Genomic DNA, 144179 nt, shown 5'->3' with positions numbered 1-144179 from the left:
TGTTAACTTGTTTATCTTCCTCATCTGGAGCATTCTCAACATTACAGTACCTAATGGAGGCTTGGTGGTACAAGAACTGCAAGAACAAGCCCCCAAGTTGTAAACATTCAAAATTACTTCTGCCTACCCCATACTGCATCAATTCTTTTTTATTACAGCTACTACTGCAGCTTTCCCAAAAAGTGGAATTCTGTTTGGGAAATATACTATCAGTTTTTGCCATCTTTGAGACTGGTAGGGTCTGGTATGCTCATATTTGGACAACAGTTGTGAATACTTAGAGAAATAGACTAGTGGAATTTAAAAAAAACAAAACAGGCAACCAGAACCACAGAAATCTTCCAGAAAGTAGAAATTAATCAAGTATTGACTGTGTATTTTAAATCTTTATGGTAAATAGAAACTAATAATCTCTGTTAGCTTTTTTCACTTTTAAAGGATGGTCATGAAGATGGACCGTTTTTAACTGGCATGTAGAGCTGATGCATCTACAGCTCACACTTTGAGTAAAAAAATTATTTTAAGGAAGTGAAAGAACTGGGTAGTTTGGGGTTTTTTTTGATAATATACTGCTATAAACAGAATAATAGCCTTTCAATATTTTTCCTTAGTGTAAAAGTAAATTTTCAAATGTTTGGAGCAATTTTGACCTTAATAAAACTCTAATTTATTTAAACCCTACAGGAAAGAATCAGAAACATAAATTCACCCATACTCAATTATTTCACTATTTCTTGCTTTAATGATACATGTTTAAATGGTGTAAAATTAGGAAATAAGTGCACATATATTGGAGACTAGAAGTGGGCATTAACATGAAAACCAGAAATAAATGTTTTGATTGATAGCTCAGAAGGAAATGCCAAGGATAAATATAAATACTGTTGATTGCAATTGATGTGGGCAAGTGGTAATCAGTTGCTAATCTAAACAAACAAGACTCCAGCAGATATTTCAACTCTTCACCTTTCCACTTGTCTTTGAGTTGCCTTTCTAAATCCCATTTACAAATAAATTTTCTACTTGTAATGTAAGTACATTTCTTATGCTGTGGGATATTTAATGAAAAATACTTTTTTTAAAAGAAAAACAGTATATGAATAAAGAGAATGATTATGATTTGGTGGGGAGAGGTATCCTCTTTGTCAACTTTAGAGAAAACTAGGATAGAATGTTTTTTTCTGAAAGCTAAAATACGCTGGCTTATTTCTTATACTATATTCTTGTAATATTACTATATTGTATTTATGATATCTACATGCAGACATTCTGTGTGAATTGTGATGGTCTGTAGGGTGGTAGGAAACATGAAGAAGAGTGCTATTTGATTCTGTTCCATTATTTATCTTGACAAAGAAAGGTTTTGCTGAGATAGCATTTTGCATTCATTAATGTGGTATGAATTATAGAGGTGAAACCAGTTCTCTGACAGTAGTTTACCATGGGCAGGGTTTGTGTAAACAGTCTTAACCTTCAGACTGATGAAGGTGATACAGACTGACTGAAATGGACTGAGTAATTCAAGGATCGTGTCATGAATTATGATGAAGCTTCTATGCCCTCAGTGAAGTGGTGGGACTGTCTATTTTTGATTAGATCATGCTTTTACATGGAGCAGTTTTGAGCTGTTTTGATTAATGTGTCAGTCTCCTCGTTAGATGATTGGGTATTAAGGGTGTTTTAAAATACTTTTGCCCGTTTTGAGTCCTCCCTTCTAGTTTCTTTGAGGATTGCCTAGACTACTCCATATATATTACTAATAATATCTGAAGCATATCAGCCTTGGTTTGTGACATTTTTTTAAGAAATCTTTTTGTCAAAGTGCAAATTACAGAAAAGACTTAAGATTGCTATGATTACCACTAGTTTTAATCTGTGTGTATTTTTACATTGTAAAATAAGAAAATAAGAAGACTTTTTCCTCTATGTAAGAACTTGTGTGTAGAAGTATAAAAGTTGAAGAAAAATAAACTAGCAAATTTTAGGCAAATATTAAAAAAAGTTGAATCGCCTGTGTTAAATGTAGGTATTTGCACATTGAATTCAAGAATTGCATTAATCCAACTTGGGAAGAGAAATAGTACCATGTGAGCTGAATCTCCAATTAGAATGAACTATCTTCCTATGAATTTTGGGTAGCTAAACTAAAAATTTACTGCAATTAATTTATTAGCTGTGAGAAAAGGTGAGATATGAATATACTCAAGAAAATCAGAAGCCGCTCATGAATTGGTTGCTTATGGATAGAGGCAAAACCTGGAAAAAAAATATGCATAGTCTTGAGGAGTTCAAATAGAGCATTTTGTTGTTTTCTGGTTTATTATTGTATATCCAAGAAGGTAGGCAGCTAGAAATTCAACTGAAACTGAGGTGATGTGAGCTAAAGCAACCACACGAAGTTTCAAAGCTGACTGCAAAAGGCCACACCTTACCCTGTTCATGCAGCATTTTTACTAACTCTGAAGTTTAGCAAAGGTTTAGCAAAAGGAAACACCTGATGGAATGTCAGACTGTCGTAAAGAATTAACAACAAACCCTATTAAAGTATACATTACTGCACTAGGAAGTCTCTAAAGGCTCCTTTGTCAAGGCTAGTTTATAGTCCATATAGTTTGTTAAAAGGCTTTTAGAGTCATCATGGTCGATTGGATCAGTGTGGCTATTGTAAATGTGCAGTAAGTCAACATTAAATTTCTTATGAAACTTTAATGCCAAAAAATTAAAAGCACAAGTGCTGTAATCAGTTCATAAAACAAAATATCTGAGTGTCTGACCCCATGCTGCCAAGTGGGGATCAATGAATGCTGTATTCTCTTTTTTTTCTTTCTAAGACATCTGTGTATTCGTAACTATTCCTCTGTACATGTAGAGTTTTGTATTAGCCATCTATGTCTGCATTACAGACAAACATCCAATCCTAATGTTTTAGTAATGTGTTTTATGAAAAAAAAAAAAAAAAAAAAAAAAAGCCAACAGTGTGGCAGTAGTCTCCTGTATGGCTGTAACTGGACAGTTTAGTGGTTACTGCATTGAAAGTTTTTATTGTGTTTGTGCTCAGTTCTCTGTTTCCTGGCATATTTCTCAGGTATTCTTACATTTTTCACTTTTATGGTCAGAAGTGAATGAGTTTAATGTAGGGTGACATATGTTTATTCTAAAGAAAGTTGGTTTCTGAGTTTTCTGTAAAAGTTACAGATTGAGTATGGGCCTGGATTCAGACTGTTTCTCATTGACTCGATCTTTAGCAGACCAAGTTCTGTGAATTTCTGTTTTGCTTTGTTTTTTTCTGAAGCTCTTCACATTCACCTGTTTTGTTCAATTCCCCTCCCTGCCCTGTGGAGTTATTATAATCTCTTTTTTGCAGCCTAGTGCAAACTCTTTTTTCCCAGTTTGTCTCAATCTCTGTCAATTCTTCATCAAATCAGAGAGCATTTTAAACTTGATTCTTTCAGTTGGTCATTTGTTTGCACCAGCATAATATGTCAGAGTTTGGCACCATGTTTACAAGCTCAAAATCTTTTAAAACAGAAAATAACAGTATAAATCAAAACTGAAGGTGGTGGAATATGTGGCTACTACTTAAAATACACCATCTTTGCACAATGCAGAAATGATGAAAAGGCTTAAAGATGATGCATATGTTTACTTAGTGCACAGATGCATTACAAAGCAAATGTAAAGACTCCCTCAGGACTATAACAGAAAAGAAATTTTATGCCTTCTTTTAAAACACAGAGGGGCAACAGATTTAAAATGTAAACAGTTCATAAACTGCATTGCTTGCATGCAGAATACAATCAATTAGCTAAAACGCAAAGTTAATTTAGAAATATAATTAGGTATCTTCAAAATGGAGTCAGGGATACAGACATAGGTGAAGGAAAAACTGGCATAGAAATCTGCTTCCTAGCAGCAAATTTTCCATGGCTGGGAGGAGTTATTAGGAAACTTTTAAATATGAAATAATTTGAAAAAAATGAGGACTATTATGATTTATATCATCTTGAAGTAACAGTGGCATGTAACCTTGTTAGTTTCAGAGAAGGAAATTACTGTATTCCTGAAAGTCATCTGCAATGGAGGCTTTTCATGGTATAACTAAAAAATAATGACTAGATCAATTTTAGCAGGAATGAAGTTTGCAGATTATAAATAATGACACTGTTGCAGGGAATGTAAGAAACCCCCCAAACAACCCACATCTTGAATAATATTTTTGGGAAAAAAACCCCAAACACGAAGGCAGAATGTACCTGATTCTGTATATTTTCTTGACAGTTTCTGCAAGAGGAATCCAACACTTGTTGCTAGTATTACTCAGATTGACTGTATAAGCAAAAAAAAAGATATTTTAATTTAAGACAATGACCTAAATCCCCTTTACATCAGTCATAGAAGGACTGGGCCTTAGACTTAAGGGAAACATGTTGTGGTTTCTATTTCACAATAAACTGTTGCAACGGTTATCATCTCTGGGATGGACCTCATTAGGGTTTGCCTAGATTTGTTGTCCAACATTATTTATTTATTTAAAATAAAAATAGAGGTTGCTAAAATCCACTATAGTGATTATTTGAAAACTATGGAATAGTTTTATGAAGTTATTTCTGTCTCAATCTTAAAGTATGTCTTAATTATCACTAATGAGGAATTTCTGGATCTCTTTTTAAGCTTTTCTGTATTAGCTTGCATAAATTAGTATTTTTTTTTAAATGTTCATCTAACTTTCATTTCCAAACATGAAAGAGATAATGCATTTCTCACTCCATTCTGAGTTAAGTGCACCTCCTATTTTAAGAAAGGTTCTGTCTACATGTCTGAACAGCCCAGGAAAATATTACTTGCAGCAGTGCATTATCGCAAAAATAAATCAATACATACAATCCAAACCCAGAACACTAAATAAAAAACTTAAAACATTGCAGAACAAGGTGGAACTATTTACTTTGAGTTTTCCAAGGCTCCATATGAAGTAGAGGACTTCCTGAATTTCTGCATCATCATATGAAAATGTGCCTGAGAGGTTAGAAGTCACATGGATGTCTTGAAGTCTCACACTGGTTTTCATCATCATTGGTATCTGAACTGCAAAATAACAGAAGGACTCAAGTAAATACGGGAATATGCACCTGAGAGCCTGTGGTAATAGGAAGATGACTAACCTTTTGCCTGGATCTTTTTGGCTGCAGAAGACTGAGCTGAGCTGCTGAATCTTCTGTGTCAGGCTGACTTATATAGAGTATCATAGTGGCCCAGATTGTCATAGTAATTTTTTAATTTTTATGCTAGGTTAAAAAGGAGTGAGTTTTTACAACTGTCTTCCCTGTACAGATGCTTAAAATTAATTTTGTGTTGTGTCTGTGTATTGTTGCTGATTTACAAATATAAAGCTAAAGAATTATGACACAAACCCCCAAATCAACTTCCCGATGTATTCTTCACGTATTCTGCCTTTCTCTTTCCCAAAGCAATAAACCATAGATGTAACTGGTGACTTACATAGAAAGAGTCTAAAAACAATATTCAAAATTGAAAATTGAAACTTTAAATAATATATCACTTTAAAACAGTGAAATATTTTAAAGCTATTAATACATATAATATTTAGCATTTTCCAGCCATAGAAAACCTTTTAGGAAAAAATACTCTGTAATGTAAATTACTCAAAGCTTTAATATTAGGAATATATGGCTGTTGCAGTTTTACAAGCTGTAAATTTTGATTGCTTGCCATTTATACCAGTAGGAATTGTGTCATAATTCCAATGTCAGTGATGTTTTAAACTAAGTTCTTTATGCAAACAACAGCCTAAAAAGTTTTCAGTTGTTGAATTTAAGAACACTGTTAAAAATCTATTTTGATTAAACATTATACAGTAGAAGCCAGAAGTGTTCCTGAAGTATTTTCTGCACAGCAGTTTGAGTGTATGTGGTGGAAGGGACCAGGAGAAGCAGAAATCTTCCACATCTTCATTTCATTTCAAATCCCTTCAATACTTATTGTGCTTGTTTCAGTTAATCATTGACCAGGCCTCTCCTTCTCTTAAGCAACCGCCATACTTCACAGTTAACCAAGTTGTAGGAAGTCTGTATCACAATATTTTAAAGACCCATCAAAGCTTGATATTTTGGTTATATATCTGCTTATATTTAATTAGTTTAACAAAGATTTATTACTCAGGTGAAAAAATATTTTATGGAAAAACTATACTTTGCTTCCGCTCTGTGCTTGTTCAGTGATATGATTTGCAACATTTTGTTTAAAACAGTTTACAGGATTTATTTTTTTTTACAGTAGAAATGAGTTAAACCCCCAAATTTTCCTGACTTTCTGTCCTCAACATTAATTGTGATGAAAACTGAATTTGATCCATGAGACTTGAGTCTGATTTTACAACATGAAGTGAAATGTATGATTTCTTGCACTTATTCTGGAATTTACATATATTCCTTGATTTAAATATTCTCTAAGTTATTATTCTGGGAAGTAGGAACCTGAAAATACGGACTGATTTAGTACGATTGATTTAGTATGAAGGATTTTAATGTGTCCAACTGATAAGCTTTACTTAGCACAATTCTATATTTCAAAAACACCCAAATTTCGAAACTCAAATTTTCAAAACTATATTTTTTCAGGGGAAAAAAAAAAAGACCCATGTCCCATCTTCTGCAAGAATTTAAATATCTTTTAGATTCTGTTTTACCGCAGTGAATGTGTTCCTACACGTTTACACTGTTATTTGTTGTCCTTTCTCAGTGAAACCTTTATAAGGGTTTTCCCTTATAAGCTATTTGAAGCTTATAAGAAAAGAATATGCCCAGAGGTACATAAATGGATGCAATTTTCTAAGCCAAACTTTTAAATCAAATTCAACATAAATTTTCTTGTGAAATCTGTTTTTTTGACTTTGATTTTTTATTTCTGTCGTGAAAAATTAACTTCTTTCAGAACTATATTTTTCAGCAGAAATTTAGGGTGATTGTTTTTGTTGCTAAGCTTTGCACCTCATCTTAAGCAGGGTTGTTCTATGTTGGAACAGGTTGATACTGTTTTTGCATCAATGTGTGCTTTGCTCATGTGCCAGAGTGCTCTTGTATTCATTACTTACATGGTCAAATTTCCTTTGTGTTTAGTATGATTTTCCTGAGTGGAAAAAGAAAAATGGGATTGTAGAGTGGCAGAAAGGTGCATAACAAAATAAGGAACTTCAGTAATGCTTACTATGTAATAAAAGCTTTAAAAAAAATGGGTACCTCCTTGGAGGTACTCATAATTTGACTGGACAAGGCGCTGAGCAATGGTCTCAATGCTGCCCTGAGCAGAGAGTTGAACTAGACGTCTTCCTGAAGTCAGCTCTGACCATGATTATTCTGTGATCCAATAATATTGATACACTGTTATGATTAAGAACTTGACTCTTTCCTCAAAAAATGCCTCAGTGCATAAGCTTGGGTAGCAAAATTACTTTGCAGTGCTGGACATTGAGGCTAAAACCTTCAGTCATTTAATGCTGTTGATAAGCTGTTACTAGAGATGCTGGGTTTACTTTTGGCTCCCTTGCAATGATAGTTTCTCAGCATGTAGCACTTGGTTCAGTACTTGAGACTGATTCCCAGGCATGGAGGTTAGATTCCACCATAGGTTAGATAGGCACACAATCCCTCAAATTTTGAAGGATTCAGCAGAAAGAATGAACCATTTTTAAGGACATTTATCTTTCCACCAATCTGTTAGCATCTGTTCTGGGGGGCAGAAATATTGTCAGCAATTAAAAGAAAGAAAACTCTTCTGCTGACTGAAGGTTTCTCTCCAACCTGGGTCAGAATTTTAGTTGGTTTTAATTTTTTTTTTTTTCTTTTTAAGTTTATGCATCTTTCCAAAATGGAGCGTTTCCTGATGCAGTAAGGTAAAGAGTTAGTAACACGGTTTAATAAGATAGTTGAAAGATGAATAAGGAATAACTGTTCAGTAATGTGGCATCCTTGGATGTTTTGGGAAGCAAATATTAGTATTTGCAAGAAATAATAATCTAAGTATGATTCTCAACAGGGTGTCATAAGATTTTCAGCCAGAACAGTTTGGGAGTACATTGTTTCAGGCTATTTATTCAAGAAGTGAGAATAGATGAAATTCTCCAATAGGATTGAAAAAGTTGTATAATGATACCATAAGACATTAACTTAGCAGTTGGAAATAACACTTATGAACCACTGGAAGTTAAGTTCTCATGGGTTTAATATTTTCTATAGCCTCATAAATCCGATAGATACATAATCTCTTTATTAAGTCAGAAATTCTATTTGTATTTGGAAGCTATCAACAATTCTGCCTTGAAATAAATGAGTTCCTCATGGTAAACAAATTTTCACATAGGAGATACTATACCTAGAGAATTATCTACAGGTAAATGATCAAATAGTAAGTGTCGCCTTGAAATTCAGTATAAAAAGAAACAAATACTAGTGCAGAAGGTGTACAAATGTCTATGTTAATAGTATGTGTTAATTGTCTAGGTCCTGGGGATTTCAGATCTTCATAGAGGTGTTTTCTGTGTTGCAAACTCTAGTCACTTGTGCTGGAGTTTGGCTCTGGTCCTGCAAAGAGTCCAGCACACTCTGTCCTTTGTGCCTGCAGTGAACGCTAAATGGAAACTTGTGAGAGTCTATGTGGAGGCATGGAAATGTCTGAGCTGAGCAAAATCACTGACCTGGTTGATTTGAATGAGGATATTTCTTGCATTTTCAAGTTCTAGTTTGTAGGAAAATCTTACTTAATTTCTCTTCTCTGAGTTTGCTTTGGTGGAACTATGTTATAAGAAGGAAAAAGCAGTCATAGTGTTATAATAATCCCCATTGTAGGTTCCTTAAAAATTTCCATTTCTCTGTGTTTACTTTAAGATAGAGGGAGATTTTCCCCAAGGAGGTGTTGGAGAAACACAGTGTATAGAACTACGTATTGGAAAGCGAAGAAAGACTTCTGTAGAGATGATAGGTGGTGAGAAATAAGAAATTGAGGAAGGATCAAGAAGTAATAAAGGGCAGACACTTGGGAGCAAAGACAGATAAAAGGACAGTAAAGACAGCAGAGTGCTTGAGAGGGGAAGGAGAGATCATAAGGGAAAGCTACAGGTGTAAAGCTTTTGGATTTGGCCAAAAAAACTTAAAAGAACTTTTCCATGACTAGAACGATCTTATTTTATTTTTAACTAGTTTTCCTATGTAGCTTTTTTACTGAGTAAAAGTAACTGTCTTTCCGCTGCCTTTTGTGTTGCATGTGAAGTGATTTTGACATGCATAGTTAGTAATTGTCTAAAGGGGCTTGGACTCTGTGTGTCATTATACTCACAGTGTATTATGGGTTCATTAAAATATGGTGGATTTGAGATATTGATTAATGTGAAGAAGGCTCTATAATTTGGAAAAAGCAGATACAAAATAGAAGCTTTTTTTTGCCTTCAGTAACTTAAAAATCATTACATAGCCCAAGTCATGACTGCGATGCCTTGCAGTGTCTGTGGGGATAGTGAATAGCTATAGGTTTTCTGATCATCTCCTGTGCCCAAGGTGAATGCGGGTAGTCTGGAGTTTACAAGCTCTTTCAAGGCTTCTCTTCAGACAAGCCAAGAGGTTGTTTGGAACATTTTCTGTATATAGCAAGTAAGATACTTGTCACGTTGTTAAATGTTTAGCAGACATTTAGAGAGGAGAAATGATCAGAAATAATATACTTCTATGATACAGTGTATGATGGTTTCCTTCATCCAGATGATTACATTCAAATCTATAGTTTACATTTGATCAAGTGAAACATTTCATAACAAATGTAAATATTTTTTTTCCTGTCCTGTGTGAGGAGAAACTGAAACATCACAGATTTGGGTTGTTCCAAACTAAATATTGTGTCATTTATAGCGGATGCCAAACAAACAAACAAACCAAGCAGTTGTGGATGCAGCTTTAGTTAATTGTAAGTTTTGTAACGAAACCTATGGGCATCAAGGGTTAACAGATTAGATGAGCCCTGACACAATTGGATTTCACCTAGTGAAATGATTTGCAGGCTGGAAACTGCTGGTTAATCTGTAATCTAGCAAACATTATGTGGTGGCCTTTAGGTTTTCATTTTCAGAATTTCAGTGGTCTCAGTTTCTGAAAAAAGAATGGAATAGATTTTACAACCTGACTGTAGTGTGTCATGCTGAAGTCTTGCTACATCCCAGTAGGTCCTTGAACATAGCGAGCACCTGAACGCTCTCCCGGACACGATATGGTAGCTAACATGTGCTTTTGCCTACAGTTCATCATTTTTTTCCTCCATACTATCTGCCTCATTACCTGGTCTTACATAGTTTAGAATTCTTTTAGTTGATGAATTTCACTCACACCAGAATACAAATGGAAATGCTAACAAGGAAAAAACTAATTTGAAAAATGCATTTTTAGGGCCTTCATCTGGTAAATTGAAACTGAACATAGTGTTTAGTCATGGCTCATAAAGACAAAGTCTGACTAGAGAGCTGTTTATCTTCAGCAAATACAGCAGGCATACACAAAATCTAAAACAGCCACCCAGGCTTGAAGTGAGAAGAGGCTTCTCTACAGCTTCAAAACACTGGGCACGTTTTCAGATTCCTAAAAATCTTGAGCACACCAATAAACCTCCTTTTAAATGAACACTGAATTTTATCTTTAAGATTCAAATAGCACTGAAGGTGTTGTCCCAATCTTGTGAATTCAAGTAACAAAGCTCCCATCCAACTTGAGCGAATTCAATATCTGACCATAGTTGGTATTTAATCAAATTCCATGCCATGGAAAAATTATGCAGTTGCTGTTAGTTTCACTGTAAAGTGGCTTAATAACTTCTTTTGATACTATAATAAGATACTCATCCTATCTTATAATATCAGTCTTAATTGAGTGCAGGTCATCAAGGACAATAAACTTTGTTACTTAAGGTTATTTTCTGTCAGGAAATACAACTGAAAGTTTTCAGGGAGGGATAAACTTCAGGAGTAGCTGGCTTGTGCAACATCCATTAAAATAAATGACTACATGGAAGAATAATTACCTACACATGAGTGAACAAAAAACCCATCTGTGTCACTTAACTAGATTAGATCTTACCAAAGGTTACCCAAGTGAAAACAATTATCTCTATTGTACATTCATAATATTTTAATTTTTTAAAGTGCAGTGTTTTTATTACTTCTGTTTCAAAACAGAACACATTTCATAAAAGCTCATTTTATAAAAGTTCAGCGTACCACTTTTCTTTAAGGGGTGAGACTGTTTCTCAGCTATTGTAATCTTTAAGTTGCATGAACTCACTTGTACAACAACTTACAACAATGTTCCTGCTTTTTAAAATAATACAGTGAATATAATATGGTATCTAAGGGTTTTTGCAATTCAATTAATTTCATATCTTTCATAATTATTTGTCTGGAACACGTTCCTTTCTATTAGGCAAGTGTAAAACTAAACAGTTGTATTAACCTCGGTTGTGAATTTCCCTATGTTTTATGAGATATATATGTCTCATTATAAAGACAGAAGGAGGGAAAGAATTAAAAATTGGTGTCTAGACTGATTGCATAGTATTTGTAAGTGTTTTTGAAATATGCAACAGCACGTGTTGCCATATATCAGCAGTCAAGGTATCCTAGAAAATACTACATTAATGTTGAACTATTTTATCTTGTTAGAGAATTTTGCTTATGTGAAGCCCTTCAGTGTGTTTTGGGCAGGACATGTGGCTGCCGAAGTGCTATTTTAGTGGCATGTCAGATCTTAGCTTGACTGAAATCTGTTCAAGTTTTGCATTTGTTTAATCCAGACAGTGAAGAGAAATAATTCATTCTGATCAAGAATATAAGGTTTCCAAACAAGCTTTATTTTAATTCCTAAATTTTATTGTGGGGTTTTAATTTTAGTACTTTTGGTTCTTACCCTTATAAACTAGTATGTTCTGACTTCTTGCTAGCAGCATCCCTTCTTTCCCGAGACATGATTTGTGGTAACTTTGTGAAAACCTTCCCATATGAATATTACAGTGAGAAAACAAAGCTATTTTGCTCTTTTGGAATTTGAGGAACACTGTTCCATTGAAGGGACTTGGCAGCTTGAAGTACCTAATACTTAATTAACATGGTAATGTTACGCTAAAGCCTTAGTTACATATTAATGAATTAATAGAGCTATATCTAAGGTAGTTAGTTTTATGAAACAGAAGGTGCATTTCCTAGAAAATCACCACATTTTAAAACATTTATTATAAGAAATCCACATTAGGTTAGTTATTATTCTTGAACATAACAATCTTTAGAATACAATTAAAAGTCACATAAATTATGATTTTTCTGCAAGAAACTCTACTTTATCAGGGCATTTACTTAGATAATTGTGATTTGATATTTGTTTTCCTAACCCTGAATTCCTGGGTATAGTTCCTAACTCCTAGGATCAAATTTATATGTGATCCCATGCAGATGTCTCAGATGCCCTAGGGCATCTCTAACAGCAGTAGGCAGCAGAGTCCTCCACATTGTGATAAAAACAAGGCAGAGATGGGGGTAACAATATAAGTACCATATTTTCTCTGGAATGTTTTGGTAGATGTGCTTTTAAGAAAGACTGAGGCAGCTTCATTTCAAGATCATTGCCAGCCTGAGGTCCCATCCCAATGAGGGTGAGAAGTGTGTTCATTTCAATGCAACTGCAGCATTGGGATGGGAAGAAAACCACCTGATGTTACTTTCAAATATATATGGTCCGTTCTGGAAAAATATTGATTGCACTACGATGGAACTTAATAGGCTGTGAATGGACCTCCCTATTTTACCATTTACATTTTTATATGGTCATGAATAATGGTAGCAAATGTTTGGAAAACCTTAGATTTGTGAGTCATGTCCTCCTTAGAACAGCCTCAACATTTTCCAGCATTCCCCATTTTTCTAAATTGCCCATCTGACTTTCACAGAGCCTGATGCCTGCATAGTTCAGATCTCTCTGTTTATCTCACTGAAAAGATGTTGGACAAGGCAGAATATATTACAGCTTTGGAAAAGGTTGGTATTATAAGTTGATTATGTACCCCGTTTAGTCCATTGTTCAAAGTCATTGAAAATAGGAGGCTTTGCAAGTTGTAGGTTATATCTAACTTGTAATGAGAGTTGGGGTGGTGATTGGGTACTGTTCTTTCATAGTCTCTCCATTTCATGGTCAGGCATCACATCTGGAAAAAACTTGAGCTGTAGTCTGTAATGAGAACGTGGGGTTGGGGGTGGAGAATGGAGACAGGAAAGTAGTAATAGACTTTTTTGTGGCTTTAATGAAAGCCAGTCTGTTATCCCAAGATGGGCATTAATGAAGCCAGCAACAATACCTGGGGGTTTTTTGGTTTTTTTCCTTCTGTTTTGAAAGCTGTAAATGGTTTTAATGTTCTAAATCTCTCTGTGTTCATCATGCTTTCAGAAGCCAGTGTAATAATAAATGTAACATAGTACCATGAAAACAATTTGTCCCTAAAGTGAAACTGGGCTGTGTGATGGAAATTGTTAAAGCTGATTTATTATTAAGGTATTTAGGCACTGTTATCTGCAAATTAGTGACAGGTTGCATAACAGAATGCCTGAGTTGAATGTGTAAATTCCATTGGTATTTAAACTTAGTGTTTGTAAACCTCTTACATGCTACAGACATCTATAGCTCCTGAAATACTAGTAGTTGCTTTGCTAGAGGTATAGAATCAGAGTATCAGCAGTGCCATGAAAATATTTTTAACCATTATTTGCTGCAGACCTTTTCAATGCCTAGTGAAATTCAGAGCCATGGCTTCTTGGGCTGGTATTTAAACTTCTGTGTTATTGGTAGCTGTGGCAGCGTGGACCCAGTGATACTGTCCCATTAAGTAGGCATCACCCTGGTAAATCATCTAACTTGTAGCTAGATAATAACTCCATGCTAAACATCAGCGTCAGATTTTCAGTTTGAGTAAATCATCTAGATACTCATGCTTTACCAAACTCTCAGTTGCAAGGTCTGATGAATAAATGGAAAAGCTTTGGAATAAATGGACATGGAGACCAATTGTAAGGTAAAGGCTGTAAAGGGAATTAGTCTTTTTTTATGTAGCTGTGGAAAATTCTGCATGAGATTAAGCCATATTTTACTTCTGTACTTTTAAGGACTCACATGGATCTGTCTTAGTTAAAAACTAAGGCACTTAAACCTTGTCCTGTTTCATGTATCTAAAGGCCTGTCTATGATCTAACCATTGTGGTTACACAGCAACTTACCTCTTATATTTTCAAGAGACTTCATGGAAGAATTTACGTCCAGCTGTTTTGTTTGGGGCATATGTGGGTTTGGTTTTCTTATGTTGTTGTTGTTTGTTTGTTGTTTGGTTTTTGGTGTTTTTTTCAGCTGGATAGGAAATAACAGGATGGGATTTAGCTAATTTTTCAGAATGTGTGGATCGGGGGGAATCAAGTTTGTTAGCATTGTGTATATAGTTGATTATTACAGAGGAAACAAATGGAAAAGGGGGGGAAGCTGGCTATCAAAACATTTGGATCTGATAAAATTTTTTTTAAATCCATAATTAGTACATTGTAGGAAAAGCAAGGAGTGTTTTTTAATTTAAATTTCATGAGATGGAAGTAATGCTTTTTGTTGATATTAAAGTATTTTTCATGAGGAATATTGTCTTTTACTGCTCTCATGTTAATTTCTGTTTTTAAAAGGGGGGGATTAAAATATACATAAAGATGAGATAATGGTGGATTCCATTCTTGAGTGAGCAAGCACCTTACAGGAGGGTAGCTGAGATCTCCATCTTCCTTTGGCTGCAATAGCAAGTCTGTCTGATTTATTCTTGTGTTGCAGAAATGCACCATTGTAATGCCTTTTCCGGAGTTCTGCTGCTGAAACTTTCCACCTTATGCATGGGTGTATTTTGGAAGGAGAAAAGGAAAATGGAGGGAAGGACTTTACTTGTGTTCACTGGGAGTGACCTTTCTTCTGTGATAAATGCTCCAAATGATCCATTGCCCTAATTCTGTAACTGCAGAAAATTGACATGAGTTCCTTGGCCATTTCATGGAGTCAGCTCTAGTATTACTAGTTCTCATGCAGCTGTTTGCTAGCACAATAGAGGACATGAGTACAGTTGTAAGGGTGACACTTGGAGAAGTAGCATCCTGCATGGATGGCTCATATAATGAGAAATGACAGCTGACAAGAGGGACGAAGGGAAAAGGCCTAAACAGAGCAAGAGGAAAAATGGATAGAAATGGGTACATCTCCACATGACTGAGCAATCACTGAGGGAAGAATCAACCTGCTGTGTGTTCTCCCCACAGCCATTTAATGCTCTGACTATATATATATATGTTTGTGTGTGTGTATATTTATTTGCACCCCACTTCCCTACCCTCAGCTCTTGATTTTAAGACTCTTTGGCAGGTGCCTGCATTAAGGGCTCATTTGGTTGCCATTTCTACGTCACAGTGTAAATACAGTGAGAAGACATCTATGCTGCTATGTTGGCAGTTGAAGGGTTTTTATGTCTGCCCTGTACTCCCTGTTTTCCTGGTAGCATTTGCACTCTCATTTGCCTTCTCCCTCCCTAGTGGGTTTCATGGTTGCAAGTAACACCTGTGGCCACTCTGTGTTCTGACAGCTGCAAGACTCTGATGCCAAGCTACTGAATGTATTTTTTCTGTTGCTGTCATCTGGGTTAGAAGATAGCTTCCAGGCAGACATCTCAGCTGTGTTGGTGTTCATTGCTTGTAGTTGGGCATCAAGGTGTCATTGGGCTCAGCTTTTCACAGTTTCATTTATAGTATACATATTAGTGGCGAGGAACTGTCTGTCTAGTACGTGCCTTTTTAGGGAGTAAGTTCTGGTCTACTCTTAAACATGTTTAAAGCTCCATTTAAATCATCATGCGCTCTGGAAATGATGATAGCTTCTTTTGTGGTCTGCGTGTGGTCAAGAACACTCTGGGTTCATAGCAAATTAGGGATGTTTATAGAAATGTCTCATCAGCATATCTTACTTGACTTGTTGGAAGTATTTGAAATGTAATTCAGTGTTTGGAAACAGAGAGTACCTGGAACAAAACATGGCTGGCTCAGCTAACACATTTCCAGAAAGGAAACTGAATCACAGTTCTGTGTCTTCCTTCTGTTACTCCAAGAATTGCTGTAGGTTTATGTTTGGTAGTGTGTACATATGCTCTTTGATATAGCAGCCTCTTTGTGAACCCATGTGAGATGCCTTTGGGTGAAGGAGTAGGGTGCCATAGGGTAAACTAGACCAAAGAATTCCATTTTTTTACTTGGTTTTACCCTGCCTTACTTTGAAGATATACCATGTCTTGATTAAAGATTAGTTTCCCAAAAGATAGGTGTTTTCTTACTCAATAACTCGTTTCAAACTTTCATTGGTGGTTGAGCAAAGGATACCAAAGTAAACTATGAGTTTTCTCAGGGGCCTGCAAGAGAAAATGACTATTGCATTTGTCTGAAGGAGATGACTTTTCTTCATTCCTTTGTAACTTTGCTGTTTCTTCTAAAATTCTGGAGAAGTATTTTGAAAACATTGCTCACATAGACTGATTCCTGAATGACACTGGATAAGAAGATGTAGCAAATAAATTCTTGATTTCATGACCTTACCACTGTCTAATGTGTTGGTACATGGCACTATTTTGTATAGCCTTGTGACTGTTCTGGACAGGAAAAAGGTCTTAAAAGCAGCAAGGATTGCTATGTCCTAGAAATGGTGTTTGATGACTGTCACTGGAACTAGATATCCAGACTTAAAAGCTCTGTTTCTCCAAGGTTGGTTGTAAAACTGGAAAGCAGAATTAGAAATTAGAATTTTGACCAGTTAAAGTTAGAAATATCACTGATTTCTTCCCTACCACAAGTCCAGTGAGCAATATACTGTAATTCCATTTCTAGTCAGCAGAGTGTAAGTTGGAGAAGTGACAAAATGAAACTTCTCTGCATGAGATACATAGCCATTTGTAGTAAATTATATTTCCACCTGTAGACTTATGCTCTGCATTATGTTCAGCTCTTTAATGCTAAAGTTTGCATACAGAGTTTCAATGTTCACATAATTTCCCTCTGAAGACAATTAATTTATATATCTTTCCTTGTACAGAGCTCTAGGCTTCAGAAAACTTTGTGGAAAATGGACACAAATTAATTTGACTCACGCAATTTACTGAGGCAACGTCATGGAAAATATGGTCTCTTCTGTTGTTAGCAAAATGTGTTGGGGGAGAGATGACCTTCAGAGATAAGGCTGAAACGAAGCAAAAATGCAATCACTTCCTATTTCACATTGAGGGCTGATTTTTATCAGAACACTTGGATGCATTTAGAAATAGAGCTTTAGGACAGGGATGGACCTTCAAAAGTACCCGTGTGACTCTAAACATTACCTGGTCAATTATTTTTCTTCTGCTTATCATGTACCAGTATTTGAGGTGAAAGCTCAGTGATCAAGCAAGGTACTTCAATACCTTTGTGTGTCTAGTCTGGAATAGATGTTTCCATGTGTGTAAATGTGAAAACTTTTGTAAAAAAGTGGATGTGTTAATATAAATGAATTTTTTTTTTTTTTTTTTAAAAAAGGATTCATTTCTGTGCATATATAAAAAACATTGGTCTGTTTTATTTCTGCAGCAAGCAAACTCAAAAGTTTCTTTTATCTGTTGCTTATATATGGTCAAGTTACTACTTAACCACAGAACTGGCTTAAAGGCCTGCACACAGCCACTTGTGTACAGGGCAAAAATCTTGTTGGCTGTTTCACTGTAAACAGAGCAAAAATCTGTTAAACTCAATTCTCTTCCCCTCACTGCAAATCGCACTGCTGTATGAGCTGATGGGTTTACCAGCCGGCATATCTACCCCTGCAGCTGGACCATTAGCTAAAACTAATACAGGATAGAGCACTTGGCAGAGAGCATGATGTAGGATTGGTTACTAAGGATCAATATGTTGGCTTTGAACATGTCGTGCATTTCTCTGTGTGTGTTTGCTGCATGTGTGACTCTTTTCCTCCAGCCCTGCAAGGCATATTTCCTCTACCCTGCTGCATGGCCACAATATTGTTTTGATTGGTCACGACGTTCTGAATTGTTGAGGCAACTGGAAAAAAAAAAAAAAAAAAAGACTGTGTTTCCCCAGATTTATATGGGATGTAATTCCTGCTGCTTATAATGGATTTAATTAATATGAGTTTATTTACCTGGCAGTGATGCGCTCTCTTTGTCATACAAGGGGTAGTATCAAACCTAGACATGCTTGTCTGGATCTTACTACTTTAAAAAAAAAAAAAAAAATAAATGCAGAAGGCAAAGCTGGGTCTATGTATAATCGACAGGTAATAATATGTAATACTTGGGGTTCTTATGTCAGCTGCTGCCTACAAAAAAGCTACTGTCTTCCTCTGAACCCTCACTACAGTAAGTTGCATTTAGTGTAGCCATTTGATTATGTGTGAGACTACAGAAGTATGACACTGCTTAATTCTTATGATTAGACGGGTGTCAGTCTATACAAAATGTTTGGTAACTCCAGTATCTACTGCTGGTAGTACAAAGGACTTTAACGTGCCTCATGTAACTTCAGCAGAGAGGCAAAGATGGAAGATGAAGAGCCACCAATTCATCTTGTTGCTCAGGATGTGACTCCTCCTATTCAAGTTGAGTGCTTAATATTGGAAATAGCAGTGTGGCAGCTCACATACAGAGAGCTTTTCTGAGGAGTTGGCTGTGAGAATTCTCCAACTGGCTGGGGGGAAGTTATAGGTAAGAAGTTAAAAAGATAAATGGCCCTATGTGCTTGTTACTCCTCGTAACTTTTGTGCCTTAGTTTTGCGTGAGGTTTTAGAAAGTGATCTGCTTTGAAAGATGCTGATTTTTTCTGTCGTGTACCATATGAAAGTCTTACTGTTCTAGCTGCTTTCCAGGCCTTGATTTGTTTTGGATCCTCATGACTGCCCAGTTTTTTTGAGGGTTGGGGAGGATGCATCCATGGCAAGTAATATGCTGGCTTCTGTAATATTGGCATTGGTGAAGATAGCTTAAAGCTTGTCTGTGAGCCTACATTCGTACTGAAAGACCAAGGCTTTTAATGGTCTGTTACTGCAGGCTTTCCTGGCCCCTGCTCTGCAGCCTGGGCAAGCTCAGATCGCAATCCCCTGTCAGTCGCCAAGGGAAGTAAATGCCTTTGACGGTCCTGAGCCAGAGCCAAAAGAATCAGATGGCCACAGGAAGAGTTCTTACAAATTTGTTAGTGACTGGCATGTTAATAATGTTAAAATACTTAATCATAAAACAATAACCAGAAGCCTTTAGGGTCCACCAAATTTTTATGATTTTCCAGAAGTGTTCAAGTGTTAGACTGTTTTGTTTTACCTGCTGTGTTCACACATACAGAATTATTAAAGAAGAGAGCATTCTTTTAGAAGTGTCAAAGGGGTGGCCATGCAGCTTTTTGAATAAGCAGTACTTCCTTACATGCAAAACTCTTCAGGCTCCATCCTTCAGTTTTCATATTTTTTCTTTAAAAAGATGGCTCAGGACAGCACAGACATCTGCACAGCTGACTGCAGAGATATCTTATACCTCACTGCTGTTATTTTCGTCCCTAACATAATAAAAGATTTTCAATCAATTTTGGTTTTGAAAGGGAGCACAGGAACAGGTTTCTTTAAATTCCTTTTCTGTTAGTATGAAATTTTTGTGATTTTTCTTTTTCCTCTTCTCCTTGCCCCCAAAATCCATCTCATATTTCACAGATGAGGAAGCAGTGTGATGGTGTGTCACACCCAGTTACATCAGTCACATTGGCAGTCATTACTGACACAGCTTAATGCAGTCTGACTGATGTAATCAGACATGATATCTCACAGTACTGTGTCACCCTGAGAAATCTAAAGAGACACAGGTTTCAGAAAAACACAGTTAAGGGTTGTTTTAGAAAACAAATAATAACCCAGGGCATTGTGTCTAGAGATGTGCACCCCAAACAAGGGGGTTCTTCTGGACAGAACAAGACCAGTGTGCTAAATTTATTTCCTTAGGGTAGATAATGTTTTTTTCAGCCCACTTGAATGAGAGTTAACACAGCTCTCTGCAATAGTAGTTTTTCTTTTAATTCCTCAACTTTTTGAGATGTAATAATTGTGTTTTAGATATTTTGGGTGCCTCCCTTTTTGGGACACCCAGCTTGTGACCTCCTGAATGCATCTAGTTTCAAGAAGCTGATCTGAGATATCTCGTATTTGACTGTCAAAAGTTGAAATTGTCAAAGCAACTAGCCACAAGGGAGCATATTTTAAATGCATGGAAATCTGGAAGACACTGTGTACCATCCATGTCATGGTTTCTTTCCATGTTGGGTGTGTTGATTGATGGCATTTATGAATGTATTTTACTGTTCTCACAGTTTAGCTGCAGCAGCTGGAATGGCTCAGTTGCAAACAAAGCTTGGATTCATACTTGATGTGTAGTCAGAGCAGGGATAATTTTTCTTATCATTAGAGGCAGAGTCCACATTTAAAGTGCTCAACTGGACCTGATCATTTCTGAAATTTATTTGAATTTAGTGGACCAAGGTTTATCTTCAGCTTTCCTGACCTCTGGAACAGCAGATGAAATCTGAGGTCCCCTGAAGTCAGTACCAAGCTTCCCATTTACTTCAGCAGGGCAAGGTCAGATGTGTGGAGTGCACTTTAGGTACTGACTGAACTTAAAGTTGTTTGAAGAAAGTTGTCCAGCTTGTTAAAGTGAGAACTGGATAAGACATACCACCTGAAGTGTCTCCGAAGGATGTTGAATCTGTGGAAAACCACCTCATTTTATTCCCTAAGCAAGTGAGACCTGAAAATTCAGTTGAAATGGAAAAAATAGTGATCAAAAAACAATGAGAGGAACAGTTGACTATACTAGAAAAAAAATGTTTGCTGTGCATTCTGCTTTTGTTTTATATTTGACTTTATCTCTTACTAATTTAATTGTTTTAAGCATGTTTAAATGTGTGGTAGTAAGAGAGGTTAGGTCATGTTAATCTGTACAATGCCAAGTACAATGTGGCCCTAAGTCTTGATTTGGGATTCATCCATATGGCTAAAATAAAAATACTAAATAGTAATTTGGTTCTGGACTCATTCTAACAGAGACATTTTCAATCTTACAAACGAAGCTGTAATTATACCAGACCTTTAATGGGTTGGACATAAATGTGGCTATCAAAACTATCTTAAAAATATAGAATTTAATTTTACTTCTGTCTCCACCTCCATAAGTATCTGTTCTTAAAACTGCATTTCTAACTGGATTATTTTTCCCCAGAAAAGTGAAAATACATGCAAATAATCTATGCTTAAAAAAAAAGGAAAATATACAGGAAAACAAATGTATCTCTCTCTTCATGTCTGTCACCAGCATTTTAATGATCACTTTACAACTTTGCTATCTCTGAAGTTAGATCCATTTCAGCTTCTTCAGCTTAATTTGCATTCAGCTTTATTTTACTATTTTGGGAAGTGTTGGTTGAGAAAGAATAGAACAGTTTTCATACAATGTCTGTGGAAAATGGAAGAATGTGAGCACGTGGAGTTGCTCAGTAAAGACCCACTGATACTTCAGCAAAGATGTCATTATAAAGGTGTCATTTCCTGATGTGTACCATATATGTTTCTGTTTAATCCTTTTGGAGGGGACTGTTCCATTTGCAATAGAGGTAATTTGAAACTGAGTGTGTCAAAGCTGATGACTACTTGGTCTCAAGGGTCTGCTTGCTGGTTTGCTGCACGTGTGCCTAAAGCAGGGCCGGCTTTCAGCATGGGGCCTGGGCAGTGGGATTTTCTACAATAGGATTCTCAGTCTTCATTTCAGCCGTGCTTTGAACTCTTTAGCCTTGCACCTGGACAGTAATGGCACAATCAAAGGCTATAACACTGAGGAGTAAAATGAACTCTTGAAAGAAAAGGACCTGTTTAGGGGTTGGTATCTCCTAACAATAACAATAGTGAAAAATAGGACAGTTACAAATCTTATGTGAAGAACAGTTTGCAAATAGAGGAGATCAGAATAGTCATTTGTTTAGAGCACTGGTATTGGTCTGTCACAGTGACTGGCAACTGGCCAGATATGGTTTCCTAATCTGTATCTCCTAAATCAGGGTAACAAGGGAGCTGCTAGTCTGGCTACCCATCACCCACTGGAAATAACCCTGGAAGCCAATTTAGGATTCTGATGTGTGCCAGCCAGGTAACGCACAGGCTGCAGCAAGGCCACAATCATGAAAACATTTGAATAATTGCTGACAGAAGGTAAAGCAGTTTGCTTAAAACAAGCTACAATTTGAGCACGTGATGCTGTAATAGGGTAGCTGCTTACTCATCACCACCCCGTGTATTCTTGATTCTCATCATTCTAAGCCAGGGCAACAGCTCTAATCTCTTTGGTTCTTGGATAAACCCTGGGATCCAGATCCACCATGGGTTGTTGTTTATGGTCTTTCCCGTTGACAGTCCAGTGCACCTGTGGAAGAACAAATGGGCTGTGTTGTTTGACTGGCATTACAATTATCTTGTAATTATTAATAATCTTTTGTGTTTAGTCATGTGGCAAGTGAAAAAGGCACTTTTTTTTCTGACTGATTACACAGGGGCAGCAGTTGACATGCTTACCTTGCTAGGTAATTTTAGGTGAAAATTAATTAGCATGAAGAGGCAAGGCGCCCCATGGTGTCACTAGTCAGTTTTCTATGGAGAATCACACTATAACAGGAAAAACAATCTTTTCTGGTGTTCTCAAGACACAATAAAACTGAATGAATTAAAATTAGTAACTGAGGTGTCATGTTATCATAAGTTTTCTTTCAGCAAGGAGGCGATTTTTCTGTGTCATAATTTCCACTGCCACTAGTGAAGGAAAAGGGGTAGGGGGCAAGACTAGCAAAATCTAAGTAAAAAACCTCAAACAAATGCCATCATTATTTTCCAGTGCAGGCCCTGCCAACTTCTGCTTGGAAAAATTGCTTCTGAACCTCTTCATCCATGCTTTTTGAGGACAGTATATATCTGTAAATATCGAAGAAATCTGTCTCAGCAACATAAATAAGAATCACCTGGATGGAGGTGAGAGCTGTCAGGGGCATTTTAAATGCTTGCATTCTGGTACTGTGTGACAATGTGATGGTCATACACAACATTTTCAGTCTCTAAATTACTGTGATAAGTGACATAAAGACAGAAACAAGAGACTGCTAAAAAATAAAATTTATAAGAGCAAGTCTGATAAATAGAGTGACTGGAACAGATAGAGCAATGAAGCCTGTTCATATGTTAAATCTATTAAGATGTAGTTGATCAGAACATTTAAAAGAATTATCTCAGTCTGTCTAACCTTAAATGTGATTGGAGTTAAAATGTCTTGGTGATTTCATGTAGATAAGTATTTGATAGGAGTGTTGGTTGGAAGAAAACGTATTTAAAGACAGGATGCACAGGCTTGGTTCTTATGTCTGAAATTTTAGGAGATATTTATTCTCCAGCTTTATGCAAGAGTCCATGCTCAGGAAGATAGACCCATAGAAATTCATGCCATCAAAATAGCTGGCTATTGTGTTTACCAGTGTGTTATCAACAGCATGTGGGAGCACACATGCTGTAATATTGTGCTTTGGGTTATTTGGCATGTGCTGTAAATGAGCATTTGGAAGAGATAGGATCTGTGATTTGGGGAAAGACTGAGAGAAAGAATATCAGTGATTTTATTCACTATTGCTTCAGCTAGACTCCTTCTTCCCCTTAATTTCTGAGATGGAAAACTAGTGTCAGCAGCCTCCCACCCACCCACCCATTTGGCCAACATTTTAATGCTGCAAGAATAGTCACCGGCTTTTCCCTTTTTTCCTTTATTATAGAGAGAAAGTGGAGCTCTTATGTGTACACATAGGTAGATCAGAGTTGTTGGAGCAAGTGTTTGAATGGTTTCTGAGGGCTTTTTCTGTTGATCCAAAATATTCTAAAAATAGAAAAAGACCTTATCAAATTTAGTTACTTTTCTTACTTTTTGTTTGTTTGTTTGTTTGTTTCAATAGAGAAATCAATTTACAGAAATACGGGCTTCTATAACCATTGTTTTACTTTCAGAGGCTCAGCCCTCTCTCTTCCCTCCAGTCAGTTCTGATCCATTTGTCGTTCGGGGGGTTTTATGAAGTGTGGCAGAGAATGGCTGAATCTATTGTATCACAGCTGTTAAGGGTCAGAGACAAATAAAACCGTCACACAGGAACAAGCTGCAAATGGGGAGGTAATATAATATAATATAATATATAATATGAGACTTTCTTTTTTTTTTTATTCCATTCTTGGATAAATCCACATCAGTTTCCTCTGCTAATATTGCTTTAGGAGGTTGTAGGGCTTTTCTTCCATCATATCTGCTGCAACTATGCTTATGGACTGTTCCATCTGCAAGGATACTTCCAGGTATATTTAGCTTTAAGCATATGTGTAGTCTTTGCTGAATAACCAGATTGCTTGCACGTAGAGATGAATGAACATACATACTGTTGTGAAGCCTGTTCTACACAATGCCAAAAAATGGCCTTTCATGCTAGTTACTCCATAAATTAATGCTTGAGACTAAGTACAAATTCCCTATTCAGTGATCTAATTCATAAATAATTACTTAGCTCATACACAGGACACTAGAAGGTGCTTTTTTTTTTTTTTTTCTTTTTTGAAAATTATATCCTCATATTTTAATTAAACACTGCATTTTCTCAGTTTTTTCTTGAAAAAGAAGTTGGCTTTTCTTGTTCCAAAAAAGCACACCTTATGCCTTGAGCTAAGTACTCAAGGTCTGTGTCTGAAATCTTAAAAATTTATTCTCTTTCCATGGAGGAAAGTCTGTAGTAGATATATGATGTCACCAATCTGTGACAGAATAACATATTCTAAAAAGAGAATATAACAGTATTTTTTTGTATCAATCATGTTATTAAACAATTGATAAAAATATAAATTTTATTTCTTGTTATTGTTTTCAGAGTCAAGTATTTGTTAGTTAAACACTTCCTAAAAATATCCAGCTTCCTATTACAAAAAGTACTACAGAGAATTATTGCGAATGAGGCAGGTGAGAGGTGCCAACTTTGCTTTGTTTACTTTTCCCACTGACAAGTATTTCTGTGTACAGATAATGTAGAACATTGAGACTGCTTTTTCCTTAGGGGCATGAGTTTTTGAACACAAACAGGGGAGAGAAAACATTCTAAGAAACAGAAGATGGCTTGGTTATGCCTCCCTAAATTGCAGGGGAGAATCCAGGAAGTTCATAGTACCTGAAATAGCTTTCATTCTTCTTTTTGCTTTTACTTGACTGTTTGAAGCTGATGATGTCCCTTTAAATCTGCTGTCATTTTGCTGCCTGGGAACAGACACGTGTTTGTCCTTATTTCGTGTGTTTGCCCCAGCTATTGACTGGGCTGAAGAGGATAGGCAGGCAAAAAAAAATTGATTTGTAATACTTCACACTTTTCTTACAGATGGAGGAGGGACAATTGTAAATTAAAGCAGCTTTTCTTCTGCAGAAAATAGATATATGCTTGTATCACTTCAAATTTGTACTAGACAATATTTTATCATTTAGAAGTGTCATGTTGCTACATTGAATAATGCAACATGGGCTGACCTACTTTAATATTGAAACACTGATTCACCTGTCAACATCTTTGAGGAAATGGAAATATTTGTTCTTGTCCTCAAATGGAAATACAAAACAAGAGCAGATGTTTGCAGGCGTGAGTAAACCTCAGTGGACCAAGATGCATTTTTACTGTATATTGTAACCTCCTAATTTCATAAAGACTACTCTTTATCTAAAGATTATAGACCAGAAAGCTGTGATATACAACATAAAAATTTGTTCCTATATTTGGGTATGTCGCATCAGGAGTTAATACTTACTGCCTGTATTGCATGAGGACATTTGATACATTCTATTGTAAAGGTTAAATATTTGGTATACATGTATTCTGAAACTTCTGCATATAATCAGCAATAAAGGAACAAACAGTTCAGCTGCTGAGCTAAAGGGCACATCTTTAAGTATTCTATAAAAGGAGACAACATGTCCAAGCATTTGTTATGTAGGTGTCTTTTTGGAGTGCTCAATTTCTGTATTGAAAGAGCTCCCCAAATTTTTATTAGCCATCTGTTTATAGTAGGTGTGTACTTGTTTTTTTCCATTTCACTGCAATTACTACTCTGGCAGCGAGAACAAGTTGAAAGGGTGACTTGTCTCCTGAAAGATCTGCTTTCATTACATATGGTTCTCTCCGTTAAAGTACAGGCCAGTTGCTCAAGCCACCTTCGGGGGAAAGCACTCGGCATGCTGCTCCAGAAATTAGGCATGCAGGCACATTAGCAGTAGCAGTAATTACGTACATTATTTGCTGGCTGGAGCACCAACTGTGTGTATAAATTTTCAAATTATTGTACTGGCTACAACTCATTGCTAGTGAGCATCCTCTGCCACCTCCTTTTATAGAAAATGAAATATTCTTTGAAGGTAACTATTTATGTTTACTTTTTACTTGAGAGTTATAATAATTAATGCCAAATGTTTTCATGTTTACTGTTCTGAATTGCATGCCATATGTGTTGGCCTAACCTTTGAATGAACAATGTAATTGGTCCTGCTTAAAAAATGTGGAACAGGGTGGCTTATGCATAGCTTTTATACAGTAAAGCTGAGGAGAGGAACCCACTTGGTTCCTGAGGAGCAGGTTCAACTCTTGTCACAAAGCTGTTCTAAGAAATACTCTGTCTGACCACAGCACTTGGTGAAATCACAGCTGGTTTCTGACATGCAAGTTAAAACTCATCTCCTGTTTTTCTTCTGTTTCTGCTGGCATCTCTTCTGGGACCCATATTGCCCATGCATGGTGGAATAGGGGTTGCTTCTTTCTCCTTTCAGCCTCTGACTTGGTTTTCTTTAGTTCTAAAGTAAGGAATGAAGAGGCAGTCCTGCCAAAGCTACTCTTGCAGCTGGTTGACATTCAAAGGGCTATGCTAATATGTTGATATTCAAAAGGTATGCTGTAGCCTGTCCAGGAAATTGAGACGTGCCCTGCGCTATGCATAGGATCTTAGCTACAAAGAGAGAGGAATACCCATGTTGCTTGAAGGTACCGAGGTAGGAATGATCTCAGCCACGTAAGGCAGCTCTGGGATTCACTATGTCTTTTTTAGACAAAACTCTTTGGAATTCCTCTCTTCAGTTTTATCCCATCTCAATGAATGCTGATCTACTCAAGGCCATGAACAAGTACAAGTTAGTCTTCAATTCTCGAATGCTTATGTGCAAGAATTAAAAGTAATTATTTTGATTTTTAGATATTAAGCTAAATAAGAGAAGTTGGTTCTCTTACAGAGGATGGAAGAAGGAAAATCAGAAATAACTGTTGAAAAGTTTCTCTTCTGTTTCACACCCAGATATTTTTAGATACTACTAAAGAAAGCTTGTGAGAATTTTCTCTCTCAGCTACTCACCACCAAGTTAATTATTAGCTGCATAAAATTCTGTGTAGCTCAAATAATTGTCATCTGTTCTTCCCCCTTTCTCTTTCTTTTTCACTAACATTTAAAACATTTCTATTTCCACAGCTTTCAGATATTTAAGCTGTAGTATCAAGCATGTGGTCTGAATTATCTGTCAGAATTAATGAGCAAGTTTACCTACATTTTTCACTGTGTACAAAATAAGCGGGAAGGGCATATTTTAGTACCTACAGGCTGCTGTAGATATAACATTATTTTGATGTATAGCACAGCCTTCTTAATAAGATCATTGCAGGAGTATTTTGCATGTGGTAGGTGCTTAATATGGAGATGATATCTGTAGCTGACAGCAGCCATCACACTGATTCATACAACATTTGTGCTGTAAATTTTCTCTGAGCAGCAGACACATCAGCAGTATCTCGATATCAAAATATTATATTGTGTGCATTGTCACCTGTATCCAAGCAGTTCTGTGACCTAGTTTGTTTTACCCTTTGGAAGTGATATTTTAATGCTAGTGTTTTCCTGGTTTCTGTGCAGTGATATTGAGGAAAATGTATTACTTCCTAGAAAAGAAAAGATTTGCTTGGAGAATGTGGTTGCCAAAGACGAGACATTAGCAATCTTGTTGATACAAACCTGCCAATCTATTCCTGTTTTATAGTTTAGATTGAGCCTGGACTGGCAAATGTCCTGAACCATGGTGGTTCTGTTTGAAATAGAAGCGCCAGCTCACCGAATGCACATTGACACAGTACAAGCAGTAAATGGAGCCTGATGTTAAGTAGCTGCACTAGCTAAAGAGAGAGACTTCAGTACCACATACCCTGACTTCTGGTAGTTTGGTTCCTAAATTTCTTGTACTGCAGCGTATGCTTTGGAGGCAGTAGCTGTACGAGAGTAACCTTGGATAATTTCCTGTACACGCTGTCCTTGGTCACCACCTTCAGCTGCGGCATGGGGACTATTTTGAATGCTCTTAGTCTGTTTCAGAAGTAAATCAAACAAGTTGACCCAAGCTAGCACTCAGTGATCATTTAAGCTATCAGATAAACTAAAGACACCCGTCATTTTAATACTCACTTATTATCTGCTCTGGGGCAGATTCCGAGGGTCTAGCTTCTGCTGCACTAGTGCTCAGAAAGAGCTTTGAGAAATGGTTGGAGACCAAGAGGACCCAGGGAGTTGCAGTGAGGATGGTTGGTGCATTAGGGTTCAGCCTTGGTCCTCATTTAGTTTTAACTGGGTATCACTTTCTCCTTAACATGTTAGAAGCCAGAACCAGAGTTTTGATGTTCAGTTCAAATGCAGTGTTCCTAATGCTTCTACTGACAATCCAGCTCAGAAAGCTGTGGTTTAAATAAAAGAACTGATGTAGAGTGCTTCAATCTGTGGGTAATGAACTGAAAGCAACTGGTAGAACCCTGATGTTTTTCGCCTAATCCTTGGTGCTTTTTGAAAATCAGTCTTTTTAAGAAGTTGCAGCTTGAGCATTTGGCATCTCTCATTATTACCTAAAATCTTGCCCTTGAGCTCAACAGACCTAGTATCACTTAGCTCACTGACTTGAATTTGAATAATGTCTTTTCCAGACTATTATGGTGAGGTTTCAGTTTTTCGTTTGATCATTTCTCTTATACAAGGTGAATTGAACTGAACTATGACCTAAACCTGAACAAAAGATAAATCAACTTTTTTTGCTGTGAAACAAAAATATTGTGGTCAGCTTTTGGTATGTATCTATCAGAGTAGCACCAAAACACAGTAGCAGAGATTTACTTTTTAATGCAGTTACATATCTCTTCTATAAGGTCCTACACAATTTGTTTCATTGGGTTTTCATGGATATTTCAACTTGGCTCAGCAACATCATAACCTTCAAACAAACATGAGAGCAGTGGGATTTTGCTCACTGCTGGCTGCTATGGCTCTCAACTCCAAAAAATCTTGAAAGTTTTTTTGCATATGTGGTTTGCTTCTTCCCTCCACCCCTGTACCCTGACACCATCCCCCCAGTAGAGCTGATAAATGATCAGCCTTTGGTGTGAATGCATACCTGAGGTTTGAATGCTACTTTCGTTGATTTAGAAGGTTTGCACATGGGACAAATAGGTGTGACAAATTACACACTGGCAGTAATTCCATGTGAATGAATTTTAGAGTTCTTTTAAACATAGTCAATTTTAAGCCTCATAATATATTGCAAGATATAGTTCCTAAATTTCTGTAGAATGATGTTTCCTTCTGTCTCTTCTCTTAGGAGTCCTGTAGAGCACTTTATTTCTCAGAAACCAAGCTCTAGGTTTAATGTTTTCTTTAATAGATGACTCCACTCTCACAGCTTTTTTGCATCTAATGAAATATAACTAAATAGTAAAACTGATTAAGTTGAAAATAACAGTTTTTGTAATAAGGAAGGAGCATAAAAATGATTTGGGACTAAGATACTGATTAGATTTTGAAGGCAAAATCTAACTAATGAGATCTGCCAATTTTGATAAGTGATATTTGGATGCAATTTTAATGAAGACAAGCCCTTTTTGAGCTAAAGGAATGTTAGGTTAATAGTGTTAATAATAAGATATTTTCAGGATTTTGTTTACCTTGGAGAGTACATTAGTTACAGTGATGGCACCTGCATGTTCTCTAGACTGGCCTTATCTTTGCCAGCAATTAAATTATGGCCCTAGGAATCTGAGTGATAAAACACTTAACTTCAGAGAGGTCAGGATTTTGCCCTGAAGCTTCATATTAATATGTGATAGGTTGTTGGGCAGTATATGTAAAATGAAGGTAATATGATGAAGGATGGACTTGGACTCTGAGAGCTGTTAAAGAGAAACCTGGAAACAGAAAGCAAAGTGAACTTCCTTTCCTGACATATCATATGAAAGTTAAACAATCATCCCACACTGGGTATTTTCCATCTTTCTTTCTCGGTTTAGTTCTTGTATTTTTGTGTGTTTTGTTAAGCACATGTATGATTGAACAGTCAGGTTAGCCTAAAACTTGATCTGTTTGGGGAATTCACTAGTGGATGGCAATTACCAAACCGCCTGGATACCAACTGACAAACTTGCAGCTCCTAATTATTGACTTCCCAAGGAGGTGCATGAAGTCAGTACAGTGGAAAGGCATGTTTTCATCAAAAACTTATGTGAGACTCTTCCTCTATTTATTGTCCTTATGCACTATAACTGAAAACCTGCTGATGTAATAGGGTATTGAGGATGTACCAAGAGCCAAGATGTCTTTCACTCATGACCAGTCTCTGAAGGCTAGTAGTGCCCAGCCTGGGTCATGCCCAGAGGCAGCTCAGGAGGTTTCCCCTCTGAGATAACTGGGGCACTTTTTCATGTTCATGGCTTATGAAGGGAAATTTTCAGAAGAGCAGATGCAAATATATGTATAATTTTCACTTTGGTTGTTTTGATCTGTTTTGTCTGTAGCAACAATTTTAATTGCTAGTCCTTCCTAAAGAATAAAATAGAAGTATCCTTGGGTGATGCTAAATGGGATTTTTGTGGGTGTGTACCTCTGTCACTTTGTTGGGTGACCCACTAAGTAGCAGACATGTAAGGCTGCTAAAGGTTCTACATGTTTTCCTTTGTGCCATAGTATTTGTAAGGCTATTGAGTGTACAACCTGTGACCTCATGTTGTCCTTCAAACTGAGACCTGCCAAATACAATAAAATAAAATACAAATAAAAGTATGAATCCAGTTTTATCAGATCTGTGCTATAGAGAAAACTTTTCACTAGGATAGGACTTCATTTGCCTTAATTTCGCAGTCCCACTTACAGTCAGGAACAAATATCTAATTGATCCCCACCTCCAGGGTGTTATCATGACAGCGGGCTCCTGAGACTTTTTCAGACCTTCAAGAAGATGTAAATACAAGCAGGATGATGACTCAACTGCAGAGTCAAAATGAAAAGTAATATATGGCACTCTTCCTTCAAGGAGGACTAATCCTGCTGCATAGTGTCAGCAAACAGGGCTCTGTAGTCATCCTGTGACTCAGTTGCTACAGCAACCTACTCGCTACTAGCAGCAAAGGAAGCAAAACGTATGGTAGAAATACCATGCTACTCCAAGAAACCTCAAGATTTCCAGAACAGTAACTCTTCAAATTCAGATTTCCTCCCTCAGAAGTGTTAATCAAACTGCTTTACAATATGTATTGGAAAATCATTAATGTAAAAATAAGACACCTTACCCAGTAAACTACAAAAGTTATAAATGAAGAATTACTGGTTTAAAGCTAGAAAGTTAAAAGGGGAATTGTTTATACCATGGGCTTCACTTCGGATAGTCTTCTACACTATGGACTAAAAAAACTGCGTGGGAATACAGTCGACTGTTCTTAAATCAGAAGTTACTGGGAAATGCTCCTTTGAGATACTTGTGGACATAGGGCTTGTTTCTTCTCTTGCTGTGTGAACCTACGTTTCTGACTATATAAAAGCATCCTCAGTAGTGCTGGCCAATTTATCCTTCTGTTGTGTTTTAAAAGGTACTTGAAATTTGGATAAAAAATATTTAATGTGTAAATAAATATTTTCTGTAGAAAATAACTGCTTTTCAGCATGTGCAAGAAGTTGTCAACCCTTGGGATTTCAGGTTGATTGTTTTGTTGGTTTATTTCAATGAAAACGTGGCTTTTCCTGGAAAGAGAACTGGTAGTACCAAACAGAACTGTTTTCTGATAATTTATAGATATTTTATTTTTTTTTTAAATAAGGGATTATAAACTTTAAATAGTATTGTGATTGGCCTTTAAATGCATATAGAGGATTGCTTTTACATGTAAATACAGACTGACTTGAGCTGGAATCAGGAACTGGGTTTCCTTATTATAGCCCAGGGCAGGAGTCCTAAGAGAGAGTCATGTTTCAATGTTACTTTTCTACCGTGGATTCCTGAACTGCCGCCAGTTCACCCAGGGCGCTGCATGATATTCTATCATTTACAAATGGTATATATGTGTCTATTGGTTATATGACAGCCTTAGTATAATAAAAATAATTTACTAATAAATATACCTGTTTTAAAATGAGGATATTGACACAATGGACATATTCATAGAACGATAGAACGGTTTGGGTTGGAAGGGACCTTAAAGATCATCTAGCTCCAACTCCCCTGCCATGGGCAGGGACACCTTCCACCAGCCCAGGTTGCTCCAAGCCCCGTCCAACCTGGCCTTGAACCCTGCCAGGGAGGGGGCAGCCACAGCTTCTCTGGGCAACCTGTGCCAGGGCCTCACCACCCTCACAGGGAAGAATTTCTTCCTTAGATCTAATTTAAATCTCTCCTCTTTCAGTTTAAAGCCATTACCCCTTGTCGCATTGCTACATTTCCTGATCAACAGTCTTCCGCATCTTTCCTGTAGCCCCTTTAAGCACTGGGAGGCCGCTCTAAGGTCTCCCCGGAGCCTTCTCTTCTCCAGCTGAACACCCCCAACTCTCTCAGCCTGTCCTCACAGGGGAGGTGCTCCAGCCCTGATCATCTTCGTGGCCTCCTCTGGACCCGCTCGAGCAGGTCCATGTCCTTCTGATGTTTGTGCCCCCAGAGCTGGACACAGCACTGCAGGGGGGGTCTCACGAGAGCAGAGCAGAGGGGGAGAATCCCCTCCCTCGCCCTGCTGGCCACACTGCTCTGGATGCAGCCCAGGATAAGGATTGTTGCAGTCCAGGATTCTCAACAAATGGGGGACAAACATTGATACATTCTGATACTAGGGTACAAATTATACAGAAGAAATGGTGACGCTGGTAGGAGGCTAAGGAAAACGTGGAGGCAAACAGCTATCATCTTGATTACTTCTCTAAAAATTGCTTTCATCTTTGCACAGTCAGCAAAGCTGAATTTGATCTTCTCTTTTCATAAAAGGTATTTTACTTCCTGACTGAGGGCAAGTGATGAAATTGAGGTGTGTAATTACATCTAAGAAAAATTATATTACTGTCCTGTGATTACACAATGTCATGTTTAGTGTAAGGTACCACTTTAATTAGTGGTAATCCATACCTGGCATCCATACTTGGCAAATTTATAAAATATGTTGTTATAGATTCTCTAAGTTCCAGTCTTCCATTTTAAGGACAGCTCTTTAAACATAGTATTTCTGATGGAGGATAAAAAGACAGTGCTTGTCAACTTCTTTGTGGTGGAATTAAGCTGTAGTCAGATTGTGTTTGCAAACATGTGACCCGTGATAATGTTTCCTAATAGGTGCAATATGGATTTCTCTTGCCACAAGCAAAAGTACTTCAAATTTTATTTTGAATGACTGCTTAAAAGTTCATATTAAAACTATCATTCCCTTATTGTCTTTTTATGGAGAAATAACAGCCAGCTCAGCAGTGATCAGTTTGATTCCTTCCATTTCTGTGCTGTTTTTGAAACTATCACTAGTTCAATTACCTTAAATTGACTAGAGCTTAGCAAAGAATATACCACTTGTAAACATGGTGGGATCTTGTAATTTTAAAATTTGATGAAAAATTCAAGAATATTTTTATAAAAGTGAACTTTGTCAGACTTGATTTGAAAAGAACTATGGTAAAAATTTCATTAAAACTGTAAAATAGGTAGAGAGTAGCTGAGTCAGAATAACCCTGGCTATGCGATTAAACAGAAATATGAAATAGATGGGGGACCGAAAGGTCAATTGTAGAGAGAAATTACTAGCTCCACTAGCAGTTTCATGTCTTATAGTTGCTCAGGTTAAAATTATATATATTCTATGTATGTCTAAGCTGACCTCTAGGAAATTGCATTGGAATTAGACCTGAGTGGAAAAATTGATTGGGGAGGGGTGGTTAAATGGAGGTGTTGGAGGTTTGAAACAGAAAAAAATTACAAATAATCTCTTAATGTATCACTTGAGATTTATGGTATTTGGCCTAAAAATTAATTTTCAAATTTGTTACTTTGACCTTTTCCATTATTTTAAAAATGAAATTCCATTTCAAGCTACAATTAAGTATTCGTTTTTGAAATTAGGCAAGATATTATGAAAGTTCTTAAGAAAATAATTTCATTTATAAAGTCTTCAAGTTGTTCTTGAAAAGGGTAGAAAGGAAGACCGTGGGAATTACCAACTTGTCAGCCTCAGTTCTGTGCCTGGGAAGATCATGGAACAGATCCTCCTCAGAGCTCTGCCGAGGCACATGGAGTACAGGGAGCTGATTCCAGACAGCCAGCGTGGCTTCACCAAGGGCAAGTCCTGCCTGACCAACCCAGTGGCCTTCTGTGATGGAGTGACTACATCAGTGGAAGGGAAGAGCTATGGATGTCATCTATCTGGATTCTGTAAGGCCTTTGACATGTTCCCCCACAACATCCTTCGCTCTGAATTGGAGAGATGTGGATTTGATGGATGGACGGTTTGGTGGATAAGGAATTGGTTGGGTGGTTGCATCCAGAGAGCAGTGGTCAACAGCTCAATGTTGGGATGGAGATCAGTGACGAGTGGTGTCCCTCAGGGGTCTGTACTGGGACCAGTACTATTTAGTATCTTCATCAATGACATAGTGGGACCAAGTGCAACCTCAGCAAATTTGCAGATGGCACCAAGATGCATGGTGTGGTCAACACGCTGGAGAGAAGGGATGCCATCCAGAGGGACCAGGCAAAGCTTGAGAAGTGTGAATCTCATGAGGTTCAACAAGGCCAAGTGCAAGGTCCTGCCCATGGGTCAGGACAATCCCAAGCACAAATCCAGGCTGGGCGAGGAGTGGATTGAGAGCAGCCCCAAGGAGAAGGACTTGGGGGTATTGGTGGATGGAAACCTGACTGTGAGCCAGCAATGTGCGCTCACAGCCCAGAAAGCCAACCGTGTCCTGGGCTGCATCCAGAGCAGTGTGGCCAGCAGGGTGAGGGAGGGGATTCTCCCCCTCTGCTCTGCTCTCGTGAGACCCCCCCCTGCAGTGCTGTCCTACTCTGGAGTGCCCAGCACAGGAAAGACATGGACCTGTGGAATGAGTCCAGAGTAGGCTACAAAAATGATCAGAGGGTTGGAACATCTCTCCTATAAGCACAGGCTGAGAGAGTTGGGGGTGTTCAGCTGGAGAAGAGAAGGCTCCGGGGAGACCTTAGAGAGGCCTCCCAGAGCTGAAAGGGGCTACAGGAAAGGTGGGGAGGGACTCTGCATCAGGGGGTGTAGGGATGGGATGAGGGGTAATGGTTTTAACCTGAAAGAGGAGAGATTTAAATTAGATCTAAGGAAGAAATTCTTCCCTGTGAGGGTGGTGAGGCCCTGGCACAGGCTGCCCAGAGAAGCTGTGGCTGCCCCCTCCCTGGCAGGGTTCAAGGCCAGGTTGGACGGGGCTTGGAGCAACCTGGGCTGGTGGAAGGTGTCCCTGCCCATGGCAGGGGGGTGGAACTGGGTGACCTTTAAAGGTCTTTTTCAATCCAAACTGTGCTATGATTCTTCTGCCATCTCTTTTTTTTTAAGAGTTGATGACGGATTTCCCTGGCTGCAGGAAAAGAATTTTAATTCTGTATTTTCTGAACTTCTTAACACTTGTAATGGAAACAAGACCACAAGACCTACTCAAATGGCAGTCAGGTTTGGGTTGCTAAAGGCAATTGTGATGTAAATCTATTTCAGTCTTTGTTTTCTTTTGGCATCTCTGGTACTGTCTGAAGGTCTGTCCTACAGTCTTAATAGGGAACAGTGTTGATACAAGACCAATAGCTTTTTTTATACAGTTTTATGAAAGTGTATCTAGGAAGAAGCAATCTATATTGGGCAGCCACCCAAATGTTATTTCTGTGAATGAAATTTAATTATTGTTCAATGGCAGGAAGACAGTATCATTTGGCAAAACAAGCACACAATATTTTTGTGTCTTTGTGGGACTCACTGAAATTAAGGAGAGGAAAAGCTGGTCCATACACTGATGTATTCCAGTTGTTACCAGCACTCCACATGCTACAACTTGATACCTTAGTGAAAGCTTCATATATTTTTGCCTGCCAGATAAGCTTATCTAAATTAAGATGACTAAAATAGTCATTTCCCACATTCTGTTTACTGAACTAATTTTCCCTATCACTACATGTGCTCTCTGATATAGATGAACATAAATGTTATTTCTTCACTAAAATGGGGTGCTGGAATAAAGTAATGCATTTGGAATTTATCTGGTTGTTTTTTCCTGATCCTTAGCTATGATGGTTAGATGAAATAATGAGTGTTCTATCTTGAAAACAGTGCCAGCTGTGAGACATAATTCTTTGCAATGTTTTGCAGCTGTTCTGAATATATTTATTTTTCACAGCATGGAAAATACAGTATTCTAATGCATATTTTAAAAAAATTATATAATGGTACAAATGTAAACAAAGCTTAATTTTTTTTTTTTTTTTCTATGTAGAAGGGAATTGCGAAGTAGCCTGATCCACAGTTCCTAGACAAGCAGTATGTGGTAATAACCATCTTTATTCATTTTTCAGTATCTTGCAGCTTAGTTAATCTGTGTTGTATAAGCATATCAATGCAAGAGAATCCTTTTCCAGACAATAGCTTGGCCTTCAAAATTGTATAAACTGATGTTTCTTAAGCCAAAGTCCAAGTCTATTAATTAATGGGCACTGCATGTTATAAAGCAGCAGATAAGTGGACTTTGATGTTGCAGCTGCACTGGTGTAAATCACATGAAGATAAAGTAGATTTAGCCTGGTAGAACTTAGATATTATTTTTATCTTGATATTTTCTCAGTGAAAAAAAGATTTCTGCTATAAATTTTTTATTTATAGTGTTCCTTGCTTTTATATATTGCTTCTCTATTTTTACTAAATATTTGTAATATTTTGCTGTTATTTAAAGTAAGTATATTTACTGTGAAAGCCAATCCAGAAGTGGAATTTTTTGCAGAATCTGGAGGGTCATAAATATCATTAATGCTCTGATTAAACAATGCTGTTTAATGTTGAAGTGATTGTATTAGAACAGTGACTTGCATTTACTTGTAAAATGAACACATTTGTTTGTATGTTGGAGCTCTGTTGCAAGTCCGTCTTAGTTTTTCAGATCTGAATAAAATTGCCTCTATCTGTCTTATTCTTTCCAGCAGCATAGCTTTGTCACACTCTTCGGCTGGGCTTAGGACTCCTTGAGTCTTCAGAAAGGGAAGAATTTTGGAACTAATAATTAGGTGAGTTTAAAAGAAGCAACTGCAGCAACATTTTACTATGAATCTCTTTTGTCACAGGTATGGTATCAGGTTAGTGTCTTGGAAAAATATAGGTAATGACTAATAAAAAAACCAAACCGAATTATTAGACATAAGTATTTAATCAATATTTTATTTTATTATCAATATTGATTTTTATATAATCAATATATCAAAATTTGTTGCAAATAAACTGGATTGGTTTTATAGGCCCAAAAATAAGTTTCTCCATCATTAAAGGAATGACTGTTCTTTCAGAACCAAGTTTATCATACAAACAAAATTATTAACTGAAGATTTACTTTACAAATGTACATATATATATTTTTTTTTTTTTACTTTCACCAATGTTATAGAATTCATCTTAACTGACTTCTTAACTAGAAGTGTATTAAAAGTTAAGATGAGCAGCATGAAGACAGTCAAACTGAAACTCAGATTCAGGACTTTAACTGAACATTCATAGAAACATTTCTTTGCTTAAACTGTTTGGAAGTCTGCTCAAGATTCATTGCTGATAAAATATACATATTTTATTCTAAATTCCAAATATTGTTTTCCAAACAGTGAAGGTACCATAAAAGTATTGTTTTCTGACCCAGTGTTAGTCAGTTCTACAGATGACATTTCTTCCAGACATTTTATTAATAGCATATGCATATATTTAGGCATTGCCCATTGCTCCTTGGGAGAAAATTCTTCACATGTTAGATGTTCCTCTGTCTTTTCTATCTGTCCACCTCTGTGATCTGTTTTGGACTGGGACAGCCCTCTGTCATGAGAATCATAGTTTGTGCTTGGTGAATGGACTGCTGTTTCTATTTTACAAGAAAAACAAACGTACGTTACTTTCCCAGAAAAGTTCATCAGTGCCGCAGAATACAGCTGGATATCTCTGCAAATTGACTTAATGCTGCAGATAAAATCTTAGATTGTTTACCAATTCCCAGAGATTATTTTTGGATAACAAGAATACTTGGAGTCCTCATTATAACCAGTTTGTGAAAAACAGATTGTGACAGTGTTTATTTAATTTTATTTTAGAACAGATATGATTTTAATGAAAAAAAAAAATAATGACATAGTGAAATAAATGAACAAGCAAATGGAACTAGTGCTGCAGGATGTGGTTTTTTTGCCTCTAGATTTAACTTTTAAAAGAGAAGGACTTTGCTTCAGGGGAGAATTGAGTACAGCCATAATTCCTGTCATTTCTGTAACTTCTTCAAGAATTGGTATATGGTTGAAATAACAGACCTCAAATTACAGGGAGTGTTTCACTCAATAAAAAAACTTTAACTTACGGTAAAATTGCAGAGAGTTCTGCTCCATATTGATTTCAGTGTTATTTTTTTTTTTTTCTCTGCACAGTTCATCTTTCCCTCCTTTAGATTAATTTTTCTATACTCTCTGCACTTCAAGCATATTTACAGTCTGGATTTCTGAGGAATAGAGTGAAAGAAATTAAAGGGCTACTCATTCACTGGCTAATTGGTAGTGCCTGAAGCCATATATAATTTTGTATAATTTATATGAAGTTATGGCTGCCTTGCCCATTCTCATTCAAATCGAAGCTGTGCTGTAACTATGGTTTGTATTAGATGTTGCTTTTGCATGTTTTAAGTGTGCATTAATGCAGGCAGATGCATGAGTACACTACACACATCCAATAAATGGAGCATCAGCAACATGAAGAAAAATACATTGTCATTCCTTTAGAGCTAATTCTAGATAATGCTACTTGCGTATCTACTTCACTTAATTTTCTCTTCATCGTTAATGTTGGCAAATATTAGTTAATTCTTTTTTTCCTGTATTCCTTCCTTTCACTTACAAGAAGATAGCTTTTCAGTGTGAAATTCATTTTCTAAACCTTGTTGCCCAAGGTATCACAAAAATCAGAGGTTCTGAGAAAGAGATCAGCTTTACACTGCTGATGGAGATGGTTTCTCCTATCTTCTAGCAACATCTGATGTGGTAGACCTATCAGGAAGTCCATGAGTCTCTCAATAAAATGGTTCATGGTGGCTGAAGGACAGAGAAGCGTGCATGTACATCAGTTTCTGAGAACTAAGTACGGATTTCACAAGATGTACAAGAGCAAAGCAGTTGCTTTGGTGCTGACTACATAGCGTACAAACTTTATTCTGTTGTCTTGGCAAGCACCAGTTTCACTGTTGTTTTTTCTGTCTTCCTCTTCTTGCTAAATTTCCACTTCTTTTTAGTTACATGCTAATGTGATCTGTCATGAAAAGACTAATTTTATGTAGAGAAAAGATTGCATGTTTGCATAGAACGTGTGTCAACAGCAGAACTAAATTCTTAAGAGGAATAAAGGCCTCTTAGCTGTTGCTGTGAAGCTCAAGGGCAAGCATAAATAAAGGACCTGGAACACAGCCTGATAGAAAAGGAGGTAAGACTTGAAATAACAGAAGATGGCATTGAACACTGAAGTGATAAATATGACAGCTACTATACTTTTAAGGCTAGGATGAAAAAACGTATAAAATCAGTATGATTCAGTGGAGATGTGTATACATTGTGATAGGTTTATCAAGCAATATTTTTATGTGCAATACTATTTAAGTACTCTGGTGATCCTTTGCCGTAAAGCCAGTAGACATAAAGAGGTTGGACCCTGTTCTATAAAACGGTACATATATTGAGCAACACAGGCTCAAGCATACTGTCCCATTAACTCTACATAAGTGGTACCTAGACTTTTAGTTTATGAGCATGTTGGAAATACTACAGACAAGAAGGATCAATCACAGTGTTGTTTTGCTATGATCAATAGAAGACCTCTGTCATAATAAGCTGGGAAATGGTTTTCCAGAACAGCTTATATGTCTAAGGAGTAAAATACGTCCCTACCTGTGGCAGTACTACTAATAGAGGATTTAATTCAACTCTTATTTTCCCCATAGAGAGCAAAATGTTATAGCCCTCTGATCTGAACCTCAGTGTTGTTTACTTCCTCATTAGAGTCCTATGAGTACACTGCGCTTTGATATAATGCACACATATGCAGTTATAAATTTCCTTGACAGGCAATGTCTCTGGTTTATTTAGTGAATAGCATTATTGAGATCTCAATTCTGACTAAGCCCTTTGGCTGTAGCTCTTCTGTCTGTTTATTATAAGCAATGAATGCTAAAGTAACAACATTATAAAAGAATCAGAAGCCTCCCCAAATGGGCAAATAGATAATTCTATTCATATATTTTAAATCTCTTCAGAGAAATCAAATCAGCTATTTGAGTGTTGCATTGGGGTACACATTAGACCTAATGGTGACATTTCAAGGTGGACATATATAAACTGTATATTTTTGGGTGTGTATATGTGAACATATTTTAATATCAGGAAAAAGCTGTCAGATGTGCAGAATGTCAACTTACACTTCAAGTCAATTTATGGAATATCTAGTTTATCAACAGATGTAATCTTAACAGTAGGATTAAACCATAGTATTCAAGACACTGGAAAATTTGGGAAACTGTAGAATAATAACTATTGCTATAATTATAACAGCAGGGATTTTAAAAAAAATTCTATTTGAGAAATAGTTGCACCTGGAGCTTTACTTACGAAAAAAAATTTTCTGTATTTTCAAACAGGTTTCGATTTTCTGTGATGTTGTGTTTTTCTAATTAACCCTATGATTATTTTCCCTGTAGTTCAGGCAGTAAAGGTCAAATGTAATTGTAGTGATGACTTTGCTCTCTCAAGAGGTGTTTATAACATAGAAGTAAGCCTTTTTTAATGTTTTTTTTTTTAAAATTGAGACTTTTGTTTACCTAGTAAAGCCAATCTGGTTGACTAACAGATGCCTTAAACTAAAAGTCCTTCATGCTCTTTCACATTTTCAGTGAGTGTTTAGTTATTAGGAAGAAAATAACAAGATTAGGACCATGTTAAATTGTTTTCCAGTCCTTGTTATAACAGGCCTTTAAAACGAAATTTTATCCCACAACTCTTCCAAATACCAATTTAATTCTACTTATTTTTTCGGTAGGAAAATGCCATTAATAAAACACCTGAATTATGAAACACAAGAAAAAAACCCACACCATTGTCTTCAGTACTTTGTGAGCTTTGCCTTTCAGTGGGTTCGTGTCTTTAGCAAAATTATAATTAAGAAAAAGTTATAGATACATTTCATGACAATTTTGTACAGAGCAAGTTCATTAATTTCAGGTACACCGATAAGATTTTTAAAATTAGGATATACAGACTTGCACAGGACAGAATATGGCATTATTTTTCCTGGCAATTTATGCATACCAGACTCTATCTTTTAAACTAGTTCTTTGGAATCATGTCTCCCTGAATTTGAGGAGAAAATGTTCTGACACTGCTCACATTTTCTCTAATTTATTTACAGATCTCTAAAGAAAAACAATGAATTGTTTATATAGGTTAAAGTTCTGATAATCTGGGGGACAGGCAATTAATTTTGACCAAGTGAATGTCTCTTATTTAACATCCTTGAATCTGTATCTCTGCATCTTAATGACAGTGAAAAGTGTGAAAGACTTGCTTGTTTTTTTCTGACTTCTTGGAAAAGGGATTATCTGTCTGTTAGTGATGATGGACCTGTTTGTGAAACACCAAGAGTTTTTAATCTCCATTTATGCTCATGCTTCATGCTAAGACTCGAAGGACTGTAGGTACTTATTTAAGTGTACTTTTAGTTAATTTACTGGATCTCCAACTTAGGCAAATTTCTTCATGAATTTGGCAGAAAAAAACCTTATTCAGCAGGTACAGTAATAATAACTAGAAGATATATTTATCAACCATTTTTATTCTGCAAGTATTTGCAATACCTCCATCTTCCTAACAACAAGGAAATATTTCAGGTGCTATGTGGTAAAAAATTATCTGCAACCATTATATTTGAAAATCTGGACTGATGCATATAAACATCTTAGATAACTTCACTGTGGTTCATTTCTGTATGTCAGTAATACACAGCGCCATAGGCAATTCACTTTAGATATACTTATCGGATAAAACTGGACTGGGATCTGAACCTTCTGTATTATTTATACAACATAATATCAAGCCGAGATAAAAACCCCACATATTCCTCACTTTTGGTTGTATTTATGTTGGATGTTGCCATTTGCTGTTGTGTCAAGGTATAACTAATAATGCATTTGACCTTCCTGACCAACATATATTTCAATATTAATGTGCTCCCAAAACCCCTGATTAAGCCAGAAAATGGAGAACTCAGTTTACAAGCAATACTAAGTTTGTACTATACAATCACTTAAATCTTAAATGAATTAATCTATATTTTTATAAAATTGAATCTTGGTAGAGAGAGTTTAACTGTGTTCTGTATTAACCCTGTCACTGAGCAGCTGTTCTAGCACTCCTTCACTGCTCACTTATTGAGGGGGTAGGACTTTAATATAAGGTTAATGAAGTCAGTTATTTGTATTAAATAAGCAACACGACTTTATTCCATGTATAGAGTGGAATTCGTTATAGATAACTCTATGAAAAATGACTGCTCAGTGATTTCATACAACATATGTATGTTAGGTAAGAGATACTGTTTCTTTAACACTTTATCATATTATGACAATTTAATTTCCTACTGAGTACGAATAATTTTTCTGTGAAATAATTTATCACAATATTAATTCAGATGTTGGATGGTCTCTCAAATCAGCTGGCTATATTACTTAAATCCTACAGATTTCACTTTCGTAGATTAAAGTACTCTCATTAATATCACATTCTTTTTAATAAGTGCCATGTTCTTTACTTTGAAAAGTAAAATAGTTCACAGTCAAAATGAGTAGGTCTTTATTACTAGTTTGACCAGGAAAATTTTAAAAGACACTACTTCTGTCAGTTAAATCTGTAATCAAGAGGCAGATAATTATGAACTGAATCTAAAGTTTCCAGTTCCCTAAAAAATAAAGCCCTGCCTAAAATCTAGAATCAAGACGTGAAAAAAAAAAAGAAATCAGAAACTTGTATTTCACATATCGTTATGGCTGTATCATAATATAATATTCACTACTTTGAGAATTTTGGCCCTGCTTGTCCTTAAGGAGTGTTCTGAAGATTAATTAATTTTTTTGTGAATAACTTAAATACCACAGTGATGAGTGCTCTAGAAAAAGCTATGACAAAATTAATTATTACATCTTCAGCTCACAGTCTGAATTTTGTATGGTAAATACCAGAGCATGGAATAAAATTTTTAGTATCTACTCATTAACCTGCTAATGCCTGTGTTTGTTAAACCACAAAGCTTCATCCATCAATAAATGAGGGCAGGCTTAATTCCTGTAAAGGAACTCTAATTCTGTCCCCTCTAATCTTTTACCTGCAGTCAGTTTTTAGTCTCAGATATTAGGGAAAAACACAAATTAATGCCAGCGAGGGAAACACAATAGAAAGGTAGAGTACATTTTTGAATCAACTGTCATGAGGATTTGCATGTAAAATTTAAAATCCTGTTAACAATGCAACAAATTCTTCTTACTCTGCAACATCCTGGCGTAAGCATCTGTTTTCAAACTGATTGGAATTCTTCTCTAATATTTAATGTGTTAGTATGAAAACAGTATGCATTTCTTTCCTCACCTATCTTTGTAACCCCTAAACAGTTATCTCGGTGCCATATATATTTCTAACCTGTTGATCATCTGAATGCACCATGGTTTTGGCTGCATTTTGAGCTTTGTACAAAAAGAGATTCTCAGGAGGAGGAATGTTAATGGACTTAGTTGGAGCTGCTTCAAGTGGCTGTTCACTTTGATCTTTAAAATAAATCATCACAATTCAGCGATGATCAGTGGCCAAGGCTTAGAGAGGTTTGACTGATCTGTGCACAGCCTGCATGTTAATGAGCCTACATGTTAAGATTTCCTGATAGTTTCATTTTAGGCTGTTTACAAAGTTAAGGACATGCTATGGCATCTTAGTTTATTTTTTGGGCTTACCTCCCAAAGTTAACTTCTTGCTATTGCTTTGGAGATACTGATCTTACATTAGAATTTCATTGCCTATTATCCTACTATTCCTACAAGCTTGTTGTATTGGGGTGTGCATTGGGTAGCCAAAGGCATTTGAGTGTTAAATATTTGAAATTCAGCTCATTTCTCATTATATATTCCATTACTTTTATGTTGTTCCTAACATGACTTTGATGAAAAATTTGTGTTTTGTTCAGGACTTTTAGTATACTAGTTGTTGATTATGCTGTTGTAAAATCAGTGGAGCTGACCTTAGAAATGTTTCTACAAACAATAGAATAGCTATTGCCTCGAGCCCCAAATCAAGAGTCTGAATGTTTGATGATGTGCTGAACAGAATGAGTTATAATTCATAGACTGATGGGAGATTTTTGTCCTATTCTGAACTATGCTAGACGTTTTTGGCCCCTTTAAAAAATACCATCAAGCCAAAGAGGAAGAACGTAACAAGCCCTTTTTAGAAAACCATAGCATTTAAATGCCTCATCTAATTTTTCAGAGGATATGGATAATTTTATATTATTTTATTTGTCCTGAATTTCTATCATATCAGTTAACTTTTTCAGTAAAAAGAACAGACAGTATAAGATATAGTTTGACAGATCATCAAATTCTCAACTTTAGGATAAAAAACTTAAAACCATTAAGTACAATTACATGGGTTTGTCTTGAATTAAAAAAAAAAAAAAACAAAAAAAACCAACCAAAAAAACCCAACCAAAAAACCTGTTAATAATTTTACAGGTTTTAGTTATAGGTCATGCATAGTGGTTCAAAGCAGGACTCCAAAAAAACAAATAAATTTGCTAGGATTTTAAAAACTGTATGCAGTATGTATAGCTCAGTCAGTCTTCAAGATTGAATACACCCTTACTTTGTAAGACTTCAGCCTTTGCTTTCTGTTCCTAGAATTAAAAGACAGATTAATGTTTTAAGTACAGTTCATGACATAAGGAAAACAAAACCATGAACAAATTATCATAAACTACCAGAACAGTTCAACTTTACCAGAAATTATTATTGAAATATCTTGAATTCATTATAGTTATCAGCATAGGTGACCTGAGAAACAGCTTTCTTTTTTCTCCCCTGTTTTTTTTTTTTTTTTTTTTTAACACGTTTCTGACTTTCATGACACATTTCTTGCGGTTCAGTCTAACTAAGACTGGAGGATAAATAATTCTGAATAAAAAACCCCCTCTTTTTATAATAATGTATGGAATAAAATCCCTGTTCTAACTCCCACTGAAGTTTTCTGTATGTCCTAGGAGACTGCATTGCTCAATATACAGAACACTGAAACAGCATGTGAGATGGAGTTTGCTCTGCCATTTATTCCTCTTATCTGCAGAACAGATTATTAATCTTCCTTTCCTTTATAAAGGACTTTTGAATCTGATGACTCTGAAATTATTAGTATGCATATTATTTGCTTCTCATTTTACGTTGGTTTTGCCACCAGAATGGAAATCTGTCCTCTTAAACGAACATGTCTGTTTCTAGAAATCTCTTTTAAAAACAAAGGCTAAGGAAAATTGCTAAACATAGACAGACTGTCTGGTTAATACTGCATGCTCAGAATTAATCCTACTGAGACAGGATTTTGAAATTGGTACCGATCCACAGTTCATCTTTGCATTAAGTGAAGAAGTGCCTTCAGGTTTTCAATTTTTAACCTCCACCTGTTAATTTGTATTTAAGACTTTCTTCTTATTGTAGTGGAAGAGGCAGCTAACTGATTTTTCTTTCACCTCCTGCAGGCCTGTCATGATTTTTAGCTGGCTCTCGGTTGATGCTTTTCTTGACTGAGAGTCCTAGTCTGTAAATATCTTCCTTCTGTGCAAGTTATATGGTTACCTTTGATAATATTTGTCAACCTTTTTTCAAATTTTACTACATGCTTTTTCTCAGATGAAAGGACCAAAATTCCCCATAACAGTCCTGATGTGGGCACAACACTGACTTTACCCAGTATCATTACATTTTCTGAGGTTTTCCTCTGTGTGATAATAATTCCCAAGCTTCTGAACTGAAATGTTTATAAGGCTGTTATTTTAACTGAAGATCTCTCGGCTTTGGTAGTAGCTGATTCTGAATCAATCACTGGGTGCATAAAGTGAGAATTGGGTTTTTGCCAAGTTCATTACTTTACATTTGTCTAGTTTGAACGTCATCTGCCATTTTATCCTCAATCACTCAGTGCTGCAGAGTCTTTCTGCAACTCTTTTTTGCAGTCAACTTTTGGTTTTCTGTCCCTGAAAAACTTATCATCAGTAGCAGACTTAATTTCGTTTTCATTCTCTTTTCCTGATCGTTTCTGAATGTGTTGAGCAGCTGAGTCCCCAGCAGAGATCTCTGTAGGATTCCACTGGTGTCTCCCCTTCAGTGAGAAAATTGATCATTTATTGCAGCTCTTTGTTCCTGTTCTTTTAGTTAGTTATCTCGGTGAGGACCTTCCCTCTTATCTTATGTCAGCCTAATTTAAGACCCTTTGGTGACTGGACTGAGTTAAATCCTTCATGGAAATTGGGGCTGGCTGTGATAGCCACCTCTCCCCTGTTCTCACTCAGTTTATTGTCAATTATTTTTGTCAGAAAATTCTAGTGGATTGTGGGATAAGCCTGTTTCAAATAAAAAAGAAGTTGTCATGTTGATTCTGTTTTGAAGTACAGTCACTGCTTGATAAAGGGGTCAGACCAACAGTCTTTTTAACTGCAACTTTGCCTACTTTGTCTTGAAAAAAGTTATTTATGATGTTTTGATTCAAGAGATATGCTACGTGTGTGTGATATTTTTTTGCTAAGTACCTTCTAATGATAGACTATATGCAGGGCTTACTTGGGATAATGAGAAATGGCAGATAAGAATCTTCTCTGAATTTAACCACATGTGACTCTTTTAACACTTAATTACTGATGATACTGACTCAATATCCAGTAGAGTGATGTCAGTTCTCACTGTACGGAAACAGAGCAAAACGTGCATTCTGGGTCTTACCACATAACCTCAAACTGTTTGTTGTCATATTCTGAAGAAAACCTCTGATCTGTACTATTTGCAGTACAAATCAAATCCTAATAGTCTGAAGATAGGGGGATTAAGAATGGTATGACATTTTATAAATAGCAGTTTAACCACATAGATGTGCCACTTCAATTTATAAAGAAAAATGTATTTACAATCATTTTAAAATGTTTTAAAGACAAAGTTGTAGTTTGTAGAGCAACACAATTTGTCACTAATCTTTCTGGCAACTTGTGAAGTAATAGAGGTTGCTGCACTTTGCTTTCTAGTATTGAAAATATCTGTCACAAGAAAGTCTCATCTTCTGAAACTTTGTGTGTGTGATTATGCCTTGCAATAACATGGAGATTTACTGATAAGACATCTAACAAACATAAAGACTCTTCTTTTCATATTTGTTTTAAAGATAAAGTACTAAAAGCCTGATATTTTGAAAAAACATATCCAGTTTGCGGCTGTATACTTACAGGGAATAGTCTGTGTTGGTAATTTGGTAATAAAATACAGCAATGTCTGGCTGTGCTATGTTGGTGTAGATAAGAGTATAAGAGATAACACAGATGAGCATTTTTGCAATCTGAAATGGGAATGTTTTGAGACTGCATGGAATTTACAGTATTGCTTAGGGCTCTTTCTACCTTCTTTTAACATTGGTTTATTGAATCAAATCTAATGCCACTTTTCAGCTTTGATCATGATAAGTTTTATCTTACAACTCCTCAAAGTTCCAAATATACCTTGTATTCTGTATAGAGACCAGAAAAGGAATTAAATCACCTTTGTAATATTTTGTAGTCTAAAAATCTCTGTCATATGCATTAGGAATTTAGGATATGTAAATCCTAAAATAAATTTGATATTTTAAAAAATTGTGCAAAGAAACAAAAATGCTTCTAAAGAGACTATATGAAATTATTACATTCTCCACATAAAAATTTCATTGTCTAAAGATACTTAAAAGCTTAGTAAACAATAAAGCATAATGTACTCTAAAGAGATTTCTGCTTCAATAGCATTTGTACATAATTTCCATAATGGATTCTTAATAGGAGAAACAGACTGAAAATCAAAAGAAAAATAAATATTTAATATACAAATATGTGTGAAGTTTATAATGAAGTTTTAATGAATGGCTTTTATCTGTTTCTAATCATGCTTACCATTACAGAAAAACCCAACTCTGAAGTCTTCCCAAGGGGTAGCAAAAAAAAAAAAAAAGTGATTTAGGAAACTTGACATCTAAGTCCTTATTCTGGTGGACAAAATTGCTTAAAGGTGGGAATTATTACTCTTGATAAAACCATAAACTATGACATTTAAGTCATGTTTTTGTACTCATTGATCTCTACTTGGGTAATCAGAAAAAGTTTCCAAGTGCAATTACAGAACAAAAGATCCTGAACTAGAACTTATTACTGGATTGGCAGGAGACCACCCACTTACTGAATTGATCTTAATTTATCTATAGATTGATTTTTCCCTCCTGTCTTTGCTGATTTGATATGTTCAAAAAATATACTGCTTTTTTGTTATTAATGCTAAGTCTGAAACAGGAGCGATAAATCTTTTGAGTCCAGATGAGCTTAAAAGGTATGAAATTATAAGGTAAAGATGGTAATTGCTGAGCACCAACTGTGGCAGCAATGTGTGAGGACAAAAAATAGCACATTAGGAAATCTTCTCTTGAAAGCATCATTTTTGTTTGGCTATCTCTAAGCTAGCTGTCATTTGTACTGCCAGGCATCACTGGAGTTCAGCACATGCTAATTACCTGAGCCTTTTCACAATGTTCACCAGGTGGGTTGTCACCCACATCCTTCTTGTTACGAATTACCTACTTCAGAGTTTGGGCAATAACTAATCAAGATGTAATAACACCTGTGATGTGGAAGCGTCCTCTGTTTGCAAGACAGGATGTCTCTGGCTGTAAAGCACTAACACTGGCACAACAAGAGTTATTATAAAAAGTACAAATAATAGACCAATACAGTATCTGGCTGTATTGCTGGTTTTTTGTATGCTTGTTTTTTGTTTGGGTTATTTTTATCTCTGAATAAAATTCAGCATGAGGCTTAAATCTAGTTGCTGGCCATTATATTTATAAACACTTTTTCAATGCTCTGAGTCCCATGTTCCAACTCAGAGTAGTTAAGCATGTGTTTGAAGGCAGGAGTGTATTGGGTCAGATACTTGAAATACTTAGTTCCTTCTAGGGTGGAGGAGGTAATGAGCTAAAATTTACAAAATTGTGAAGGCAGTAGATAAGCTGAATATGGTGGAAGTGCTGTTCACCAGCACAAGATAAAGGGGGTAGGGAACTTCTAGCATTTGCTGCCACTGAAGATTGTGAATGCAGACAATATCAGCAGGTCCAACAGGGTTCAGACAAATTCGCGACCAACAGGTCAATAAAAGTGTGCTGAAAGCACTAGGTCAGGTTGTACCAACTAACATCCCTAGTACTACAGTTGTGGATTCTGGGGAAGTATATGGGGAGCAGACCACAGAAAGTGGCCTAGCTTCTGTGCTGCCTGTGAATAGCATCACCCATTAAACATGTCAGAGACAGAATAGTGGGCCAGATGCACAACTGCTCTGGTTCAGGGCATTTTTTTTTTAGATTATTATGATGTCATCATACATACTTGGTTTGCAATTTAAAGTCTTATCAAGCAGATAAATTTTTTAAGATTCTGCTTTCTCTTTATTATACTTCCCCCAAAATGAGAACTGATGTTTGGAAGTCTAATAAACCAGAACAGTTAGAAAAATAAAATACTGTTGCCAAGCATATCGTGATGAATATTGAGTAACTCCATTTATCTTAGTGATGCTGCTCAGATGTACACTGGTGTGATGTAAAGCAGAATTCAAAGACTGGGAGAAATGAATAATAAGAGTGATAGTCATCACAAGAGAGAACAGACTGATAATTTCAAGATAGATATTTTTAGTGTTCAAATTCACAAATATGTCTTTCTGCCAAGAGAGCATATCTGAATCATGTGAATGTCCAATCTCTTTCAGTATCAGATAAACTGTATTGCATGCGTGCAGCGAAGCCATCACCTGCAATAATACTTTGAATCTTGCCTAATTCAGGTATTTCTGTTCCCTGATAAGTGCTTTTCATTCATATAAAAGATCATATTGAGAAGAACCAGTTTACTTAGGTGTTTGGTTTTTTTTTTTTCCAATCCTAGTGGCACATAGGGTTAATGAAACTTTTGTATGCAGAAGGATTTACCAGTATTATAAAGAGCTAATGTATTCATTTGTATGAGGCAGATGTTATGACAGCTATAGAGATACAATATGTTTTTGAGTGTTAAAAGAAATGTCTCTCATCTGGCCCTAGAAATGACGCTGGGATGAGTGTGGCGGTCCTGACACCAGAGAACAATCACGTTTCATTAGTTCACTTTTTTTGACACTGTCAAAAGTAATACAAACTCAATGGAAGTGAGATATCGAGCATAGCATTACACAAATTAGGTGCACACACTGTTTTGGATGTCTTTGTCTTTCCTAGATTGATTACTATTGTATTTTAAAGCAGCTTACATTATTTTCTACACCAAACGTGAAAATAAGCCTTAACGTTTTTTACAGTATGAAGGATCTAAATTCTAATGACAGAACCTATTGTGGCAATATTTGAACACTGCTTTAGAAGCTCAATGTCATTCTGAAACCTGAGTGCATTTCTTCTTTAAATGTCCTTATAATATAAACTTTGTATTCCCAAACTCCAAATGGATAACGCAACAAAATAACAAGCTAATCAAACTTGTCTGTCTCTATTCTTAGGAAAGGTATGAATCCACAGATGTTTTCATACTACAGTTCAAATTTAGAGGTTGGACTGAATATTTATTTAGTGCATGTTAGTGCAGCCTTACTTAGAGTAGTAGAAAATATGTAACCGCAAGAAGAGAGAATTAGCCCACCAGACATTAAAGACCTTACAATAATGAAACCAGTTATAGCCAGTAATTTTATTTCATAAAAGCACTTATAGAAACAGCATTTTCTAAATACAAATAACCAATTTCCCAGTGTAGATATTAATTATTAATATATTAATTACCAAGAAATGCTTTGAAATTATTACTCTCAGCAATCTACACTGAAGAATGTGTACTTATTGATGGTGTAGTGAATACCCATCAAATGCGGAATAATCTGTGTTACAAACCTGTGACATTTGATCTTTTTTAAAATGGAAAAGACTGTAAATGCAATTATGAGATTAGACATGAGTGAATGCCACTTGAAAACCATTTAGTAAATGAAGTTTAAATTGCAAGGATGTTTGTTAAGAAAAGAAAGCAAAAGCACCTTGTGAACGATTCTCATGAAGCTGCACATTTATATTTGAGGTTTTTTCACTTTAACCATTTCTACCAATGTGATGGATATTTCTGTCATGAAAAAGGATGTTGAAAATGCTTCCCTCTTTCACAAAAAAATAATGCAATTACCTGTTCAAATCTGAAGGAAGATAACTTAAAATTTATATTCAAGTCAAGCCCGCACTCCATAATGAAGACTGTATTTGAAGGAGAGAAAAAAATATGAGGAAGAGATGTGTAGGCACTGTAAATCTTTCTTTAATCTTCTACTGAATATTTAGGAGTTAACAAATTCTTTGTTGTCTCTAGAACTATTTTATTTTCCTTTCCTAATTAAACTTCTTGGTTTTTTAATTCTCTGTTTCTTCAACAGTGGAGAATAATGCCAATGAGCATGTTAAGGAGTTTTTTCTTTAGAAAACTTCGCAGCTGATCGAGTGCATGCGGGTTTTTTTAATAGTGGAAAGGATCAAAGAAATTGGATTTGAGGTGTTTAATTAAGTCTGTTCACAGACAAATGGTCTTGATGAGTGACAGGTTGGCATGGTGTAGTCCACCAGGAAAAACAGCAATTAGAATGAACCTGTGGACTCGGCATCATGATCTTTTCGAGTTCAAGCCACAGAACTAATTTAGTAAAGAACTAACATGATGTTGACAGAGAATCAATAATGAAAGCTACCATAGGATATCTCATTAATGTGAAGTTGCTTTAATCCCACCCCCCAATTCAACATTTGTTCACAATTGGGGGAATTTTAATTTTCCTGTGGTAGTGTTTTATGAATATGTGTACATCTTATGATTTTTTTCTTTTTTCCCTTTCATAAAAATGTTGAAAATAAAATTACTCATTATAAATTTAAGAACTCTGCTTAGTGAAATCAGTCAATTTTATATATGCTAAATATTTTAAATAAAATTGGAGTCCCATTGGAGTTGGTGACAAATAATCTCTCTGACTTCATTTAGGATAGAAATTAACATAATGCAAAGCAGTGTAACTTAAATGTTAATGTCTCTAGAACTAAAGCAAACATTTGCATTTGTGTATCTACTGAAAGGAATTAATCCATTTCACATCTGCCTAGTAATTTCTGCTGTTATGTTAGGTATCATTTTTATTTTGTGAGGGCATGAGAATAAGAACTTATGTTCTGATTTTGTGGAAATTGGAAAGGATTTAGGAAGGCCTGCAGAAACTCCATCCAGTCAGACTCTTAACTGAACACTGTATACTTTTTTTCCTCTAGGCCCTTGGAGTATATTTGGCTGTATGTCTATATTTTCATTAATAGATTGTCTGAGCACAGAGTGATATGCATAGTGTGTATGGCTTTATTTAGTAAATGAGTAAAATGACAGTCATTGAATTACTTTATAACAAAAATTATCAGATATTATAGACAGACATATTGGAATAACCTAGGCCACATTTAGCTTTATTTCTTTATAGACTGCCACCTACTTACTGTCTAAGCAGTTTCACTGTTTATTTCTCTTCTTAGCATACTCATTTAATTGTTTCTCTATGTTTATTCAAGGAGAATTCATGTTTGATTGAAATTCAGTATGTTATCTACATATGTGAAAATCACTTGTTGAAATAATTTTTACTTTATTTTTAATATTAAAGTGAACATGTTACCCTGAAGAGAGGCAAAAACATTGTTCAGAGAATGTGGTAGAGATTCAGCAAAATATTACTCAGGTAAGCCAAAGTTAGATGGGTGGATCTTGAAAGCACTCCAAGTTTGCAGCAGCAGGACAACCTCCACTGGTAATATAACACTTTTCCATCCTACACCCTTTCCATAAAAGTGGTCAATCACTCTCCTGCTCTCCACTCTCTACCATTACTTTGCCATCTGCTTTCCATTTTCTTCCCCTCTCAAAATATCCCAGATTCTCTATTGCTGACTGTCCCCCAAAACTGGATAAGCAGGAAGTCTTAAACATGGTAATGGAATTATGCACTTTTGAGACCTAACCTTGTCTTGCAGTGGAAGCTAAAGGTGGTAGATCATCACAGTTAAGAGACACCCACCGCCAGTTAAGGAAGAGTTGGTAGAGTTGGTATGTGAACTGTTACAGGAGCTTGACCACTACAAATCAATGGGCCCTGACGTTATCCACCCAAAGGTGTTAAGCGAGCTGGCTGATGCCATTGCAAGGCCACTCTCCATAATCTTTGAGAAACTGTGGAGATCGGGAGATGTCCCAGAAGACTGGAAGAAGGCTAAGGTCACCCATCTACAAGCAGGTTTAAAGGAGGATCCAGGAAATTACAGGCCCATCAGTCGTCCTTCAGTCCCTGGGAAAGCTATGGAATAAATCCTCCTGGGGGCTATCACAAATCAAATGAAGCACACAATTGGGAATAGCCAGCACCAAGGGCAAACTGTGCGTGACAAACCTGATCACCTGCTACAACAACATAACCTGCTTGGTTGATGTGGAGTGAGCGGCAGACATTGTCTACCTGGATTTCTCCAAGGCTTTCAATACGGTTCCCACTGCCTTTTCCTAGAAAAACTGATGCGTTACAGTCTAGACAAGAGGTCTGTGTGGTGGGTGGGGAACTGGCTGACCGGCCGCACCCAGAGGGTGGTGGTACACAGCACCTTGTCAAACTGGCAACCTGCCACAAGTGGGGTCCCCCAGAGGTTGATACTGGGTCCAGCGCTGTTTAATAGTTTCATAAGTGAGCTGGGTGATGGGATCAAGGGTACCCTGATGGAGTTTGCTGATGATACCAAACGGAGTGGGGAAGTGAACACTTTGGAAGGGAGATCCACCCTGCAGGAAGACCTGGATAGGCTGGAAGAGCAGGCTAACAAGAACTTTATGAAGTTCAACAAGGACACAGGAAACATAATCGAGGAGTGTAGCACAGGCTGGGCTCTACCTGGCTGGGGATCGGCCCTGTGAAAAGGGACCTGGGGCTCCTGGTGGACAAGCAGCTCAATATGAGTGAACAGTGTGCTGCTGAGGCAAAGAAAGCCAACGGCGTGCTGGGCTGCATCAGCAAGGGCATCACCAGCGGAGATAAAGAAGTGATTATCCCACTCTACTCAGCACTTGTCAGGCCACACCTGGAATACTGTGCTCAGTTTTGGTCCCCACTAAACAAAAAAGCTGTAGACAGGCTGGAGAGGGCTCAGAAAAGGGCCACAAAGATGATCAGGGGACTGGGAGCCTGCCCTGTGAGGAGAGGCTGAGAGAGCTGGGTTTGTTCAGCCTTGGGAAGAGGAGATATAAAGGAGACCTCGTCACCTTGTTCCAGTATTGAAAGGGTGGCTACAGAGCAGGTGGAGATTCCCCTTTTTACAAGGAGTCACATGGAAAAGATGAGGGGTAGTGGGTACAAGTTACTCCTGGGGAGATTCCGACTAGACACCAGAGGAAAATTGTTCATAACGAGAATAATCAGCCACTGGAATAATCTCCCCAGGGAAGTGGTGGATTCTCCAACATTGGACAACTTAATATTCAGCTGAACAGGGTGCTGGGCCATCTTGTCTAGACTGTGCTTTTGCTGAGAAAGGTTGGACCAGATGATCCTTGAGGTCTCTTCCCAGCTGGGATTCTATGATCTCTTAAAAAGTCATCCGTTATAATGCAGACAGGTGCCAAGCTTCAGGCTGGGTAGCCATACATTTGGGCTGCAAACCCTATGCTCATATATGATCCAGATGGAATATGCATGTAATAGGGAAATTTTAATGGCCATTTTTCTTGGTATATTTAGATTATTTTTTTTTTTCCTTCCCCTCATCGCTAGTGAAATATCCATAGTGATACTGATCTGAGAAACACATCAATTTTGTACTGTGCTGTGAAAAGGAGTGTCCTAATCTTTGAGAAGTGCCAAAAATCTTTCAGCATAAAAATGATTTGAGATGTGGGTAATTGGATGTGAAGAATCATACCCTCTTTCTTTAAGTATGACCTTTACTGGGGAAAAAGACCAATTGGTTAAATTGCAGACACTTTGTTCAAAAATGAAAGTGCAAGAAGAACAGAAGATCAAAATAAAAATTTACTTTACAACAGTGGTGTTTAGTGGGAAACCCGAAGAATTCAGATTCCCATCAGGAGACAGCAGAACGCAGAAGAGGAAGCAGTGACACTTATCCTTGAAGTATAGTTTCCTGAGAAAACCTTCAGGTTCATCACAGTGCATCCTCTGCCAGGTTTTACTGAGTTATTAGCATAAACTTATTATCCTGGAGGGGAAAAATAACTGACAGTTACTCTTGCTTTAGAGAGGGCAAACCTTTGGATTTGGGAGTCAAATTCAGAACTACTGAAAGGACAAAGTGAAAATTTTTTCTCCATGGAAAACTGCTGTCAGCTAAAAGACAGCCTTAAAGACCGTGGTTTCTGCTCATGTTCTGTGGGACAGCATATGATTAGGTTCTTTCTATTCTTAATGTGCCCTTCCTTTCCTCCTAAGATGTCGTTTCAAAGCAGTTTCTTGCTAGTAGAGACTCAAAAAGAGCACACACAGGATTCTGTGCACTGGGGCATACTGAGTTCATTCTCATTAGGTGTTTGCTAAGTCTTTGTGATACTAAACCAAGTTTCTTGGAATTAATGTGTGGCAGTTATTTTAATTAAACATTTGCTAAAGGCTTTCAGTGTCCATACTGGTAAAATTTAGTGTAAGCCTTAGATTATTTTTTTCATGATTGTGTCATGCTTTGGAAATACAAACTACTAAATGAGAAAGAAATGCTGTTATTTTACTATCTTCTAGATTCCGCAGTACCATGGCTGCTTTCTGTTAATATTTCTCTTCAATGCTGGAAATGCTTAAAACTTAACTTATCTAACGTTTTGAAATACTGATGAATATCAGTTATGTGCAGAATTATTTGCATAACTTTATCAGATAAACATAATTCTGCATATTACAGCTCACATTTAGCTTTTAACAAGCTCTAGTATATTTAAAGCTTGACACAGCCAGATGGAACAATCCCAAATATAGAAAAGTGTGCATCTCAATTTTTTTTTTAAAAAAGGAAAATGAAAAAAATAAAATGCACTGGTGGTGTCCCAGGTAAATACAGAACTTTGTGCTGATGAGCAACAATTTATTACAGTCAGACTTATGACTTTTCAGAACAGTGGTTTCCGGCTCAAAGTTTAAGTATCCCTTCAGAGCAGAAGGGAAAGAATTTACTTAATTATTTTTTGTTTCAATGTGTGATGCTCCTGTGCTTAGGGATTGTGACCACAGAAGAGGAGCAAGGGGATTCTCTTTTCCAGATACAGCATGAGCAGATAATCTGTATTTACTATCTAAGGCCCTAATTAGGTTATCATTTAATCGTATATTTAAATACCATTGGTAACATTAGCCCTTAAACAAATGTTTACATTTTGTTGTAAGTATATATGCTTTCCCGAATACACAGCAGTGCCAAAGAAACCTGAGACTTATGCAGGTGAAATGATTCAGCCAAAGTTGAAGAAGTAGGAATCAGTGCTGCAGTACCTCTCCCAGTCAGGACTGTGCATTACTTGCTGAGCTACACTGCTTTTGGCCTTTTGAATCTTTGAACTCGGCAGAGGCCAGGCCATATGCAGGTCAATGGAAAATTATTTGACTGGGAAATCACAAGTCCAAATAGCAGAACTGTGTCATTCTTTAGAAATATGCCTAATAATAACCTTTTTTCTACATTTTTCTCTCAAGTAGTGCATGGATTCAGCAGTGTTTTCGTTGGGTAGTTTTATCAAAAGAGAGCAGAAAGTCTGTTTCAGCATAAGGTGTTTTTCATTTTTTCTAGTTACCCAGGACACATTGGTTATATGCACTTGAATCAATGAATCTCAAACCCAAGCAAGACTCTTGCTTCTTGTACAATATTTTCATACTGGTTTTAGTCTACATTTGTAGCTTCCTTGGTTTCAAACCTGGGTGATTTTGTTTCCTCTTAATTTCTGTTACAAGGACTTCTTCCAACTTCTGACAATTCTAAATTAATACAAAAAACACAGTGTGCCAGTCACTGTATTAAATCAGGTTATCAGCAGTTACCAATTGTTTCTTTTCTTTTTTTCTTTTTGTCTTTTCTTTTTTTTTTTTTTTTAAAAAAAGTGTTTCTTTCTATCACTGTTGCCAGCTGTGTCCTATTTCCAAAGCTTCATCTACTAGCACAAAACAGCTTGGAATGGTGAGGTAGATTTTAGGAAATTAAAGATTGCACTGTAATACACTAGACTTAATCCTAATGCCAGTAAACTCTTTATATGCTATCCTCCCCTCAGGATTACAAAGATTTATGTAACCATATTTTTTCACATCTAAAGGAGCTTAAAGGAGTAGACACAGATTATTCTGGGTGTCGAATAAAAGCAGTAAGCCCAGATAAAGTATTTTTGTTCCTCAGATAATACACCAGCATGCAGCATTTTCAAATTGAGTGGTCATAGGAGACATAGTTGAATTGGGTGAAGGGGGCAGAAGAGAGCAAGAACAATCATTCATGAAAAACAATAGGTTCACTTGTGAAGTGTTGTTGCCCTGAAGTGAATGATCTGCTTTTTTTTGCTTTTTAGTTTAAATGGCATAAGTATAGTGAAGAATAGCTTCAAATTTGCTGTTTAAAATACATTCTTTTACTGAGAGTTAGACTAGATAGGTATCTGACTCTTTTTTTGGTTTGGGTTGTGTTTTGTTTGGCTGGGGTTTTTAAACATGAAGTTTATTCCTCAGTGTGGAGCTGAGCACCTGAACATGAGTACCTTAGCTTCTGATCTCAACAACTGAAATGTAACTGAGTTTCTTATGACTGCACCCACTCAAATCATGCTTTGATTTTGAACTTATTTTTTCAGCTCTAGAAAATGCAGACATAGTAGGTCTTGCTTTGAGATCCCAAAATGACATAAGAAAGGAGTAGTAGTACATAAATATACCACAGTGTACATGTCTCTGGTGTAAAAAAAATAATATTTCAAAACCCAAAATGTCATGCTTTCAACTTATTCATAATGCTGCTAGCAGTATTGGTTGTTTCAAACATTGATCCTAGTCCCAGAAATTTATGCTGAACAGCTTTTAACATGGCTGAGACACTCAAGAGTTGCTCTTTCAGTGTTTTGGCCAGCATCCAAAAAAATATAGAAAAAAAGAAATCAGAACAATGAAACCATTCTCCCTTTTCTAAATCTTGGCTAAAATCTGACATGTAGGATGCATTTTACATATTTGTGGGAAACATTTGCTTTGTTAATTGTAACATCTAGCTCCATATAGAATCTAACAAATGCTGAATATTTGGTTGTTTTATAGTCACATACTGAACATAATAGTATTATTAATAATAACATTTTTAAAAGAACAAAATAGAAACTCTATTATCGGAAAGTCTGTTAGTAATAGCATCTTTGCAACAGAGATGAAAACTCCACTGAGGAGATGGTAGCTGGTTCATCGGCTTATATAAATCAGCATGGTTTATTTAATGGTGTAAATGCAACAATTTTCATAGTTTGAAAATGAATCCCAGAAAGTTAAGAATGTAGAAGGCATAGAAAAGTCTAAAATGTTCTTACCTACGTGTGTTTATAAAATATGTATATTTCCGCAAAGACTACAAGAACTAACAGAATCTCTCTTCCAGAAGATTTGCTTAATATAGGGCTGGTCTTACTGAAACTACACTAAAGTTTCCCTTCAACTTAGTGGGAACAAGATTGTGTTTGTGTGACATAAAATGAGGAATATGAAAAGGATACAGCTAGCAAATATATTTTAAGTTAAATGGAGGTAGGAATTGTGTAAGAATGTCATGAGTAAGACTTAAGTGGGCTACAGAAAGAAATTTGGAAAAGCTCAGAGCCTGGGCATACATGTATTGGAAAAAGGAATATACAAGAGGAGGAGACATTGTCATACAAACACATTTAGATGCTACAGCTAAGTGGTTCCCAATACCCCAGCTTGAAAGGGGTCCAGTAGGCAGGTATGTAGGCTGACTCTTAGGAACAGGATGAAGCCTAATGGAGAGCACAGGAGCCTGTGACCTTAAGAGATCTCTTTATATGGCTTTCATGTGCATAAATCATGGCTTGTACTACCAAAACAAAAGATGTGTTCTGGGAGTTTTACTCCTCCATATCATAATATAGTTATGTAGAAATGAGCAAGAGAATGGATAACAATTGCCAATTTTTGCTTGTGGAGGTAGGGAAGTCTCAACCACTGAAGGCAGGAACATCCTAATTTTCTAGTAGGTATGAAAAAAGAAAATTTCTTTCTAAAAGATAATTATTTTTTGAAAAAAAAAATCTCCAATGTTTACTCTGATCTTCACTTACACTGAATTTTTATGTATTCATGTTGTAGTGGTGCACCTTGAATGTCTATAATAACAGAACTAGGAAAAACAACTATAGGTATAAAATTCACTTTTCGTCTAACAGTGTTTAATGCCATGTGAATTTAGTTACCTAAGATTTGCCTCTCCTAGTTTTTAGCATTAAATATTCAATGATGTAAATGTGTACTGGATTAAGTTTTCTTATCAGTTTTCCAAATCATATTATGTGGGAAGCATACCAAGGATTGTAATCAAAGTTGTTTTACAGCCAGCAATGTATCAGGAGCTGTCATATATTTTTATGTCTTGCTACTGGGGAAGCTCTTTAAACAACATTATCAGAACCATGAATATTCTAAACACTGATATTTTCTCAATGCAGATATTTAGCTTAAGCTTTTAAAGTTTTAGAGGACAAAACTATGTGTGTCAGCGGTGATTTGCTGTCTTTAATCCTCTTTGTTGGAAGGTTAGTGTAGCGGTGAATATCTCTAACAGTTTGATTTCTTCTGTTTTCAGGGTGAGTGGAAGACTTTACCTTTTCTTTACCTGTACCATCTTGACATGACTTACCTGTTTTGACACCATCTTGTCTGCAGAATGATGATTGTATTTTTTTTTCTTGTTGTGAAGGAGTGAAAAAACATTAGGGTCTAATGTGATCTCAGGAGATTATGAAACTTTTTATTAGACTGAAAAAACATTCAAATGGGGCCTGGCCTGTTAGGATGACATTTGTCAGTACCTGAATGTCTACTGAGTTTTTGGGTTTTTTTTGTTTTGTTTTTTTTTTTTTTTTAAATGAAAAAAGGTAATTTTAGCATTAACTGGCTTTTGGAGGAATAAAAGAATAATAAAGAAACCCCACTCCCCAAACTCCCACCTGAAACCTCCAAAATCAAGGCAATCAAACATGGGAAAATATTTGAAAAAAATTGCTGGCTTATTGCAGTAGATGAAAACATATTAAAAAATTGTAGCCAGCCCTCATTATTTTTAAAATTAGAGAGACAGGAGAATGTTTGATTTCACTGCACTTCTTGAATTGCTTCAGCAAAGTGCTTATTCCATGGGCAGAGTCACAGGGAAGAAGAAAGGATGAGGGGAAAGTACCTAGTGTACAAAGCAAAGTCTATTTATATCTGGTATCTCAACAATGACTTTCATATAGAGGAAAAGATGGAAAATGTTGAAGTGTCTTGCAACAAACGGTCATTTCAGAAAGTGGAATTTCATCACCTTTTCAGAACTGCATAGAGCCTTTGACAGCTGTTCTGTAACTAAATGCAGAGAGATATATGAGATGCGGCACTTAGCATTTTATTGGCTGTACAAGAAAAAATAAAAGCACAGTTTGATACTTTTAAAAATGAGTGAAAAAATGTTTCCATCTTTGGTGACATCTAACAGTTCAAAATATTTGAGAAATGTTCTGCATTTCTTCTTTATTTTTCTGTTTAAAAATATACTGAATGCTACTTTGGATTCCATAAATGTATTTAATGTTGTAGGATATAGACAGTCAAAGACCTATATTTACAGAAAAGGAAAACATGTCATTTAAAAAGTATTTCAGTGTCTTCCTTTTTAGGCTGTGTAAATCCTGCGTAAACCAGTGTAATCTGCAGGGACGAGGAAGCATTATCAGGCTAGCTGACCACTCTTTCTTGTAACATGAAACAGTGCAAGAAATTATGTAATTCAATAGGAAATGTCAGAGAGAAGTGAGAGGAAGTCATTGGTTTCTCTGAACTGTCACCAGTCTGGTCTTCAAATGTTCAAACCATGAGCAACATATGAATTTGCTGCTGATCTCATTAATGCCAATAATGTTCTGGGGGTTTTTTGTTTGAGGGTTTTTTTTTTGCAGTACAGGATTAGAAGGCTATCTATCTCCCCACAGTCACAAGATTTACATAATTCTGAACCGTGGTGTCTTAGAGCCAATGACTAAAAGCCAGTCCTAAACTTTTTGAGATATCCTATTTTAGACTATGAGTATTTTAGAGTATTATTATTGTTGTATTTATATGAAAAGAAAGAGGAACTCAAAAATACCTGTGAAATTGTTAATTCATATAGAAAGAAAGTACAATTCTTTCTGCGAGAGAGGAGTGTTGCAATAGTAGGAGTACTGATGGTCTTTCTTCAGCATAGCAGATGTTAAGGACAGGAGTCTTCATGTGCTAATGCTCAGCTTTTCCATGCATGTGGTGCTTATAGCTGTGGTGTGGTTTTCATCCAACAATCTTAAAACATTTTACAATTCTTAATTCATTAAACCTTGAAACATTTTCATGAGATAAAATTGGAAAATAATTCCCATATCTGACTGTAAAAACTATGATAAAAAAAAGCTAGCTGGGGAGCTTACTGAGCAAGTCAGTAGTAGAACCAAAATCACAACTTTTTTGATGCATACTGTGTGAAGCACCAAGAGCTCTCTGCTGTATTCTTCACTAGAAATTCAGTATCCAAGGTGTCAGAAGGGTTGCAGCATCCTGCATGGCTAGTGAGCAAAAAGAGCACTTCATTATCAATTTTAAATGACAAAAGGACAGTTTATCTACTAAAGTAGATTATTCAACTGTGAACTAATGTCCCCACCATGCAGTAGAGTTTACAGATACTAAATTATTCTGCTTGCATTTTAATGTTTGGGGGTTTTTATGATTTTTTTTTTGGTAGTGGTGGTTTTTTCTTTTTTTTTTTTTTTTTTTTCCAAAAAGGTAAAATGAGTGTCAGTTTAATCTGCCTACTGCTGAGTTTATGAAGTGTATCAGTTTTTCAGTTTTACTGTTTCATATGCATATAAACATAGAAATATTTATACTACATGTGTAATGTCTCTAAATAAATATATTTAAATAGATATTTATTTCCTGAGAAAGCTTGTAGTAGGAATGTGACAATGAAATTATTATGATCGTAAATGGAAATTACTCATATAATTTTAAAAAGTGAATAGAACAGTTTTATATGAAAAAATATTGAACTTAAAAGGTTGGAGTATTCTTACTGTGTAAATCTTAGAAAAAAGCTGTCATATTCCCTTCCAAACAGACATTTATCTCTAAGGAAAAAGCCTGGACTAGCAGAAACCTTCTAAACTGATTTGGTTTCCATGCCTCATTTTCTGAAGTCCTGCTTCTGCACTAGACCTTACCTTCTGCGCTGATGCTCTTGAGTCAAACACTCGTGGTGTAAATGTGATCCTAAAGGATATTGATGCTGGACTTAAACGTGTGCATCAATGAATTGGTGCACAAGTGATTGGCAGCTTGTTGCAGCTGCTGATGCCTGGGGTTTGGGGTTTTATTTTGCTATTCCTTGTCAATTAGTAACTGAGCACCAGCAGGGAGACCATTGCAGTCAGGAGAGCACAGAGAAGTGCAGGTGTCTTCTGAGGGGTTTAGTTATCTGGAACATCTTGGGACTTGGCAGTGTGAAGGCTTGAAGATCTTCAGGGTTTCTGAGAGATACCATGGCTTGATCATAGGTTAATTCCTCACTGGCCATATATTCCACATAACAATGGAATTTCATTATGCTTTCTCTGGATATTGTTTTTTTGTTATGTTCTCTCTTGCATCTATACAAAAGTACCTCGGAGAAAATGTTCCAAGTAGTGATTCGCTCTGTTATGCTTTAGTTATCTGAAATGTAAATGATATCTACCTAAATAGTAGATAGAGGTGTTCCTCTCAATTTTAAAAGTACATTTCATAGGAAGCTTTATTAAATGGTTGTGCCACAGCACAGTTCAGTTATCTATATTATCATAACATCACAGGACAGGAAAGTTTTCATTTCTTTATTTAATTGGAAATGCACATAGAAGAGATTGCCACTAAAACATCATCCATCTACTTATACTACTCTTTAAGGGATATTGTAAATTGTGCTTCACGTACCATAAGATTTTATAATGTTGCATGCAAGTTGCTACATAAAAAGCATTAACACTTCAAAAATGTTTTTAACATAGCTGAGTTTTTAATATATTGTTCTTCTAAGCATCACCCCCCCCCCCCCCCCCTTATTATTATGTTATTTGGAAAGTTCCTCCAATCAGAAACATGTTATAGAAAGTTAGAATGTCACTCTGTATTGATTTAACCATTATATCTAGGTCAGGCAAGTTACATCAAGTCCCTTAACATCCCTCTCTGTTCTGAATTCTTACTCTGCCCATGATACATAACCAAATTTAAACTCTCAGGCTCTTTTTTAGGCATTCAGCATACTCAAGTATCACTTAGGTGATAGTGATTTCTTGGAGTTAAACCCATTTATTCAGCAAACAGATCTTCCCTAGGAATAGTGCTAGACTGTGGGACAAATTCCTACAGGAGTTGAGTGTCATTACAAAACTTCCACTCCACATGCAAGACATGCTTCTTTGATCTTGTTTTTTCTTAATGCAAACTTAATGTGCAGTGTGTGAAAATTAATTTCAGTCTAAAAATAAAAATCTAATCAAAATATTTTTTCTTGTGGGCAATAAAGATGTTAAGTTTGCTCTAATTGTGGAAGATGTTCAGGACCTCCATTTGGGTCCATTTTAAAAAGTATATCAGATGTAATAAGTGCAGTCACTGCTACTATCAAATTGTATGGATCTGTTAAAAAAAAAAAAAAAAAAAAAAAAAGGCTGTTTGTCTATCCCTTTTGGCAAACACAGTGGTCAACACTGAGAGTAGTTAACAACACAAAAGTGTTAGGGCAATGGCAAAAGTTCACCTGTCCTGGATTTGTAGCTTCCAGAGTGAATACCACTGAATGCCTTTGAGTCATTGTTTTAAAAAGAGAGAATTGTAAGGCTTCTTGGCAGTGTTGGAGACAATTAGATCATTCATTTATGATGAAAGTCACGGCAATAGCTCAGATGCAATAAATCTAATAGTGCAAGTTTGCCAGGTCTTTTTCACTGTACCGATGAATCTTCTATAAACTTAGATTAATTTAACTGTATGACTCTATTTAGCCAGGAGGTGATAGTCTTACCTGCTTTCTCATGGAGACATTTAATTGCTTTCCCCCAAAAGAAATGTACAATGAAAGATAACCCTTATACACTACAGATCATATATGATGATAATTTCCCCCCAACATCATCCATTTGACCGTAAAGATCTAGCCTTTCTGCTCTTGAATAGCTTGAGGAAAGAGGTTCATGTTAACCCAAAGTGCTGAAATCATCAGACAGCCTGCTGAAATGACTGTGCTAAAATGAGCTTCAGTGATCTGATGGTTCATCTTAATCAATTGCCTAGCCTTGTGTATAAAATTGTCTTTCTCAATGATACATGTGGATAATACAGTTACAACATTATTCTCACCAGATATTGCATAATTAACCATGTCCATTTATCTTCCCACACACATGTAAATCATTAGTAACAACTGCAAAACTCAGCTGAAACCCAGTTTAGAAAAGAAAATAGTGAAATCGGTAAGAAAGCTCTTAAACTGAGTCCAAATACCTTTAAGTCTGAATACTAATTTTAAGAAGACTTTTGTAGATACCCTTCTATTTGGTGTCATACATACATAAGTTGAAAATCTGTATCCTAACAAAGGATACCTGTTTGGTCCCTTAAGACTTTTAAATGTCTGGCAGGTGGGGTTGTTTTGTTTGTGTTTTTTTTCTTCTCTGAAAAAATTAAATTGTCAGCCTTTCAAATCAACAGTCAGAAAAGATGTGCTGGAAGCTATTTGACTTAAAATTCATTTATTACAGATGCACATTCTTTGTAATTACATTAACAGATGTTATTAACAGGCTTTGGGGTGTCGATATTATAATATCTCATGAGATGGCAAGACAGTTCTGTCTGCTTCTGAGTGCCAAAATGAGCAGCAGTGCTTACTTCTAAGCTCAATATCCTCCATGATAGAAATTCTTGACTATACTAGTGTTGTCTGAATGTTGGTGGTTTTATCAATGAGCAATACCTATACAGCATAATGTGTAACTTACAAGCTATGGTGGCAGAGCAATTTTTATGTGATCACAGCTTGTGTTTTTCACATGTGCAGCAAGTCAAAATCTTGCTGTGTAGGATTAACATATCTCACACATAATGAGATTATTCCTTTTCTGTGTACAACCAAGAGAAATTAATGGAGCAATTCTCTTTTTATGGGCAATGATAAGTATCCCACCAAATATCTCTTTCTTCCTTCATATAAGAATCAGCCAAAACAGTTGTTCCAGTCTTGAATAGTTCAAATCTTCCCCAAACTTGTTTAAAATAATTGGATTTTATTACTGTAAAACATTGGAATAGTTTCTTTTAAGCATAATATTGAGAATTCATAAAACCTAAACTGTTAGTAATTAAACTGGGGCAATTATTTCTAGAAATTGACATGCATGCCAGGAGTAAGAAGGTAATCAGTTGTGATTTAATTATTTGTTCTTAAGCATCTCTACTGTATTTTAGTTGTGTTGCTAGTGTATTTTCCAAAGGTTTCACTGAGTTGGGAATGTGTAATAACTGGCTGCAAGTACATACAGTCCAACTAGTTGATTAGAATAGAAGAAATTTCTAGGTGTTTACTTACCCTGTTGAGCACTTAATACTACCATGTTTTCTGAACCTTGTCTGCCCTTATTCAGTTCAGGATATTAAAGATGAGTTTCAAAGCTGATTCAATAGGAAATGTTTGTAACTTGCACTTTTCCTTTAACACTTTCTACTTGACAAGCTTAGACTTGCTTAGACTTATTCTCACTTGCTGATGCAGGGTTTATTGATTTGTACAGATCACTTCTGAATTAACAGAAACATAAGAAGCCTGGGCTGGTGTTTATTTACATGCCAGGGCATCCTAGTTTAGGAAGAAGAACAACTTTAAATGTGTATTAATATTGCATATTTCTATTGCAAATAAAGCACTTTCTTCCAGCACCTTGGCACATAAATTGTACTAGCACGGTTGCCTTAGATTAAGACTGCCTGACATCTGACATTACATTCACTGATGTGTAACTTTCCACCACCATACACATTACCTCTGCATTTGTCCCTGTGCTTAATCAGAATGAATCAATCAGAAGTATTTTTTCTGATGCATAAGTCACCACAGCCATGACTTTAGCAGGCTCTGTAGAGGTCACAGTGAAGAGTGAAGGTTTGTCCATAATAAGCCTTGCTTGAGTTACTATTATAGCTATCTTTGAGTGCTGTAATAAATGAGAGTGAGGATGTGGATGTGAAATAGCATACTTCATTGCAGTTTCATTTTGTTTCCCAACCTTTGGAACAAAGATTTCCTCACCCAAAATAACTTTTGTGTACCTTTTATCATATTCAGAATAAGAAAAGTTTACTTTGCTTCAGCTCAAAGAGTAAAAAGTATATTTCAAGGTGTCAGTCAATCTAAAATTCACATGAGAAATCTCTCTGGTGGTAATACTGAGCATGCAAACTGTTACTACACTTTGCTGAAGAGCATTTAGACTTTTCTGAATTAGATTGTAGTCTTTGAAAAATGTGACTCTATCTGGATTGATGGTATGTTTATGTGTACATTATCTTTGCCTGTATACTCCAATGGGGCATCCGTCTTTAATCTCACAGAACTTTGACAGTGTGTCTCATAAGCATACAAATTGAGCAAGTTTCTTTTGCAAACTAATCAAGTGCCTGCTGCAACCTGAGCCATCTTTCTATTTTAAGTGTGATAACATGTTCATCCTCCTCTATCAAGTCATGATTAATGAATAGAAATATTAACATCTTTTTATATGTTATTATCCAGCCTCTGATAATCTAAGGGAAATAGAAAATCCAGGCTTTAGTGGTGGAATCTGTGAAGTTCCTTCATTAAACAATTAAAAGGAGGTGGAGAGCACACGAAATGCACTAAAATGCACTGTCAGCTGGTAAACTAATAAGGTGTTTATGATCTGTATAATAGCTCAGCTATTATTCTTATAAATTGTTGACTGAATGGATGATATTTCTATTAAAAGCGGTATTAATATTTGGTGGTTTTATCCTTGTAACAACGCTGTGTTCATAAAAGTCACGTCTGACTCTGCTCTGTAAAAATAACTTGTGACGCGAGAGCAGTGAATGCTTAGAGAACACCACCTGAGCCATGGCTAGCAAATACTACAAGAGCGTGTGTCAAGAGTAAGCCTATTAAAGTTCTCCGTTTTGACCTATACAATTATTCTGCATGCCTGTGATTTCCCTGACTAAGGCCTTGAAACTGCGGTTATCTACCTGTGGGCATGCCTCTCTATTTGGGCATATATCCCTGACTTTACAGGTTGTAAAGGTGGAGTTTGTTTGAAGGTTCCTGTTTTGCCAGTTTAAGCTTCAGAGTTTAAGTGAGTGACTGCATTTATTACTTCATTGGAAATCGTGAATAATCATGAATCTTGGGTTCAGGCTTTGAGACCCATATTATCTACTTAAGTTAAGTCTGTGTTTGCATGGCACAGTCCAGTGACACCTGAGCTGGCCTTAGACACACATGCAGTGTTGTGGGGTTCTGCATAAAGTCATTTACCAGTACATTCCAGTACATGAAAGCTTTTTGAATATCCGTGCTTTAAAAAAATAATGTGCTTTCTGATTTAGCCTAATTTATCTACTGGACCTAATGGGGATGAAACTCAAGGCAGATAAGCAAAAGGAAAATCTTCAGTGACTACTGATAGGCAGATATTCAGGGGGAATGGGCTGGGGGTAGGCAAAAGCTGCTGTTATTGCTGGGTGTTAGTAAGGGAGTTAAAGGAAAGGCACATGCATAGCTACTGACATTAGACCAGTTTGTCTCTTCCTAATACAGAATATTTGCCTCCTTATCAATATAGCACATGAACTTTTCAAACTATATATAGCTTGTTCATTTTTACTAAACGAATGACTTTAACATTAATTACTGAGCTAGGCATGTATTAGTGGGTTAAGGGAATTAACATCTTTCCAATTTTTTTGCTTTTTTTTTTCATAATTAATTTGGTCACCATACCTGAAAGATTTAGGGTTTGTTGTTCTTTGTTACAATTTTAACGAACCGATTGTTTGGTTTTCCATTTGTCTTAAAGTTTTCTGGATATTACCCAGTCTAAGGTAATATGATTTGATATTTTTTGCTAGTGAACAGGCCACTACATAAACTCTCTAGTTTGTCCCTGTCTTCAAGAAATCACAGCTGATCCACTACCTTAAGTCGTGGTTGGTTTGAGTTTAGATTTAAGGGTTCCCACTTCAGCTGCAGTTTATGCCTCTGTATTATTTCTCTAGCACAACCTTTAGTCATTTCCTAGACTTTAACCAGCAAAGAGTGGAGTGTGTGTGTGGTGGGTTAACTGCAGCTGGCTGCCATTGCCCACCCAGCCACTCGCTCACTCTCCTCGGAAGGACTGGGGAAGAAATTAAGATGAAGCAGCTAATGGGTTGAGATAGAGACAGGGAGATTGCTTACCAATTACATCTGCAAACCAGATTCAGCTTGAGGAAAATTAATTCAGTTTATTGCTAATTAGAACAGATTTGGCTGGTTAGAAACAAAGACAAATATTAAAACACCTTCCTACCCATCCCTGCCCCTCTCTTAATTTTCACTCCTCCGCCCTCTCTGAAGTGCCTCCTCCCGCCGGGCCCTGGGTGTCTTGGGGGCTGTTTCTCCCTCTGTTCCCCTCAGCCCTGGCTGCCTGGCAGCGTTGGGCCCTTTCCTTGCGAGGGGCTCAGCCATGCCAGGCCCGGGGCAGCCCCTCAGCTCCCTCAGAGGGGCCCTGCGGCCCCCACTGCAGTCCCCGCTCCTCCGGGCGTTCTGGCGTGCAGGAACCTTTAAACCACCCCGCATCTCTGCTGCTGCAACTGCTCACGTAACTGTTAACAAAGCAGTAAGATATGTTTTACATGGAGCTGGGGTAGGGAAAAGGGTTAAAGCCTTGGGAGGTGAATTTCAGGTGTTTACTGATAGCAGATAAAATCAGACTAGTAATGCCTGGGTCCAGCCCAGTGCTGGGGCCCTGGGCTCCACAGGGAGTACATTTTCCCCTCATTTTGGCCTTGCTGTCCACACATCTTCCAAAGTGTCTCAGTGTCTGGAAAGCACCCATCTGCAGCTCTGAGATTCAATGCTGCTACAAGCAACTGAAAGTTGCACAGCAACATGTCTACAAAATAACCCTGAAGAAAAAGCAGTGCAACCCATTACATTCAGTGACAGACAAAATGTTGAAATCAAAGGCCAAAATTATTTATGACAGTGTTTATGCAGAAATCCTGGTGCAGGTTAAAGTATTGGTCATGAAATTGCACACTAGTCTAAGTCTGTCTGTATTACAATATTGGCCAAACGGGTGACTGTTCCTAAAAACACTTGTCATCTTCTGAAAGGAGAGACAAATGGATATGATTAACTCTATTAAAATAGAGTTCTTGAATTATTCTGACTTTTTTTCTAAGCACAGAGAAGTTCGTTTCCTGGGAAATAAAGATAATTTTCAACGCTAGTTCTGAGAGGTTGCGTAGACTTATGTGTAATCATAAAATCATGGGATGGTTTGGGTTGGAAGGGATCTTAAACCTAGTTCCAACCCCTCTGCCATGGACAGGGACACCTTTCACTAGATCAGGTTGCTCAAAGTCCCATGACAGTATTTCTAAAATTGCTCTTAACATCTTAAAAATTATAAAGACAGACAGAACGGTTAGATTTTTGAGACCAAAAAGGTGGAGTAATGAAGACAAAATTTATCTGTCATTTGAGGAGGAGGCTGTATGTTGTCCTAACAACCTTAAAAAGCACTAAATTATCTCTAGTTCGGGTCAGAATATTGGAATTCAAATTATTATTTTGACAATTTAGTTTAATTGTGATGAATGGAGAAGTGCAGCCTTACAAACTGCTGACTTCAGGAGGGAAAGAGAACTGGTTATGCAGTTTCAAATGAATTTGATTACGTATGTGGAGGTGATGCATGCACATCACCTGATATGCACACGGTTTATTGTATTTCTTTCAGCCAGCCATAACATTTCTCCCTATAAAAGTAGTAAAATAATTACAGTCTGCTATTAAAAATCTCCTGTGAAAGAATGATTGGATATCTTTTTTCTTTACGTCCTGAAGTCTATGATAAAAAGAATATAATAATTACTGAAGTTACTTTAAAGAGGTCTAAGTAGCAAAAAGATTTTAAATCCGGTCTTCCTCGTTTGGAGCTGTAGATAATATGAGTGCAATTGATGTCATTTAATCATAAAATACTGCATCTGGAATATGGACACAATTAGATAGACCTATCTAGCTGAGATCAGAATCATAAACTGCAATTCATCATAAAATGCCTTCCTTTCTATTTGCACCTTTGAAACTATTCCTCCTGGGGACTGGAGGAAAGCTGAAAATCAGGACTCAAAACCCTAGAGCTTTCTTATTGCTCCAAAGAGATAGAATTATCAAAGTTATAACTTAATTTTTCTAAGCTATGGCAAATGGATAAAAAAGATGTCTTTCTGATATTTAGACAGTTTACCTAATATTCAAAGTGTGGTTGCTAAATAAGTATTTTCAGAGTGGTGCCACATTTTCTGTATAAAAGTAATAATAACTAGTAATGTCCTGAATAGATGACTGTGTTTGCTAGACCTTTGTCATTCATATTGACAAAATAATTCGATCTATCTCCCATTTTTTGATAGACAAGCTAGGTTGTTAAGCTGCGTGAGGAAGAAATCCAGTTAAGCAGAACTGGATTTTTGAAGTTCCCAAGTGTTAGTTTCTTGTAATGTATAATGCAAGTATTTTAAGATTTTTTTTTTTTTTTCTTTAGTATTAAGCATAAAGTTTATTAGTGCATGCAGTCAGGATCCTTACTGTAAAAAGAACCTTAAAAATTGCCTCATGATATAAAAGTGTTAATATCAAAGGGCTGATTTTAATTGCCCTCAGTTAAGAGCAAAGCTACAATAGATTTCCCTAACAATAAAAATAACAATTAAAAAACAAAATCACAATTTCACAGGTAGTGGACCATCTAAATGTATTCAGACTTCAAGAAAGACTGCATTAAATTTTAATCAAATTTCACAGCTGCTGAAATATATTCATGCCATATTTGATTGACAAGTTTAACAGAAATAACCCAGTCTATAAAAAAAAGTGTTATATTTAAGGTCAGACATGTCATTTTCATTTACCTGCATAGCCCTGAAAGGCTGTGGTTATTTCCAAAAGAATGTATTCTTTTCCCTTATCAAATTCATTTTTACCTACTATCCATACCAATGCTTCTCCAGGGGACTAAAATTAGTCTGATGAATGCTACTACTTTTTTTTTGAGAGCACAGTAATAATTTCTTACCTTCTATTTGTATGTTATTTTCTTGTCTTCATGTATTTAGAGATTCATTCAGCTTGCTTTGTGTATCAACCAAATTTCAACTAAGTGGAAATGTTCCTAAAAACCCATAGATTGTAGAGGAAGTTTTTCCAAGTTTTTAATGTTCTCTTTCTTTGGTTGATATCAGTATTCCTTTCAGTAAACTTTGCTGGTGAGTTGCTTTCATGGAAGAGACTGAAATACTGTACAAAGGATGATTGGAGAGGAAAACAGAAGAAATATGCGTCTTGATAGCAGCTGAGACAAAACAGATGCTAAAACAATGGGAAGATCTTGACTTGGTTTGTCTAACAGTCAGCAGCTTATTGACTTTAAATAACTAAAATATTCCAGGATTACTAGGAGGAAATTAAAAAGAATATTTGCCTTCTGCAGGCAATATCTATTTGAACGGTTAAAGATGATAACTATTCTCTAGATATCTAGAAACATTTTTTAGGCATGAACTGTCACTAAGAAGGGAGAAATTGTGAAAAATACTTATGAAAATAAAGTACTGGGGCAATAGAAGAGCGGTGGGAGGGCATGATATGAGAAAGCAATATATGATAGAGGATTATGGGAAGATGTAGACGTGCTAATTGCAGTGTAATTCCACCATTGTCAGAGTGTGGGACATGTAGGTTAGGCTGACAGATGACAGACCCTTTGAGTGTCACTTGAAAAGTGACGAAAAAGGGCATGCCATAATAATGAGCAAGACTATAGAGCTCTTAATGTTAATTAATAACTATTTGCTAGTAACATCAGTTATTTTGGAAAAGGCTAAGTTTGCCTAGAATTTAATGATGTTATTTCCTTAAATTAGGAGAGAGGATAAATAACTTGGTATTTTTTGAATTTTCAGACTGTCAGTTTTTCATCAAATTGGTGTCTAGGTGACATCATTAATATGCCTGTTCTGTTCTGTGCTGTGTCTGACGTTCTGTGTCCTGTGCCATGTACAGTTTCTTTACTGATAATCTGGTGTAATAGCACTTGTTGAGCCACTGCAGTCAGATCTTGCAGTTTCTTTAATATTCATGTGGGACATTCTCAGACATGTCTGAAGGATTGGATAGAAAGGTTGAATCTGATAGATGATAAAAGAAACAGGGGAGTATGGAATTCTGTGCAAGTCAGCTCTGTATCTGTATGTGCAATTGATTAGTGTCTGGAGTCAGATTTCAAGAAAAAAAGCTCTTGTGAGATGAAGGAAGAAATAGCTAGTTGGATGCTGAAAAACGTTTAATAGGGTTAAATTAAAAATTTAAATTTATAACGCTTTCATATAGAGTTACTTATATGTCAGAGAGGCATGGGAACACCAAATAATTTTCCTAACTACATTTTTATGATAATTATGTGAAGGACTTACATGGTGCAACAAAAACATTTGGTATGATTGAGGTTATTAATTACTGAAGAAATTTTAAGTTATTTAAGATTTCGTGCCACTGTAAGAATGTTCACTCTAAAACCTGTCTGATTGTACTAAACCTATCTTCTGGTGGATTAAACATTTGAGCTTGAAATAGGTCATCCACGTATGCAGTAAGGCTTCTCATCAAGTTGAGATCTATGTGGTTTGGGTTTTGGTTTTTTGTTGGTTGGTGGTTTTTTTTTTGTTTGTTTTTTGGTGTTTTTTTTTTTCGTTACATATATCAACACACAACCAAGGCATGAAGTATATTAAAAATCTTTGATTCTCAGTATTGAATTTTGCACAGCCAGACACAGACAGCTACTAAAGTGGGTGCAGGAGTGCATATCTGGATAATGTTACAAAATCCGTAAAATACTGTTTTTCAGATATTTTTAAATGTTGTTACATTTCCACATAACGTTGTTTTGAGGCTCTTGTGTTGCCTGGTCAGTGGCTGTGCTTGAATATAAGAAATAGAGGAAATAGATGGTACTCTGATTTGCAGGATGTTTTCCTTGAGTTTATGACCTCTTTCCCTAGTCTTTCTGATTCCTTTAACAGTGGCTTGGAGAAATTTCTTACACATTTTTTTTTTTACTGTATTTAAGCTGAGTTTTAGAACAAATATTTCCATAGTGGATACACAAAATAGTGTCTCTATGTATTGAATAGAAATTTTTAATTTCATACAACATTAGCAGCTTGCTGTAGTAAGTCTTCAGACACTGTATAGCTCAAAGGTACTGAAGCAGCAGAAATCAATATATACTTTTGCTTGAAAAATTAGACAAAATGCCCATGCCTATGTCTGTATGCAAACATGAAGATGAACAAGGGTCTCTTAATAGTAAAATTTACTGGTTTGCTGATAATATGGCAAATACCTTGCTTCATTGTCAAAACCACAAGCTTCCATATAGTTCAAACACAGTGACTGAAAAGAATATTACAGTTGTTTCGTGTTACACATTTCTACCTCTTTTTTGAGGTGGGAGTGGAAAATAAAAAATTAAGCAGGATCGTTGTAGTGAGTTTGTAGGCATGAAAGACGGACAATTTGTGATGATTCTGAACTGGAAAGGATTCATCTTACTTCAGGTATCTATAACAGGAATGAAATGAAACTGCCACCAAGCTGCTCCTGAGCAGGCAGGCCCTTGTTTTGCTAACCTAGCCACTGGAAAGGTTGTGGTTAGATGATTTATGTGGTCAACTCAGGATCTTCCAGCATCAAATAGACTTCTTGTTCACTTGACCTCTCTTTTGGTCTCATGAAAGGTTACATTTCATAAATTGAATGTTAAGGAGGAAAAAAAAAAAATCTTTAAAAATACTTCTATTGATTCTAATAATTCCCAGACTCAAATATAAATGAATTTTACCTGCGGTGTATGATGGCAGATGGATTTGCTTGTATTCATCTAAAGGTAATTTTTTTTTTCTATTTAAAAGACAATGCAGTAGATTATTAAAAGTTTCATTAATATTCAGTGAGTTCTTAGCTCTCCCTATAACACTGTGTACTGAGCCAGGACAGAAGTTTGATTTTCTTAATTTAAACCTTGTACAAAGAAATCCTAAATGACTTTATTAGAAAGATGAACTGATGAGAATAGAAAGATGTTAGAAAACTGAGAGATTCTATAAGGCCTACAGTAAACTGAAATTAATATTAAATGAGTTGATCTGATGCCAAAATAATAGTTTATGTGAATAAGCACTCATTAAATGGCATGTACTTATTACTGTGAGAACTTCAATTACAAAGTGCTAGGCTTTTGCTTTTCATTAGAAATGTTTTCAGAACTTTGTGTGGCACTCAATTCCCTCAAGGAAATATCTTGTAGAATTTCTTAGATATAATTTTTAGAAGATATACTGTGTTATAGTATAAAACCTGGTTTAGAACGGGAATACAGTACTGTGAGTGTACATATAGCAAACACATCTTGTACATCTGTTGTCTAAACTGAAGAATTCTTGTCTAATTGTTTTCTTCTTTGGAAGCCGTTCTTCATCGTTCATCAACGTTATTTACTATTTCATTTTTAATATTTTTTTTTATAGTTTTGCTGAGTTGGGGGGACCAGAGTTGCATTCAGTATTCAAGATGAAGGCTCATAACATATTTATATGATGGTATAATAAATTTTTTTGTCTCTTTAATACAATTTTTCTCTCCTAATAAAGCAAATTGAAGTCCCTGAAAAGACAGAGAGAGATGAGAGGTCGTAGCGTCATGAAAAACCAGCTGAAATCCATGTATCAGACTTTGTAAATTGCAAAGCCTGGTAAAGAGTTTCACAGTTTCTGTCTCCAGAAAACTGTTGAACATGAGTAGTTAATAACTTTAATGGAAAAGAAGACTCTTCTTGATGCTCTCTAGCATATTGTTAGGAAGATGGCTTGGTGCTGAGAGCGGCAGTGCTAAAGCACAGGATCCAAAGTTGCACTGAAAGCTACAGTGATCTCGTGGTTTCTAGGCTTCTAACTTCACATGGTTTTGTCTGACTAATGATATCTAACATAGACAAAAGTAGAAATGTTCAGAGGACCTTCTCTTGGTGGCTAGCCTGTAAAATGCCTGGATTTCCTACTCTAACTGAACTAGCCACTCTGTCAGAAGCATCAAGGGATGCTATTATAGAAATTCCCAGTTCTACTAAGATTGAAAAATAAATCTTTTGTTAAAGAATTTAATATGTTTATATTCATTTATCATGAGAGATTTAGTTTGTCTGTTCCATGGCTGCCATAGCTTTTTAGGAAAGGAGGATTAGGTTGCATGAAAAAAATAACAAAAAGTGTGTCTTACTGAAATAAAGTGAACAGTTCTGTTTCCTTAATCTTGCTTTGCAAAATGACAAAATGTCTTTGCTAAAATATCCATTCCATGCTTAAAAGCTCCGTATTAATAAGCAGTAGAATCCTAGGGACCTAATGAATAGTATTTTAAAAATCCCAATAAAACCAGAGGGTTTTTCTGGGAAGAAAATAATTCTAAAATTTCTAAGAGTTGTCTATACTCATTATCTAACTGAACATATTCAAGAATAGTGGTGTCTGGGATAGTCTAAACTATCCTGAGAAATTATTCCAAATATCAGAAGATGATGGCAATACTAGGGAGGATTTGGTCTGATATTTAATTTGGGTGGATATAAGTATACGTTCAGTGAGTCGGAAAGATGAAAACTGGCAGGAGGAATGGACTTTCATGAGAGTAATAGTATCCTACACCACTTTCTGTTGATTTACAGAAACTGGAAACTGCATCAGTGAATAAGTAGATACAATTTTACTTTTACTCCTAGTACTTTGATAATATAAAGACAGACATTGCCAAAGCTTGCTTTAGCTTCCTCTTGAGAGTTTGCTCACAGTGATATCCAGGTCACTCAGACACAGATGCATGGTAATATATAATCAAAACTTGAATTACAAAAGATCTTTAATGTCAGGCTTTTTTCTTTCACTTCCCTGGAGGGGAAGGAAACTGTATTGGTTTCTACTACTATAAACTAGTTGTATTTCAGAGTGCCAGAGCAGTTCAGGTGAGGTGGTAACTGGTTGCAGAGATCCGAATAGTAAGTAAAAGCCCTCTATATTCGGGATGGAGGTGGCTGATGGCTGCTCTGGTAGGTCCATGGCACCAAAATGCAGGGAGCAGACTGAAGAACAGACGGCTCCTGAATGCTCAGTCTTTTATATAAATGTGGCAATGAGTATAGGTTTGCAAAGCAGAGAATTGCCTTGGAAGCATGTGAATTCTTTATCCAGTCTTATTTTTCAGAAGGGTGGCAGGATTGAAACTTTGGGCATACTAGAGCTGCAGATTACCAAAGAGCTAGAAGATTTGGGAAATTTAAAATCCTAGAGATGCTGATGCCTCTTGGCTCTTGTTTTAAAGGCCAAACAAATGGAGCACCTGCTAGTGCTTGTGCTTTTTGCCAGAACAGTAGAGACAACGTCTGTGCCCATCCAGGGCTAAAAATCTCACTTCAGAGAATGCAGCTCTTGAAGCCAGTCAGCAAAGCAGAATTCATGCATAATAGAAACACATCTCTCAAAGATATAAAAAAAGGAGTCTCAGAGAAGAAATGGAGATCTAAATGTGCCATCTAAAAGCAACAGACAACAAAATTTTTCAGCTCGGCTGAACAGTCGAGAGTAGCAGAGACAAAAGCTCTTTTGTAACTGCATTAGATAAATGGAGGAGAGAGCAAGCTTAGGGTGAAACTCTATGAATAACACTGGATAAAACATTCTTAAATTCATTGTTCTGGCATGTAAGCACATGTATATGCACTGTGTGAATACACTGGTAAGACTACAGCTGGAGCACTGTGTCCAGTTCTGGGCTCTCCAGTTTGAGAGACATAGACACACTGGACAGGTCCAGCAAAAGGCCAGGAAGAGAGCTGAGGGAGTGGAGCATCTGACATACTGGAAGAGGCTGAAAGCCAGGATTGGTTAACCTGGAGTAGGAAAGGCTTATCAATGTGTTTATGTACCTAATGGGACATAGTAAAATATGGAGCCAGGCTCTTCACAGCAGTGCTCAGTGACAGGAAAGAGTCAGCTGGCACAAACTGAAATATGGGAAATTCCATTTAAACAAAAGAAAACAACTTTATTTTACTGTGATGGGGATTGGACACTAGCACAGGTTGCCGAGAGTTTGTTGAGTCACTGTCCTTGATGATACTCAAAACCTGACAGGATACAGTCCTGGACAACCTGCTTCAGCTGACTAGACGGAGTAGGTGATCTGCAGAGGTCCCTGCAGACCTCCCTGTTCTGTGATTCCTGGATAATATGGCCCCTTGGACAGAAGTTGAATTTATATAAATTCAGACCATAAATAAATTTTTAAGTGAAGGCAATTAATTGTTAAATATTTTCCAAGGATCTTGTTAAATTCTACAGCTGTGAAGAATTTGCATTAATAATTAAATTCTTTCTCAAAATGTGCACTTTAGTTCAAACATAGATATTGGATGATTTTAATGTAACTTTCCAAGGCTTCTCCACTGAGTGGGATTGAATGGTGTCACTTTAAGATTAAGTATAAGATAACTATTTAGAAAGAACTATATTTCTGCTGCTCTATTTGAATTTAATTTAAAAATTATACAAACACTTTTACCTACAATTATATAGGCTGTTTCTGCAAAGATGACACTGAAAGACATTAATGTGGTTAATTAAACTTTAATCTATGTTTTAGCACATTTACATGTAGTGAAATCTTACATAACGGCCTTAAAGCTAGCAGTAGAGAAGATTGTAAAACCTGCAGAAAATGCTGTAATGAGCTCTTAGAGTAAGACCAATGTTTTATTTAAGATTAGCAAAGCAACGATTTTTTACTAGGAGGCTCTAACTCTCTGGAACACCTCTAGTGAGTTCTTTGAAAGTCATCTTTGTCTGCAGATGTGTCCCCTTACCAAGAAGAAACTTTTAGGTTGTGGTCTTCTTTTTATTTAGTAAATATTAGGCAGTACTTCACCCATATAGTTGTTGAGTGGATGAATACTTCACAGATACATGAAGGAGGGTTGGGATTTGTATTTTAATTGCATTTTAATTTTTATTTCTAATTGCTTTTTCTAAAATAAAACAGACAATTTAGAAAATACATGGTTCCCTGGGGTTTATTTTTGGGGGGGAGAGGTTTGTTTGGTTTGTGGAGGTTTTTTTGTTTGTTTAGTTTTATTTTATTTTATGTTGTAACTGAGAACAAAGCAGTTGCTTCTCTGACCCTATCTCACTGAAACTGTGTTCAAAGTGTTTTAAGACTTCAGGGACTTAATTCTCTCTAGAAGATAATTAATGTGCTCCTCTTCAGCAAAATCTGCTTTACTTTTTAACTCTTCTTCTCCTAATTTAGCTGCATATCTGCCAGTTTTCCATCCAAACATACAGAACTTGATGTGGTTGACAATCTCTTCTAATTTCCTTACCAGACAATTCTTGTTTTCCTGATTCAAGATGAATTTCTTAGGTCTAGAGTTTGAGTCCAGTTTTTGGTGACCATTTTCTCAGTGATCATAAAATTTATCCCATTCATTCTGTTTCCTGCTTCAGTTTCTACAGCACCTCCGTTAAGCTGCATTTTCTGTCTTCCCCCATGATTCTTTTCAGCAATTCAGCTTGCAGCCTTCTGTTGTCCCAGAGAGTTTTCAGGACAGTGGCCAGCTGGCAGACTGCCTTCTCTAAGCTCTTATCGTGTCATATTGCAGCATCTTTCTTGTTCGCAATGGGTAGTTCAGGTCCAGAGAAAGATAGAGGACTAAAAGAGATTGTAATAGAATCAAGAATAGTGCTTCAAATTCTACATAAATAGTAAGGGGAGAAAAGCAGCAGTATAACATCTTCTGTAAGGTGACTTGAATGAAAACATCTTGTCGTCAACCTCCACCACCTTATTTATAAATAGGAAAAAGCTGGTGACTGAAAGGATAATTTAAGGGCAAAGACATCCTCAGAAAGTTACCTGAATGTTTTTGTGTCTTCACCTTTGTTGTCTTTGAAGATGAGATTAGTGTTATTAATCTGTAATGTGGTTGGAACAAAATATTTTGCCTTTTAAAATTTGATCTCAGAGATGCCCATTGGTGCCTTTCTCCACACTGATGTTTGTCTATGTGTGTGTTCAACGTGATTAAAGCAAGCACCAGCAAGCTGGTAGGCATATGGCAGCCTTTGAGTAGGATCAGATGGAGTCTGCCTTTTCATGAGTACTGACTTCTTGCTTTGAAATGTGGGGAAACACTGTCACCAAGGCACTGTCTTTCCTTCCCTACTCTAAGTGAAAAAGTATTCTTCTAAATCCATGAATGCTGTACTCTCTAGCAGGAAACTCCATTCTCCACCTGCTACTTAATCTGTAGTTACATATGTAGGACTTAACTATTGCATTGATGCTTTAAAACTCGAGTTGTTCATCCATATTTTTGAGCTATCGCTCTTTTGTTTTCAAATTTATCTAAACATTAACTTCAAGCATATAGCTAGCCATCCAAACAAGTATTTTGACTGTATTGTTAACTATGTGCTTTCTAATTCATGCATGAAAAAATGCAATTTACTACTCCATAGCTCTCAGCTGCCCTGGAATTAGTAGAGCCTGTATTGGCTTGTGACTGTTGAAACCAATATTGCCTGTTTTCCTGACCTCCTTACACATAAAAGAGATTGACATGGCAGAGTAATAGAAAGTGTATTGCATTAGGGTTTAGTGCTAAAGATAAACAACACAAATGAAACTGAAAGCATATGGCATTCCTTGCTTTCTATGCCAGCTGATGAGCAATACATTTTGTATTATGATCCACTTTGGAGGCTTTAAACCATTAAAACCTTGCTGCTTTGTTTTGTGTGCTTGAAAGTTGCCAGTTAAACCAACTGGAGTAGCCTAATTTAGCTGATTGTGTGACTGATGTGTCAGAGCTCTGGCTTTGAATTTTCTAGGCTTGAAGTGAAAAATTGGACAAAATTAATTGAATACAGCAGATTGTATACCATAACAGTGCCTTAAAGATGGAACACTGAAGATGGAACTGAAACACTATTTATGAAAAACATATTAGTATTTCTGTAAGGTTTCCTAATGGAACTATTCAATATATTGTAGAATTTGTCATTAAAATTCCGTTAAACTGTTAACTATACTATATATATCAAACAAGATAATTTCAGGGAGCTCTACCCCTCCATCCCATGACCCTACTTCAAGATCTGTGATAAGCTTGAGTGTAATGATTTTCTTCAGTTGAAACAAAGAATTTGAGATATTCACAGTGATTCCACTTGAATGGATGTATTTGTTTGATACAGTGATAAGTAGGTAAAATAATTCAAATGACAGCAGAAAGAAATGACACTCTAAGATCTTACTGAGAAAATAATTACACATTCTTTCTTAAAACTTTCCTATTTCACCCCTATCTAGATAGTATGATCCATTATTTTTGTAGTCACCATCTTATCTGGCATAGTGATGATATGAAAATAATGACCTAGAGATTCCCAGAATGAAAATAAATTTTTCTATGGTTTGAATGTGTTTGGAGAGAAAGATCTATAGCATGCATTTCACCATTGGTTTGTATTACAGTAGTTTAAAACTTTAAAATATGCTAGAAACTCCTTTTAAGCATTCAGGTATTAATTCTATTTTTTAATGAAGCATTTGTTAATCACAGATGCTCAAAGGTCAAAGAAATGTTAGCTCAAACTACACTCTCTTTTTTTTTTTTTTTTTATTGAATATCTTGTAATGATTTGATTTCTATGGTTTTAAAAGAAAGCCAACATTCTCTGGGGCATTATTTTATCTATTTCCATTTACGTTTTTCCTATTTTTCATCAGCCCTTTTCTTCCGGAGACACAGATCTATTTAGACAGGTCTGGCATAGTGTGAGACAGTTTGTTCATGTTTATTTGAGACTTGAAAGAGGAGGAAAGGCAATATCCCTTTGCATATTTTCTTTTAACTTTCCTGTGATTAAATCTGTTATGTCAGTGAGTGATAGCCTGATTGAAGGCTCAGCTCTTTGCTGTTGTGAAATTACTGTAGTACTGTCTAGATGTAGGAGGGTGGCCTCAACAAAGCAGAATTACTCATAGCCAAAGTTTTATAATAGTGGCAGAGCAGGTTCTGGAGAGGCTAGAGGGATGAAAAAGAATCAGCAGGACTTCTGGAAGCCAGGATGGGTATAGCTGCATGGTCCCCTGGCGGTAAGACTTTCTCTGCATCTCCTCCTCTTCCTAATGTCTTCACAATCAGCCCAGCAAATCTCATTTAATCAGGAGTCTTTTGGGGACTCTTCATGCTATGTTGGAGGCAAAATGTGGTTCTGGTTTAAGACTGAACTTAACCAGTCACTCACAGTGCACGCTGCCTTGCTCTGTTGCATGGGATTTTTAGCTTCATATGACCTTGCTGAGGCCCTCCTCTTGCATCTAGACTGTACTGCAGTAACGTCACAGGAACAAAGACTGAGCCTTCAGTTGTGTTATTCTTCTTTTTGGAGCTAATTAGACCAAAATAAATGTAAGTATACTGATATTTATTGCACTTACGACAATGCCAAAAGTGCTTCACTCTTATTTCTCTTTAGTTATTTCCGTAATTAGATTATGTTTTTCTGCTTCCACTTCACCACAGTTAACTATGTAGAAAACCAGAAGTGTTTGTTTCACTGGATCTCTCTCCTGCTCTTCTTTCTGCATTATCCACAAAATAATTTAGTAAGTGGCAACATATTGGTCATTCACATAAGTGTTGTGTTAAGTGCCAAGATTTTTGGATAGCCAGTCTAGTGATCACAGAAAATCTTACTGAATTGGTTGAAAGTGTCATCTCAGGAATATTGTAGCTGAGTCAAAAAAATTAAAATAGTTACAAATAGTGCTGAAGTAGAAAACCTGTTATTCACCAATACAAAGTTTTTTGTCTCACTTGGCATCTTTCTGAATGTCTTACGTAGAAAATTGGGTAGCAGAATAAATCGGTTTATGAATGTTCAGTTTGTGTGCCTATCTAAATTCAATCTCTTAATGAAACTCAGTTATTGATTATTACATTTCTAATTTGCCTCAAGGCTCTTCTACACAATTATGGCAGAGAAACAAAACATAAAAGAACTTTCCTGTGGAGAATTATTCAAAAAATGAAAACAGAACATAAAACTGAGTTAAATTTATGTTATCCAGCTTTAAAACTGAGACCTTTAGTACTTCAACAAGTAGAAAGTTTTATGAAAGTTAAACATTTTTTTTAGACAGCTACACTGAAAGTATAAAAATGTAAACCTGTGTACTAAAAGTAATAGATATTAAAAAGTAACATATATTTGGCTTATGCAACTGCCAAGTTCAGGATATCGAAACACTCTTAAAAGTTAGAGTTGAAAATTCTAACTGAAAGGCTTTGTCTTTCATTCCAAATAACCACAGACTTGAAAAAGGTTTAGGTTTGGAATTGCCTCTGGTTTCTACTGCTCAAGTCTCTCTCTGGATGCTCAGTTAAGAACCAGATTAATATGTTCAATATGGTACTTCATAAAAGTAGTTATCTAATGGAGATTTTGTTAATCACAAGGTATTTTCTCCTGGAGATATATATATGTTAACATTCAAAGCAGTACTTTCTTAGAAATAAGTATTGCTTAGTGACTTATAGGTATCATGCAATCAAGTACAATCCTCAGCCTCTTACTGACCAATTACTAAGAGGTGCCAATTTAATGGTGCAGGGATTTGCTTCTGGAGCAGGTTTAAAAAAAAGTAGTGAAAAGATACATTGCACTAACCTGGTCAAATAGCTACTTAGCTTCCTGCCTTGTAAAACCATTTGTGGAGCTGAACATTTGACTTGCCTATGTAGTTGCTTGCCTGGTTTTTCTATAACAAAAAATTACAGTGAGGTCCTTGAAATATTTAATTAGCCCAGTGATTAGAGTATTCGTTTGGGACTGGTGAGACATTTTTTTTAAATGAAGCTTCCACTGAAGAGAAAAAATTGAAGCCTGTAATCTAGAATTACTAAAATGTGAATTCAGATGACTTCTCAAAAATAATAGAGCAGATCACAAGGGAGTCTGAGAAAGCCTCTCCCAGAATACCCAACGTGCTAACTCTAGGCCTGGGGAGTGAGAGAGTGACGTTTCAAGTCCCTACTACAGGTAGTCAGACATCCATTTATTCTTACATAAATAATTTTGGACACGGGCTTCTTCAAGTTTGATTTAAATTATTAGACCTCAGTATCAAAGCATTTCTTCACCTACTTGTAGCATCGTGATTTTGGGCTACCTAGGGATTCATCTTAGGGTAAAGCTCTGAACTTTAGACTACAGTGATGCAAGCTAATGCAACACTACGTAAGCACGTGAAATGGGAGGCTCAACTCTTTCATTGTATAAGAGAAATGCAGCTGTACCCGGGAAAGGTTGATTTCCCGAAGAGAGGCAAATTAACAAAAGACTTAACATATGTCTAGACCTGACCATTTATTTGTGGTCTGACAGATAGCTGGTACAAAAAGGTATTATACAATGATGACATCGTGTAACCTAGGAGTAGTTCAGATAGTTTCTTAAGTTGTATGGCTTAATGCACAAAACTAATCAGATGCTGCTGTTAATAAATTCCCCTCAAGTGTATTTTTCAGTTAGTAAAGTTACTAATCAATTATGAACTGTATAATAAATATAAAAAAAGTTATTGGCTGATAGGAGAATACATAGTATAGTGAAGAAGGAATCAAAGCAGTGAATATGACACACCATGATGCTATGCTACTTGTCTGGATCAAAAATTTATGTGGCTTTTCAGGTTCAGTTGGCTTCCTACCTATCAGCAGTGGAGTGGAGCAGCAGTTGTGTGTTAGTGTACCTGGTGTGTCAGCAGTGGCTGGGTAAGAGAAGGATGCTGGGAAGAGAAACGGCTATCTTTTAAAATGCGGATAGTATCAATTTAGTATCCTCTAGAATCTTAGGCAGGGAACTTAAACTTCAGTGTCCACTGTTGTCACCAATTAGCAAGAAACAATAAAGGGACTGTATGATGCTGTAGGACTCATTCTGGTGGTGTTGAAGTACTGGTCTTAAATATTTAAGCATGTTTTCATTTCTGAGAACAGGTTATCATGGCTAAAGCATCGCTACAGATTTCATTATGTTTTTGTCTAACATGGTTTTATACTGTATATTGTGTAACTATAAGCATGATGAGAATGTAATGCAACAAGTCAATACAACAAAGGATTTTCTTCCAGAAGTAACTGAATTAGAAAACCTTGTGACAAAATAGTGAATATATTTCCTGTTGCTGTGAGATACCTCATTATTTATTTGACCTTTCCGAATTCTAGTTATTTAAAATTTAATGTAAACTTTAAGAGATGTAGTCATATATGGAAAATATAATGAGATCTAGTAATAACTCTAAAACTCAAGGGAACTTTTTAAGTATAGAACATACCTCTTAAACCCTGATGACATTTAAACTTAAAGCAACATCTTAAGTGAGCACACTAAAATCATTGCTGTGAGGTATTGGAGGGGGTGATAGCTGAAATGGGCATGCAAATTTGGAAAAACGATAAGATTGTCAAAATGTTTTTAAAGTTCCTTGCATTAAACCTTTAAGGGTTTTTTGTGTTTTGTGTTTTTTAGTGCAGGAAGTGGTTGAATCTCATCTGCTGCAGAACTCCTTTTGGGCCATAGGAACAGAATTTTCATTCCATGTACTCTCTGTTGCATGCACGTATTTTTAACTGTACCCTGCTTTTCATGTGAAAATGACAACAATTATGGCTGTGTAGAAGTAATAAAAGAGACTTTGGGGCTGTCAGAGCAAGATTTGTTGTTCAATCAGATATTCCTTATCTCCTCCAATGAAAAGGCAGTTTTGTGTCTCCTTAATGAAGTTGTCTTTAAGGCTGAATGCAAGCCAGGGCGCATTCTATTTTAAACTGTGAAAAAAGTAATCATTCAGATTGTAGCCTTTTAGGCAATTCCGCTGATGCCATGGGAGTAGCCTAATTTCTGAAATTCTGCTGTAAGCGTTATTCTTCTGTTATAATTTCTTGCTTTAAATATGAATATTTATGCATATTGGCTTTTCTACATCCATTAGAAGGACTAGTATGATTTTTCTGGACCAGCTGAATCGTTTTCCTGCACCAGGAAAAAGGTTTCCTCAATTAGAGTATGGACAGATTTAGGCAGTTACAGTACACGTCACAGTCATTGCTCTTTGGGTCTGGGAAGCACTTTATGATCTATGGTAGATTATCTCTGAGAGTATGACCTTTTAAAACTTGCTTTCAGTTGTCCACTGGCTGACTAGTCAGCAAGATGGGAAAGTCTCAGTATGCTTCAGCTATATCCAGTTCAGTGTTTAGTCAGTCATTAGGTTCAAATAATTATTGAACTTACCCTGTAAAAATGTATGATATGATTGAGCTGCCTCCCTTTTTCTCTTACCAAGTCACATTTACCTTTCTGAACCATACAAAAAGATCTATACTCTGTACTGAGTCTTTATAATCCAGAACTGTGTATGGACTTCCCATAATTTGTGGTCCTCCCTGCTCTGTACTGAGCATAACTTAACCCCCCCGTTGGAAGAGTTCTGACCTTCAGGCGTTTTTAGCTGAGATATTCTTTTCCTTGTCGTGTGCGACTCATGTCATGTCTCATCTCTAATCATTTTGTAAATTACTGGCAGTATTAAAAATCTCAAACATCTGTTGTTGCTTCTTTCCTTTTATGGTGTAAGCTCCAAGTAAATATAAAGTGAAAGGTAATATTTGAGACCCAAATATCAAAAGAAAAGCAGGTGAAGGGGAAGGCACTTACATGTTTGACATCACTGTTTCCCAGTTTGTTCTCTATTTTGTTAGACTCAGAATGGTCCAACCCTTTTCATACTGAGGCTGACCTGAAGAATCTGGGAGCAGAGGGATGTAAAGCAGGGTGTGCCGCTTTACCTACAGTAGCCAGATGGTCTGTAGGAGAGTAACCCGATAAGATTTAGAGTTGCTGTTGTGGCTTTTGTCAGGTCAGAAGGGAGGCAGCTCTCGCAGGGATTGTTCTTACCATCACATGTCCTCTGCCAGCTGGCATCACCAGGAAGGCATTCCCAATGTGCCTCTGCTTAATGGGCTGTATGGGCTCTGCCTGCAGCCCTATGCCTGGGCAGGCTGCAGGACTGGGCTGTGCTCGATTATGTGATGGTGTGGAAAGGGCCTCCAAAACTACAGAAATTTTAGTGCAGCAGAATTGTGTGAGCGGATGCAAAGAGACTGTGCTGCAGAGGAGAGTCTTAATTGATTTATCTAGCTGAAGGTATGCACTCTTAGAAGTAGTCCTTAGTAGTTAGACAGCTAAAACTGAGCAGTTGATTTAGTAAAATTTTAAGTAAATAAGACTAGCTTCTTAGACATGATTGCTCTATGAGGTTTGTCCATAAGGAGGGAGGAGAATATACTCTCTCCAGTATATGGCTTTAACATTTTAGCTTACATTTCTAAGGCACTAATGATTTTAAGGAGACCACTGTGTCCTCTGGGAGGCCTGATCAAAACCTTTGTACAACAGTTTCCATTTCAGATGATGTAGCTAATTTAGGTTTCTTTTTCATTATGGGAATAAACCACCATGGAAACCATGGTATGCTCTCATTCAGCCTCTGTGTCCTTTCATCCAGTAGTCACTGTCCCTACTTGTTGTATATTCAAAAGGAAATGTCTTCATTATTTTTATGTTATTCTACCCAAGTTTCCTCTTACAGAGGATATAGACTTCTATGTTGTGGATTTTCTGTACTACTTTCATCCGGAAAAATACTGTAATCAGAGGCATAGTAACCCTTGTACTGTCTATTTTTCATCAGTAAAATTTCACTGAACAGTGGAGTATTAATACCTATTAACTTCCTGACAAGAAAGGATGTCTTGATATTGGTTATATCACATTGTTTGCAGAGCCTAATATTTACATCTAAATATTCAGGGAAGAGTCCATTAACTGAGGAATTTGTTTTGACTTTCTTTGTGAGCCTGCAAAGAGATATATTTATATAATGAGGATCCTGTTACAATTTAATATTTTATAACTTCTGTTGTTTGAAAAGGATGGGTTTTTTTCTGGTTTAGTGTTATGCTTTTAGATGATCTTGTTTCATTATCCATACCCAATTCTTCACACAATGGAATGGCTAAAAACTGATCTGGAGTTCAGGATATTTTTAATGGGTTTTTCAGCTGAATCTGCTCCTCCGTTTGGCTCATCTTCTGGTCTCACGATTGCTAGTGCTGTCTGAAAGGAGGGAGGAACATACAGTTCAGGTAGGCAGGAGGGAGGAAGAGCTTCAACTCATTTTAGCAATCCAGTGATGAGCCAGTTCAGGAAACTCACTGAACAACAAGCATGTATCTGAGAGAGGATGAGGAGTGCAGAGGAAGGGAGGACTGAGAGAGCCCAGAATTTAGATTTACTTAAATTCTTGTGGAACTGCACACTTAATCTCATTCTGAGACTGCTCAAAATATGTAAAAAGGGAAAAGATTGTGTCATCTTGATTTTAGTCTAAATCCACAAGTGCTTTCAGTCACAAATTTTAGCTCTGTAAATTTTCCAAAGGGAAAATCTTAAAATTACCAAAGGGTAGGGTTGGAATACCACTCTGGTCTAAATTTAGGAGGAGAAAACATGTTTTTTGTGGTGGGAACTTCTAGTATTTTGTAGTGCAAAATGCACTTGTGGAGAAGACCAGTTAGAATTTAAGTTAACAGTAATGAAAAATAGTTTTATGGAGTATTAATGGACTGTACTGAGTGCATGATGGACTTCTTTTTTATGTTCTGAATTCTATTAAAGATCATGTATTGACTCTTCTGTTGTGAACAAGGTCATATCCCAAATTTCTGCCTCTCCAAATGTCTGGAAGTTGGGATATCTTTCTTCCACACCCTATTCACAGTACTTTATTAGTTCAGGTTTCAGAGATCTGTAAACCTGGTAACTGCTTCAGGGCTTATTCTGCAGCTGTATTGAGGTGTAGTGCTGTTACTTGAATGTTATGGTATGTATGTTGTCAGGTAGGTGTATGGGGAGGACATAGAAAAGAAAACAGAATTTTCCTCCAATCTGTGTTCTCCCTCTGACCTGGATCTTGGTTTTTGTTTCTCATTCAAAGAAGACTAATTCATTTAAGTAAAAATTTAAGACGAAGATGACTGTGTATACAAGTAAAAGACATTAGTTAGAAGAGGAAATAAATCTGCTCCAGGTAGTTTAAACTGATTGGAAGGGTAAGTTTGTTTAGGAAACATTCTTCTAACAATTTTATATCTAATAACTGTTAAATCAATCATTAGGTGTAATAAAAGCTCTGGGAATGGTTTCAAAATGAGTGATGATTGAAATTAGAGTTCTAAAATAAATAATAATATTTTGTCAGGAAATGTTAAAAAAGGTTTTATATATAATGATTAGTTTTACCTTAATTACATCAAAATAGAAGTTGTTCAAATTAGTGTGTGTTTGAGTGGAAAATAATTGCATTTTAAAATTCATTGAAGAGGCCTGGCAAACAAAATGGTAATTAACAGCAGTTATCATATAAACAAAAATCATCAAAGCCTATACACTATAGATTTTTTATTCCTGGAGTTGAAAGCAGAATAATGATTGAGATTTATCCTAGACTAGCTGAAATGGGACTGAAAATTAAAAATGTATGTACCATAAATTCAATATAAAACTCAGATAGAAATCACAATGTCACCACTGTCAAGGTGAATTCCTCAAGCACGATCCAGACCAAGCAGCTGTATTGTTTTGTTATGGCTTGAATAATTATTTCCCAACAAATTCAATAAATTATGCTCTAGTACTCTCTGTATAATGCAGTTTTTTAGTTCTTTTTTCGCTGGATTTTTATTTTGTTCTCACTTTCTCTCTTACCTTTCACTAACTTTTTAATTCTTTCAGTCTGTTTTCCTTGTATTTTCTTTTTTTTTTTCATTTCCTTCAGAAGCAAAGCCGTCACAAACAGTACTGTTCTGTACATGCAGAAAAATACTAAACAGTAGTCCTGATAGAAGTTTCAACACTCCTGTAATTCTCAGTCCTCCCTTCCATTCAAGCACATGAGAGTTTTGCACATATAATGGTGGTCAAAACCTGAGTTCTGATTAGCCTTTTATTTTTATTTTTTGCAGTCCTTCTGATTATGCTATGGAGATACCTGGTGGCTTTAAGTGAGATTAGCATATTAAGAAGAGTTTTCTTTTATACACGTGCATACATATTTATATATGCAGTTCCTATCTTGATACAGTCACTATCTTGAAGAAGTCCTGGTCTTTTCCATAGATTATAATTATGTTTATAATTACGTATTGGAATAGATGTATTATACATATAAATGGGAAACTGATACAGAAAGCTCTTGAACAAGGTTGTCTCAGAGTTAGGAACTCAAGACCAGTTCTTTTGAATCTCATTCTAAAACAATACACTCACAAGTAGCCTTCTTTCAGGCCAATGACTTTAAAACCCAAAAAACCTTTTTGAAATTACTTGTTGCTCGTTTCCAAAATTCAATATTTTACTTTCATTTGAGGTGGCTCCAATAAACTTCTTAAGCCACTGTATGCAGTGCAAGTGACAGTTTCCTTAGGAAAGTAAGAAATGGGTTTATTATGTTGAAGTGTTGAAGCGTACAGCTAGATCTATCTTTTTCTCATTGGGGATCTCCTTTTCTCTCTCTCGTCTCCAGCAGAAATGTGGCGGAGTTTGTACCACAACATCTGAGAGCTGAAGAGCACACTAGTGAAAATTCCAGTATATCATCCTGTGGTAAGTTCAACTTTTACTCACTTAATTTTACCACTTAGAAATGAAAAAGCATAGTGGATACATACAATAAAACTGATAGTTTTCCAGGTTCCACACTGAGTAAGATTTTTCTTCTGCATTAATTATATAAAAATCGCTTACATCTCTGTTCAGCTATAAAGGTTGCTAGTTTTAATGCTGCATGATGTCTGAATTTTTTTCATGAGGTGGATCCAATGCCTTGAAAACAGTGAAGGAGTTTATTCTTGTTGAGTCTGATGACTCCTATTGATTTGATGTCCTCTAGAAATCTCTTCAGAAGAAAATGCTCTCCTTACAGAGGTAGATTAACTGTTTGACCTTTAAGCACTGCATGAAAATCAACTCTCTTTTAAATGCAAAAATGTCACCTGGTAATAAAAGGGACTTAATGTGTTTGGGAGAAAGCAAAGTTTTTCTTAGGATTGTTGCTAGAGCTTCACTCTATATTCTGCAGCTTGCCTTGTGGCAGATTGTTTCATTATCCAGCAGTATCATTAATCTTTTTTATTATCACCTTAAAAATAAACAAACAATGATTTTGTTGTGTTTGACACAAGTAGTGCATTTTAATTTTGTAGGCTTATATTATTGACTTAGGAAAACCCTGCAACATTTCAGCTTGAAATACTGACTTACAAATATGAAAACGCTTTTCAGATATGTGGAAATGGCATCTGTTGTGCATATTAAACTAAGTGTGTGATTTTTATCTCTTCCACATGGAGTTTAGCATTAACTAGGAAGATTGATATTAATTAACTTGAAAAATAACTTGTCATTCATTTTGCTTCCATGAAAATAGTTATGCTGTTCTGCTGGCCATACTGAAAGTAGGTTTATTTAAGGAACCAAAGACACAATCCTGAGTCATATAGTGGAGTTATTTTTACTAATAATAATTGAAAATTCAGTTGGTTTGATATTCTAATTCTGTGATTTATTTCTTTATTTTACAACTTTTCAAAATTTTGTTTTGCTTCTTTATTTGTGTCTAACAGTTAAAGGTAGTAATGGTGATGATGATGATGGATTAATTCATGCTTATTATTGGGTTCTAGATATATTTTTATTAATTATAGAGTATGGAAACATGGACACATAACAATTTATTAGTATTTCTTTCTGCCAGTTTTGTAATTACCTAGGTTTGAAATTAATAAATAATTGTACACTTATGAAGGGAATATATGAGAACTCATCTGATAATGTCTTCATTATACTTATGGCCACTGGAATAAAGTTTTGTTTCATTGTTTGGCATTCAAAGCCAAGGAGACGTTGCAATCCTGGAAGAAAAACAGAAACCAAAACAAAAACCAACACACATATCTACATGCTTGCAGACATAATTTGTCAGTCTTTAAAGATTTGCAAAGTATAATAATGATGTAACTGAACAGAATTAGAGAGTAAAGTTTATTTAGAACGTTAGTTTAGAGAATTAGTTTAGAGAGTTAGTTTATTTAGAAAGTTTTTAGGGGAAATCCAAATAACTGTCTGTTATTCGTTGACTCAGGTTTTCTATTGTGCTGTATTCTCTCTTTTTCTGTTGGTGTACTTCATATACGATAGACTGATGTACGCAAGTAAGAAGAAACAGTGAGTTAAAATATACATGCGCAAAGCACTAGTAACCAGAATTATTCAAGAAACAACAGGTACATCAAAAATTTATACTTACTATTATTTAATTTGGAGAGTTGCAACATTATTTTTGTTTCATAGACTTGGCCTAGATTAATTAAGCACTAGTAGCATGTTGATTAAATCTATCTCACTCAGAGGCTACTTATTTAGCAATTTTTTTCACAGCAGATAGGATTTTTTCTTCTTTTTGCCTGAAAATGAAGTACTTACAGAACAACGTGCATGTGTAACAAAGGTATTTATTTTGAACTAGCTTTCTTAAAGTCTCGTCCTATTTTTAGCCCCTCTCAATTATGATTACTAAAGAAAAGAGGTTCTGGAGACTAGGTTTTTGTAAGAGTTCAGGGCAAAAGCGTCATATTTTCTTGCTCTTCCTTGGATTTCATCCAAAGCCAATTCTGTTTAATCTGCCTGCTGCTGCTCTGGAAGTGACATCTGTTCAAATTTACACTCTTTATCATGGTTGACATGTTGTTTGTGTGTCTGTTTACCCCAAGCCCTTGTTCCCAATGCCTCTTGCAGATAATTTGTGATTTTTTTCCTTCAGTCTATCACAGGTTGCTAGGCATTGAATTGCTGCATATGGAGCTTTGTTATTATTTTTTATTTCTTTTCCTCAGCTTTGCAATTATGTTTTGAAGAACAAATGAGAAGTCTAGATGCAATGTGTGTATCAAGAAATATACTGAAGAAGGGTAGATGAAAAGTGAAGAGGTGTGGGGGATGTGGCACACAGGAAATATGTATATATGATAACCTGATAAAGAATCTAGCAAAGTGTGGACTCTGATATGCAGACATCTCTTTTGTAAAATAAATATTGCTTTGTACTCTTAGCCCAGACAATGAAATCCATACTATATGTTCCTGTCTTGGGGTTCATATTCATTTATATGTAATATTTTGTACCTTAAGAATTCAAAAGTAATGAATTTGATCTTAAAAGCTATGAGAGAGCCTTTGAATCAGAACTGTTACTCAGAAATGTTCAGTCTGTATACCTGAATATTCCTCTAAGTTTTGGGTAAATGCAGGTTTGGATTTTCAAGTTTCCACTGAAGTTTTGCGATCCTGAAATTACTGTTAAAAATCAAAATCAAATATGTGTGCAAAACCAGGACAACTAAAAGCTGAGACATCATTTAACATTTTACATAGATGATGGATGAAAACTTTTTAGTTGTAAATAATTTTTTAAAAGAAAAATGTGCTATCTTTTCTGAAGGGAAATAATCCAAAACTTTTCTCTTAGCTTGTCCTACTGCCCTAGAGTTTCAGTGCACACAGTCTTAATGTAAAAATGGGGTCTGAATTATTTCTAAAAATTGTGGTATAGATAGAATAACTCTTAGAGCACCCCTGTTAAGACAGTTGACTAGAGAAACAGCAGTGCACAGACCATGGTTACTGTAGGCACACTGCATACACAGAGCTGTGCACAGACACAGATTGTCCACACACAGATTGATTTGCTCTTTTTAACATGCATCTGTATTGATCCCATCCCATGCTTCTGTGATATGGGCCTGCTGGCTGACTTGCTAACAAATATGAGCTGACACACCTTTCAGCCAAATATGCACAGCTGCATGATCCGTCTATAGATGATGCCTTGCTTCTACTGGATGATAATAAAAGACCAGTTGAAAGAGACAGTGAAAATATACTACACAGATTCTTGTCATCAAGTCCTCTTCCTTTCCAGTGTTAGTGTTCTTCCTTCTGCAGACTTAAGACAGTGTTCATATAATACATGCACCTTGGCCACACAGGAAAGAAGTTTTTTTCTTAGTCACTTCACAGATTTCAAACTGGTTTGTGATTTGCACAGAAATTCTGTTGCTTGTCATGGTTCTATTCTTGTCTTTATTTCTGAGTAGTAGTTGCTGTCTATTAGTGCAAAATGAGAACATATTGCAAGATCTGTTGATGAAAATTGCTATTGGCCATAATTTCTGCATCTGCTTTTTCTGGTGATAAACTCTTCATACTTAGAGCTGTTGCCAAGAAAGTTCCTACATTCATCAGGCTGATGTCTTCCAAAATTCTTGAGAAAATCACAAGAAGGACATTGATATAACACAGGGGTGGATCTTAAGATTTTCTGAAACTCTTCCACTGGGGTTTCTTTAATGGAGAATAGTGTGGAGAGCTTCCGTTTCCAAAAGAAGTTAAATACAGGGAACACAAATGTGTTTCCATAGTTGTCTTAAAACATTTTATGCATAGCACACCCACCTAAATTCAGACACACACTACAAAATACTAAGTGCCATGTCATACAGAGATCAGGAAGTCATCAGGTGACATTGCAAATGGATAGTCAAGCTATATAAAAACAAGAGTAAAAAATCTGTTTCTTTGGTCTATTATTTTGCCACTGATATAACAGTTTTTTGTTTGTTGTTATTGCGAATCCATGACTGTTTTGCTAGTGATAATATGTCCCTCCACCACAGAATCATTTGAATTAAGGTCAGTATTTGCCTTTCTTTTCTCTTTTCATCTATCCACACTTTGTACATTTTTATCATTTTTATCATGATATGACAGTTCAGTTGTTTCCACATGCCACTCCTTGCAAGCTTCACCAAATTTCTCTTACCTAACAGTGAGATATTTGAATTCTTCCATTTTACTATATATTTATTTTACCATATATATTCTGTCTGTTGAGTGCTCAGCAGAGTATGAATGTAAAATCCTTATAAGACCAATATACAGGAGCTAATGAATTGTTGATATTTACAGTGTCTGACTATTTGATGGATTTACTATGTAAAAATATACTCTTTCATAAGTGAGATTTGAAGAACATTATGAAAGCAGGGGTTGTGTTCATCCCCTATTGTTTAATTTAATTTTCCAAAACACTAAAATAACAAAATAATTCTGGTTATTATAGCTGACTGGAAAATATTCAGCCTTTGGGCTGTTCTAATTGAAAGTAGCGAATAAGACACAGCTAAGCTTGCTGTTTGACTTCTGTTGATATTTAGCTATGACTTGGATCTTATTTGATTGGGCATTTCATTCACTAGATATCTAGAGAGGTAGGTACATTCACACTAGAAATTCAAACCAATGTTGGTAGCTTTGATCCCTGTAGTTAAGGAGATATCTGTTACAGGAGCTCTGAAAAAATGTAATTATAGCACAACTACTCTTTCTCCTGTCAGAAGCTTGATGGGTTGTAAACAGAGGAGTTTTTTGCTGGAGCATGTTTCCATTAGCCCAAATATAAAGATTTCCATCCAGAATAACTCCTTCAAGTCAACACAAATATGATGCAACTAACCATCAACAAACCAGTCAAACTGAAATGGAAACATTGAGGTAGATATACTTCCCTTTTGTAGCACGCTCATCTCTCTTTCTGCCAAAATTACTAGTTTATTTAGAAACAATACAGCATGTCCAGTTTTATGAAATGTGTGGGGCTTTTAGCATACTTCAATTAGAGGAACATACAGATATGTAATTTCTCTGCTACTTCAAAAACCTGCTGCCTGAACACTTATTGAAATCCTACTGTATCAATATACGGATTTAATCAGTTTCTCTCTCTTTTTACATGGCAACGGTTTATACAATGTCTGCAAATTAAATTCCTTGATTATTCTTCTTACTGTTTTTATTATTTTTCTGTAATGGAGTGTAGCACAGGAAGACAGCATGAGCAAGTGGGTGCATTATAAAGCAGAAAAAAAAAGGTTGAATGCAAAACACATGTATATGTAATCACATTGATTACTGTACTCATTTTTGCTCCTCCTTCTGCTGTATATTGTCCTTTATGTGACACGGAGACCATATTAGTCTTTATTAGAGTAATTTGCCTTTTAAGCTGACTCTCGGAATAGACTGAATATATATATCTCATTGTACAGCATGGGATGGGTAGATTTTTATCCTATGTAATTACAGCATATTCATATTAGCATTTCTATCTTACTAATTAAAAGTAAATTCTTCCTATCAGATCTTTCAGATGAACGGCTTGTGGGATACCAACATGAGCTGATATCTTCAATTTTGCTTTTCCAGCACTGAAAAATAATTTGTCTTGATTGTTCCATGATATTTCAGAGAAAATTCTGGAACATATTGCTGTCAGCACTGATATGGGATTAAAGACAGCTTGCCAGAAAATGTTACAGTCTTACTAAGCAAACAGTCACTTGTTTCAAATTATTGCTTACCTTGTCTTGTTTTAAGGGTATCTGAGGTACCACTGTTTTCACCTCTGGAGAGAAGGGTAATTAGGAAAAATGTGGCTTTATTGTTCTGTCATGCAATGTTTGATTTCCCTAACATTAAAAAGTGAGCTGTTAGCATAAAAGGAATGCAAATATCTCACATAAAATCAGCTGTGCCCCTGTCACCAGCACTCCAGAAACGGCAAGAGATTCCCCTTGGCCTAAAGCAACCTGCTGCCATCATGCCTTTCAAAGGCTTTGCTGAGCAGCCAAAGGGGGACAGGCTCAGTTAACCATTAATGACAAATGCTCTGAGGAAAAACTATAAAACTACTTTTTAATCTTCAAGATGAACTCAGTGCTTACCTTCGCTGTGGTACGATTGTTTGGTAATGCAGCTCAGATTATCACAGTGTGTGGTGTTAGACTAATGCTGCATTTATCGACATGAGGCCTGACTCCATGATACCAATCAAACTGAATGGCATTCCATTACCTGGGCTTTGGACTATTTCTGTGTGGAACCTGTTCAAGCTGATACAGGCTGGCACACCAACTCATTTAGTATTCGGTTTAATGAGCCTTCTCAGTGCAGTTTTTTCTCTTCTGAAATCATCAATTTTATTTACCTTTACTGTCATTAATGGCTCAGAATGTTTCTTCTGAAGTATTATGAGAATGAACAAAATCAGCCTGTTAGTTATGTACAAACCGATGACTTGCTTTCATGGTTTCCTCCTTGCAATTTCGTGGTTAAGCAAAAAAACTTAAGACATGTAGTACTGTTAGTGGCCTGTGGTGAGCGAATGCCACTGTATCAAAGTGGATGGAAACTAGTCTCCTGTATATATATAAACATAAAAGTTTATAGTGTTCTCCCCAGATGAGTTTGTAATAATTTTATTTTTTTTCCCCACTGAGATTTATCTGAAGAAATTTATTATATGTTAGATATAGGTTAATGTGGGACAAGCAAAACATAATTGAAGCTGATGTCTCTTAGTTGAGTAGATGTATGCAGAACTGTTTTCATTTTAATTTCTTCTAAATTATGCTATATAACCTCAAATTCCACCTACAAATAGAAATATACTTTATTCGTAGAGATTCATACCTGATTCTTCCATACTTACTCAAGACAGCAAGAGTTGCACATAAAAGTATTGCCATGATACAATTCAATTCAAGCATTGAAAGCTATGAGAAAGGAGATTGATTCAGACTAAATTTTTAGTCATTAATCAATATTTTGAAACCATCTCCTCCAAAGTTAACCTTTTTCATTTAAGTAGAAAGCGAAAATTAAAAATTGGCGCTCTCACTTTACTGAATAACCTTTCAATTTTTTATTTTTTTTTTTTTAAATAAAAAATTGCTATGAGACTAATTTAATGGAATTTCTTTTATATTAGGGCCCTCTAATGAAAGCTAAAAATATGAGGAATTGTAGTATTTCTAGAAGAAACGGAGCCAGACGTGTGTTATGTCACATGCTCTCAGTTTAGCATATTGCCAGTGACCACATGATGTAAACTACCTTGGTAAGGCACTATTAGTTTCCACTGTTTCACTTTTTATGGTATATTTAGCTTTTCAAGATTAAAGGTAGCCTTTTTCATCTTTCTGTCATATCTTCCTAAGCAGAGAGGAAATTGGAGCAGACAGCTTTAATAATGTACAGTAAGGAAGCTAGGCACAGGCGGAATATAAAAAAGCAATCTAAAATTCAGCATCTTAAGTGCCTGGAGCTTGAAAATTACTAAGGTGTTATAACTTAATAATATCTTTTTGGAATAGCATTTTGGACTGAAAATAAGGGAGGAAATACAGCTCAAGATTTGTGATAGAGTATATTGCTCTGTGGAGGATAGTCTGTTACTTAATCTTCACAAGGCAGTCTGCATAGAAGTGAAAGTAGGTTTAAATTAGCATTTCTGTATTATTTAGCATTCAGTTTATGATAGTTTAGATGAATAATTAAAAGATACAATTTTCCTGTTATTAAAGTTTTTGCTATATCCTTTTCTAAACCCAAATGATGAATGTTGAAAAAAAAAAAACCAAACCGACTCTTCCTTAAGAAAAAACTGAAATTTGCATCGGGCAGCTATGTAGTAACTGAAAATATCAATTAATAGCTGTTCAGTTAATTTTTTTTTTTTATAGTCTTTGTATCTAAATGTTATGGTCCGACCTAATGTAATCCAAGCTGGTTGGCCAAGTAAAGCAGTCATGGATTTGGACCGCCCTTGCAGTATGACCTAGTCTTATACCTCAGGTTTGTTGGCCTGCATCAAAGATGAGTTATATAGACCTAGAAAAGGTAGTTTCAACTACTGTTGAAATTGCAAAAAACCCCTCCAAACCCTGTAGAGGAACTGAAAATACAAATCCATGTTACATTTGTAAACTCCTTCAATCAAAAAGGAAGGGAAAAGAATGCAAAATATCAAAGTATTTAATGTTTCCCTTAAAATTGAAACATTTTATTTCAGAAAGGACACAGTGTTTTGTTTCAACATTTTTTAAATGGATCTTTTTACTTTTTGTTTGGAAGAAGCATTTAAAAGAAAACATTTAAATTAATAACATTTTAAATAGTATTAGGTTACAGAAATATGCAACAAAAGCTTATGCTAGAGATAAATATATTGACTTTGATCAATCTAAATAGTAGTCTTTCTTAAACATCCAACCAGACTAGTATGTACTATATGGATTTAACTCAAACTCTGTTTTTCATTTATCTTCTTCCTGCCTGGCCTCATCACTATTTACCTAGCTCTAGGTAGCTGCATTATGTGTTATGTACTCAAAGGTTCAAATCCCTGGGATTCTTGACACCAGTCTCTCATCAAAACAGTTATAACTTTCTGATGACTTGCAGTGACCATTAGAAAAGATGGATGCTTTTTTTCCTGCTAATCTAAGTTTTAATTTTCCGCTCACACAAACACCTTGGATTAGTAACGTTTTATGAGTAACTGTCAGTATGCAAAATGTTTGAGAACTGTGACACATCTCCCATTCCACACTGGGCATTCACGGGTAGGTATCCATCTCTATCACCTGAGCTATCTGAACGGAATGGATGGGGGAATAGTTATGTAGAACTGCTGATGCAGATACCAATTGGGAGTCTTTAAATCCCCAATTTTCACTGACAATCACTCACTAACATGTCTGGCCTATCTGCTTTTTTTTTTTTTTTTTTTTTTTTCCTGCTGAATAGACCGCTCCTTTTAAGCTGCTCTGCATCAAGTAAATTTCATTTCTACAACAGTCTTCCCTAAGAACAGAGAAAAATGTAAGCAAATCTATACTTGATGAAAGAAATTTAAAAAATCAAATAAATTTTTGAGAAAGTTAAAGTTATTTTACAATTTCTTATGATTATTCTTCTATTTCTGAGGCATTTGTAAGAAGGACAATTTATTACAACTTTTATTTATAGTCTCCAAAATCCTTGAAAATCAACACTTATTTCCAGTAGGACTTTTTTTATTACTGTTGCCATAAAATCTGTGTACTTTTTCTTTAATTTATAAAAGGTCTTCTTAAATGATGCTTTTCTGCTAAAAATAAGACTGATGCAGAGACTGATGATACAGGGATTTCAAAGTGCTACAGCACTGAAAATTGACTAACTGTAGCAAAATAAACTTTTGTTGCAAAATCTTTAAATTTTCAAGTGAACTTCTGGCAAATAACCGAAAGAATGTGAATGGAATCCTCAGTTGTAATCTTTTGCTTAATTAGTGTTTACATTTTACTTAGAAAACATCATGTGAATTCAGAGCACTGGTTTTTACTATGTAAATAATTTTAACACAAAATTTTATCAAGCGTTTCTGATCTCATAGAATGAAAGACTGGCAAAGTTTCACATGTGCATTTGAAAAGAACCAGCTTAATTTACTGTTCCAGTTGATTATTTTTCAAACTTTCCCTGGAATGAAATTTGCAAGGAACCATCATATTATCAAGTTCATTACAGATTTGTTCATATAAATGCTCAGGTTCCCATCTCTTGCAGTGGCCACTTAGTAGGAAACTTAATGTTTAGTTCAATACACAAGCCAGTTTTCCAAGGCTTGTGTAATGAATGAACTATCTGAGAGAAATTAACTTTCTTCACACAAGTAGACCCTGCTTAACTCAGCAAACCTAAAGTTCTGGAGGATACAGGGTAAGATTGAAAATATGTAAAGTTATATATAATAACTAATCTTATAATAGGTGGATCAGTTCTTTAAAATACCAAATATGTCGTGTATCATCCAGAAACCATCATCAAGGTTCTTCAAACTTCAAATTAGCCTAATAAAAGCACTCGATGGAAGGTACTCCATTTCTGAATTACTTAGTGCAAATAAAAGCTATCAACTCCTTCTTCACAGATTAATTTATATTTTTATTTCAATTGAAAACTGATAACTTCTGGAATATACATTTCAACATAGGACGAAATAAATATAATTTACCTTCTTGGGGTGGTTTGGCTATTATATCTTTTGCAGTGAAAAGTTTAATTAAGAAGACTTCTGGAATAATTTATGTAGTAGTATTTTTTTCAGCTTGCGTTTTTATTAAATATATTGAGTATATATTAAATATCATTTTACCTGATTCTGTCAAGTACATATATAATGGAAACAAGTGAGAATAGTAATTTAGAAGATCATACATCATCACTGATCTTCCATACTATATCATTAAATATGAGAATACAAAAAAGTACAAATAAATGCACAGTTTATATATATGCAGTTATTGAGAAAAATCAGCAACTATAAAGAGAAAGTTGCCAGAGGGTGTAAACATCTTGCTATAGTAAGAGTATTGCTTTAATCTCATGGCAGCCAGAGACCAGAAGGTTACACGGTGGATTTATCAGCCCAGTGCCTGACTGGGACTGGAACTGAGCAGAGGTTGTGTCCATTGGTGACAGTGTTAGATCTGGTCTATAAAAGAGCCATTTCCTCTAGGAAGGTATTAAAAACTTTCGAACCAGTTGAAAACAGACTTGTGCACCTTCATTCCTAAGTCTGTAGAGCTTTCTCCTCTTGGTCATATTTATTTCTTCAGCTACAAACTCAATGTGACTGGTTATTAAACATTAATAGACCTGGTTAATAATAATGCCATTTTATTTCTGGTAAACTCTATGTATAAAGTCAGTGCAGATAACAACAGTGAGTATCCCCATGGTAAGAGATTTGTCAGGCATCTAATATTAGCCGACTTCTTACGAATGGGTGTTTAATTCCCATAATTTTAAATACAAATAGATGCATATCAACTGACTGTGCTCCTTCTGCATCTGCCTATGTTTTCCCTTGCTTATTTTGCAAAAGCTTCTATGATGAGATACTTAAAGCAAAATTTTAGTTTTGTTTAACCCTACTCAATCCAGTCTTTGACACTAAGAAAAGAGTAAACTCTCTGAGCTACTGTAAAAAGAATACAATTATGTCCTGTATGTCAAGAAGTCAATCTTACATGCCCACATAAATCTTTACTACACATGTATTTCCTCAGATGTGTCACCAAGACTTAGTTCCTTTAGACCCGGTTCAAAATGTGAAAAGGATGCAAGAAATATTTAGTGGAATTCATAGTGTTTTAGAAAAACAGCAAAGATGAGAAGTGCCTATAAGTGTGTGTTTATCATTGACTTTATTTTGTATTTAATGCTAGTAAGGTTCAAAGGAAATGAATTATTGAAGAAATGAATTCCATATGCATGTAGAATTGAATGAAGATGAGTGACAGAAATAGTATCATGTGAAAAGATTTGGAATGAACTAGTAAAAAAGTGAAAAACAGCCTGAAAAATAATTTTCCAACCATTGTTGTCATTAATATTATGAATAAATTTGAAGACCTTATTTCATTTAATATCAAACTAGATGACTTTGTTAAACTTGAAATATTTTAGAATATACACTTTTTATGACATTAGAAGATGAACTAAAACTTTATGATAAAAAAGAACTCTAGCCCTTTTATTTAACTTTAAAAGTTAATAACTTAGCTCTAAAGATATATTTTAGGACTTCATAGGTTAATGAAGTTTAATTTAAATTATTTTCATTCTTGCATATTAGCATGAATTCACATACTACTTTCTTAGCTGTTCCACACAGTCTATTGAGTATTGGATGGGATGGTACAAATGTAGTTTTAGATACTATAAGATTAGGCGACTTATAAAATCTCATTCACTTTAACGTGTCTACCCAAGGCCTGAACTTAAATTCATGAAAACTGTGTTGACTATTTCCATCATCCTAAGCAGAAGTTTATTAAGTCCTGAGAGTATTACTAATTGTTAATCGATTTCAATTTTGCTTGATTAATTTCATTTTTCAGTAGGTATTCTATTCTTGTTCCCTTTCTTTTTCTTTGCAAATGTATTTTTAATTTGCAATCTTATCGACCATGTTAAACTGTCTTCATAGTATAAGCAGTTAATGCCTCACAGTTTCCTCAATAAATCAGTCAAGCCATCTATCCCACTTCTTTTGTATTACGTAGTCATTTACATTAGTTTAAACAACTAATTTTATTAACTGGAAGCCATTCGTTCATGTTCCCTACTGCTGCATAGCACAAAATTAAACCAGTGCACAGGATAGATACACACATCAAACTGTACGCTGCAGAGGAAGTAAGTGAGAATCTAAATATTTCAGGACTTCATAATGCAGTTGCCATCAGACTGCAAGAATCTCTGGAAAAGTAATTGTGCATTAATGTCTCTTTATTTCCTTTCATGACAGCTTAGTCTAGGACAGATTTTAAGGGTCTGAGTGTAACCTACAATCTTGGGGTTTCCAGAGTTGTGACTCTACCAAATTGCTGTGTCAGAAACTGGAGTTTGCTGAGTCATGACTGTGAAAGTTTTGAGTCAGATCTTCAGATGTTGCCATGTGAGAGTGACTGAGAGTCATTTTTACGTACTTTGTTTCTAAACACAAAATCTGATTCTGTGATGTTTTGTAAATCTTCAGTTGTTCAGTTACCTGTAGAGTCGCCTGTTGCAAACATTCTTAAAAGTATTAGTTTTATATCACATTAAACTTAAAACTCATGTAAAAAAAATAAAAACTTTGAGGAAAGCCACGAATAACAGGAAATGCTGGAAGGCCCAGCTCTTTCCTGTGGTGATTTGTGCTTTGTCTTTTTGTTCAGCCATTCTGTTGTCTCCTAAAGGCTGATTCTTCACAGATACGCCTGGGAAGTGTTTGATTTACCGTGTAACTCAGCCAATCTCTGGATGCAGTCATACTGCTGTCACCCGTTTCTTGTGTCTTGTCTCCCAGAGTTTGCAAATTCACTTTGTCTGATCTCAGTAGACAGAAGTTATACAGAATATAAGTGAAGCTAACTGAATGCTAATTCACTGTTGTTTGATCTCTTTTAAAACTGCAACTCAATTAATCACATTCAATAGTTTCACAGTTACTGTCCCAGTAAGATTAATTTTTTATTCTGTTTTCAAGAGTGTTCTCCAACCCCCTTGCAGATAAATGGAAAATGATTTGATATCCACCTTAAAGTTCATGCTTCTACATAAGCACTATATTTCTGTCCAGTATGTCTTTACCCTACCATAGTTACAAATGACAGTAATATCACAAATTAAAGACTTCTTATCAGTTTGTCTGGTTTATGTCTGATTGCTTCACACAGCTCTTAAGGAGAGGGAAATGTTTGGAAAGGAATGTGTTTGTAAAATCACAAAATTTGGCAAAATGAGTCTAAATGTAAATCTGAAAATGTCTCATGAAGAGCACAGTAAGTTGTTAGCAAATAAAGCAGCACAATCCAGATCCACTTACTCCTCCCATTGTTTCTTATATTCTTGGTTTTTGTTGTCTTTCTTGTCATGATGAGTATGGAAATGAATGGCCTAATTAAAGCTGAAACTGTGTAAAGTTTCCAGGAATGCGTTTCCATACAATCTGTAATGTTGTTAGAGTTCTCTTAGCTAATGTAATAATATTTACCTCAGATAAAGGCTATTTTGGTTTTATTTTTTAACAGGATCTTACCTGACTACTATGTGTTAAAGATTGTATGTAATGCTGTCCTTCCTAAAGCTTTAGGCCTATGCTGTGTCAGGAGTACTTAGAAATTTCAGGTTATTTTTCAGACTTGTGGCTTATGGAGAAGGGAAGAGGTCTTATTTGGGCCAGTAAATGCAGAATGACATGTGTCTTCAATGATGCAATTAATATTTATTTTGGATCCTGGAGACAGCAAACAACACAATAAAAAGATTTACTTTATGTAATGACTAGAAATAATTGGAAAAGGAGTCTTTATCCCTAGAAAATCTCCACTTCTCAATGAAAAGTCCAAATCTGTCAAAAACTCTTCTGGTACAAAACTTTGGAAATATTGCTGTAACTTTTACAGAGTTTGATAGGTAAACCTGGTAAAATGTACACTCTAGAAAGCATAATGCATAGGAGAGAATCGAGGTGGGAAGAAATCACATTGCAATGTAGTAAAATACGCAAAAAGTACTTCAAATTTTTATGGGAAAATTCAGTTTCTGAACATCTAATTTCTCAGTTTTGTCTTTATGGAAAACCAGATTTTTGTGCAAATTTGACTTTTTAGACACATTTCTATAAAAATTCTATTGTATCTTTTCTCTAGAGGATAAATTAATTATAAGTAGTTTTTGCCTAATGATGAAGGGTAAATGATATCAGTAATGAAATATTAGCCAAAGGGGACCAAACATGTTTCTTGCAGATCACCTCATTAGCTTGTTTCCGAAATATGTTCACCAGAGTGAAATTGCAGCATGAGACTAGCTGTAGTGACAAACATCTGTTGTCTTAGCTCCAAAAAGACTTTTGGGAGTAGGTAAAGACAAACAGTTCTTATTTAATCAGGTTAAATGTAACCTGAGAGACATTTTTTGTCATCTATGGTCTTGTGCCAATCTGCTGTTGCTCCTTAAAAATTACTTATGGGGTTAAGTTTCTCTTGAAAGTTGCATGATCTTTTAGTAAAAGAATGGTTTCCATCTGCTTTGCAATGATTACAAATGTAGTAGCTACTGATCATCAAACAAAACCAACCAACCAGCCAAACTTGTCTGTACTCCAGAAAAACACCCGAGGGACTGAGCAGTCCTATCTTAAAAACAACAAAATATGGTACTTCCAGAGGACCACATAGATGAGTAAAACTCAGCTAAAGTTTTAATACCATTCGTAATTGATGATGATAAAAAGGACACACATTTTTTATGCTTCCAGGTAAGCTGCTGTTTTCTACTCCTGAACAAAAAGATGTATTCAACTGCTTGAATGTGTTTCAAATAGCTGTCTACAGTGGCAACGTAAGATAATTGTGCCAGCTGAACAGAATTAATGTGTTTTGCCAAAATAAAATAAGTCCTCCTAATTCCTGAAGAAGCTGTGTTTCTAATGACTGAGCTATGGTGGCCCTGTTGCCAGTGAAGCATTAGGTCTACATCAGATGTGTGACTCCTGTATTTTGTCAATTTTGTACATTCAGCATTTGGAGTTACCTAAGTGGATACTCACCCCTTCAAGAGAGCTTTCCAAAGTCTAAAGTAATGTAATGCCAGGTATGTGCAAGAAATGCCTGGAACAAGTTATCAAACAAAGGAAGAAAATAGTATTTCTGTAAGAAGGGACTTGAGTAAAGAATCCTCTTTCTGGATCGTCTCCATTGCTAATACCTGACATGGCTTCAGTTCTTCGGCCCTGGGGCAAGCACTGTGTGTTGCTCCCTGACTGAGAGTCAAAAGGGCTTCTTTCCGAAATCAACTTTGTTAATAAAGGAAGCAAGAGGTGGATTTGCCTTTAAAGGGTGTTCTACTGATGATGGGGTATTCCACTGATTGCGTTTGTATTTAGAGAATCTGTCCATAGGATAAGATCTCCTTGGTTGCATTTCACTGCTTCTCTGGACAGGGATCAGTTTCACTGTTTTCATTTCCAAGAAGGATTTCTTCATATTGCTTTAGAGCATATCACCACATCAATAGCAAATATCTGCCCTCATTTTTTTCTGTATTGGGGAATAGCAGGCTTTTCCCATATTTTTAGTTATCAGCAAATGTAAGGAAAACCATGTATTTTTTCTTTAAATGTAATTTTCTGTTTATTTTCAGAATTATTTAAATGAAAACCATGAAGTTAGATTCCTTTTTTTAACATATGCTTCAGTGTGAAATGGAAATTTATACTTAGCCTTTTTGTGGTGTGTTGGCTTGTGTGTTTCTATTGATACTCTGTGAACTTGGCTACAAAATGTTTAATTGTTTTTTATCATGTTATAAAATATTAGTAACTTCACAAAATCTACATAGATTCAAAGGTGATGAAAAGGCACATTTCAAGGCCCAAAATTGTCTGTGTGAGGTTTTAAATTCCTGGTACTTAATGTAAACATCTTTAGATGAGTAGTAATATTAGATGTAAATTAACATTGCATTGCTTTTCATCTAATTTTTCATTTGAGAAAATATAGAAAGGAACACCCAAATATTGGAAGGTAAAAAAAAAAAAAAAAAAAAAAAAAAAAGTAGCACATGAACAGAATAAGAATATATCAAATGTGCCATACTCAATTCCTGTCATAAACTTCTTTTCTTTTTCTGGAACTCTGTTAGACTTTTAAACCCATCTTTTATTTCTTGTCTTGAGAACTAGTTTGCAGTAAATGATGTGGGATACACTTGGGTGTATCCATTTGGCTTTTCTGAAATCTACTCTAATTTTTAATTATATTTTCAATGGTTACTTGATTTTTGATTATGGAAAACTGTCAATTTATGAGGATTAAAATATATTCAATTTTACCCGCAATGCAGACTGTGAAAAACCACTCACAAGTGTCATTTTGGGTTATGTTCCTTTAGAAGTCTTTTCTTTCCGATAAGAGCTATATCAGCTCCATGTATATGAAGAAAAGATTGCATCCAGTGGTCCATTAGACTAATTATTAATATCTATTCGCAAGAGGAAAAGGATCCTCTGGGAGGTAACTCCATCTGTTTTCTTTTACAAAGAAATATGTTTTTGATGCAAACCTCAAGGTTAGAATCATGACTTTAGGTATAGATCTGTCCTTAAATTGGTGAATGCTTTTATCTAGAAAAAGGTATTTATTATTAAAGTGTATCAGTTTTATAAGATACTGCTTTTCAGGTTTTAAGTTGGATGAACTACTAGTGATTTCTTGCCACACACTTTGTAATAAGTGAAAGTGTAAAAAAGAAATAAATCTGAGCAATTAAGTGTAGAGAAATTGCAAAAGTCTCTTTCAGGATCCTCAATATTAATTTTTCGCTGGAGTATAGCAATCTGTTCCTAACCAAAATGACATAGTATCTCTTCCCAAACCTAGTAAACCTTTCAGGAGTGTTATGTGTTATAACAAAAGACATTTGTCTAGAATACTGCCTGCAAAAAGTAAGATGCTGGACAATGTTATCTGTCCTGAAGCAGGGTGGGGAACTTGCACACCCATTCTCAGTCCTGCCCCATCCTTTCTGGCTCTCCACAAATCATATGCTGCAAGATAAGAGGCAAGTGTTCACATCTGCTGTGTTCCTGATGCCACCTGGAGCTTGCAGTTTTTACTTTTTATTTTTAACTTGATGTACCAGATTGTAACCAGGTACCTACTTTTAAATATATTTTGCCTGTTGGGGTATTTTGTTGAATGGTGTTACCACATGCTTTTTCTTCAAGATTTTGAAAACTTCTGTATTGTTTAAGACAAAAGCTGTATGGGTCATTTAGTGGGATCTTGTAGTAGCTGTGATGTAATGAACTTTCATCATTTTCACCTAAGCTATCTTGGTTTGTTGAATTGGACCCCAGTCTTGCAAATATTTATCAGGCAGACCATTTACAATAGTTCACTGATGTATGAAGGACAGGCTTCAGAGAGACATCTTCCTTTTCCTATATCATTATTTCTTTATGGTTGTACAATATATTTCAGAAAAATTGCTATTCTTTTTTTTTCTTTTCCTTCCTTTTTAGATGATATGTTACTCTAGTATAACTCTTTTCATCCATTGATTTCAATATAATCACCAACCATCACTTTCTTCATTAACAGATCAGGTCACTGAAGCACAGTAGGTTAAACAACTTGCCAAAATAATAAACCAAATTACTACCAGAACTAGCAGGCAGTGGGGGGTTCCATCAGCAGGCACCTGCTGTCGCTAGGCACAGCTGTCATATTCTTATTGTACATAATCAGAAGATGCAGAACTTTGGAAATACAGAGAACTGGATGGTTATTTAAACATTTGAATTTAAGAGGGTTTCATCTTCTGCTTTGCTTAATCCTACTTTCATCTTAAATGCCTCATCAAAACCTTACGTTTTGATTGTGTATGCATGTTTAAAGGCATGTGTAAAGTCATGGCAGCCAGGTGAAGCCCCCAGTGACTGGAAAAAGGGAAACATTGCATCCATTTTTAAAAAGGGTAGAAAGGAGGAACCTGGGAACTACCGACCTGCCAGCCTCACCTCTGTGACTGGGAAGATCCTGGAATGGAGCCTCCTCGAAGCTGTGCTAAAGCACAGTGGAGTACAGGGAGCTGATTCCAGACAGCCAGCGTGGCTTCACCAAGGGCAAGTCCTGCCTGACCAACCCAGTGGCCTTCTGTGATGGAGTGACTACATCAGTGGAAGGGAAGAGCTATGGATGTCATCTATCTGGATTCTGTAAGGCCTTTGACATGTTCCCCCACAACATCCTTCACTCTGAATTGGAGAGATGTGGATTTGATGGATGGACGGTTTGGTGGATAAGGAATTGGTTGGGTGGTTGCATCCAGAGAGCAGTGGTCAACAGCTCAATGTTGGGATGGAGATCAGTGCAAGTGGTGTCCCTCAGGGGTCTGTACTGGGACCAGTACTATTTAGTATCTTCATCAGTGACATACTGGCACCGAGTGAGCAAATTTGCAGATGACACCAAGCAGCGTGGTGCAGTTGGCACACCTGAGGGATGTGATGCCATCCAGAGGGACTAGGATAAGCTTGAGAAGTGGGCCCATGTGAACCTCATTAAGTTCAACAAGGCCAAGTGCAAAATCCTCCACATGGGCTGGGGCAACCTCCAGTATCAATAGAGGCTGGGGGATGAAGGGATTGAGATAAGCCCTGCAGAGAAGGCTTTGGTGCTGCTGGTGGATGAAAAGCTGGACATGAGTCAGCAATGTGCGTTCACAGCACAGATAGCCAACTGTCTCCTGGGCTGCATAACCAGGTAGAGCGGGTGCAGAGGAGGCTACAAAAATGATCAGGGGCTGGAGCACCTCCCCTGTGAGGACAGGCTGAGAGAGTTGGGGGTGTTCAGCCTGGAGAAGAGAAGGCTCCGGGGAGACCTTACAGCAGCCTTCCAGTATTTACAGGGGACTTATAAGAAAGATGGGTACAAACCTTTTAGCAGGGCCTATAGCAATAGGACAAGGGGTGATGGTTTAAAACTGAAAGAGGGTAGATTCAGACTAGATATAACAAAGACATTTTTAAAATGAGAGTGGCAGAACACTGGCACAGGTTTCCTAGCAAGGTTGTCAGTGCCCGTTCCTGGAGTCATTCAAGGCCGGGTTGGACGGGGCTCTGAGCAATGTGACCTGGTGGAATTTGTCCCTGCTCGTTGCAGGGGGGTTGGACTAGATGACCTTTAAAGATCTCTTGCAACCCAAACTATTCTATGACTCACAATCATTCTCTAATCTTTATGAATATACTTTAATTTCAATTAGAGTGTAGCTATTTCTGCGAGCAGAGACAGTTTTTACACGGATTAAATAGTTGTGATTTTATTGTGGGAATAAAAAGCCTTTTCATATACTTCATCCCACATGCCACCTCAGCCAAAAAAAAAAAAAAGAAAAAAATCTGCTTTAGACTCAAAATGCAAAGCCTGATTACTGATACAAAAATAAAACTCTTTCCCCCTCCATTTTCAAGTCCTGAGGTGTTTAGGATCATGATCTCTGACCTGGACACTGCAGATAATGCAGTTTACAAAATGTGGATTTCAGTTTGAATCCCATTTCCTTAGAATAGATACATCATGACCAGTTTTGTAGAGAGGAAGAAGCAAAATGGTTGGCACAAACCCTCAAGTTTGGAATATGGCTGCACATATTCTTTTCACCCTGATTAATCCAGTGATGAAGTTCTTCTGTAACTGTATTCAGGAGTGACATTTTTTATGAGTAAGCAGGCTGTGTCCATTGACGTATTTCAGAAGTTTTATTAGGACATTAAAGAATAAATTTAGTGGTTGTAAATAAACTCCAGTGAAGAATTCACACATGAGCACAATCTTTGTATTTCTCTCACCTTTGAATATCTTTGTGTTTGTCCAGCTGCCCAGACCAAATAAGACAACTGTTACCTTTAAAAAATTTGAAAAACTAAATAAAATATATTGAAAAGATGTCTAAGATACTCTAAAAAGTTAAACATTAAAAAGTAGTTTCTGTGGTCTTCAGGGGGAGTTATGTACACTTAGCTGAGAGGACTTAATTGACACTGCTTGAGTTATTAGATGGTTCAGTGTTAGTAAAATTACAGTCCTTGTTTGGAAGTTAATAAGCTAGATGTTAGAGGATCTGAAGTTAAAACATTAAGAAGAGCAAAATGTTTTTTATTGTCTGCATGTTTCTAAAATTAGGAGCTCTGAATATTCCCAAAATCAGTGGGATGCTTATTCTGAAAATTTGTGCTGACTAAGCTTTTCAGTATCTCATAGCTAATTAACAGCATAGCAATTCTTTGAACTCAGTCCTATCCTTGATTCAGAGAACTGCATTTTCAGTGCTGTTTGCACATGCAGTCATCTAGTTCCCACATAACATTGTGGAATGCAGGTTCTTTCCCAGCTGTCCTCGATTTGAGTTGATGCTGACTCAGATCCTCTCTCAGCAGTGACCACTGTTTCCTCTCCAACTGATACCATCCTTCCCAAGATGGACACGCTTTGCCAAGTCTCTTGCCACATACTGCCTCTTTTAACTTGTTTGTTTGGTTTTTGGTTTGTTTTGTTTTTCTTTTTAAGAGACTGGAGAGGGCCCATTAGAAGGCCCAGGAGATAAATCCTGAAGCAAGGGAGATGTTAAGCTGAAGCACTGTTTTAAGAAAGGGAACAAAACAACTCAGCAACCCTGAGCCAGCTTGCTCTGTTTCTCTCCTTGTGAATAATGCATTATTCCATCAAGCAAGTTGCTCCTACTCAGCTCACACTGAGTGGCAATACTGTATTATCTACAATCGGAGAGATGTCCAAGGAACACTGAAATGTAGAAGAAACATTTTTTCTTCTCTCCATATACAGTCAGCAGCCTGTAGCCCTAGGGAATATTTGATCTGATGCAGCACCACAAAACTTGTATTTGACTGGAGTGCAGACTGTACCTCACAGTGCTGGATGTATTGCATGTACTTCAAATATGATGTCTCTGAGAATAAGTCTTGCAATTACTAACTGAGGACATACCAGAAAAGTAAGCTCTTTTTTTTCAAAGAATGTGTGCTTATAAAGGAACTGTAGCGTAGAACACTGTACTGTTGTAGTGTAGCTACTATTAGTTATATGAATTGACATTGTCATTGTGGAAAGAATCCAGTTATTCAGATGTCTTTTGAGATTAGTTTGGGATATACTGGTGTGTATATGAAATATTCAAGTAGGCAGAGACTTCACCTGAAATGAGTAGGTGAAAAGTATCATAGGGTACACAGGAATCCTGTTGTTTGTTTAGTTCAAACTGGAGATTGTGCTGCAACTCCCTCCTGGGTGCTCAGATTTCTTTGTTCTAGACACTGGTGGGGAGAGAAGAGGGATTAGAAGGCAGTCTCAATATTCATTCCACCTGTGGTTTAAAAATGGCTCAGAAGCAAAACCATACACACCTGGAAGTGCTTTCAAGTTGCCCACTGTAGATTTAGTTTTTAAAAAAAGCATCAAGTACTCGATCAAAAATAGAGATGAAGTAACATGTTTTCAAAGTTAAGGTAATACATTTGGGAAGACTACTTGTATTTGGGGCATATGTAATGTAGAACAATTTGAATAATATGCAATTGTAATAGGATTGTCACAAAGAAAACTACTTATAAAAATTAAGAAGTCTAAAAAGACTTGATTCTCAGCTCATTGAAATTCAATTGGACCACTTGTCAGCAGAAAAAATTCAGCTTGAGAACCTTGAGAAGTTGCAGTTATCCTTGAAATCCTGTGACATAACAACTACCGTTCTTCATTAGCCAGCTGATGGATTAATTAATCATGACAACCCAACTGGATATTGTGACATTTTCAAACAGAACAAAAAAATCCAGTGTAAGTATCAGTAAAATTTTGAGTATTAATGCTAAAGAAGTATATTATGTTGTTAGGCAACAATTAACAGAGGTTTCATTGTTATCCTAGTTCCACCAGATTTGCACCAGGGCAGAAGTAGTGATTTAAGGGCAAATAGTTTTCCCAGTCTGCAGGTATTGCATTTACAGAGAATTTATCAAGTACCTTAGTACCTCATGAATTTATAAAATCTGATTATTATAGTTAGAAATCTTTCTTTCTGTAGTCCTTTTTCATTTTCTTTGCAGAGTAAAATATTAATATATTTGTAGCCACATATTAAATGCCTCCTTTTATGGTTGGATACAGTTCAGGTACAAGCCTGAATCAGGCATCATAGTTGCACTCTGCCTGCATTTTCCACTGCAGTCTTTCAATATGTAGCACGTCTTTCAGAACTGTTACTGTATGTCATCATCATTAATGATCCTGAACCATTCTGCATAGGTAGCTGCTTGACTGAATGGCTCAGCCTTCATCTTCTGGTATTTATTATGTGCATTAAATCTCATTGACTAACACTACTTTCATCTTATGCTCTGTCTTTTCTTAATGGTGGATCCTTGTGTGTCTGTAAGACAACACTCTCACCCCTTACTGCTTTTTTGTATGATCTAGTGCTGTCAGTTATCCTCCATCTTTAGTTCCTCTAAAACAGTGCAACAGGAGACTGCTCACTGAAATAACACGAGCAATGGCAATCTGATGTTTTACCCTTCACAGCATAACACATTGTATCAAGTTGAGAGAGATTTGTAGATAACAGTCATTTAGAAATTAGTTTAGGTGCATGCATCTACTAAGCATAGACTGATCACAAAAAAGTCTATATTAATTTGAGATTATCCTTTTGTAGGCACATACAAGTATACTGCCTTCAAGAAGAAGTTATGATAATGTGAATTGCAGTTTAGTATTTTCAGAATGGAAATGATCAAGATATCACAATGACACCAAATGTTTTGTAAAACAGAGTTAAATGAATAAAAGTCCTTTTGAAATTTGGCAAAAATAACAATAATATGGGAGTATTATAAATAATAATTAAAAAGCAATGGAAAGAAATATCCAGTCCAATTATGTAACACTTTGATCACTCCTCTCCCTGCACCTTCCCATGACTAAATATTGACCCAAATCTTGACAAGTGTTTGGTTTTAAATCGGGAACTGACAAAATCAGTGAGAATGATCTTTCCTGTAAATTTTTTATGCAGAGAAAGCATTTGAGCTCAATCCTTCAGGGCCTGGCCAGGATGAGGAGCAATGCTCAGCTAATGCAGCCTTGGTCAGCAGCACCTGCTGGTGTTAGCAGAAATAGATTTTGATCAGTAGAATAAAAATGTTTGATATCGACACTAATGCTTTTAGAGCACTGTTACAGAGATTGAGAACGACACAGCAAAAAGAATACACTGCCAGAGGTGATCAATAACATTTTCCTACTTAAAATTTATTTTACCCCGTTAAAAGTAGTGGCAATACAGCTTGACTGCTGAGTTTGCTCACAGCAAGTTTTTTGAGTGAAGACTTGAGCACTGTGTGCTTTGAAGTATGTTGGCCTGTGCATGAAGTGTAGATTGGCCTTTCTGTGATGCAGATGAGAAGTGTCCTGTCTTTATGACCTGCTTATGTGTGTCTGTGTGTCTTTATAGCTTTCCCCACCATTTCCACTAATGAATGATACTGTTCAGAGGGAGTGACTTTGGTATCTTAAATCCTTCATGGACTCCATCCTACTTTCTTCACAATTGCTGTTGTAGATTAAAAGGTGCTTGAAGGAGCAGTAGTTCAGCTGCTCTGATTTCCAGTCTTTGGGAGTCCTGTTTTTATCCTGTAGACATAATTATTCATCAATCCATCAGCTGAAAGACACGAGGATTAATTTAGACATGTTTTCTTTTACACATGAAAAGCAAAGTTGTGGGGCTCTTGTTATTTCACTGTTTGGTCCCAGAGGAAAGTATGATTAAAATGTTTTGGGTTTATTATAGTTGTGACAATAACATTGTCTGTTTCTTAAAAAAAAAAAAAAAAAGTTCTTTTAAACAGATATTTATTTGCCAGCACTGTAATTGTAGAAGTAGTGCACTGCTGCTAATATTATCCTCATTCTAACAAGCTTTGGTTGATTCAAACGTCTTTGCTTTAGAAAAAGGTTTTCCTTTGATATATTCACATTGACCTGTCAATTTAATACTAGTTTTGCTAGTGAAATCCCATTTTTATGTAGCTTTTAGACAGATATATAATGAAAAAAAGGTAAGCTATCCGTTCCAGCTAAACAGAAATTGAAAAAAATTCAAGTGACTGTTTCAACAAATGACATAATATCTGGATTTAGATTCTTCCTGTTTCCTTCAGAACCATACAAGACTTCATAGTTCTTCACATTCATGGCTTTATAGATATATGTTGATCTCCTTCAAGGGTTTGCTCACAGTTCATGTGTCAAACAGTTTGGGGTGTGAGAGAGATAGAGAACACCCACAGAATTGGTAGAAAATAAATTTAAATAAACAGATATTTTAGAGTGTTTATCCTGATACAATGTACATGTTTCTAAAAGGATAACTGAGAGAGAAAAGCAATGAGATTGCTAGGGCTCTATTGATAGGTGCTCCAGTGCCCACAGTTATCCTGTTCATCATAATCCCTCAGAGGAAATTTGCTCTCATAACAACTATTGGCTCATGTATTATTCTGTGTAATAGAAAGAGGGCTCATCTATCCTCTACATCCGAACTCAGCATGCAGTCTCTCTGTTCTAAAGTGTCTGGCTTACTCTGAGCCTGTTTACAGTGCATCTGACATTTTGAACTGCAGAATGTGACAAGCTGACAGTGCCTGTGATTATAAAATCAGCTCATCTGCTGATATTAGGAAAGAGCAAGATGATGTATGAAATAGGTTTTAAATAGGTCATACCGTACTCTGAAATATGCACATTTCAAATATTTTAAGAAGAAAGAGTATAGAGTATGTGGTTTTATTTTATGTTTTCATTTGAAGACTGTGTCATATTATTATTTGTTCTTACAATATACAGTAGTCACTGAAACATGTAATCCTTTTCCATTGCCATAATTTAACATTTGTAATTATGGAAAAACAAACCACTGCTCAAAAAGTTAATGCAATACCACATTTTCAAAAGTTTACCATCTACATTTAGGACTGAGAGCTCAGCTTTACATCTAAGTGACTGAGTAGTGGCTAGACTACTAGTTGGCATTAGAGTGCCAGCTAGTACCTCCCATTATGACACCAGTTGCCAGCTTGTGAAGAGTTCAATATATGCTGCCCAAAATATTTTGAAAATCTGGAGAAAATAGCCTAGCTAATAAATTAAATTGCTACTGTATTGATTATGGACATTGTGAAAGTCACTGTTTTCTTTTGCCAACCTCAGTATGTGTAAAACATAAAATGAAAAGTGATATTCAAACAGAGTGGTGTGTTTAAAATGAAAGTAAGAAATGCAGATATTTTTGTAATACAATTTCCATTCATTTGTCATGTAGGCTGGATTTAGAAATGTCATGATATATCCAGCCTCTATGAATTTCTTTTTATAGTACTTCAGAGATGTTGAGAAGCGTTTCAAGTCTTTCACCTCACATCCAGAAAACTCCTGTAGTAAATGTTTAATATGCTAGTACATAATGCTACCACAATAAAAATGTTCAAGTGCCATTAAGGATCTGGCTAAAATCCATAGTACAGGGAACTTTCAAGCTAGACTGACCAACATTAACTGTTTCAAGCCAATACTGCAACTGTAGCTCCAATATACTTTTGTGTTGTGCCACCCTTCATAAACAGCTCCCTCTAAACAGAATGTGGTGGGTACTACTTACAGTCCAGCAACTGTGTTTTGCATGCAGTTGTGATTGCTGAGATACAGCCTTGGATGTCTAACAAACAGTAAGTCTATTAGTGTTTGAATTATTGAATAACTGAACCTCTCATATAGAGTTTTGTCACCACATCTTACTTATTGTGCCTTCATTTTCTCTGGTTGATAACTACGATTCTTCCCCTCTTCTATGTGTTCAGAGTGATGTCTCAAATTTTGCTTGCTCATTGTTCTAGCTAAGCAACAAGAAGTGTGTGGGAGCTAGGTTTCTGAATTAAAGAGTTCTTTTAATTTTATTTTGTTCCAATTTTCTTTCTTTTAAAAGTAAAGTGTGTAAGTATATATATGTGTGTGTATGTGTATATGTATGTCTGAACCAAGCTGCTTTGTTGGTTTTACAGGTACTACATTTTCCCCAGGAAGTTTTCAGGAGCAGACCACCTAGATAACTTGATAAAATTTGCCTCTGGTCACTAGCAAGGCCTGCTAAGAAAGTATAAAAGGATATAGACAGTCCTGCTTTGGATGAGAGGAAAGTAAACTGAACCCAGTGTATTTTGGACAAAGAAATGTTTGGAAGAACAGAAGTGCACTGTTCAAACAAAACCAATCCAACTTTGATTAGAAAATTTCCTATGATAAGGCCATGCCATGAGTTGATGGCATTGGTTATTTGGTTCAGGCTCATATGGCAAAGGATAAATATCTTTGTTTCCAAATCTTACCAGGCTCTACCTAATATTTCTCAGTCAGGAATGATAAATGAACTCTCAACTATGTTTAGATCCTGTTAAAGCTATTTTTCTCACCTGCTAAACTTAAAACAAGTATTTTTTTCTCCAGCACTGCTCACATCTCGAAAAAATTCCACTAAGCATCAGTTAAGATAATTCATCATGGACCTTCACATTCTACCTCAACATTTTTTCCTGGACACTTACAAACTTATGATAGAGACTAAATTCCATACTTACTAAGATTAATTCCAGTCCTGCTGACAAAGGTGCTGTGATCTGCTGTTTCCTTTTCCCCTTCTATTAGTCTCTCTGTTTACTCCAACAGCACATAGCACAATGAAGTCCTATGCTGTGACCAAGACTGGAATGCACAATTACAACATAATTCTAATGGTTGTGAAAGTGGGAATGTTAGCTTCTGAAAATAGGTATTTTTGAATGAAATACAGAGATGCCTGTTGTAACATCTGCATGACCCATCTGTATGCTAGTTGTAGTATTTAACTCTCTACAACAGGGGGCAAAGTGACTCAAAAGAAAAAGGAACTAATTTCACATGTAGATTTTGGCCATAAGAAGTAGGTTTAATTATGGACATATTGTCCATAATTAATAAAATGTCATGAATGTAAAATCCTTGATTTTTTTTTTTTTTTACAACCTGAATCTGAAGGGCAGTCCTGAAAATGAAAAAAACTGACTTCTTTTAGGTTCTCTTGCTACAGACATATAGTATGTCCTAAAGGAACACCTTCTGTCATTTGAAGTTATGATCAAGCTAATGAATAAAAATAGAACAGAAATAGAAATAGGATAGGATAGGATTTCAGTTGGAAGGGACCTATAGCGATCACCTAGTCCAACTGCCTGGCCAGTTCTGGGCTGACCAAAAGCTGAGGTGTGGTATTAAGGGCATTGTCCAAATGACTCTTAAACAGTGACAGGCTTGGGGCATGAACCACCTCTCTAGGAAACCTCTTCCAGTGCTTGATCACCCTCTTGGTAAAGAAATGCTTCCTAAAGCCCAGTCTAAAGAAACCGTGGATTACAAAGATTTTAATACCCTTTTGACACTTTTAATTTAAATGCAAGCCCTGAGCTACCAATCTTGTTTTGCAGCATAAACAATTAAAAAGGAAAGATTTTGCTTAGCACTAATGTGGAGCTACATTTTTGAAGAACTTTTTGAAATTCCTTTTCTGTTACATGTGTTAGAGAACTATTCATATTTGTGCAATCTGAGTGTCAGACCACTTGATTCACTACATTTTAATTTACAGCATGTGTAGTAAACCTAATTAGAGTTGGCTTTTACCTAACACCCCAAAGGCACATATGCCAAATGCTTTCAGAAAGTGTTCCTCAGAATCCCCATACCAGGATCTAAACTGCCCAACAGTATCAATTACTGTAATAATAAATAAAACTCAAGGATTCAATTATTCCTATAGGTAGAGGGCTGAGAAACCCTGACTGATGATTTAACTTCCATGGTCAGACCTATCTTTAATTCAGAATATCTGTGTTTTTTTTCTCATTCCAGGACTTTAGTTAACATTATTGTATTTTTTCCATAAAAAATGGATTTAGCTCTGTGCTGGTATACACAGCCTTTCCTTATGACCCTGGCCATGTCTGAGCGGAAAAATCAGAATCAAGTGAATAAACATTTCAGATTAGCACTTCACTCACATAAAACTAAGTTTGCAAAAAGATCTTAGGGGGAAAAAAAAAAATAATTAATTGAAGACATCATAGTGGTTTTGATTAAAGTGAACATTCTTTGAGCTTTATAGTCACCAAATATCACATATGGAAATTACAGTTGGTCTTAATCTGCTTTCAGAAGACTGGTGCAAATATTAAAAAGTAATGAACTAACAAGATTGTTTGTTAATGCCACATAAAAGTGCTAATTATACTTTATTTCCTGCCTACAGCTAAATCCAAGAGACACTGCCTAAGAAATTGTTAAATAAGTTGCTTCACTTGAAATGTGAATAGATCTGCAGTGCTTGATGGATTTACATTTAAGGAGTTGTGTGTCACAAGATGCCTTTCAAAGTGTGGCAAAGGAGTACTATGAAGAAACTTGTTTAGTTCTCAGAAAGTATATTATTAATGTATTTGTGATTCCTACTACCTCATGAAGAGGAAAGAGCTTCATTTTTAATTGCACTTTCCCTGCAATTTCAGTATGTTGCATAGTATGATACCGCAATTATATGTTAATTTTTATATTAGGGCTTTAATTTTTTAACACCAAAATGGTATACTTGAAATGTAACACTGTACATCACACTGGCTGTGAATATTTCTGAAGTATTTTACTTTGCATCTCTCCTAATATCTGTATTTTGTGTCTTAGGGACAGGTGCAACATGGAAGAGTCTTCAGAAATGTCATGATGGTAACTGAAGCCTTGGGAGGAAAAATTATTTCACATTTCTCTGTTTTTCTACTATAAATCTACTCTCTAGGATAAAATATAAAATCTTAAAAGGCTGTTACACTTGGTTCTTATTCTAAACATAATAACAAATGTATGCAGTTGAAAAATTAATACCAATAGTTAGACCTTACATCTATAATAATTCAAAAGCAAGTTAATGTTGTCTTTTATCAAAGTTATGACATAAGCTATATGTTATTACCTGCAGAGTTTTTTCTAATCCAATTAAATTATTATTATAGTGAGGAGGGAATCATAATAAAGTTACTGTTAGGAATATCACAAAATGGCTCATCTTCTGTGTGATTTTGTTTTAAAATATCCTCTTGACCAAACATAGGAGGAAGACCTCTATAATATTGATGAGGGAAAGTAATAGAAAGTGCAGGAGCATACATAAATATGTGAGAGTTTGGACACATGTCTTTTTGATTCTGACTTTCTAAATTAAAGAAGCTCCAGGAAAACTTCATCATGCATATCACCCACATCTTTTTGAAGAGGGTGTTTCTTTTTGGAGAGTGGAAACATCCCTGTGGAGCCTGCATATCATGGAAGAACTGGAGAGTAAAGGCCCTTGAATCCTCCCCTAATTCAAACTTTATGAGTGAGCAGGCAAGGTGTAACGTCTCTAGAGAGATGTGTTGTTACAGTTTGTTGGGTTTGGGTTAAATGCTGTATTCTCAGGCTATTTTGTCAGGTAAGATTGTTATATAGATGCCTTTATTTCTAAATTGTTACTGAGATATTCAGGAATTATTGTAGTGAGCTGGATTGGAGCACAGAAAATTTTGCACAAGTTCCTGGGCCGGTATTTAGTGAGGACTCCCTCTGAGGGCCACCAGCTGTGCAAGCACAGTGCCAGGCACAGAAAGGCAAGCAGGAAGGGACACCAGTGCCTTCAGATAAATGGTAAATTCCTTTGCATCTGGCAGAGCGAGCATAATGAAGACAGCTCAGATAAAATAAAATGCTAGTGCCGTTATGAAATTACTAAGACTTTACAGTACTATGCATAAGAATACAGGTGTTTAATGCATTATGTGGAAACGTTATCATTTATTAATAAACACATTTACTACAAAAAACCTTTGCAAACACAAGATGCGTTTGTGTTGAGATTGTAGAGACAGCATTATACAGTTTATGCACTGGTCCAAGTAATGAAAAAGGAATGACTGAAACTAGTACCAAGAAAGCATTTTTATCCTGTAATTTGTGTAAATATATTATGTTCTGTTGGTGATCTTTAAAGAACACCTACTATACAAATACATCTGGCTTTAAAAATAATTTATGCCTAGAGTTAGTCATGATACTGCACAAGTGACCTATTACTAATAGAAGTTTCTTTTTTAACGAATAATCAACAATCAGGTTGTGACATTAGGCATTGTCTTCAGCACATTTATAATGGTATGAGTTACTGGTTACCTATTGAGTGACTCTAAGGAAAAATATATGGCTTTTTTTACATAGGGGAAGCAATAATGCCTGCTATGGGAAGAGCAATAAAACACATTTATTGGCTGCTTGATGAAGACTGCATTGAACTAAACCAGGTATAACCCTCCTAGCTTCACCTCTGCAAATAGTTAAACTACACAGTGGCTGAGAATGTGAAAAAAGGAAACAATAGTTTCTCAGATAACCAAAAAGGAAAAAAAAGGGCATAGTTCTTTTTCTCTAAAGTCATCGATGTCTGTTATGGCAGGGTGTTTGGAGTAGAAAGTAAATCCTCCATGGATCTGTTGCTCTAACAATGCTAATTTCAATGATAATGTCCCATGCTTCTTTTTATTTATATATGGATACATAGTAAACCCCAGTTTTAATAGGAACAGGTAAAGAAATTCTGAGTTTACAGAATACATTTACTTCATTTGTTTATTTATAGTTTTCATTTAGAATGCTATATTGTTCCAAGAAATCTAACAGTTCTGGGAGATTTTGCATAACCAAATTTTTGTAAAATTCTTCTTAGTTTAGGGAATTACTGAGCTGTAGTCTTTTACATGCTACAGTCAACAGCACAAGAGTATATAGTGTGATATATTTTAAGCTAAGCAAAGGCACATAAAGGACATGCCTTTATTGTCACTTTATCATTTGTTTAACTTTTAAGGAAATTTAAAATAATTCTGCTTTTCAATTGTGACTGTGCATTAGTAAAATGGAATGGTGATATGAATGCGTTTATTATTTCTCTTCTATGTTCCTTTTTTTTTTTTTTTTTATTTGCTATTAGCATTATTACCTTTGTTATAATAGGGAAGTCTTTATATTGTACTCAAGAGTCTAGTCATATTGTGCAGCAAACACCGTCTAAGAAAACATTTGAGAATACTTACTGATCATTAAATAAATTGTGTAAGCCTCTCTGGCTTTCCTACTTGAAATCATCTTTACTGTGATATGAAATACAAGTATGTTATTCAATATATTTTTCTTACAGTGTCTTACTAGCAGCACTTCTCACTGGCACTTATAATAGCATTATTGCATGACAATGCCATGGTGACTGTATTTCCTCAAACTGTACCTATAACCTGGACATAAATTAATAGACATGATGTGTGACAAATAGACTATATAATGAGCTCATTCACCTTTGACTTTTTCTAAAGAGCAAAGGCTTTCAATCTTAAAAGTTAATGTAAGTAGTTTATTTACATTAGTTGTATTTCAGTGGCAGTCTCTGCCAGAAAACGGAGATATCATTTTTATACCAAGCACAGTTTGGAAAGGATTATAAACATTGGATAGATTTATAAATCTAGATTTTAACCTTTTCAATATTCTGCTTTTTGATTGGTTGCCTGATCTACCTCTTCTTCCCAGGTTACTGATGCTGTTAATAGGAGAGAATAGGAATGGCTAATGAATCAAACTACGGAACACTGAAAAGGTCAAAGTAGTACACTTTACTATTATCTTCCACAGAATATATGAGGCATTAAAATTCTGATGCTGCAGTCTTGTGACAAAGAATATAATGAGAACTATAAATAAAAAACAGCACAACATGAATCTCTTCTTGTGATAATGATTGTAACATGCATAAGAGGGAGAAAATCCTTAACCCATTCTCACTGTACTAATAAGACCTCCCCTTGGATGCGTGCTTTGTAAGCATCTCTAGTCGTAAGAATGAAAGAAGGGATTTTAAAGTATAATTGAATCCAGCAAGGAAGATGCAAATTCAAATGTGCTAGCTTTTGTGGACACTCACTTCTAGAATGTAATATTACTTGCGTGAAAGGCATTTGTGGATAAATATGAATGGATAATTACCACTAATGTGAATAAAAATAAGATTGTTAGAAGGTCTGTAGAGCTGGAATAAGGTCATTACCTCCCCTTTATAAAACTATCTACAGACTCAGTGAGAAAGATGTTACTGACACACTGTCTGTATCTGGCTTAGATTTTACAACTGCAGGTAGTACAGAAAATATATGTGATGTTCATGATTCCCAACTCCTTTTCTCTGAGGTCTGAAAATACAGGGAGTGTTGATCATACTGGGGCTGTCTTCTTACAGCTAGGATCTGTGACCTGATTTGCTGAATGTATCAGTTCAAGCCACTGTCATCTATCGGAATAACTTCCAACTTCACAGTGTGCACAGTACAATAAGAAGTGCATCTGCAACATCTAGATGACCTTTCAAAATCTCTTTCTGCTATTTGTGAGATAGGTATAACAAAAAGGAATAGCTTGTTAAAGAAAAATTTATTCATCTGGAGGAATCTTCTGATCGAGTTACTGAAAACTGTCAGGAAATCAAGACAAATTGTCAAAACTTCAGCTCACTATCATTAACCATGGATTTCTCAACTAGTTCTCCCAAGAAAGCCTGCTTGTTTTCATCAAGCTGTTACCAAGACTGAACTGAGATTAACATTTAGGTTTTTACAGCTGGTATAGAATGTTGAATTTTGGATATCTTGGTGAATTGTATACATGAAATCAAAACATAATGATATCAGACCAAAAGGAATTCCTTTAGGTGGGAGTAAATCCTGGAGGCACCAGCAAAATACTTTTTATTTGTTTAACTGCCAAAGAGATCCAAAATAGCTTTACATACTTAAATACTGTCTCCGCGGTGAGATGCAAATCAGCTTTATACTACCAGTACTGTATTCTCATCTCCAATTGCATTATAGACAAATATAAATCCATGCTTACTGTTCTGTAATGGGATTATAACTCTACTTACTTTTCTCACAGATCTGTCATAGAATCCAATAAAAAATCCTATACTAATCTAAATCTATTCTCTCTACACTATTGATGCTCTTGCAGATTGGTTTTGTGTATCAGATTCTTCCTGCAGCCTCTGTTTGGCATTAGAATGGTTTGCTGAGATCACTTGGTGTTTTCTTCATGGATCTTTGAAATCATTCTTCATCATTTTGGGTTTTCATTGTCCTTATTATGAGCTCTGATGTCATTTAAATCTACCTCCTGCAAGGAGCCTAACAGGAAGTTGGACTCTATTCTCCATCTCAGTCCCTAAGCAACCTGGATCTAGCCGTGTGGGTGGTGTGGGGCTTTGGTCACTTCAGCATGGGAAAGGAAGGAAGTAGAATGCGAGTAGTTTGGTGCAGTTTCTAAACCCTGATGAAGAGGGAGACATACAGACAATTGGAGAATGAAATATCTGACTTTGGGAGTGCTGGATGAATAGCAGAAATTGAGAACTTGCCCGAAAAGCAGCTGAGTATCTAGCCTGTAATGATTATCCATGGCCTCTCAAGTCAAAAGACTTCAAAGATTATTCCTGGGTTGCTGAATTATTTTGAGTTTTTTATTGAAATTCTAGCTGGAAATCTTACATGAGTATATCTACTTTTTCTTAATAATAACAAAGCAGTAAAAATTTGCATTATTGCCAAATAACATTTGACAATACATTTTTCTTGCAATGAGCTTTACGCAGAACACAGAAAGGACCATTTAAAATGTTTCTGGTTTCCTTAGTATATAATGCAAGACACAAAATGCTTTTTAAAAAACACAAGCTCTAAAATACTCTACTTCCTGTAAGATGAAATCTGAAAAATGAAAGATCTGCTAGCTGGCTTAACACTGTAAGTTTGCTACTCTGGGACAGTGCACATGCTCATTTGTAAGTGTTGCTAAGAAACAAAGAGATTGGAATGACTGGAATTTTCAAATTAATAAATAATAAATGCTTTTAAAAAGTTTAAATGTCCATGTTAGAGTTGCATTGGAATTGTGATTGAGTAAAAGACTGCTGTCAGTCAGCATCTATCCTGTGTTCACATGAATCCCTTCTGTAATTAGGTGAGGAAGGTCAAAGAAGAAAAAGACTGTTATACTGAGCTGAGTCAAGGGTAAGAAGTTTCTAGTTAAATCAATAGCAACAACTTCATCGGCCAGATAGCTCCAGGCATTCCTTTAAACTGCTAATTGTATTTGTTAGTTGCTTCTTTCTTGCTCTTAAATATGATATGTATGGTTTGTTTGGAACTGCAGGAGAACAGACTGACCAGAGGTAACATGTAAATTATTAGGGAGAACATTTTATCCATAATGTACTGTATTTAGCATATCAGTTGTGTAAAGTAGATGTAAAAGATCACAGAGGAGGGCTGTTACAATATACACTTAGCAAGTGGAGAAACTTCAGAAAGAGAAAAGTGATTTACAGAAGAACACCAAGTGGTGGGGCTAGACTGACACACTGTGAAAAGTGTTGGAGCCCATGGCAAGAAGGATTTGGTTTTCAACTATTTAAGTACACAGGACTTTTTCTAGTATCTTAAATGAATACAGGTCATGTTGCAAGATAGAATATTGACAGTCTGACTAGCATCAAATACCTGGATAGAATTTCAGTTCCTAACAAAGGCAAACAGAGCTATACTGAAATGAAAATTAAGGAAGAAATACTGACTGAGATTCATCTGTTCATTGTTCACTGCAATAAGTATAAAGTGTCTTGCCAAGACACATTTTTCCTTATAAAGAGTTGTGACCAGATTTCTGATGCTTAATACTCTCAAACCTCAGCACCTAAATAGCTCTTTCTTTTTAAGTCTCAACCCCTGTATAACTGGCTGCTGTCATTTTCCTTGTCAGACAGCTTAAGGAAGTAGTAAAACATATCACCCAGACATAAGAACTCTTTCATTTCCTTCCATTTAGTGACAGCAACATGTGTAATGTCCTACCATAGAGACAGGAGGCTGGAAGCATTTGTGTCTTCCTTTTCTGTAACATGGTACTCCCCTTTTTGTGACTGCAAATTGTAATCGTCATTTCACCTTTCAAGAATTGGCTTAGATTCAGAGTTTATCAGATGAAAACAACAGGCAACGTTCAGATGATTGGTTAAATGAGTCAGGAAATGTGATGGCTGTTTCCTGTGCCTTTAGAGAATGTTTATTGGATCGACTAAGTGATTTTAATACATTAAAGAATTTCAGTAATAATTTTTTTCTTACATGGTCAGATAAACAGCTTACAAGATAAAGCATAATAAACCGCCTACAATTCAAGATGCAAGAAAATATGCTGATGAAGCCCAAACTTAAAATAATGGTAGAAGTTCACCCAGAAGAAGCAGTCCTAATTTTTCATTAAATTACACAGTGTTATTGTGTTGCTGTCACTTGTGTTTGGTAAAATTGCTTTTTAATCATTATTGACAAAAGGCCTATTTCCTTATTTGTGAAGGACTACAGGAGATGTCATGCTGTCCCTCAACGTGTATCTATCTTGTCTTTTGCTAGCAAATTGATTTCTTTATATAGTTTTGGAAGAAAATGTTTTTACTAGACATGCTTTTAGCTGCACAGCACAGAAATTTTTTCCTCGGTTCTGAAGCCCTGATGTAGGTCCAATGTCAGTTGAAGGCAGCTGTTTTGCCTTGAAATTGTTTGCTACTATATGGAAACAGATTGTTGTTATTTTTGTGCATTTTATTTATTTATGCAAAGAAACAAAACATTCAGTAGAAACCAGCATGTAAAATTTAAACTGCTGTGAAAGAGACACAAACCAACAGACAAGTAGCAGTTTATAGATTATTTACTCGAGTGGTCCAAATTTTGAAATAGTGTTTGAAGATGGTAAATATGCACATGCAAAGCCCAGCATTTGCATCAGAATTTAGCAATTGATTAATTACATGCCTGACTGCCAACTAAAAAGCATGAAAACACTCTTTAACTGCAGAACTTTTCCTATGTGTAGCTGGAACTAAAGCTAGCAGATACTTAATATTTTCAAATTTGCGAGGTCGGTTTGAAATAGGGAAACCATTGCCTTCCTCTCTTAGCATAATGGTGTAAATTCATATTAATGAGTTAAAAATCTAATGACAGATTTAGTTGTTTTTCACCTTGCCACAGTCAGCTCCAGCCTATTTTCTAAGTGTTTTCTAATTCGGAGGTATTGAGATTCACCAGATCTTATTTGAAGAAATTAGATAAGAATTAGTGCTTAGACTTCAAGGCCTTTGATGAGGGACATTGTGTTCTTCTGAAGGAACAGTAATTTTTGCTTATATTTCATAAATGCCTCGTCCCAGTCAGTTGTCTGCACTTTAGTACATTATTCAAAGTTAATAAATTACAGCATAATAGAAACATAAATATGATCTTGCTCTTAAGTCTGAAACTGATTAAAGCAAAGAAGCAAAGTATAAGAAGGATTCCAATGAGCAGAAAACTACACATTAATAACCAAATCGGCAAAGAGGTCTGCTTTCTGCACTCCTGAGATGGGATTGCTGTTCCACTGAAAATATGAGCAAAATTGTCAGGAGAAGGCTGGAATATGACAGTGTTCATCCCTTGGAAACAGAAAAGTTTGGAAGCACTTATTCAGAATCAACCTAATGATCAGTGAAATAGATCACAGCGAGAATGAAAATGGCTGTATGTCCCAGTAGCTGGACCAGTAGGCTGGGATGCAGAAAAGGTGAATTCTTTAGAAGAATTCTTTAGAATTCTAGAAGGCCTGCTCCTTTTTTTTTTTTTTTTTTTTTTTTCCTCTTTCCTTTTTGCTTCATGAAAGATCTATTTACCAATCTGTAGGAAACAGCAGGAGAAAGTGTAAAGAGTTCTAATTATGTAAATGTAAAATAGTCATCAGGAGAGAAAAAGGAAAAATATGTTAGGTAGCTTTGATGAAACTGCTTTGAAATATTTACTGGTGCCATCAAATTAGATTTGGTCTTATATTTAGCATAAGGATTACAACATTTAAACAAACAATAACTTTATGCTGCAAAACCTAATTATATTTGTTTTACCTAACTAGAATGCAGATATCTGTTTTGGCTTATTTGCAAGAAAGTTTAGAAGTGACAATATAATGTATTTATTATTCATTGTAATACACAGCTTGTCTGGGCTATGGGCTAAATTTTAACTTCTAAAGTCTTCTGAAGACAAAAATATTCTGGAATTCTTGGGGAAATTTTGGTACAAGCTAATCCCTTTTGAGCCTAAAACCATGAAGGGTTGCTCATAAATGTTCTTCAGATTTAATACAATATTTTAATGGAATCTAAATTTGACATGCCACCCTGAAAGCAACTACCCATGTAACACAGATTATGAAGCATTAAGAAGTGTGGTGATTTTTCTAATAAAATAAGGGCTTAGTTATTTTAGGAGGGGGTTCTAAGATTTTAATAAGCAATTCAGCGACATGAAAAGTTTATTTAGAATTTGCATGGACTTTATTTAGAATTTGCGTTGTACTGGACTTCCCAAGAAAGTACTATTGCTAAGGACAGAGATCTTTGATGGGTCTTTAACTGTTTAGCTCTTTAACACCTTTGGGCACACTCTTCTGGACTCTTGGTCTTTTAATTTTCTGCTCCAAGTATGATTTTTTTTTTTTTTCTTCCATTTCCAAAGAGACTCAAGGCAGAGAAACTTGGGCACAGGCCACAGAATAGTTCAGACCAAGAAACAGTTTCTGTGGGACCAAACATAATCTACATAAGATTTGTCTTTTTTGCTCAAAACTATCTTCCAAGGCTATCCCAAAAGGCTCCTTGACCTCCCACATCCTACCATGCATTCACACCTGTGGTGATGCAATTCCAGTCTCAGTTATCGCCTGTTGGGGAATGCTGATTGAGGAATGCTGTGAGTATTTACTCAAACTTGAGAAGAGGGAAATTTTATAATACCTTTGGGCTAGATTCTCTTTCACCTACCTCTTTGCCTACCGATGTGTTTGGGTATGCACAGTTATCTTCGCGAGCGTGAAGATATACATATTTCACTGGATCCAAATATTTTGCCTGTCTCGTACATCTCATGTTTATGAATATACACATATATATCTCAATTTAGGATACTTTATAGTAAGCTAGTGTGAGTCTTGTCATTTTTGAATCTGTAGTTAAGTTGTTATTTTAATGCTAATATTTTACTGAATTATTTTGTACATCCACAAGTTGGTTAATAATTAAGTGCTGCTAGTCATTAATAAATCTTGATTTCCTGCTAAATTGTTACCATGCTAATATTTTCATCCATGACAACACCATGTCCCAACCAGCCTATCTTTCTGTGCCATAATATGCCACAAATCAACCCTCTTTTTTTCAACACATATTTGGGATAATATCTCAGGGGCAGACAGGGAACAAAATGAAAGACCAAGTGGAGCATGATCCTGTTTGACCAGTCTTTCTGTTTGTAGATATCTGGGCCATGCACCTAGATTTGTTTCCAGGAGAGTATCCTTGCATAAGAACGGGAGCAGTCTGCCGCCATATTTCTTACTTTTTATGTCCTTGTCTGCAAGGACAAGTTGTGAGAGGTGTTGTGAAAAGGTAATAAAGAAGGTAGGTAGTCAAGCTGAAACTTTGCCACTGATCCAACAGAAAAATCTGTTTGAGTTGCAAGAATAATGGTGTGAACACAGCTGTAGAAGCAAGAATGAAAAAGTTATTTGAAAGGGTATTTAGTAAATATAAATACTGTGGATTTGCCTCAATATTTAATAAGATTTTATTTTTAGTAAGCTTTTAAATATATTTGCTTTAGCTCACCTTCCAGACCAAGTCTTTTTACTGAGCACATTATTTGAAATCATTTGCAGTATTATAGAATCAGAGCCTCAAAAAAAATCTGAATTACCTTTCATTGTCAGTATTGTCTGACCATTATAATTCTGATAAGCCAGAGAAGCATGGGTAATGGCTTTCCCTTGCAGTTATATGAGTTCAAACTAATTTTGTGTTGACTGCAGTGTAGTAAAGAACTGGTCTGGGAGAGATTTTGTTTAGGTGTACATGCTGACTCCAGTTCATGCACTGTGTGTAAGACCAACTCGCAGTCTCAGTTATGGCTTTTATCCTTCCTCAGGATGGATGTATCTGTGTAAGAAGAGCTACAAAATTGACATAAGTGGTCTTGTGCATCATAGGCTGATTCTTTCACCTTCTGTTTCTTGCCAGTTCCCAGTTTGCTGTCCAAAATTTAGATAATTTGGAAAAAAAGGGAAGATCTACTAAAATAATATCTTTGATAGCTGCAGTTTTAAATACCTAGAAGAAAAGAACCCTGATAATAATTGTTCATTACAAACAAGCCTTTTCGTTATATTGTCATTATATTGGAGAAATTGTGAACTGTATTTATCATGTGTTACAATTAGCATAAATCTACTAAGAATATGTAGAATGAAGAATTCTTAGATCAGAATGAAAAAAAACCAAGGGAAAATAAAAGAAGAGCTTCTGGACTCTGTTAGGATATAGGGCCTTCTGGAATTCGAGGGTTACAGTTGAGTAAAATTTAGATCAAGAAAATACATTTGAAAATAATCTTTCTATCTTCTCCACTTAGGCATCTGCAGGTAATAATGATAGCAGAAGCAAGGGCTGGTATCTTTGCAGTAGTACATGTAGAGCAATAAATGCAAGAGATAAGGTGTAGGAAATGAAACAGATGTGCAAGATGACGTGATTTGCTGAGAGCTTCACAAGAGGCTAAATGCATCAGTCCTAACAAAATCCATGTTTTTCACAATGCTTAAAATGTCCTAGGAATTAAGACTGTTTTCTCTTAGTTTTACTTTTCAGAGAGGGTTTTCAAAGTAAGAAAGTAACCTGTAATTTTAGCTATTCATCAAACCGAGCTTATTTGGCAAGCAGCTGCATGGTGCAGTGTGACTTGGCATGGAAAACAGCCATGGCATCAGGTGTAGAGGCAACTCCAGGGGGTCCAAAGAGAACCACCAGATAGGAAAGAACCTTTTAGTAAAGGGATTTAAGTTTGTTCTGATTTACATCAGTCGAGGGTTCATTAACCTTTTGCAGACTGAATATTTTGCTTTAGTTGTATTCCTTATTACCCTCTTTGACCATTAACATTTCCATAAAATATTTTTCCTGTCTCCCTAGTTTTGTGCATTTAGTAAACAACATATGATATTAAATAATTTCAGAGGTCTTATATTTCATAGATTACCTATATATTTGCCAATTTAAGCTGTCCAATATAATTTAGAAGCAAGACACAGTTTATTTCACTACATGGAGTTGATGTTTTCCCTTCAGAACAAATAACTGTTATATAACATTTACTCTGATATCCAAGTTTCAGAACTGACTTTTTATGGTTGCTTTTGTAAGCTAGAGTCCAATATCAAAGTCTAAACTACTTTTGGAAAATAAACAATATAAAAATAAGATTTCACTGACATGGTATTTAAAGAGAATTGCAAAATTGGTTTTGGTTTGGTTTTGGGTTTTTTTAAAATATATAATATCATCACAGGAGAAAATTGAACAGCCTGGCCTCATTACTGAATAGAGGAAAAAGAGCTATTTGAGTTTCACAACTAGTAATTTTTTGCAGGGTATATTCATATTAGCATTTTGTCTGTAAATGTTTCTATGATAGGCATGCATTCAAAGCCAAATTATATCATACTATCACCTTAGAATTCCACCTTCCACTATTCAGTATGTTACAGGATTAATTTAATTCCAATGCATGCCATTTCTGTACAAAAAAAAAGAGATGCTTTTCAGCTGGAAAAAGTGTGATTTTTAAGATTCAAAGGATACATGTTTGCATGGTTTATTTGAATTTATTGATGGCTGAAGACCTATAGTTTCTCTTGAGAGTTTCATATGTACCAAAATTGGACAGTCTGAGAGTGATACCCAGATCAAAGTAAATTACTCAGACTTTCAGCAATACACCTTCCCTAAAACCTCACCAGACATAGGCGAGGACCAGGAGGAAGGCTCTCAGAGAGTTAAGAACATCTTTTCTCTGCTATCTTAAAGCAGCATGCATACAGATATGCTGTGGCGAGACACTGGTTTTGAGAATCTGGTTGAGAGCTGTGGTTGTGTCCTTTCACACTGGGCAGTGTACTTTTTCGTGAACAACTAAGGGAATTCACTTGATAGCAGTATGAGTTTAGTATGTTGGTTGAGAGCACCAAATAATTGATTTCATAAGAAGTGTGAAGTGATTGGAAATCCTAATGTAATATTTGCCTTCATTAATTAATACTATTGCTATAATGCTTTATTTCATGTATTGTAAAGCAGACTTTTCTCTGTGGTTTCTATAATTGTTTCCAAGAGTCTATAGAAACACAAAACATTTCTTCAGAAATAAGAGCTAAGCTTGCCAAACTCAGTAACAGCTGGGTAGTTTTTCTTTAATATTCCTTGTGAATATGCCCAAAGTGTAGAGTAGGTCGTGAAAGAGTCCAATTTACAGATTATTCTTCTGGAAGGGATGGAAAGTTGCAAGCCAATGAAAATAAATCCCAAGATAAAATATTTTTCTGTCTTTAAAGTGCAGTTCTATAATAGAGAAAAGTTAAAATTAATAAAATTCATTAGTACAGTATTTTACTTAATCAGAATAATATAGTTGAAGGTGGAAATGTGTATTTTCAGAAGTGTTCAGGCATTCTTATAAATAAATTTAATGCTACCATTAGTGGCACCTCTCAGCAAAAGTTTTATCTTTTTTTTCCCCTACACATAAGCACTCTTCTGGGAGATGAATATTGCTGCAGTCATATTGCGTTTTCAGTTAATGAGATGTGGGTTCAATTTGTTAGAGTTTTATGATAATAAAGCTTATAATTTACTGACAAACTGGCTTGCTTTCAAAACATTCTCTTATTGCCATGACATTTTTTATTTTCATCAGAAACACTGATGTGCAATTTAGGTGTTGATGGCAACAGATGTGTACCTTCATAGATGGACAGAAAAACATGAAAAAGGGTGAAAAAATAGTCCAAAAGCACTTTCCTGTGCTGTTAAAAGCCTGACACAAACTAGTAAACTCTCTTGCTCCTCACAGATCAGTGTCATTAGTAGAATATTATTAGTTTATTATGTTATGTTCCTCATAACATTCCATATATTTGATTTTTTGCTAAATTTTTGCTAAATTTTTACAAAATTGGTTAAGTTCTCCCCATGCAAGGCTTGCTGAATCCCTCAGATGTTACAGTCTTGTCTTTTCATATGAACTTCTTGATATTAGATGGGCAAGGTGCAATTCTTTGCTGAATTCTTGAAAATTAATTCAGACCTGGACATAGTGATATATTTCTTCAGCTTCATTTGTTTCGCTTTTTTAAATTTTGTTTTTGAAGATGACTTCTAAAATTTAACCAGATGCTGTGCAGCTTCTGCAGAATAATTCAATTTACTGAATCAAATCTGTGGTTGGAATAAGAGCTGCACTTTGACATGCTGCTTCGCACTACATTAATTCCAGTTTTATATAGTTGGATCTCACATTCCAATGCTTGGTATGAGATGCAATCTTCCCCTGGCATGTTTGCAGTTACGATTTAGGTACAATTTTTCTACAAGATCTTAACCTTATAATGTAAAGTATTGGAAAACAAAGGCTGCCCAGAGCAGCTGTGGCTGCCCCCTCCCTGGCAGAGTTCAAGGCCAGGTTGGACGGGGCTTGGAGCAACCTGGACTGGTGGAAGGTGTCCCTGCCCATGGCAGGGGGGTGGAACTGGATGATCTGTAAGGTCCGTTCTAACCCAAACCATTCCATGATTCTATGAATTAAAAGGAAAAGTGTGTTCTGATTTTTTCTTATGAAAATTGTTCAGAATATATGTTATAATTACATATGAAATAAGGTAACATTCTAAGTCACATGAATAGAGAAGGTGAAAATAGGGCAAACACCCCAGTGTTTTCCAGAATCTGTGAGTGAGGAGTCTGATCAAAACCTCTTAATGACGGAAGAAAGACTCTCTTACTCTCCTGGTGAACATTTTTCTTGTAAGGCTGGGTCTTTAGACCCTCTCTAGATTTCCTACTTTCTTGCTCCTTATAATGTCAGAATGTATCATACACCAGGTAATCCAAGTAATTTACTTTCCTATGAAAATAATATGTTGGTGTTTTCTACGGTGTACTCTCAAGGGGTTTTTTATATTATTTTTGCAGTAATGATAGGGATCATCATAAAGGAAAAAGTAAATATTGTGATTTAGAGTTTTCTAAGTTAGGTTTAAACAATCATCACTTCAATTTATGTACTTTGTATATATATTATAAGCAAAGTAAGCACATGTAAATCATAAGCATTCTTCTAATGTTTTATTAATTTAGTTTACAGAAGATTGCCCAAGGTGAAAGTCTGTTGACTAAGGCCTACATTAGCATAACAAAGTAAGCACGGGTTTAAGTAGCTGACACAACTACCAAACCCCTTCTTTGTTGACTTTTTCTATAAGCATACATTGTTCATGTATGGAAAGGAGTTAACATAAGGATATAAGCAAACTTTTTACGGGTAATTACAAACTTTGCACCCTCTGGGACAAATATCTCCCAATTATCTCCTTTTCTGCTTCATCCATTATGCAAGTCTGTCAAAAAGTACCCTCTTCTTTGAAGGCGTTTGATTAACATTGACCAGTTTTTCCTCGGTTTCTGTTCAAATTAATGTCGTGAGATTAACACGACAATTATTTGCAGTAGGTTTAGTCTGTCATTTAATTAAAATAAAAGAAAGCTCTCTATGAGAAGGCAGTTGTTTGTACACATTCATCCAAGTAGAACTGATTTCTGGGTTTTATTTTATGCATTTTACTCCCCTTCCTAACAAGATAAAACATTCATTTTCTTGTTAATGTCTTATTCATTTTAAATGGCTAAAGAGTTGGTGATTTTGTTTAGTAAACTTTGCATGAGGGAGGGAATTTCCTAATGTGACACGGTGGTAAAAGCTTGAAATTGCCCTAAATGTTTGTGATACCAGCCTGCGGTGCCTAATTATTTCTTTAATTACAATGTTTCTAATTATATTCCCCATTTGTATACATACCAAAAAGGATCAAATAATAAAAAAAGCATTCTTTAATTAAAATTTCAATTTCGTGTCTGTTATTAAAAATATATTAGCATTTCTAGAGAGACACATTGTATTCAGCTGCCCAAAGCAGTGGTCAGAAAATCTGCATCTTAATTGATGTCTTTTCAAATGTATGTTAAATATATACATGACAAATAGTACATAGGGTTCATAGATTAGTAATCCTTGGGGGCATTTAAGACAAACTTGGTATGTTTTTTCTGCAGAGAGCACAGGATCTTAATCAGTAATTTAAAAGTACAAACACAGATGAACAATGAAAGGCCTGCTATATGGATGAAAATAATTCTTAACGGTAATTTTCTTTTAGTTAACTGTATAACTAATTGATACATTTTTAATTATAACACCTTGGAGCTTTTACAGTACTGCTGCTTTCAAGCAAGGAAAATCTCTGAGGCAAGACTTTGTATTTCTTTGTGTCAAGATGATATAACTTTGCCTCAGGCACAGCCACAGGCTGAAAACACTTTGAATGGATAAAAAACGAGACAGATGGGCATCTATAAGTTCATTACCATTACAAGTCTGGTTATAGTTCTTTATTAGAAACTGATATAAAAAATACATGAAAATACAATTGTGATACCATTGGATTTTAAACACAGGTATTTGAAGTAAGGTGTAATGATTTTTGAAGAGTTCCTGTCATTATAGAGTTAGTAGTTTTATAAACTGCGTATCTTCAGGCATGACCCTAACAAACCTCTGGGCTTTAAGGGGGGGGCGCGGGGAAAAATTGTTTCAAAATCAAGGCTGAATTTGATACACCTGTTCAAATATGGTCTCTTTTGTTAAGGTTTCTATTCTGTAAAACAGTATTTTCAGTATTTAATGTGTGCATTTAAAATTTCTGGTACTTTGTTAAAAATAACTCAAGGATTCAATAATCCTAGGTTCTTGCTGGTAAAACAGAAGTAAAGGAAGCCTCACAGGAAAGAAACTCTGAAGATTTAAATGGTGTATTTGCTTTTAGTTTGTAATTATTTGTATTACAACACCTAAGACTCCCATGGGTGACTGAGGCCATATTATACCAGGTGTTGTTTAAAGAAGTGTTGTTGCTGCCTAAGAGAATTATTATATGTATCGTGACTTCAGCAACAAAATTGAACACTCACCATGTAACCATGCATTTTTTTCCCTTTTTATTATTTTTTAAATTTTTTTCCTTTGTGCTGTTGTTTTTAAAGGTTTATTTTTAACTCAGACCATTTCAGTAAAGTTAGGGGGCAGTGAACTTCAGCTCAGAAGTGAGAGTAAGTGGTCAAAATGGAAAGGAGTGGGAGCTGAATTTATGTGGTAAGCTAGCAGACGTGGCTTAACTACATCCAACACGTGATCAGGAAAAAGTGGTTTGAAAAGATAAAGTGATTACTACACCTGTCTCTGTTGTACAGAAGGTTGTACTAGTAATGAATCTAGAAATAGGGTTGTTAACCCCCACATACTAGACAAGTGGACATAGAAAACTAGAAAGGGGAACAAAACAGCCTTCGTCCTCCCCCAGTTTATTAATATTTTGATAAGGTATGGAGATTTTGTACTTGACTGTGTGGGGTGTCTCCTAAATTATCTGAAAGGTACTCTGTTACACTTGTTTCTGCTCCTTATTCAGCAGCTGAGAGAACAGAAAAAATGTTTTGAGGGAGTGGAAGAAAGAGGATAATGGTTTCTTTAATAGAGGAGTGTTCAAAATCAAAAACTCCCAAAGGTGTCTGGGTGAATGTGAATTCAGTTCCTTGATGCCAACATATGAACTGCAGAACATGAAGTGAAATTTTCCTCATCAAAATTAGCAAGATGCTACGATACCAAATGTGTGACTAGGATAATACACATAGGTATTGCTGTAGTCACATCCTGTGAGACTGCACTTGAGAGGTGTGAGGATGTGCACACTCTTCTACTGCTGTTTTTACATCTGAATTAAAGCCTGACCTACAATAGTAATGAAGAAATACTTACACAGGTAGTGATACATAAGAAATCCGGTTGTAGTATGCAGAAGTACAATTCTGCATACCCTATTCAGGCAAAAAAAGGAAGTATCTGTGCAACTCATTGGAGTTTGATGTACTCTTAGAGTCAACACAGAGATGACTCTGCTTATGCTACTAGGTTTGATCAACTTTGATGAGTCCTCACATAGTTAAATTATATGATTCTTATAGGAGTTTAAGTGGTTTTCTCAGTGAAGGCAGCCTGTGTGCCGATGTATTATTTCTTAGATAACGTCTTCATCTTGTGAATCAGCAATTCTCAGGATACCATCAGGGTATATGTTTCTTCAGATACAGACTAACGTTCATTTACAACACAGTATCTTACTGATGTTTTCCCAAAATGTTCAAGATCGCCTTAAAAGATTCCTGTTAATTCATACTTTTGGGTTCCCAGATTTCTCAGGGACCCTGGAAATTCAAGTTACATGTCAACAGTAAAAGAATACACACGTGTATATGCACAGATCCTTTCTACCTACTTGTTATTAACATTTTAGCATCTGTCTAGTTGCTGCAATGTTGATGGTTGTTATCAAACTTGTTTACTTAAATTTGTTTGGTTCTCTCCAGGCTACAAAACGGTACAGCTGCACAGCTCCTCTCCTGCTCCAAGAGCTGCTGTGGCAGATGCAGCTGGTTGACAGACATGTTAGTGGAAGAGGAGCTAAAGAGAAGTCATGGGACTTCTCTTCAGGGAATGTGCGAGTTGCCTATGAAAGCAGACTGAGAAAAAGAAGGAATTAATCTGTATCTCTTTAGCTACCACACACTCAGTCTTTCTGGGTAATTGATAACATACGTAAGTAGAGGAATGATTCCTCTACTTAGGGAAGTACTTGAGAATGGGGAAAAGCAGGGACCATTAATTCTGGCTATGCAGTCGCGGATTCCATGTCACTCCCCTCTCTCATGGCCCAATGGCAGGTTGTTATAGCGCATTAACAGTTGATTCTGAAACTTGAGAGAAAGAAAGATATTTTTTCTAAGACAATTTTGAAAGATTGTCTAAGAAGAAAGTTTAATGTTCATTTTTTGCATGTGAATGTGGAGCTTGAATGCTCAGTTTAAATAGCTAGTTCTGAAAGTCTGCTCTGTAATACCCATAATATTCAGAGGAAGGGCAGAAGCCCAATTATTCTTTAAAATGACAGAAATAGATCTCTCATTGAGTGCTTATTCTCAGTTATCTGTGATTTAGGCAAAAGTCAGATTGTCAGCAAGATAAATGTGTTACATTGATTCAAATAATGCTCAAAATGATTGTGCTAGTTTGCTGGAGACTTGTAAATTAATGATAGGTTGGTGGAAAATTCACTCAAAACAAGCATTCCTTTTGAGTGAAACTATAACAAATTCTGACACGCTTCTTAAATTTCCTTTGACAAAGTACTCTATTAGAAATGTCTGATTACTGGATCTAAGGAGTAATCAGTTAGCTATTACAGATCACCTTCTCATACAAGTCCTAGATGATAGATTAGCCTGAGTTTCCTGTAGTGTCATGAGAACAACTTGGACTGTTAAGTTTCTGCCTGAGCTTCATGGCTGCTCTATCATATTTAGGTATTCTGGCTGTACGTGGAAGATGGAAAAGATGCTAGAACTAAATACTGTTTGCAGTCAGAAAAGGAATCAGATGATTTTACAAAGTGGTGCTTTAAAGACTTAACAGCTTTACAGCTGGTTTTGTTTTGGAGTAAATTTTAAGGATTATGAAATTTGGTGTCACTGGGGTTTTACAAGGACTGCACACTAGAGGGAAGTAGCATCCAGTACAGAATATATCACAAACTTCTGTGGATCTGCCTGGCATTATGGCAAGTGAATTTTGGATTTTCACAGCTGCTTGAATTCAAAATGGAAGGAAAGTGTAAGTTCTAACGTGACAATATATTCTATGTTTTCTTCAGATGTTAATCTTTATGTGATGAATTTTAAGTGAAGTTATAAATATTATAAACTTTATCCACTTATCTGAATGCTCGGAAGACATTTACTGAATGTAAGGTGACTCTAGAGTAATTCTAGTGACTCTAGAAGGCGAAAGGAACCATGTAGCTGTCCATTTATTAGCACTCACTGAATAATACCGTCCTTAGACTTCTGTGTTTGGCAATTTGAAAGCCCAGTTAAGTGGATACAGAGGACAAAGGACTTTACTTAAAAATTAGGTCCTCCAGGAATCAGGACCAAGGCATGTTTGTCAGGTGTCTCCAAGGCTCTCTTGTTTTGAATGCTGAGATGAAAGGACACCAGGGCTGTGGTATCTTATTTAGCAACAGCACTGTTTCATCCACCCTAAGCAGCACCTATTTTTGTCATCCGCTTTCCTGTTCATGTAACTGTCCGGTGTGTTGCATCACGGAACTGATCCCACTTGAAAAAAGTGTTTCCAGTTTCTTGCTGGAACAGTTCCCATGTGCAGTCCCTCACTTGGTCCCACAAGCGAAGTGTGACAGCTTGGTTGTGCAAAAGAGATGTGTCAGCAGAGTGTGAGAGATAGCACCAGGGCAGGAATGAGCAGTGAGGGGTAGAAGTGTTCAAGGTACCTGAAAGAAGTTGAATCAGACTGGGGCCAGATCACAGGACAGCAGCTCTCACAGCAGAGGGAGAGGAGACAAGAGTGGGTGGCTAGGAGATGCAGAGAGAGGGCTGAGGAACATAGAGGGCTCTGGCAGCACAGAGCCCAGGGACACAGGGAATCAGGGACTCGCAGTTTGAGAAATACTGTACCAGTAACGAGGGAGAGCAAAATAGAGCATGCAGGGGAGGCAATAGGTGGTAGAAAAAATAAATAAGGTTAGAGAACTGCCCTCTTGATAAGAACGGTCAATCAGTAAGACATTTTCTGGTCTGAAAGCTTCATGTGATTTACCTGAGATAAAAGACTTGACGTGTAGCAGCTGAGGAGGATATGCTTGGTGAATTCACAAAGAGGTTGGAGAAACTATTAGTTTGAACCATGACAGGGCCTTTTCATCATTTTCATTCTTGCCATAAGACACATTGAGGTAGTATGTCCACTTATGAAACTAATTACTATAAGCCTAGCAGGCCAGACCTAGATTATGTAGTGAAAACAAATTTTCTGAAGTATCATAATATTAAGAGATTTCAAAATACCAATGAGTTATGATGCTTGTCAGTTTTCAATATCAAGTAATGATAAAACCAAGTGGCTGTAACAAATTATTTTGTGTCCAGTTGAATAGATAATGATGACTATACATCCGAAATGTGCCGCTGTTTAAAGTTTAGTAGCTACACTAGTAAACTGAAGCTGTGTCAACTAAGATACCAAGCTGTATTTTGATTATGATGTGCAGTAATTCATCTCTGTAGTCACTTTCATATTTATGAAAATGAAATTAATTCTAAAGTAATTGAATTGAAAATTAATTGAAAATTCAGCTTTTTCAGCATGAAAACCTTAATTTAGTATGAATTTCTGGACCATTTGAAAATATTGCTTTTATTGGAGAGCTTTTTTTCTCCTGATTAAACCTTCTTGCAAGGGCCAAGTGAGAGCTAAGTCATATTGTACTGGGAAAGCAGGAAGATTTTTTTAATTTGGGTAGGCAGGATTCATTTTGGAGTTCTTTAGAAGAAACAGCCGGGGTTTAGTTATTCGATATTATGCTGGTCTACACACAAATGAAAAAGATGGTCCCACCCATTTCTGATGGCTCTGTGGCCTCTCTGAAAGGGGAAGAGCATAATCTTACTGCTCCTTAAACACTATAAAACATCTTTCCAGAAATCATTGTTAGACTGGGTCATCTTTGAAGCTGGCAAAGAAGATTGAGGGACTTGGGGTTTTTCTTTTTTGGGGGGTTGTTTTTTCATTCTTTTTTCTTAGTCCGTTGCCTTTTGCTGTAATGGAAAGTAGTTGGCAACACATGAATACCCAGAATCTTGTAAGTAGAGATGATAGCATTATTGTTGTGTACATGTGAGCCACAGTTCCTTTGAGAAAGAGGTGTTCTCAAAGTCATTGAAGAAGAAGGAATTTGAAATTATGTGTTTCCAGTGAAAGCCTTTTCTCTTAGAGAGTAATTTCAGGCATCAGGCAGTGGGATTATTAGACTTCTTTCTTCAATCACATTTTGCTCTGTATTATACTACAGTGGAAACAAAATGTTTTTAAAAATCAAAAAAGAAAAAAATACTTGCACCATAGCAAGCAAACTGTGGAAACATTAAAGGTACTGGAAATTTGTATCTTCTTGGTTTTGAGATTGCTTAAGGGGAATGGAGTTTTGTGTATTTTTTTTTTTTTTAATGGATCAAAACAGCAACAGCAAATTCCCTTCAGCCCAATTGATTTAAATTTGGTAGCCAAGGGAAACAATCAGAAGCGGTAAGTAGAACTGTTTCTTTTGTTAATTTTAAAAGTGTAGCTTTAAGGTCTCTTGATATATATGATTGTGGGTTTTGGCATGTGTAATTTATAATTATAGTACAACTCTTCAGAGTTTGGCATCTTTCAATTTTCTAATTTCAGACCTCTGACTGCAAGTGTTACACTATGTACCTATTTGCAGAAGGATCAGAGTATATGTTAAGACAGTTTTTAGACAGCCCAGATAGACACTAGGATAAACATACATATGCAGGCCTAAACAGATATGCAAAATCATAGGCAGCGAAGCCTCCCTGTTTTGCCTTCTGAGGCTGGTGGGTCCATGTGTCTGAGAAGTCAGACATTCTGGCTCCTCTGGAGTAATTTCTGATACAGAAAGTGTCTGCTGGAGGAGTGACTGAACAATATGGTGTTTAAAAATGTATAAAATCATAATTTGTTTGGGAAAGCTAATCATTAACAGACATGACTTGCTGTACTTAATGTGGTCCATCTTGCTCAGAATTTGCCTTCACATAGTGGCTTGTAGCAGATACTTCGGAAACTGCAAAGCAGATATATGTAAAATAATGTTTTTATATCCTCCTTCTTTCCTGAGGTCAGATTTTAAACTGCCCTGCTTAGATATCAACTTTGCCTTAGAGAATGAGATTAAGTTTTCTTTTCAATATTCTTTTCTATTATTGTAATTCAGGATATCCTTACTATACACGTATAACTGTCCAATCCCAACTGAAATAGGATATGCACATCTTTGCATCTATACTACCTAGTCGCAGGGAGTTTCGTAGTCTAATTGTGCACAGTGAAAACATTTATTCAGTGATTTCAGTTCCACCATCTTTCATTTTCATTACCTTTCCTTTTACTCTTGCTTTATGATGTGTGTGGAATGGTAATGTCAGATCTATCTTCTCTGTCGTTTTGTTTTTGAATATGCCCTTTTCATGTCCTTTGTTGTTTGTCTCTTTTCCAAGATAAACTGTCTAAATCTTACAGTCTCTTTGTGTGAGAGTTTCACTGTGCTTGTATTATTTTTATTGTCCTTCTTTAGTATGGCATATAGCATTCCAGAGGAAGCTGAATGAGAATGTATTGCACATAATTTTTCACTCATACCTAATGCATCTTAATGTGATAACAGTGTGAACAGAGGCTCTCACTGAGCTTCCGATGTCACAACAGCCAGGTCCAAACCTATGAGTGCACATAGTTTACATTTTTTCCTTCACTTTCCCGTTCTTTGTCCATTGCCTATTCACCCAGCGTGGCAAAATTCCCCCAGAATTGTCCACATCTTTTCCTGAATTGGATCTGTTATTTGCAAATACTGCTGCTTCATTGTTCATCCCCACTGCCATTAATAAGTATATTAAACATTGGACTGAATATGAAAC

This window comes from Athene noctua, chromosome 11, assembly GCF_965140245.1.
Source record: "Athene noctua chromosome 11, bAthNoc1.hap1.1, whole genome shotgun sequence".
Taxonomy (NCBI): domain Eukaryota; kingdom Metazoa; phylum Chordata; class Aves; order Strigiformes; family Strigidae; genus Athene; species Athene noctua.
Note: the sequence above shows the minus strand (reverse complement) of the source record.